Source organism: Phaseolus vulgaris, chromosome 10, assembly GCF_000499845.2.
Source record: "Phaseolus vulgaris cultivar G19833 chromosome 10, P. vulgaris v2.0, whole genome shotgun sequence".
Lineage (NCBI taxonomy): Eukaryota > Viridiplantae > Streptophyta > Magnoliopsida > Fabales > Fabaceae > Phaseolus > Phaseolus vulgaris.
The window spans coordinates 3,340,291-3,468,272 of NC_023750.2; the positions used below are offsets into that span (position 1 = coordinate 3,340,291).

Genomic DNA, 127,982 nt, shown 5'->3' on the forward strand with positions numbered 1-127,982 from the left:
ACAAGTTCATAGATTAGTTGTTAAGTACATGTTTTTGGAATATTTACAAGGAATAATTAAAAGAATAAAACAATGAAAAATCAAACACATACTAAACTTTTTGATGAATCACTCTATAGTAAAGATTTTGGAGCAATTCCACCTTACATGTAGTGCTTGTGAAAATCAGTGTTTATTCACTAATTTTGTATAGTTTAGACCTGGAGTTTGAGACAGTAATAGACCTTCAATCAATTTTTGAATAGAAAAATCTGTAAGCAAAGAAAATCATGGTAAAAATAAAGTGACATTTATGTGATTATTAATACAAAGAAAAAAGAAAAAAAACTGAATCATCTTCTCATCAAACAAGTTCATACTGAAAAGTTTCACCATGACATGTAAAGGGAAAGAAGAAGGGAACATTATAGATTAAAGGAAAGTTGAATGTAAGAAACGACACAATCTATTTTTAAGGACAATATTAGGATTGTTGCACTCTTAAGCTTCACTAACTCATCCCTGGAGGCACACGTTTTTAGAGGAGTGCAAACATAAACAATTCTAAACTTGAAGATGCATACTTTTGCAGTATTATATGCAACCTGTGTCAATGCATTCATGTAACTTTTTGGTTTCCATCCTGAAAAAACTTGTATTCATTTGCCAAAGTGTTTTTGGTATCATTATCTAATCAAAAATGAAGTTTCACCTCAGCAATCTGCATCTGCATAATAAATATTTGTATTGAAAAAAAATTCGATTTGATTGAAGAAAACTACAAAAAGAGCTTAAGGAAACTAATTCCAATTCTATGCAAACAAGGAATTGCAAAATTCTTTTCACTAGTGTGATATTGTGAAAACCTGGAAAATATTCAAAAGATATTGATCCAAACAACTTTGTACTGTTTAAAATATCTATGAACTTAAGTCCAAGCACTGGAACTTTACATGATATAGAGTAAAGGTGTACTATATATACAATATAAACATAAACCCAACATATTAAAGCTAAAACCAAAACTCACTCTATATACAAGGAGAATTCGCTTCACAACTCAGAATTTTTGGCTACTAGTGCCCTTACACTACTTAGTCCTCCTTAAGCTTATAGACATTGTCAATGTAATCTTCTGTCTCCCACAGGAAAGATCCAAAAGCAACAGCTTCCAAGACTAGTCTCTTCAAGCTAGAAAATGAAGTCAAAATAACATCATCATTCTCAAACGAACCCGATTCCTTGTTGTTAAAGAGTGCACAACTATAACTACCAACCAAATTCACAGCCTCCTTAGATCTCAATCTGGCACATCTCTGCAATGATCCAGGATGAAAGCTCATAACATAACATTTTAAGTCCTCAACTTCCTCTTCTGGCCTGATTAACCCTTGCCCTAAGGATGGCATGTTACTCAAGTGGCCAAAGATGGCATCTTTGAGTCCATAAGAACACATAAGGGAAGTCCTATGACCAAGGTGAATATCATGGTCAGCCAACGATAGATTTCGTTCTAGGTGGTATCTCAATGAAACTGACTTCAAAAAGTAACCATATAATATGGAGGCAACATAAACTCGGGCAAGTAAGAATTGTCTAACTTGGGTTGTTGCCCAACTCTCAGTTACACTAGATTTTGCTTTCAAGCCAGTTACAGTAGTTATGTGTTCCCTTATCATATCCAAAACTTCCAAGCTATGAATAGACTCTAGTTCCCAGTCCTTAGAAGGCAATATCTCTAGCCTGCCATTGTAAAGGCAACTAGAAAGTTTTGGTACCAAAGGGACCCTGATCTCAGAAAACTTGTAAAAAATCAGCAAGTACATAACATCTTCTACAGCAATTTGACACTGATTCTCTTTTAGTTGTGCAATCCTCCTGGCATTCAGAAAAGGTTCAAGTCAACATCTTTTCAATGGATATCTACAAGTTTGTTATGCAACTACTGAGGAATTTAAGACGAAGGTTTAACTGTTCTGTTTATTTCATTCCAGGGCATGACTTGATACCAGGCAATACCCGGACACATTTAATCATGCAGACACTGCTTCATATCTGAAAAGACCATCAATATTTAACTCCAATTAAAACAATGTAAAAGATATTACAGGACAATTCAGGTCAAAGTGGGGAAAGGAAAATGGCCGTCAGCAAAAGTTCAAGCATCTCAAATCTCATGAAAGCTAGTACATTGTATTCGAAGGTTTCAGAGGGAACCAAAAGTTGTAAGCTGTCCTCTGCTACTGCTACCATTAAGAAGTGAGAAGTTTTATCGTCAACAGATAAGAAGAGACACCAAGAAATGCTGTTCATGCTCAAAGTTTGAAGGTACAATTCAGAGAAGAATAATTTAAAATCTCCAACTTAAAATCATGTAACCATTGATTTGTCAGCCTCTAAAGCTCTACGTGTAACAGGAAAAAGGCCACTAATCTTTGGAACAAATACTTCTCCACAAAATGTTAGGGACAGCAAAAACAATCAATCAGGGCCAGAGAAAGTACGGTTTAGCTTTAGACCAGGAATGATGACCAAACAATGCAAGTTGAGGTATGATAAAGTCCCTAATCTTCACCTCCAAAACATCATGAATCCACATCTTAGTGATAATGACTACGGAGTTAGAACAGCTATGTGATTGTATTTTTCCTACAATATCCTGCGTTACCTTGCAAAATAAAAGAAAAAGAAAAAAAACCAGAAACAAGCCTATCTATGAACCCCGTCTAGAGACCATTCAATTGCCAAATTAAGGTTACTTGAAATGACACTTTCTATTTGTGTTCCTCTGCCTCTACCCTGGACTGGACCCAAAAGCTATTCACTACTTAATGATTACCAATGCTTTAGGAATTATTAGAATCATAAAAACAGTGATTTCTGTCGGAATTTCCGATAAACATAAACTCTTGATCCATATAGACCCATCCCATTGATCATGTCTCTGGCCTAGCATTCCCTGGTGAGTAATTTACCATGCTAGCTCAGAAGCCGCAAGACACTTATGTCTAAGCCTTTTACTTTCCCATAGAACAATTTTTAGTAGTTCTTGATGACTAATAAATCGCATTCTTTTATCTTGGACTGGTTCAAATGCTCAGCTACAAAGGTAAAATCTGTAAGACAAAATTTCGTGACGAAACTGCACTACAAGCTAAGACCTATATGATTGGAGATTTGGAGTGCCATGCTAGCATCATCAAGAGCATCCCTAAGTCAGAAATGTTTTAACAGGATAAGGTCCTCATTTTTGGCGTCTTTTTTAGCATTCTTTGTATGAAGTTTTAAGACTTTCCATCTCAAATAAGATTCTTTCTTTTACGACCAATCTTCCCTGTTTTCTCTGTTGCTGAAAACATCTTATATTCCCTTCAGTATAGTTTCCCTTACACTCCAAAAGAAGTGTTTTATCTAACAAAAGTAAAACATGTATAACCACATAAAAATTAAAGTTCCAAACAGTCACTGTATAACACACTAACAAACCTCTGAGCTCTACATGTCTAGAAAGTTGAGTTCAAAGTTCTTTCCCCTTTAATATAAAATCAGGACCTTTACCCAAAGAAACAAGATTTCACCCATATAAATCAGAAAAACACAATTTGTTGAACGCACTTCCGCATCCATATACATATATTAACAAAGCACCGGATGCAAGGCTTGTAACTTTACACACAGAATCACCAAAATTTCCTCATTGAAGTCACACATATCATATAGTAACATGTCAAGGTCGTAGACAGTGGTCCAGGACAACAATTATGGCTGCAAAACTATTCTGATTCAAAGTTTAAATGACCTTTTCAAACCAGAGGATTTAAATTGAGTCTCCTTGAGAGATTTATTTTATAAACCCTGTTTGTTATTCTCTGAATTTTATCTGATATTATCGATTTCATGTACCATAATCCCTTATTTTTGGTTGATTTTGGTAGTTTTGTTGAATCTCTCTAGAAGTCCTGAGTTAGATTCTCTTTCAATAGGATAGAAGATGTGGCTAACTACTGTTAAAAAAACAAAGGTTTTTGTGGTTTCCGCCACATTTATCTCCAATTTCTCCAAATATCAAGTACGGAATCAAGGTTTTTGGGTCTGCGCCACATCAGCCACATTTATGAGCTGTTTCTCACAATATCAAGGATGAAACCGCCGCAACCACAATTTAAAACCTTAGCACGGATCAGGTTTTCAAGAAAACTCATAACAAAATAGAATCCTTAAATACTGTTTGGTCCCAAAATACCATACGAAATTCAAACTTCATAAAACACGTCAAATCAACTTCAAAAGGAAAAAAAAAAAAAGGGGTGTTAAAAAACTTATATTCACCAACCAACCTGTGCAGCAAGGCCTCATCAGTGACAGAACCAAGCACCATGCGAGCATGTGCCGCATCACGATCCTCAGCCAAGAGCTTCAGCTCTTCCCCAACAGCAACATGGAACATCTGAGGATGGTTCTGAAGCACCCCACTGAGGAACTTCCCCACCATGGAGCGTGGCTCCAAAGGAGAGTTCAGGCTGCTAAACTCACATGGGCTGGCTCCAGCACTTGATCTGATGAAGGGTCTACGCCTGCTGTGTAACAAACAAGAGGAAGAAAAGGAAAAAGCACCACCACCGCCACCGCCACCAAAATCAGGCCTTGTGAAGAATCTGAAGTGGGGTTTATGAGATGATGAAGGCAGAGCGAGGAGTGCGTGATGGTGGTGGTGGATGACACAGTTTTCCATCAAACAAACAACAAAGGAGTTGAATTGGTGAAAGAAGCAACAAGATTAGAGAGATTGTGTGTGTGTGAGAGAGAGAGGTTGGTGTCACTGTGATGTGTTGTTGTGTTAAACAAAGTTGGTGTGGTTTTGTATTGTTTATGTGAACTGTGATAACAGGTTGAGATAGGATTCTTCAATTCACAAGAAAAGAGAAGTAAACTAAAATATCTTTGGTATCTTCTTTTTCTTTTGATAAAATATCTCAGGTATCTTCTTTTTTTATAAAATGGAAATTTGAATATTTTTCAACTAATAAGGTAATTTTAATTTAATTTTTAAGAGAAAAAATTGACCTATTACTCAACTAATAATGAATTTTCCTAAATTATGATTTGAGATAAAATGATAATGTAATAGAGAAAGTTGAGTAACAAGTGTATCTATAGATTGTATTAAAATATCTTGGTTTATGCAACGGATAGGGTTCTGAGACTTTTGAGGTAAGGAAGGGTCAGAGGTTGTTGTTGATAAGTGATAAGTGCGTTTTCTAGTGGACAGTTGTTTTGTCATGGATGTGGTCCCAAACAAGGTACAGATCAATGCTTCTAAAAAATTACAACAACTATTACTTATTTACTCATTGTGCAAATCAAAATTTAATAAATATATAATTTTATTTTGGCCCTTTTGGATTTTTATTTTTGCCATAAAAAGTTACTGTCAGATTCTTTTTTCTTTTTCAATATTTAAATATTAGGAAACTACATAATTTGGAAATCAAACCTAAACTCATGCATGCATCTCTTAATTCTCATTGTTCAAAACCTTAAATATAGAATTAAATAGGACGAGAAATTATTATTTTTCCTTCACAAAAAAAAAAGATAGTATCTTGATTTTTTTTTTTATATTTGGAAAAAGACACTCTGTTAAAATAAAAGAAAAAGAAATAGAAAAAATTGATAGCAATTTACAAAAAAAAAAATATTTGTTTTGTAAAAAACCTTATAAAGAAAATAGCATTAAATAAAACAAAATACCACCACACCCATTCATACTGCAACATATAGAATATGTTTGCAGCATTTGTTACTTTTCATAATTTTTTTCTATATTTCATTTTTTAATTTGTTAGACATAAATTGCTGATTAATTTCAATTTTTATTATAATACATATTATATAATTATATCACGACTATTTCAGTATCTTTTATTTTCTAAAAAGTTCCTTTTTTGTCGTTTTAAAAGAACCAAATCTAAACATAAAAAGATATCCACTATTGACGCAAAAAATCTACTCTCTTGTTCATCACTCCATATACTGAGAACAGCATCAAATGTGGTAGTATATTTGAAAAAAAAATCAATCAAAGAGATATATTTTGTTACTAAATAAGGTTTTTAATGATACTATTTTAACATATTTGAAGTCAAAACATACACTGATTTCATTTGTTAGAATTTAATTATACTTGTATATATAATTAAAAATTTCCAAGTATGTAACAATTGCATAATTTTTTATTGACACTGGAGTGTGATATTTCTGAATATGGCAAATAATTTTAGTGATTTTTTTTTATTTTTTTGCCCTAGCCATGGTAAGTGATGGTTTCTATATTTTTTGTCCACAAAAATAAAGTCTATTGTTCTTAGCCTGTTGTGTCTGAAACAGTGGCTTGAATTTGACAACACAGTGTGAGTGGGATATACGACAATTGTTCATAACTAGGGCAAAGAAAGAGTCAATTCTGAACAAAAATAAGTAGAAGCAGATTTTGAAAACAGGGTGCTTTAAACCTGAATTTCTCTCATCCAACTTTTTTTTTTTATGTTTGGGTCCCAAAGAAAGAGAATAAAAAACAGAGAAAAGGAGTGGGTGAGTAGGTAAGTGGGGGATTCTATAAATTGTTTAGTAGAAAAATGAAAAGAACAAAAAAGTGTTTGTATAATTGACACAAAATATATTAGTAAATAAAGATGTGTTTAAGTAAGAATAATTTATAATATAGTTGGAATAATGGGATGGAAGGATTCATAATGGAGGAATGGAAATTCTATACATTTTCAACAGTGTAAGGATAGGATAGAAAATAATTGTTTAAAAATCTTTCCTATTTGAAGCATAAGAAACAAGGGAGAGAACGAAATTTCACATTAATTCATTTCAGAGTATAAGTAATTTAAATTTAGTTGGGTATTAATGTTTTATTATTTGAGTTAAAAAAGTTTATAAATAAAAAAATATAGCTATCATATTTTGATAGAAACTTTAGGTAGATGATTTTAACTCTGAATGTGATTTAGACACAACATGAAATTTTTTAAACAGATTGTGTTTTGCTTAGAATATTCAAAGTGTTTTTCATTTTGATATGGATAGTATATGTCATGATGACTTTTGAAATATTTGTGTTAATATTTTTATGTTTGTAATATAGTTAATTCCTTAAAGACATTACTAGTTGTTAATATATATTTTATCAATAAGATGTTGAATTGTTGAAAGTGATGGGTTAAATAAAGTGTATAGTTTGTGTGGGTGAAATTTTAAGTTGGATTTATAATGTGTTTAGTAGTTAAAAATGTGGAAGAATGTTGCAAGTGAGTCAAGTTGGTTCAAGATGTTGGAGTTATATGGTTCATATATTGATGAATCTAACCTTTCTCATGAAGAATTTGAGAGTGACAATTATCATGAAGATCTAGAAGTATTTTAGGTGGTATTGTATCGAATAAGAATTGTTGTAAGTTTTATCTTTCATGATTTGATCTTAAAATTGCAGTTATAAAGCTTTTCCAAATGAATTAAAGTCTTTCTTGGTGATAGGTTTCCTTATAATTGATTAAAAGATGTATTTAATTTGTTAAAATGTTGTTAGTTGAATTGGAATTACTATATCATTTTAATCTATTAGAATCGCTTAAAAGAATAAGCAATTATGATATTTTTGTTTTAATATGTTAGGATGAGTCTTTAATAGATTAAAATCACTTAAATTCAGTGAAGTCTTTGTACTACTTTGTTTTAATATGTTAAAACAACGAGTTAATTCATATTAAAATATATATAACTCTCTCATTTCTAAATCATTTGACATGAAATCAAAACCAAAATTTTTGAGATCTTTTCTACAAATGAGAGAGTGTCCAAATTGAGTTGAAAACTGTTATTGAAGATTTCTTGAGTTGTTTACTTTCATTGTTTTGGTTGTATGGTTGTAAAAACTTTTGAAATTTTAGTGTGATCTTAGTTGGTGTGGCGGATTAATTGGATGTAATTCTTGGATAAGAGTGAACCAATATAAAATCTCTTATGTATATATGATGACTTCTTACGGCAAATGCACCGCGTTTGTCAGAAGTAATAATTGTCCATAAGGACGGATATCGATCCCACAAGGAACAATGAATTATCGAGTACAATAATGCTAAATATAAAAATTAGAACAGTTAAAAGAGTTTTGAATTAATTGTATTGGCACTGATCAATAAGAAAACAGACAAAGAATTAGTTGTTTCAATTGAAAAAATAAGGATTAGTTTCATCTTTCTCACTCTCAAGTATTTTGATTAGCATGTCAATATTAAGTTCTTTGATTGAAATTGATGCCCGTATAGAAATCATTTATATCGATTCCTCGCATATAAGATATCACCTCAATACATAAGAGTTTGAGCAGATTACTCTCAATCCCAAAGGGTAGAATTAGCCACGCATACTTCTAGTACCTTCCATTCTCCCAATTGGATTACAATTCACTGTTTTCCTCTCCATCTAGCACACTAGGGTTGAGCCTCTAGCCCTCTATTTATCCTAGTTTTCTAGGGTTAGGTTGCTTCCTGTGTCGCGCTAATGGGCTAAATGATAAAACTAAAAAAAGGCCCAATCTTTCTTTGCATCTTTTTCCATTCTGGGACCTTCCGTCTTTTAGCTCAAATTATTCTCCTTTATTTCAAATCTTCAATCTTCCCTAGAAATATGCAATGAAGACCAAATTTGGGAATAAAATGCTTTTATTCAAATAAATCTCATAAAAATGTAAAAAGGTATAAATTTATAAATTAGGGATTATTTTATATTTAAATTAGCAATAAATCCTCATAAGTGCCTATATTTTAATATGAAATATTACTGAAATTGGACACTTATCAATATCTTCCTCTGTGTGTGCATAAATCTTTGAGTGATTTACTGGTTTCCTATTCACTGCTCTAAGATTCTGGAAATTTCGTAAGAACTGGAATAAAACTTAATTTGTTGTTTCAAAGATTAACAAGTTGTTTTTTCTGCTGTAGATGTCTTTCCAGTTTTCTGATATATACAATCCCTAAAATTGTTATCTTTGCTTAAAGAACTAAGTAACTGAAAAAAATTTCAAGATTTGAATCTTTCTTGCCATATTAAAATCAATTTTTTAATTGGTTATCAAGTAATAGAATATGTTAAAAACTTATATTTGATATCTAAAATTCAACCTGCTACTGTGTAAGTGAATATGTTGTTTTGATTAAAAAAACTGAAGTTAGAAAATTAGTCTAAGTACAATTCACCGCCCTCTTGAACTTAGATTCTCATAAAGTCAACAATTGGTATCTAAAGCTAGGGCTTGTATTTTAATCAAGTTTTATTAATATGGCTAAATTTAAGTTTTCTTTTGCTGAGGGTGCGTCTATTAATAGACCTCTTATGTTTGGTGGTATGAATTATGCTTTTTGGAAGATAAGAATGAAAATCTTTATGGAATCTATAGATATGGGAATATGGGATGTTGTTGTAAATGGACCTTTTATATATATGCATGTGAAGAAAAAAGCCTAATATGAATCCTTGGCTAAAAAAGATCATCACTTCTGCATTACACATGGATGGATTTTTCAGGGTGTCACAATGTGGTTCGACCAAAGAAATGTGGGAGATTTTGGAAGTAACCCCTGAAGGTACAAATGATGTAAAGAGAGCAAGAAAGCATGCTCTCATTCAAGAATATATACTTTTCATAATGAAGCAAAAGGAAACAATAGTTGATGTTCAGAAAAGATTCACGCACATTATAAATCATCTGATTGGTCTAGGCAAGGTGTTTGATAAAGAAGAATTGAATATCAAAATTCTGAAATGCCTAGATAGAAGTTGGTAGCCCAAGGTGACAACAAGTTTTGAGTTTAGATAATTGTCAAAGCTTTCAATTGTTGCTCTTTTTGGAAATATAAGAGAACATGAGTTGGAACTCAATAGATTAAAGGAGCAAGAATCATCTGAAAAGAAAGCTAAAAGCATTGCTCTCAAGACTAGTGTGCAAAAGAAAGAACTTAGTGAAGAAGAAGAAAATTCAGATCAAGATGAAACTCTAAATCTTCTCACCAAGAAGTTCAACACATTCTTAAAGAAAAAGAATCAGGAAAGATCTCAACCCAAGAAAAGACATTTTAAACTGAATGAGTCAAGTTCCACTAATTACACTTGTTTTAGTTGTAGTAAGCCATGACATATAAAAATTGGTTGTCCAAACAATCAAAATAAAGATAAACAAGTGAGCAAAGAAGACTGAAAGGAGCAGATAAATTCTTTAACATAAATCTTATTATAAATTTTTATTTGTTTCAATTAAAAAATAAAATTAAATGGAATTATCATTTTATATACTTTAACTACAAAATAAATATATTTTAAAATATTTAAAAAAATATATATACATTAAATAATGAAATCTCACTGTATATTATTATAAATATAGATTAAAAAAATTCTTTTATTATTAAACATAGCATTAGTATTTCCTCACAATTAACTTTTTCATAACTTTCTCAGTCTAAATTTGAAAGGTTATAATATTATAGATATCCAATTCTTTTTACCTATTCACTTCTTTACAATGTACCAACTTTCCAACCTTCCATTATTGATCTTGTTGGAGTAATCCAACATATCTTATTTGATTTTGATTAAATGTTTTTTAACAATAAAGTATAAACATAATTATGTTTCCTCAGTAAGATGATAGATTTTTAGCAAATTATGTAAGACATTGTGATTCATCTAATGGACAATATAACACAAGTGTTCTCTTACTTCATGTGATAAGCAAAGATCTTATTAGATAATATGTACATTGTTTTTAAGCTAACATTGTACCTAACAAAAAATCTTTATGAGCTTATTTTGTGTTGTAGAGAATGTTTTCATCTTCACGTTTATTGAGAAGATCTTGCAAAGCATGTGTCAACATCAAAGATTTTTTGAATGGCACACTAAAGTTGTTTCACACCAACACACATTCTAGGGGGTCTCATGTCAACTTTGGGAAGACTATCTTGTACTATTTTGTCATTTACTTTAGTTTGGTTGAAAGCTATATGATTGGGGCCTAATAAGGTTTGCTATCTATCATAATGTTTCTGACATAATAGGTAAGCATTTACTGTTGTATGAAGCGCATTTAATGCATCTCTACGTTCATCCGTTAACAAACAGAGATTTGAAGATAAAGTTTTGAAGTGAAGTTTCTCAACGGACATTTTAGAACTATTTTTTCTTAGCTCCAAATATAAGTAAATCTTCTAAGTTAAAGAAGATAACAAGTATAAAATTATACTCATAGAATATAGAATGTATGTCAAGTACATGTGAAATTAAAAACCCTCACTTATAAACGTTTGCTAAATCAACCATGTTTTTTCTCCCAACCATATATTACTAGTATCATTTAGTTTAGAGAATAAGTAAAAATACTATTATTTCTTTCATATCCATATTACTAGACATATGATTTGGTTTAGAGGATAAATAATAAAAATAGAAAATTCACTATATTATTTTTTACATATTTTTATTTATTTATTTAGTTATTTTAACCAAATATTTTTAATTAATTTTATTCTACCAACTTATTTTTATTTATTCTATTTCTCTTCTTTATGTGAAACATGTTGTGAAAGAAATGCACCAATAAATAGATTAATAAATATGAAATGACTCCAAATTCCTGAACCTTAAGTAATAATTGGTTGGTGAGAGAATTAATATTTAACAGTGTACTTTTAACGACAGTTTTGATTTCTTCAAAGTGTCACACTTGGAAACTTGCAAGAACCATAACCTAAAAAACGACCAAAGAAAGAAATTATATTAGACAAAAATAAAGGAGAGAAATGATGGATATAGTAATAAGAAATTAATTCACCAATTCTTAATCACTTCATCATTAGAACTTTCCTCTTCCCTTCTAATTTTTAAATGTTGAAAATCAAACTGTTTTTTTTTTCAAAGGATTTCACAAATTTGTGCTACCAATAAATAAAAACCATTCCTTGATATCACATTTTAAATAACTACTAAAATAAATAAATCTATAATATATGAAAATTTGTGATTAGATCATAGTATAACAAAATATTGGGACTGTCTGTGAATATACTGGATCAGTTTCTTAATAATTAAAAAACTGATTATAATATAAAATACTCTAATAACTATTTTAGATATTTTTTTAAGAGAAACAAATTCATATTCTCATTACATCATAAAGTTTTGAAAAAATTAACTGATTTTAATTATCTTTTATATTATTTTAATTGTTTTAAAAGGGTTAAACTATATATGAATAATTTGAAAACTCAAAAAAGTGATTATTTTAAAGAAATTATAAAACTTACTTGGATCCTTTGCAGTTTGCGTTGCAAGCCCATTGAAATAGCACGTTCCTCCCACGCGCCTAAACTGCGCCCAATAAGCACTGAAAGCGTAATCGGCATGACTCGTCACCGAGTCGGGTTTAAAACACGGGTGCCCAGGTTGGATCGGGTCACACGTTCCGTTTCCCTGCGAGCACGAGTAAGATAACGCCGCCGCCACCTCCGTCACATTCGCCCCCTCTGCCACCACGCACCACGCCTTCCCTTTATAGTCCATCGCCGGCGGCACCGGTGCGAGCTCCGATTCCGGAGTATTGCCGGAGAGATCAATGTCGTAAACCCTCGACCCGTTCGGGTACAACAACCCGAAATGCCGCTCCGAACCTAAACCCGGCTTTAAGTTCTCATTATAAAGTGAAAATATAAAAGCCGGAAGAACCGAACCCGGTCGAGCCGGGGTTCCCAAAACCGGGTTTCTTGTAAGCCTCTTCACTATGTTTCTGTTATACGTGGCAGCATTGTGAACGTTGGCGCCAACTTGGTCCAAGTCTCCCCCATTGGGCCAACCCGTTTCAGCGATAAAGATCCGAATACCCGGGTATCCGAGCCGTTTCATCGCGAAATAAACGGCGTCAACCATCTGGTCGAATAGGTTGGTGTAGATTGACCCCGTTAACGGGTCCGTTACCGTGATGTTTCTGGACTCGAAGAGAGTGTAACTGAGGTTAATTTGGGCCGGGTCGGAGGCCCACGCGAAAAACGGGTACACGTCTAGAAAGAAAAAGGACCGTGTTTTGTGGAGAAAGTGTAACATGGGCTTCATGATATGAAACGCTATGTCGTTTCTGAAAGTGCCGTTTGATGGTGGAAACGACGATTGCAAAACGTCCATTGCGTGTGGAGTTCCGATTTTAACCTTGTGCAAACCGAAGACTTTCAGAGAGTGTGAGATTCGGTGCATCGCGGGAACAATGTGGGCCCATGTTTCGTTGCCTGTGATGTGATGAAAGAGAGGAACACCAAACATAAACAATCAATATGCTGAAAATGAATCTAATTTTAACATGATTAATTTAGTTATATTAAAAATTTATAAAATATTTTCTTTTCATGACCTAAAATTTGTGGATTTTTTTCCCCAATATACCTTTACCCAAAAAATTACATATAAAAATGTTGTTATATCAATAATATTTATTCAAATAGATTCATTCTTATAATTATAAATAGTATTTCTATATATATATATATATATATATATATATATATATATATATATATATACTACACAAATGGACATACCAGTGAGTCGGTTAACACTCGAACTAGCTAATCACTTAACCATGGTGAGAAGGTCACATGACGACATGTGACCGACCGACCCTTAGCGACGAGCTAATGGTTGACTAAGTCAGGAGGGTTAATCCATAGTTAAGAGTTGTTTAGTACAACCCTAAACATGAATCAACCTCCCGATCCGGCCCACCAATGAAGGTCCATTAAGGTAATATAAATAACACGCATTTCAAGAAGAAATGTACGTCATTACAGTACTCTGACACTTGAGTGCTAACACCTGACTGACTTGAACGTTGGAATGCCTTCTGCAAGTACCACCCTGCTTGTGGAGCCAGACGATAGAAAGAGGAAAGGTGAAACAGAGAGCTTGAAGCATCGGTGACTGACCAAAGGTGGAAGCAGGAACAATCATTTTCTAGGTCTCAAACCCGTTTGATATATATATATATATATATATAATATGTGAAAATTATTTTAGAGAGGAATTATTGAAGAAAAAAAATTCAAAATATGTGTACATGAATTAAAACTTAATGTATTCGTTCCTTATATTGGTGTATGCAAGTTGAAACAATAAATATATCAATATGCACCCAAATCCTGAAAATCTGAGAGTTATTTAATTTAATCTTTAATTTTAAATTATAAAATAAAATATTATAAGAAGCCATTTGTTTTGTTCTTTCGTCTACGTTATAGCTAGAATTGAAAATTAAGATGCCGGATTTTAGACTATTATGAGAAGAACAAAAGTTTTGAAAAGTCAAAGATGGAATCAAATATATTTACGTTAAAAAAAGAAAAATATTTAAGAACATTTAATTCTATCTTTTATATAGAATTGAAAAACTTGGTTGAACTCAGATTGTTTTCAAAGTTTGGGACCCATAAGACTAAGTTAGTAAATGAATTATCTGTGTAAAATTTATTTAATAACACATTTAAAATAATAAATTTGTTTAACAGAACTCCATTAACAAGTATAAATCAAATACTCAATCATTATAATTTAACTATATACATCCAAATTTGAAAAATCAAATAGAAGATGTTCGTATTTCTATTTTGGATTAGTTTTTCTGAACTTAAAATAAGTGTTTTTTTTAAGAAAATACCTATTTTAGAAGTAGATAGAATATAAGTTGCTTCTTAAAAAAATGCTTTTAAAAAGTTAAAATATAATTTTGCTCTTAATATTTTACAAAAAATATGTAATTTTAATTCCTATTTTTTCTTGCAATTTCAATCATTCAATTTTCAATTATTCATAATCTTTGTTTTTCTTTTATGATATTTTTATCTTTGATTTTAATTATTTGTAACTTCATGCATTTATTAGTTTAAGAAAGTATCCCCTATCAAATAATATTTGCTAATAAGTGTGCGCTACTGCTACCTTAAGTAAGACAAAAATATAAAAGAATTTGGATTGAAATTTTAATAAATATAGAATTAAAATTAAGAATCGAAATATATAAAAATGGAATTAGGATCAAAATTATAATTAATTAAATCAAAGACTAAAATTAGAAAAAAAAATAAAAGACCAGAATTATGAATATGTGTAAATTAAAGAGCAAAACTTACGAAAAAAAATTACAGATTTTAGAATATGTAAATATAAAAATTGTAATTAATTCTTTTTAAAATAAAATAATTAGATAATATATAAAAAAAAACATATTTGACTACCAAATTTTACATGATAATATTCAATAATCCATCATTCAACTATAACGACGTCTTCCTCACTTAATCTAACATAATAAGTTTAAATCTATAAACATTTTTTTTAATATATTACTATAATATAAAATTTAAAACTCTAAATTTTAAGTAAGATTATATAGTTATAAAAAACATTATTTTCTATTTTAAAAAAAATCATTGATAAAATAAAACATTAATCAATTAAACTACAAATTTTATAAAAATTAATAACTATATTAAGGAAGAGAATTTAAGCCTAATTTAACATTATACTATATTTATAGTTGGTTTGATAAAATTTATAAAGTAAAATTTGCATTCTTACATAAAACTATATATTTTTGATAGCACAAGTAATTAGATAAGACTAACATTTGATAAGATATAATTTAAACAAAAAATAAATTTTACATTAATTTATACATTATAAAATACTTTAATATTTAATTTAATATATAAGATTTCCAACAAACTAAATAAAATATTAATTAAAATAATAATCTTATCTTATTATATTAGATAAATAAAAAAATGATATAGTCCAATTAAAAATAAATAAATTGATTAATGTAACAGCAAGTAACTCAGAAAAGGACTTCTTACCATGCACTGTCTGATATTATAATAATTTGAGCATTGAATACTATTAATTTAATGGTTGAAAAATTATAACGAGATAATTTCTAGAACTAACGGAATCTCGTAAAAGTGGTAAAAAGTTGGTTTGAACGCACCTGTGCTGCTAATGAGTTCGTTGCCGACGAGGAGGTACCGGATGAGCGTTTGTGGGTAGAAGGGTACGACGTTGGAACCAACCCATTGGTCCGAGAATGTCTGGTTGGTGGACGCGTTCACCACAAGCTCGTTGGGAAGCATAATCGACACCTCAATTCCCGTGTTCCGAAGCGCTTCCAGAATTTCCGCGTTTGCGTCGTAGATCTTCACGCGCTTCGCTTTCAGCGACTGTATCAGACGCACCGAGGTTCTCGCCGGTGGAAGGTTGCTCCCCAATTGCCCATAGTTCACTCCCACTTCCCCTGATATTTCTCCTCCTGTTTCACAATCCAAATTTTCAGAAATTAATAATCATTTTCACATGCCAAACGCGATTCAAGATTTGAAATGCAAAACCAAACACACCCTTGATACAAATACTTAGAAGTTTTGGAAGGAAAATGACTTACTGGATATGGAGAATGAGATAAAAAACAAGATGAACAGAGAAATCACTGCCATGGCCATTGCATGAAGTTCAAGATATCTTTCTATTTCATTCAACTTTTTTCTCTCCTTAAATAGGGTTATTGGATTTTAGAATTGCGTCTACATGTGGGAAGAAGAGAACATTGGAGTAGAGTTGAACAATAACGTTGACTTTTGTAGGATAGATCTTAAGTTTTTTTTTAGTTTAGTGTTTATTTTGCTTATTTTGAACTCTAATTAACATTTTGTGATTTTTTTTTTTTGCTTTTTAATGGCACGATTTTAATTTACTTTGTAATTTGATGTTGAATATTTAATAAAAATATTGACAGGACACTGTATTAGAGTAAACATATATATAAAGATAAATGTGTTGATGTGATAGAATAATATAGTGCCACATTAGTATTTTATTAAATAAATAAAAAGTTGATGATATGAATAAAATTAAATTCACATTTCTCAAATAAGTTCCTTGTTAGTTAAATTTTTTATTTGTGTTAGTTAGGTTTTATCATCAAGATTAGTCATGAAAAAAAACTGCCAATAATATGACAAAAAAATTATAATAAAATGGAAACCAATTCATAAGACGATATCAATAATAGATTAAAAGTGGAAATAAGAATAAATTTGTGATATAATTTGTGGTGACCTTGTTGTTAAGAAAGCTATATCTTACTTAAAAAAAGGAATGTTTATTGAGAAATTAAGAATATTAGAAGTTGGTGGGTTTTGGAAGATTGTGGGAATGAAAAAAGGACTTAGGAAGCAACTTAGTGGCACATTAGAGTTACTGTGAGGGAATAATAAGAGTAGTTGACACGACTTTGAGATACTATATATTCTTTCTATTTTTTTCATGGATTTTTTGTTGCATCATTTAAAAAAAAAAGACATTTACCCTTTCAATTTTTTTAAAATTATTATAGTTTAATCATGTAAAATAAACCATTTAAATATTATGAAAATAGTTTTAGTTTCTATTTTCAGCTTAAATATAAATAGATTTTTTTTTTCAGAATGCCCATTAAAGGGATGTTCATGGTACTAAATTAATTAGCGAGATTTATTTTACATGATTGTTTAAATAAATTGTGTATTTTTAATTGATGAACCTAATGTTAATTGGAAACTTGTTAACTGTGTAGTTGATAATATATTTTATTTCATGTAAATTTTATTATTGGTGGTTTTGAATCTATTGGTTGTCATTGTGATTCTTCTTTTGATTTATTATATTGTTATTTTGTTGTTTATTATATATATATATCTTGTGGACCTTAATATATTTTGCGACAACCACGACCTTGTTCTTTATAACCATTTTGTCTTGTACCTCAGATAATGTTACAAAATGGACAAACTCATTATTGTACGATACTTTTTAGTATATCTCATAGTTTAACACATTTTTCGTTGATAAAAAAATTAGTATATTTTTCATTTGTATGACTTAGTGTTTAGTTGGATCAGTACTCCTAAGGAGGTGAAATATGTAACCATTTATGGTTAAAAACTTATGAATTATTACACTTTTATTGGTATTAAGTTAGGTATATCCATATGTGGCCATCTTTTAATGTTTTGATTTTAGTTATTTTTAATAAATAAGGACATGACTAATGATACTATTTGTATACTTTTTACATCGATTGCATACCATAATTGATGTAGAAAGGTGTTTATATTATGACAATTTTAAAAATAACCAATTTGATGAGGTGTTTTTTAAGTATAATTTTTTAGGTATTTTTATTTGAAATTGCACTTGTACAAAATATTAATACCATGATCCCAACAAAGACAGTTAAAACAAAACTATCATTAAAAAACAATGATAAACTTGTAATTATGCAGTCTTTTTAATGACAGTTATACCTATAACGTCTTTAAAAAGCGACCAGAGACACAAATAACGACGATTATTTTTTAACTCGTCATTAATTAGCCAAAGAGAAATTAACGACAATTATGCTTGCAACCGTTGTTAATTTTGCGGGTTTTAAAACCTCGCCAACTCTTACTCAACCCACTCTTTCTCTTTCTCTTTCGTCTTCATTTCTTCATTCTAGCTTTCCTCTTCACTTCTTCATTCAAGCTTCACTATATTGTTGTCTCTTCGCCATTGCGCCCGTCGCGCTCCCGCCCTGCACACTCTCCCTCAACTCCTGCACCACCGTTCACCCTCGACCTCGCTCTATTCGCACTCCTACGCTCGCTTCCCTGCCCACCGTTGCAGCTTCCAGAGCCCTACATCGGTGCTCCCCCGCTTCCTGCGCCGTCTCTCCCTCGTGTCGTTGCCCCCCTACGCCTCCGCTCCAATGTTCCTGCGCTTTCGCGTGAGTTTCCCCGTCGCTTTTGCTTTGCTCCAATTTTCATGTGTAGTGTGTTTTTATTTATTATTTAATAGTATATTAAATTTTATTTTGTATATATTGAACGTGTTTGTTCTAAGTCCGGGGGTGTCTGATCTTCGACAATTTTGATTTAGTTTTTAATGATTAGATATTGTTTTTATATATTGAACTCAATGATGCTGAGTTTGGGAGTGTCCGATCTTCGACAATTTTGATTTAGTTGAATAATTATTATATATTGTTTAAATATATTGAACGCACTGATTCAGAGTCTGGGGATGTCCGACCTTCGGCAATTTGGATTTAGTTTTTCATGATTAGATATTGTTTTTACATATTGAACGCACTGATTTTGAGTCCATATGTGTTCGACCTTCGACAATTTTGATTTAGTTTTATAATGAATTAGATAATACGTTTGATTATATGAAACATGTTGATGGAGTCCTGGTGTGTCAGACATTCGACAATTTAAATTTAGATTCTGTTAGTGTATCAGTTCTATGGATCGAAATTGGATTAATCCACCACAGATAAAGAGGTGAAATATGTAACAATTCAAGGTTAAAAACTTATGAATTATCACACTTTCATTGGTATTAAGTTAGGTATACCTCATATGTGGCACTTTTTAATGCTTTGATTTTAGTTAACTTTAATGGATAAGGACATGAATAATTATGTTATTAGTACATTTTTTTACATCGATTGCATATCATAATTGATGTAGAAAGGTATTCATATTATAACAATTTTGAAAATAATTATTTGATGAGGTTTTTTTTAAAGTAAAATTTTCTAGGTATTTTTACCATAAACTTAAAAAAAAAAAATTGAATAATTCAGGATACCATATACATATTTACCAATTACATCAAGTCCAATAAATACTACATATGTACAAAAATTCTCCTTATATTAGTTCATCTAACATAAAAATATAAAGATTAGATCAAAACTAAAGACTAACTATAACTACTACTAGTCAAAACAAAACACTAAAAACCACATACAATCTTAAATCCAAACCATAACAACTATTTCATCATATAGTTATACTCAAAACTTCATCAATAAATTATTGTTTATTGTAAATTTAACTAAATTAATTCATTAAAAATTAATAAGCATGGTTATATGATCATTTCAACCAATAATTTATAGCACTAATAAAAATAAAGTCATTAATACTTATGTAATGTGTCTAATGAGTGAGTTGTAATTGAATTCAAAAGTGAGTCTACTAGTTTATTTTTACAAAGTATTAACCATAATCATCCTAGCCTTCTTTACAAATGTAGGTGTTTTTGAACGAGGTTGGGACTAAGAAAACTATTGAGACTCTTCCTCGGTTGGTCGGTCGAAGCTTCCACCCTTCCTTTAGAAACAGACACTTCGCTCTCCCTTCACTGCTCTACTTCTCGTCCTCGTGATCTCCGGTCTCGGATGCCACCTGCAAAAGGCACTTCAATGCTCAAGTGAATACAGTATTCGACACTCGGTATTTTAACACTGTATGATGACGTACCTGATTCTGGAAATTTGTGCCTATTTATATGATTATCATGGACCCTTTCTTATTGGGTCAGATTAGGGAGTTGAGTCACGTTTTGAAGTGTATTACCTGACTCTTGATTGCTGATTAACCTCGCTAATCCTATTTAAGCGTAACCTCGATTATGGTCTCGATCGATGCTCCCACTAAATTCTAAGGTATGATCTCGGTCATACATACCTATGGTCTCGATCGAACAAACCCTACCGGTACAGTAAAATTAAATTCCGCCTAAGTGTTAATTACAAGATAAAGTTTTTTTTATATATTTATATTATTTAACTTCCTAAAAAAACTTCTTTCTAAGTTTTTCTTCTTTCTTTCCACAATCCTTTCATGTTGTTTGTATGGATACTACATTAGTTACAAAAAGAAACAAGTAACCAATGTAGAAAGTGTTGTTATTATTATCGAATTATCATGACATTTAATTTCATAATGATTTTCTCTTTTCTAACGTAATAGACATGGTATGAAAATGTTTCTTTTTACACTTGTGATCCAACCTAACCTAGTATGTAATCCAAACAAGTATTAGCATGATTTGGGATGAACAAGTCGGTCCACCTAAAATTTAAAACAATTATGTTAAAGTAAAAATAAATAAAAACTTATATTTTTTTAACATGAAAATTAAGACTCCATTATTAATAAAAATATTTCAAAAAAACATAATGAATTAAAAAATGAAAAATGTGACACTAACTTCTAAATCTTAATAAACTTGGTTTACAAGTTTTAATATTTTTTATATCAATTTTGAGTTTTAATTAGCATATTCTTTATAATATTAGGTTATTTGTCTTTTAAGTGAATTTGTGGATTAATCTAAACTACCATGGATTCAATCTTACTGGATAAGTATATTTTTTTTAACTCGTTATAAAACATTTCATTATTTACTCAAACTCGTAGTGAGATGGATCTATTATGTGGTGTCTTTGTTAAAACTTAATTTGCCCAAGCAAATTTTTATTAATCTTTTTTTAGATTATTTAAGAGTGAAACAAATATTTTATATTTGGAGTGTAACAGTATTAAAAGACTAGAGTATCAAATTATTTTTTAGATAAATAATAAAAAATAATACTTGGATCAAGTTAAAAGTGCTATAAAAATGTAAGACTAACTAATATAAAAAAAATATATTTTTAAAGGCTTTTGTTCATACTTTTCCCTAATAAATATTAATGTTGGGCTTCATTAGTTTTTAATTATTTTTATCCTCCACTGCAACATTAGTTGCAGGCTTGAGAGGGAAAAATAAATATTAAATCTAAGTTTGTGTACAAAGTTTATTAAAATAATAATTTGTGGTCTTTACATTATTATCCTATATCATAATTGATTTTTAAGTCTTTTTGTTATAATTATTAAATGATAAAATAAATTCTTTAAATGATTAATTATGAGAAAATTAGATTAAATTTTTGGATTAGTTTTAACCAAAAACCAATATTTCCAAACACTTTTATATACTTTTGTGATTCTCTAGAAATATTTTCATAACTTTTATAGTAATTATTTTTTGGAAAACTGTCACTTAATTGTCCGTGAAATCCAAATTTTGAAAAATTAATATAATCTTTTAAAAAATTTAAATTTTATGTTTAAACTAACATGGAATGGATTAAAATGATTTAATTATAGTTTTTAAAATACTTTTTACTATAAAACGGTTTATTTAACCATTTGCATCAGTTTAGATATACTATGTCAAAAAAATTGTCTCAATAAAATTTCAAAAAACTATCGTAATTAATATTAATTATTTATATTTTATTTATTATTTTGTTTATAGTTGTATATAATATATTAGTTTTAACCCATATAAAACATTAAAAATATGTCTTGTATGATTTTTTTTTTACATTAATATAATTAAGAAAATAAAGTTCTTAAGATTTTAAGATAAAAAAATAAATTAAACAATTAAAGTAATATTTAAGAATAGAGATGTTAGATTGTCATTTCTAATTTTTTCACTTAATTTATTAGTCAAATAATATCATCTAATTTTCATAAAATATGTAATATTTACGATTTTATATAATTCTTTATTTTATGTTTACAAATTGTTTTCTATTTTATTTTTAATAATATATTTAAATCACAATATGAAGTTCACAGTAAAAAACTTAAGCTCATCAATTTTGTATTAGGCTAGATCTTACTCCTTCCATTTCAAAATGAGTTGTTTTAGCATATTCAAACAAATTTTCATATTAATTCACATATTATCACCCTAGTTAAGAAATTATAAGTAATTTTTTTTATTAGGATGGATAAAAATACAAAATTTTCAACAAGAATTCTCCTTTTAATTCTTTAACCAATATCTTGAAGACACTCATTCCATTGAGTGTCATTTAGCAATTTCCAATCTCTTGTTCCAACAACCTAAAGATCTAAACTGCAGACACAACTTGGTATTGATGTAGGTCAATCAAATCAATTATTTCCATGAAACTTTGCACTTCAGGCAGACCTATTTTTTGACAAAATTACAGCAGTAAAAGATTTGCATCAACTGGGGTAACAGAAAAAAGTTACATCTGACCTGTCTTATGGCCAAAATGTTGGGCTTGATCAAACTACAGGGCATAAATATAGTCATGAAGAGGATTGTATATGCAGAGGTTTTTTATAGAACTGCAGCAAAAGAGAGGATGAAACCACACTAAGAGAAGAAGCAGCCATGCAAGCACCAGCAAGCCATGGGGGTAATCTGATTCCTGTAAAAGGGTACAAGACTCCAGCAGCAACTGGCATGCCTAGAATGTTGTAACCAAGAGCCCAGATGTAGTTCAGACGGATGCGCGACATGGTCTTTCTGGAAAGATCAATGGCTGTGATCACATCTTCCAAACTGCTTTTGACCAGAACTATATCAGCTGCTTCTATAGCTATGTCAGTTCCAGCACCAATTGCCATCCCAACATCAGCAGCAACCAGGGCTGGTGAGTCATTTATTCCATCACCTACCATTGCCACAGTCATTCCTTTCATCTGCACCAAGATTAAGTATCAAAATTCAGAAAATGTTTAGCCTTTGTTAGTAACCGTTTTAACAAATTTGTTTGATCTGAGTGAACAAAATTAAGTTTTTTTAGAAGTTGTTGGGGTACTTGAACATAGTATTTAAAGAAAAAAAGAAGACAATGAAAAAACATAAGTTTTTTTCAGTGTTTTGGTCTTGGTTTGAAAAAAGTAATAAATTTTGAATGGGAAATTGATTGCAAGCAGTAGAAAATAGCTTTTAAAACACACAAAAATGTGTGAAGGGAAACAAACAAGCCTTCATACATCATTTTATAAGAGAAATGTATCAACTACATTAGTTAACAAGATCCAATTTGATAAAGACTGGCTTTTAGCATGATTTTCTTTTAGCTTAAAAGATTACAAGCTTTACCTGCAAGTCTTTCACCTTGTTAGCTTTGCCAACAGGATCTGTCTCAGCAAAAACCTCATCAATACCTACTTCATTTGCTATAGCAGTTGCGGTAGCACGGTTATCACCAGTCACTATGATGCTTGAGATGCCCATGGAGTGTAGAAAAGATACAACACGTCTAGCCTCTGGCTTTACAGGATCAGTTACACAGAATGCACCAGCAATCTTTCCATCAATTGAAACTAAAATGCAAGTTCTAGCCAGATTTTCATTTTCAGAGATGTACTTCTCAACCTCAGAACTTATTGGAATATTACAAGCATGCATGAGTCTCTTGTTTCCAACTACAACCGTTCTATTACCAACTTTTCCCCTTACACCAGCTCCCATGTGTACCTCAAAATCATCCACATCCAGGACTTCCTCTGTGGAAGAACCAAACTTCTTGCGCAGTCTCTTTGCATGTACCACAACAGCTTTTGCTATCGGGTGCTCACTGCTTGCCTAAAAGTTTGTGTACATTAAGATATATCTGAATTATAAGAAATTAACTGTCATTTAAATCTGTTCTCCTTTATAATTATCATCTTCAGTTAACAAACTGTGAGTTTTAAATATCAAATCAAATGGAGGTAGTACATACCAAATTGAATTTTTCTCCCCAAATTTATGATGTATATGTGTGGGTCCACTTTATTTTAAGGAAATAATCTTTCTTTTTTCTAACTTCACAAAGTTATTAGAAAAAAATATCATTTCCCTCAAGAAATTTGTTACCCCACATGCTATAAATGAAGACAACAAATTTTTGTTCTGTGTTTTTCAAATTTATTTGACATCTATTTTAAAATAAACCACTTGAAATCCACACAAATATACATTTTTATTTTCACTACAAGAAAGTGCCAAAATAAATTTTGTACACAAACATGCTATAGCAGAAGACAAAATGTTTTTGCCTTGTTATTTTCAGAAGTATTTGGAATCGCTTTTAGCACTTGAAACCAACCTTAGCTAACATTCTTTTTTCATTACAAGACAACCAATTTCATTTTATCATTATTAGATTCAATCTCTCTTTTATATTAATCTCTTTCCATCATAGGCTCCAAAAATGTTACCAAGAACAAAATTACATCAAATATTCAGATATCCAACTAAGTGCAGTATTCAACATAGAAAAATACCTCCACAGCAATTGTCATGTCACATAACTCCTCCATGGAAAATTCAGAAAACAAAACTGCACCAACTACCTCTGGCTTCCCAACTGTTAGTGTGCCAGTCTTATCAAACACAACAACTGTTACCTGCATTGTGAACAGTTAATGAGGTTTCAACAAAAGAATTGTGATAAATTTATACGCATAACATGAACGTCATAGATACAATGAAAAATGAAACAGTTTGGTCTTGCAAAAGAAGGTATTATGCTAAGTAATATAACACCTTGCAGCCTATAGATTTTTTCACAGGTCAGAAATAATGGGAAACTTTTAAGGCTGTTTTTCACCGTATTATAACTGATAAAGTGTTATTATCAATAGACAATATATTATCAGAATTAATGCTCAATTTTGGTGCAATACATGTAAGAGAAAAATGGAGAAGAAAAGGTTTTGTATATTATCAGAAGTGAATGCTTAATCACAACAAGTCCAACATATACAATAAACGTCAAGAGTTGCTTTTGTAAACCTACATAGCCATGCTTCTCATCGGGTAAAAAAGTAATTATTAAAAGTGCTCATATTAGCTCGAAAGGTGGTACGCTGGTAACAGAAAAGACTAAACTTTAAGTATTTTTTATACGTTATTATACGCAACCTATTTTAATTAAATAAGCAATAAATGATAAATAAAACCCATTAGACGGTAAGAAACATTCTCAAATTCTAACAATAACATTTCTAACATGTTTTAAACAAAAATAGGGGGTAAGGTTCACATGTGGTATTAAAAATAATACATTTAGAAACTTCTACTAGTATAATTGCCAAAGGCAAGCAAAGTTAACATGCCATAGTTTTTTGTTTTTTTGTTTTACTGCATTCTACAATTTGTGATATGGAGTAACAGGAAAAAGAAACAGCATTACCTTGTGTGCCTTTTCCAGTGCATTTCCACCCTTGATGAGCACACCTTGAGAAGCACCCATGCCTGAAGCAACCATGACTGCTGTTGGTGTTGCAAGTCCCAAAGCACACGGGCAAGCAACAACCAACACAGAAATAGCAAACTGCAAAGCAAGCTCAAATGCATCCATTGCTTTTGGTATCCAATCTTTAGGGAAAATACCAGCTTTGCCAGGAATGAACCATCCAAGCCAAGTTATTAGTGCCACAGCAACCACCTAAGGATGCAACCACAAATAAGCAGCTTCCCAATAATGAAATGATAAAAATAGTGTTGCAATGCTGATATCAAGTAAGGTTTAAATAATGCAGTATCTTTATCATCCCTTCCTTTTAAGTCAGATAATATCAGCATATAAACAAAAAGGGGAAGCAAAAAAAGTATTTAGATAACTGATGGAATATTTCACTGTTATAAAATGCTTCTGCATAGCACAGGCAAAGATAGAAACGCTACAAAAAAAAGAAGTGACCCCTTTCCAGATCACCCAATCAAGAGAATGCCCACCAAAAACATGTTTATTAGTGAATTTGTTTATTCTCAACAATCAGCATATATCTATTCTATAAAAATATATAAAGTCAATACTACATTTTGGTGTAAATTTTTCGAAGACAATTTTACCCCTATTTATTTCATAATTGTATAAATCCTGTTAAAATAAAGTAACTGTTTTAATTTTGATTATATATATATATACTAATAATATATGTAATTCTTAAGTATTGTAAGTTTAACTCAACCTAATCAAATCGACTTGTAAGTTAAAATTTAACTCATATATTATAATCTGGTCATACCTTTAGTTAATATGGGATTTCCAAAAATCATCACAAAGAGATTTTTTTCTCAAAAATAACTGCACAGAGGTTACAAATTTTAAATTTATTATAATAACTTTCCGCTACTACCATATACATTATTGTTTCTCTTTTATATATCTTCTATTTAAAAATTAATATATGTTAATACATAATAAAAGATTATTATAAAATATGTCAAATTAAGTTTAATAAATTAAAAAAAAAAACTTAATAAAAATGAGGTCGTACTGGTGCAGAGAGCCAGTGTTTCCAGTGGTAAGTCACTACTAGTAGATGAAACATTTTTTGAGGAAAAAAGAAAAACTAGAAACATACAGTTGAGGAGCAACACTCACTATTGGAACAAAAACCCTTGAAATATGGTCAGCAAGTTTTTGAACTGGTGCTTTGGCAAGTTGAGCAGCTTCAACGAGTTGAACTATTTGAGAAAGTGCAGTGTCTGATCCAACATGTGTGGCCTTAACCAGTAAGCATCCATTTTCATTGATGGTTCCACTGATGACCTGTCCAGCATATTAAGCAAAAATAAAAAGTAAAATTAAATGCTCTTACCACCCTACTATGACACCTTTACACTAATTAGAAGAACCACTAGAACTTAGGATTACATAAATACAGAAAAATTAAAGGTTACATATTTCACTAAATGCCCCTTCCCAAGAAAAATAAGAAGAAAACATATCAACCTCCTGGATCTATTGCACATGCCTTTGTGTGTACTCTACCTATATAAATCTTAATTTAATGATATGTAAACAAATCATGGAGTGCATCCACTCACCTTTTTGGTTACACATATTACTATGAATTCCCCAGTTAGACCACATGAGAATTATGAATTTGTGTCACATGCAGAAAAGAGAATCATGATTGTAACAACCTTGGCTACACAGCAAGGAGATTCGGAAGGAAGGGAAAACTACTTGAAGCAAAAAAAAGGTAAAGATAAGCTAGTAATTGACCAATCTTGTGGGCATTTGGGTAAGGAGAGGAGATTCACAGGACCTCAATGATCTGCAATGTTCTATCATTTATTTTCTTGTTTTGTGAGCAACTCTGTTCTATCATTTATTTTCTTGTTTTGTGAGCAACTCTGTTATTTGTAATAAGGATTTGGCCATATTTCTCTAGTAAAACATAGCTTAGCTCCTATCAGCTATCTTTCATGGAATTCTCACCCTTCAACATCAACACTCACCTTTACTACTAGTGTTTTTGTCATGTTCAACCCCTAATTTAATGTAATGCCTCTGCTTTCATAATCTGCAAGATTAAAAACTACAAGCAATTGAGTCATAATATAAGAATAATACCTTGTCTCCTGGGCTTTTATCGACAGGTCTTGCCTCCCCAGTGATCATACTTTCATTTGCGTAGCTTTGTCCTTTTATAACAATACCATCAACAGGAATTTTGGTCCCAGGAACAATCTTAATTATGTCATTTTTTTGTATAAGTTGAGTGTCAATTTCTGTCTCAGAGATTATATTTCCATCAGTATCAATGGCTACTAAATAAGCTTTATCAGGAACAAGTTGAGTCAGCTTTCCTAAAGCATCCGATGTTTTCCCTTTAGCCACAATTTCCAAATACTTCCCTAATAGAATAAAGGATATCAACATAGAACTTGTTTCAAAGAAATCTTGTCCTTCAAATGTATCCGGAGTCAGTGCTTTTACTAATATATATAGAGAATAAAAATAAGCAGCATTTGTGCCAAGCGCAACAAGCACATCCATGTTAGCAGATTTTCGCTTCAGTGCGTGATATGATCCAACATAGAACCTGTTAGTAATAGACACATAAAATGACAATGAAAATCTTTGATTTCTTGAAAACAATACAATAAAATTGTCTTTCGGTGAGTAAAGAGAAACAATAACAAAAAACAAACTAGGATAAATAGTTATTCATGGTTATAATACCTTTTGCCAATTATGAACTGGACAGGCGTGCAAAGAATCCATCTTAAAAACAGCCCAAGAGTAAGCATGTTGTGGATCCTGTAGTTTAACCAGTTGCCATAAGGAGGAAGCATGGGAAGCACCATGGCAAATACAAACACCGGCACAGAAAATAAGCAGCTGAACAAAAATTGGTCCCTATACATACGGATTTCATTCACCTTATCTCTTCCTCTTTCCCTCGAAGGAGAGTATAAGGTTGCTTCATACTTCTTGGGGCCACAGCTAGCTTCCTGAACACAGTGAATGAGAGATCTTGGACCTGTGACATCCGGATCATAGCTAACTGTAACTTTATGTTCTGACAAATCCATCTCAACATGGTTCACCCCCACAGCTAACTCAAGAGAAGACATTACTAAATTAACATCTTCTGCGGTATAAACACCTTCAAGCTTTAGAAACACTTTGTTTGCATCATTCCCAGAGCTAATAAGATCAGTTCCAAAACCGGTATCCTCTATGGCCTCAATTATCTTGTCAACATCAGTAAGATTAGGATCAAAGTGTACTTTTGCCTCCTCCAAAGCAAGACCAACTATTGCCTTTCTCACCCCTTCAACCATTTGAAGGGCATTCTCAACGGACTCAGAGCAGCTTGTGCATGCCATTCCTTTAATCCTCACCCGGCACACTGCTATGTCCTGCTCATGAAGCTCATGAACTCCAAACCCACTATCCTCTATGCCTTCTTTTAATTGTTTCACCTATAATATTTTTTACAAACACAAAATAAATATCATCCACATAGTATAAATATTAATTCACCAAAGATTTAACAACAGATCCCAGAAAGTTGTAACACAAGCTGATTTAGCCCCTAAAAGTTCTCACTTATACAAATTAGTCCTTCAAAGTCAATAACATGGACAAAACTTAGATGGATTTCCTCTTGTGTTTTTTAGTGTTGTTCTCTTTTCAGATTATAGCTTGACCTCGATAATAATTCACATAATAAAGTTTTCCCCTTGCAGTAAAAGTCATTACAAATTACCAACGTCAAACTTCAATTCTAAATAACACCAAGAGAACTCAAGAAACAACATCCAAGTTTTCCACAGACCAAATTGTATACTATTCTATTTCTAAAAACGATAATAAAAAAGTAAAATAAACATAAAATAATTTATGCACTTGAAGAATTATTACATGGCCCAGAACCACCATGCACTCACAGTGTAAAAGTCACATTATCAAAACTTTAGATAAACACTGAAAGATGAAGTCTTCAATTTTATCCAATATCAAAGACTCTTGAAGATATATAATGTAAAAGTCACAAGTTTCCCCTACACGGTGATGCATGGTGATGACATGCATGGGCTTTTTCCTCTGATTAACTCTTTCCCATAATTTGACAATCTCGAATAAAAGGATGAAGTCACACCTATTTTAAAAGTCATAACTATTTTGCAATAACTTGTTTAAGTCCATAATTAGTATGATTTTCAATAACTAATTTATGATTTATGAACAATTGATGGTATGCTTTTTTGGCAAACGCTAACCAGTACCCTTAGTGTGGGTAAAGAATAAAAAATAAAGCTTTTTTTTATTGCATGCAGAGAAATTCAGTCCCCTGTAACTTTTTAATGCCATTTAAGTTAGAATATAAAAGACTAATTTGAATTTTTTACGTATTCAAAAACTAAATCAGAATTTTCAATCTTCTAGGACTAAATTGATCATTTACGAGACAAAACAGAGCAGAAAAAGACCTAAGTCAGACTTACAGTAACCAACTTGGGGTCAAACTTGATTGCGGCGCGGCCATCAAGCGGCGAAACGGCGACGCTTTTGACGCCGTTAAGACTCCCGACGACGGCCTCGACGGAATTTACGCACGAAGCACACTTGATGTCGCTCAGTTGAAACGTGACTGTGCTAACTGCGGCGGCGGAGGCCTCCGGAGCCTGCAACAACGGTACCTTGAGTTCGCCACCCCCCTTAGGTTCCATCGAAAGATTCGAAATTGAAAGAAACCCAATTCAGAAGAGCAGAGAGGGGATTTGGAAAAAGAAGAAAAGTGGGAAAAGGGAGAAAAGATAGGGTTGGGAGATTCTAAGAATCTTTGGGGAAGATAAGGATAAAAGAGGTTACAAAGATGAGAGTAGTGCGTGGAGTTGAGGTTTGGAAATTGGAATCCTCGCTCAGTGTTTTTGTTTTGAACTTTTGAATTTGTAACTGTCTCATTGTTCCTTTCCCACCAAGTTTTCATCTTTGCCACTTCTACCCTTAGCTGAAATTAGAGATAAGATAGTTTATAATAATAACCTATCTTTGAGAAAGTTATGAGGTTTTAAAATATAAAATTTATATAATTTTTTTACATAATTTAATAAAATCAATTTTATTATTTCTCAAGGTTTTCTTAAATAGAAATCTCCATTATAATAAAAAACTGATCATATATGATTAGTTTATATGATATAATGGGTTTGAGAGAAACACATTATAAGACTAAAAAGATAAAGAATTAACATTATACTCCCTTTTCTGAATACACATTTATCTCCTTATACTATTAATGCAATAACATTCTTATTTTTATTTTATTTATATTATATTTGTATTAAAATCATATAGAAGTATAAAAATAAATTAATAAATTTAATCATATACTTTATAATTTATTTATTGTAGATTTAAATATGTCTGTAACCTCTTTGTTAATTTCATATCCCTTACATTTTTTAATCATTCTTTTCTAGTTATTGTCATTAAATACAGTTAATTTAAAGCAAAAATATATATTAACATAATTAAAGTAACAAATAATATTTCACATAAATATAAATAGTTTTTTAAGGTATAAAATCTAATTAAGTAATATATGTATTATTTAATGTAAATAAGATAATATTTTATTTTTTCACTGATTAATTTACTTTTACCATTGTATTTTTAATAAAAATAATTAAAAAATTATTTAGAAACTTGTAATATGTTTTCTATATATTAATTTTGTTATTATAATTTTAAATTATTGAAATTTTATTTCTTATATATCCAAACAAAGAATTTATGACAAAAATCATAAAATAAATTTTATATAACCCTATACTCTAAACTGTAAACAAAGAATTTGGAATCATCGATTTAAGGATGTTTAATTTGACATTACTAGAAAAATGGATATGGCGTCTTGGGAACGGATAAGGGCGGGTTGTGGAAGGAGATACTTGATTCTAAATATGGTGGTTGGAGAAGTTTGAGAGAGAGCAGGAAAATTGATAAGGATTCCCTTTGATGGAACAATTTGAAGGAGGTTTGGAGTTTAGAGGGTTGGGGAAGGAGCTTTGATGATGCTTTGTTGTGGAGGATTGGTGATGGGAAGAGAATTTGCTTTTGGGAGGATAATTGGGTGAGTTGTGATGCTTTGAAGTGTGTTTTTTCGAGACTATTTTCCTTGAGTACTTCCAAAGCCTTTAAGTTGGTCGAGTTTGGAGGTTGGAGTAACAATTTGGGAGTGGCGTTTAGTTTGGAGAAGGACTCTTTTTGAATGGGAAAAACTTTTGGAGAGTCAACTTCTACAGGTTCTTAAAGGGTTGAGGCTTGAGGCTTGAGGTGGACAAGGGGTATAGATGGGCTTGTAAGGACGGGGAGTTCTCAGAGTTTTTGGTTAAATCAACATATGTATCTTTAAGGAGGGAGGTTAAAGGGAAAAATAGAATTGTGTACGATAAGTTTTGGAGGTGTAAAGCGTTACCTTAAGCCCATGTCACTGCTTGGAGGGTGTTGTCAAATAAGATTGCTATTAGGAACAATTTAGAAAGGTGTGGAGTTGAGGTTGAAAGGCTTTTGTGTAGTATGTGTGGGGAGGAAGAGCAATCTTGTCGTCATTTATTCTGAGTGAAAAATAACTTGGTTAATTTGGAGTCAGTGTTTTGCTTGGCTTGGCGTGGTGTCGGTGGTTCACAATGATACTTTCCGCCACTTTTTGCAATTTTTGTTGAGTAGTTCATCTGATTCTGCAAATGACGTTTGAGGAGCGATTTGGATTGTTGTATTAAGTGAGATTTGGAAACACAAAAATAGTTTCATTTTTTGAAGGTGGCGCGGTAGATGTTTTAGAAGTGTTCTCTCTTGTTCAGTTAAAGATTTAGTCTTGGATTACGTCCAAGGTACCTTAAGTTGTTTTGTTCTTTTCTGACGGGTGTCTGATTTGTATGAGAATGATTAAATGATGTGTTAGGTTGTTGGTTGGATTCTTAGTTAGGTTTTGGGAGTTTGCATATTTTTTGTTTTCAATTAAGGTAGGACGTGTTTAACTGTTTTTCTTTCTCGAGTTTAAGTGTTTTTCTTTCTCGGTTTGTAAAGGGTTGAATCATAATTTTTATTTTTAATGAATACATAATTTAAAAATAACATAAAATATTTATTAATCTATAGCAGATGTGTATTATTTAACAGATAAATTTTATAATATAACAAATATAAAGAGATTTCTTTCTGTAACAATTTCTTTTATGTGCATAAATTATTATTTTTCTTTATTTTTAATTATACTTTAAAATTACAACATCTTAATTTAAGTAATTAGCCATTTATTATACAATCTGAGTTCAGTACTTTCTTCCACATCTTTGGTCGGAAATTTGTTAGAAAGAAGACCAGAGACTTTGATCATCCATAAGCATAATAAAAAAAATAAATCTAGAAAAATTTTAATCTCCACAATAATATCTAATTTAATAAATATAATAATTAATTATTTTTTTATCTTTAAAATTAATTTTTTTAATAAATTTTTAGTAGTAAAAATACATAAGACCTTCATGCAAAATATTAGAAGACTCGTCAAATAAGCTACAACATACAAAACCTGTTGCCCTATGCACAAGATATGAATTCGTTATTCGAATTTTGCCATATTATCAGCTCAAAAGTTAACTCATCAATATCAATTAATATTATTATACAACACACAATTTTTTTTTCTAAGAAAGTATGTTAAATGTCATCATGTTAAAAAAAAAACTGAGTTTAAAGAAAAAAATGTCAACTAGAAGACTATTAATTCTCATTAAGATTTTCTACTCTTTATGCAACCAACAATTGAAATTTTATCAATATCTATAAGTAGAAGAACCTTGTCATATAGAACAACTAATGGTCGAAGATGTGTATATAGTAACTATTGCATGTTTTTTTGTTATCTTGAAGTCTTGTAAAATCATTTGATCGACTAATACACGTAAAATTCACATTGCACCCTATTTATAAATCTTTTACATGTGTAAACTTCAATTAAAAAAACTTAGAATCTATAACTTCTCATGTAGAGTTTTCCTGGTCTTCAAATTGTGGTTTAATGAAAAAAAAAACTTATAAAGGAAATTTCAATAAGTGAATTTGTATATTGTATTCTGTAGAAGGTAATGAAAATATTTGTGTAATTTTTTTATTATAGTGAAATGTATTAGTGTTTTCTAAAAGAAATTGGAAGAAATTCTATTTGAGGGGATCAATATAAAAAGCAAAGTGTTCATTGTTTTCTCTGTCCTTGCACAAGTTTTATAAAATCATTTTGAAAATCATTTTTCAACCAATAAATACTTTAATTGTCCTTTCTAACCATCTTCATCTTTCAAATATTTGTAAAAAAGTTTTAGAATTTCATTCAATCTTTTTTTCTCTAGAGTTAACATGTTAACAATTACATTACGCATATTACTTAAAATATAACCTTTAATAAGAAAAATTATTTTTGCAACACAAATGAAGGAGGAGGGAAGTCGATGAAAATATAAGCAGTTCAAAATTTAGAAAAAAAATGCTAAGATGAAGTGTTGTACATGTCAACAGTATAGTCACAACAATAAGTAATATATTTATTATTTATGATGAATAAGGTAATTACACAACTCCCAGATTCAAACTAAAGTTTACAAAAACATATAAATGCACATCAAACAATAAATAAATTAAGAACATCAATTGAAGCTGTAAATAAATATTTAAAAGTGTCTAAAATTTTCTAAAATTAAAACCATGAAAGCTAAAGCTAAGACTAAGTACCATAAGATAAAAAAAATAAAATTCTATCATCATGTATCCTAGGATATTATAAAAGTTGGTAAACTATTGACTCATATAATGATTATGATCAATTGCATTACATAATAGTTACACTTATCCATCCAAGTTATAGGACTCGAAACCAAACCCCAAATAATATTGCAAGCAAACTGCAGCAGCCAGAATTCAAATCCAAGTCTTTCCAGTGACCAAGTGGAAGCATTGACCACTGGACCAGACAAGTTCTTTGGTCATATTATCATTTTTATTATACTTATACATATTAATATAATTTATACATATTAATATAATTTATACATATTAATATAATTTATACATATTAATATAATTTATACATATTAATATAATTAATAATAATAATAATAATAAAATAAATTATATTCATATTATTAATATTATATTCATATTATTAATATTATATTCATATTATCAATATTATATTCATATTATTAATATTAATTTTGATATAAATATACATTTAGATATTTATTGTGTGTGTATAGTAGTTTTATTTGACTTGAGTAATATTACTTTTATCCGGATATAGATAGATAGAGAGAAAAAGGAAGAAATTATATAATATTAATATAACTTTAATACTATAAATACATATATATTGATTAATATATTTTTTTTATTTAATCATTAATTTTTTAAAATTCATGGTTAAATTTAAATTTACTTTCATATTATATATATATATATTAATATAAAATTATTTGATATCTTATTTTCAAATATAGGTTATTATAGGTAGTTGTGAAGTTTTTGTTAGATGACTATATAGGTGCTTTTATCTTACACTTCTTTTCTGATTTAAGATTCTTGTATAAGGATTGAAATATCCTTAAAATGTTTCCTTTAATTTTTTTTATTCTTTGTCGATAAAAAAAATCTTATTTTCAAATATTTACTTGCATAGATTAAAATTGATATAATGTATAATTTTTAAAATATTTTAAATTATAAATTATTTAATCACTTTGTCATTATGATTTATATATTAGTAGAAAAGGTTATTTAGTAACAAATTTTTACATAGATTTATGGAATAATTAATATAGTTTAAACTATAATGATATGCTAACTAGTAATCTGTATTAGAGATTTAATTAATAGTTAATGTAAAAGTCATCATTTTATGTTAAAAGATAATATTGTTTGTTGACAATATTCTTTACTATAACACACAAGTAAAACCAACTACCTATAATGAACTTAATTAAGTCAATATGATCGTAAAATAATAATTAATATGATAGTTGATTTTAATGTAATAGGTAATATGATGACTATGAGTATGACATATATTAAATGTGATTCATACTAATAGATAATATAATAAATTATGTTTAGATTCAAGTAGATTATAGATAAATTAAATGTGATTCATATGTTAATATTGTTAGTATTATTATTGTTAGTATTATTAATATTGTTAATATTATTAATAATAAGTATAATAAAAATCATAATAAAACTAAAGAATTTGCTTGGTGTAGTATTTAAATTTTCTTTGGTTGCTGAAGGAACTTGACTTTGAATCCCATTCATTGCTAATTTTATTTTATGGTGCCAATATTTACATACGGAAACCCGCTCCATGGCGTCAAAATTTACATACGGATGTCTTTTATTCTTGTGTATGGTGGCTTTGGATGATCCTTCATCACTTATGTAAATTTTGGCACTATAAAATAAAATTTAAAGTCAATGAGATTCAAAGTCAGGTTCCTTCAATAATTAAAGAAAATTTAACCACTACACCAAACAAATTCTTTAGTATTATTATAATTTTTATTATACTTATTATTATTAACAATAATAATATTAATAATAGTAATATTAATAATATGAATATAATATTAATAATATGAATATAATTTATTTTATTATTATTATTAATAATAATTATATTAATAATAATTATATTAATATGTATAAAATATATTAATAATAATAAGTATAATAAAAATGATAATATGACTAAAAAACTTATCTAGTCTAGTGGTTAATCCTTGCACTTATTCATTAATATGGGGTGAACCTCCATTAGATTTGTACAAGAATTGTGTGTTGTGATTTACCTAAGGTCTTGAGTGCTGCTAGAATTGGTGGATGCCCAACCCTGATCATGCAACATAAAAAAGACAACATTTTGTGCTTAAATAGCCTTTGCTTTTTTCCTAACATCCTTTCATAAATGACACAAACAAATTAAATCAGTTGATAAACAATTTATTGATTACTTTTACTATGAAATAATTGAACTAACCTTCCATTTTTCATCTTCACAGCTTTGAACAAATAAACACCAATTTTTTCGTCAATGTCGACGTAGTTTGTACAAGGATTTTTACCTCTTTTTTATCCAAAAACATTTGGCGTCATCAACTTTGACTTAAATTGTTGAAACTTAATACCAATAGAAACCTTTGATTTCAATGCCTGTACATTAGAGACTGTTAACTTCGTTGTTTTATTCATCAAATAAAAGCCTTAATATAGGCAATACATAAGGAGGAATATCCAAACAAATAGAAATAACCAAAAAATAGGAAACAAATTTTTATTTCCTAAAAACTAGGACAACAACTGATGCCTAATATCTAACAGCAGCATAACTAATGCCTAATATCTAGCACAACATAACAGTAACATAAGACTTAATAAAAAGTATCTCAACAAATCCTCCGTTAAATTGAAAGTTTTCAACAACTATCAGTTTAACTATCATTCAAACTACAAACTCCTAATAAATTCCTTAACTTATGAAATGTAGACAATTTCAACGGTTTGGTTAGAATGTCAGCGACTTGATCTTCACTCTTGCAGTAGAGAACTTCAATAACTTCATCTTTTGTGAGATCCCTTAAGAAATAAAACCTGACATCTATGTGTTTGCTCCTGCCATGAAACACGGGATTTTTGGAGAGTTTGATCGTTGATGTGTTGTCACAATAAATTGCAGTTGGTCTTCTTTGTTTGAACTACAACTCCTCAAGTATCCTTCTGAACCATATAGCTTGACAGGCACAAGCTGTAGCAGCTACAAATTCTGCCTCAGTGGTTGATAAAGTGACATTGCTTTTTAGAAGACCAAGCAACAACTCCTGAACCCAACATGAACACATAGCCCGAAGTACTTTTTCTGTCATCTTTGTCTCGGGCATAATCACTATCAGTAAAACCACAAAAATCTGATTTGTCTCCTCTCTTATAAAAGACTCCGTAATCAATTGTTCCCTGCACGTAACGGAGAATTCGTTTGGCAGCTGCAAAATGAATCTCCTTTGGGCATTCCATATACCTACTAACAAGGCTAACAGAATACATTATGTCAGGTCTAGTAGTAGTCAAATACATCAGACTCCCCACAATTTGTTTGAACACTTTGCTGTCCACTTTCCGCCCTTCTTCTGGATATTTCACAAGTTGAAGACCAACTTCAGTTGGAGTTTCAACAAGATTGCAGTTCTTCATTCCGAACCTGTCAAGAATTTCTCGAGCATACTTTCTTTGAGTAATAAAATTACCAACAACAGATTGCACTACTTCAATGCCAAGAAAATAGTGCATCATTCCAAGATCAGACATATCAAATTCAAGCATCATGGATTGCTTAAATTTTGCAAACATATCAACATCATTTCCAGTATAAATCAAGTCATCTACATATAAGGACACAACAAGCATCTTTTCTCCTTCAACTTTAACAAACAGAGTATGCTCATATGGACATTTAAAAAAACCTTCCTTCAAAAAATAGGCTTCAATGCGACTATACCAAGCTCGTGGGGCTTGTTTAAGTCCGTATAAAGCCTTTTTCAACTGATATACACTTTGAATTCATCTCCAACTTTAACATAACCAGGAGGTTGTTTGACAAATACCTGTTCTTTCAAGTCTCCGTGCAAGAAAGCCGACTTGACATCCAACTGGAAAATGGGCCACGAATTTTGTGCTGCCAATGCAATCAGTAATCTGATTGTATCATGTCTTGCTACTGGAGCGAACACTTCTTCATAATCTACACCGAATTCTTGCTTGTAACCTTTTGCCACCAAGCGAGCTTTATACTTGTCCACCTCACCATTTTCTTTCAACTTGGTCTTGAAAATCCACTTCACATCGATTGTTTTCTGCCCTTTTGGAAGCTCAATCAACTTCCATGTGTTATTTCTTTCAATAGCTGCAAGCTCTTCATCCATAGCTTTTCTCCATTTTGATTGCTTTATTGCTTCTTCAAAGGTTATAGGATCACAATCTGCAAAAAGAGCAAAATGAACAGCTGGATCCTCAGATTGACCAATTCCTGTTACTTCATAATCATCCATCCATGTTGGTTTTTTTCTGCTTCTTGGTTCTCTTGCAACTGTCGGTGAAATTTGAGTCACCACTTGTTCATCTTGAGTAGTGGTTAGTTGCTGCAACACCACTGTATTATGTTGATTTTCAGCTTCATCTCGCCCATCAAAGTCTGCTGGAATTTGTCGTTGAGAATCAGATTCACTCCATGTCCAGAAATTTTCTTCGTCAAATATTACGTCTCGATTAATGACAATTTTCTTGGTGATGGGATTATATAGTTTGTAAGCTTTGGAACAATCACTAACACCAAGGAAAATGCATTTCTCACCTTTGTCATCAAGTTTCGTTCTTGTTTGTTCTGGAATACGGGCATAACTAATACACCCGAAAATTCTGAAATGATCAACATTAGGCTTTCGACCGCTCCAAGCTTCCTCCGGTGTCATATTTTGAACAGAGAATGTAGGACTTTGATTCAAAATATGAATGCTCCAATTAACAGCTTCAAGCCAGAAAACTTTTGGAACACTGCTTCTTGTTAAGAGACTGCGCACCATATTCATTATAGTGCGATTTTTGCGCTCACAGACACCATTTTGTTGGGGCGTATAGGCTGCTGTCAGTTGCCTTCTAATGCCATTGCTTTCACAAAAATTTGCAAATTCTTGTGAATTGTATTCCCCGCCTCGATCTGTGCGAAGTACTTTGATTTGGCTTCCTGCTTCTTTCTCAACCATAATTTTAAAGCTTTTGAAAGCTTCAAAAGCATCAGATTTGGCCTGCAAAAACTAAACCCATGTCTTTCGACTAAAATCATCAATGAAGGTAATTATGTATCTTTTACCTCCATTTGAAGATGGATTAATTGGGCCGCAAAGATCAGAATGCACCAGCTCCAACACATTTTTGGCTCTCCATGATTTTCCCTTAGGAAGTTGATTACGTTGTTGCTTGCCAACTGCACATTCCTCACATACTTGAGAAGGAGTTTCAATTTGAGGGAGACCACTGACCATATTCTTTCGTTGCAAAGTGCTTAAGCCACCAAAACTCAAGTGGCCATAACGAAAATGCCATAACCACGATGTATCTGTTACGTTGGCCGAGAAGCAGGAATAACTCGAACTCTGCACCTGAAGTGGAAACATACGATTTGTTGTCATGCTAACTTGAGCAATTAAACCTAGCCTTGAATCTTTAATTCAACATAATCCATTTTTAATGGATATCTCATAACCCTTTTCCTGTAGCTGACCAATACTAAGTAAATTGGTCTTTAAATCTGGAACATAAAACACATTAGAAATTGTGTGAAAAGAGTTATCTTTGGCATGTAAAGTGACATTGCCTTTTCCCATGACAGATACAATAGAGTTATCACTGAACTTGACGGTATTGCGGAAGCTTTCATCCAATTCAGAAAATGCCTTCTTGTCTCCGCACATGTGGTTGCTACACCCGGTGTCCAAATACCACAAATTTTGAGTTTCTTCACTTGCATAACACACCATCAAGAGAGAAACTTCTTCTTCCTTCTCTGCAAAGTTAGATACTTCTGCACTCTGTCTATTTAAATTTGTTCGACAGTCTGATTGGTAATGACCATACCTATGGCAGCGATAGCACTCAACATTTGATTTGTCTACTGACTTTGGTCTCTGAGTTGTTGAGTCATGTCCTCCACGTCCCCTTCCTCTTCCTTGAAATTGATTATCATTCTGCTGATGATGCTGTTGATTACCTCGACTATAGCTTCCTCTCCCCCTACTCCGACCTCGGCCTCTACCTCGACCTCCATTTGTTTTAAATTGATTATCTGTGGTTGCTTTCAGCGCGTGCTCTTCTTTATCCTGCTGGATGATTTTCTTCTAATGAACTAACAAAGAACTTTGCAATTCATCAATGGAGAGTTCATCAATATCCTTCGATTCTTCGATAGAGCAGACAACAAAATTAAATTTCGGTGTCATTGATCGAAGAATTTTCTCAACAATTGTGATATCCTGCATTTTCTCTCCATGGATCCTCATCTTGTTCGCAATTGCCATAGTTCTTGAAAAGAAATCTGCAACTGCTTCTCCTGACTTCATACGCAAATTCTCAAATTCAGTTCGGAGTCCTTGGAGTTGTACCCTTCTTGCCTTCACATTGCCTTGATACTTCTTCTTCATGGAGTCCCAAATTTGCTTGGAGGTTTCTTTGCAAAGAATAGTCTCCAAAATGGAACGATCGATTGATTGAAACAAATAATTTTTAGCCTTAAGATCTTTCAATTTTAAGGCTTCAAATTCTGTTTTCTGAACTTCCGTAGCTCCTGTTGCTGGTTCTGCTACTCCAGATTCAACAACATTCCAATACTCCTTGGACCTCAAGAAGTTTTCCATGAGCATGCTCCAATGATCATAGTGACCATCGAAGCGCGAAATAGCTGGTTGTACGAAGTTGTCTGAGGAAGCCATTGAATGTTAGCTGCTGCTATTGTATGTAACTCAAGCTCTGATACCACTATTAACTTCGTTGTTTTATTCATCAAATAAAAGCCTTAATATAGGCAATACATAAGGAGGAATATCCAAACAAATAGAAATAACCAAAAAAATAGGAAACAGATTTTTATTTCCTAAAAACTAGGACAACAACTGATGCCTAATATCCAACAACAGCATAACTAATGCCTAATATCTAGCACAGCATAACAGTAACATAAGACTTAATAAAAAATATCTCAACAAGAGACATCAAAATGCATCTACATGACAATACCATCAAGTTAAGATAGGACTTTAGTATAAAAAACAAATATATTATAAAAATAAGATTATATACATAGAGGTGAGATGGGGAGAAGAATGATTCAGGAAAGACTTTCTGGGAAAAGGGTGCTCATTGTACTTGACGATGTGACTGAGTTTGATGCATCAGTAGTATCGGAATGCCTTGAATGGTTCAGTGGAGGAACTGTAATAATCATTACAACAAGAGATGTAGACCTACCAAGGATTCTTCAAGTTGATTTTGTTTTTCCGTTAAAGCCAATGAACGCAAACGAGTCCCTTGAGCTTCTTAGTTGGCATGCATTTGGAGAAGCAAAACCAAAAGAAGAATACAATTACCTTGCAAAAAGTGTAGTTAGTCGTTGTGGAGGACTACCTCTAGCTCTTGAAGTCATTGGAAGTTGTTTATTTGAAAGGACAAAAGAAGAATGGAATAGTGTTCTGTTAAAATTGGAGAAAATTCCCCTGCACGACATTCAACGGAAATTGAAAATAAGCTTCGATGGTTTACTCAATGAAAAGGAAAAAGATTTATTCCTTGATATATGTTGTTCCTTCGTTGGTAAGGGCAGATCCTATGTTACCAAGATCCTAAATGGCTGTGGAGTAGATGCTGATACTGGAATAAGAGTTCTCATAGAACGTAGCTTCATACAAATTAAAAAGAACAAACTTGCAATGCATCCTTTGCTACAAGAAATGGGAGAAGAAATTATCCGTGAAAAATCAAAAAAGGAATTTTGGATGGAGAGGAGGAGACTGCAGTTTGATGATGCAGAATATGTATTGACAGATAATTCAGTAAGAACATTCTTTATTTACGGTTTCTAAAACTTCTCATTTTCAGTACATTTGTTTTTCTTTACTCTTTTGATCACAGGGGAGAAACTCTCGGGCAATGCCTGAGAAACTGCGTTCAGCCAGAAGAGAACAATCAAGACTCCTGCTGAAACTCGCTGGAAGTTCTGAGTACACTTCTAGGAAATTGAGATGGATCAATTTGCAAGGGTCTTTTTCAGAATGCGTACTTGACGGCTTTCATCTGCATGATGCAATAGCGATTCACTTAAAACACACTCATCTTCGACACCTCTTGAAAGAACCTCAGGTTTTTTATTACGTGCCATTTTCTATTAAAACACAAAGCTAACTAAAACAAAATTGTAACCTAGTGCTGTTTCATTTTGATTTTCTTCTCTGATACTTGTCAAAAAAACTGTCACGGTGTAGGTTTTGAGGTGGCTCAAAGTCCTTAATCTTAGTCACTCCAAGTGTTTAATAGAAACCCCTGACTTTTCCGGATTACCAAGTCTTGAACAGCTCATTCTCAAAGATTGTCCAAGATTGCACAAAGTACACCAATCTATTGGATGTCTCTCCAATCTTACACTGCTAAATTTGAAGGACTGCACAAGTCTAAGAAATCTCCCCAGAAATTTATATACGTTAAAATCCTTAAAAACTCTCATTCTCTCTGGTTGTTCGATGATTCATCCATTGGAAATAGATACGGTGCAAATGGAATCCTTGATAACTCTAATTACAGAAAATACAGTTGTTAAACAAGTGCCTTTTTCAGTTGTAAGCTCAAAAAGCATTGGATATATATCCCTAAGTGGATTTGAGAGATTGCCACGTAATCTTTTTCCTTCTATCATTCGGTCTTGGATGTGCCCTACAAAGAATTCCACATCTTATATTAATTCGTTTTGCATGGATATGGAGGATGATAGTTGGGATGATATTACACCCTTGCTTAGCAGCCTTGTAAATCTTCGAAGTGTTTTGGTGCAATGTGACACCGAGTTTCAACTGTCTAAGCAATTGAAAAATATTCCGGTGGAATATTTTGCAACTACTACAGAATCGGGAATTTCAAAGCAGCACTTCAGGTCTTCTTTGATTGGTGTTGGAGCATATCATGAATTCTTCAATGCTGTCAGCCATAACGTATCTAAGGTTCTTCTCTAGCTTTCCCTTTGGTTGTAGCAGATAATTTGAATAGCAAAAATTATAAAAATGTCTAAGCTTTTTATCACATGGTACAGGTAACAGTAAGCAGTGAGTCATGTGATGTTTGTCTCCCAGTTGACAATGATCCTTATTGGTTGGGCCATATGGGTGAGGAACATTCTGTTTCTTTCACTGTGCCTCTAGATCGTGACTTGAAGGGAATGGTTTTGTGTGTTGTTTATTCATCAACCCCTGAAATAGACGCAACTGAATGTCTTAGAAGTGTCTTAATTGTTAACTACACAAAGTGCACATTGCATATACACAACCATGGCACAGTAATTTCCTTTAATTATATAGATTGGCAGGGTATATTGTCAAATTTAGAATCTGGAGACAAGGTGGAGATTTTTTTGAGTTTTGGTCGTGGATTGGTTGTCAAGAACACAGTTGTCTATCCCATATGTGGTGAATCAAATTACTTGAGAAAAGAGCCAAAGAAAAATTCTCTCCTTAGATTCATAAAGAAAATTGTAAGGTGACTTCAGGTAAGTCATTGATCTTCTTTGAGAACAGGAGGATCCCTTTAGTTATGGAATTAATCATTGTTTCCTTGCTTCCACTTCATCTTTTTTCCATTTTTCCAGTATAGCTTATTGTTAAGAAATTCATGTTTATTTTAGCCTTGTTTCTCACTCCTCAAATTGTGCTTCACTTCAGCTGTTTATCTTATTTGTTTGCTTCCTGTTAATTTTGTCAATTCTTTTCCCTTTTAGCATTTAATATCTCAATAAGAATTTCTCTTTAAAAAAGCATGCACTATGAAATAAAAACATGTTGTTATGAGCTTTGCTTTGCTAGGTAGTCTCTGTTTTCGTTCCAACATAATAAGCATCAATCCCTTTATTTAAGACTAAATGAAACAAATTTTAATTTCACTTCTCGTTTTTACACTTATTTTATTTTTTTATGTATAATTTCTGTTGTTTGTAATCATTTCTTGGCGCGCTCAACTGAGGGGAGAAAGAGTCGTACAAGTGAGGGGGTTACCAAGAAGAAGATGCAGAGAGCTTCGAAACGAAAGACATGCAAGTTGAGCGCGTAAAGGATAAAACTACTAAATAGACATAAAAAAGACAATTGTTAGGTCAAAATCTGTCATTATGGGATTTTTAAATTTAGATGACGGTGGAGTCCAAAACTATCGTCTATTTTAAATTCTTAGACGATGGTTCTCCTTATAAATTGTCGTCTTTATTTGATTTTTTATATAGACTATGAATTTTTTAATAAGATGATTCACATCTATAAATTGTCAGACTATAAAGTGTTGTAGTATTGTTATTTTGCACTAATGTCTATACTAGTTAAAGAAAGCAAGCCAATTTGCTGGGTTAGTTGGGAAGATGTGTGCAAACCTAAAGAAGAGGGAGGATTGGGTTTAAGAGAAATACGAAAGTTAAACCATACTCTCCTAGCTAAATGGAGATGACGTTGTATCTCTCAAGAGGAGGGAAGGTGGAAGGAGTTATTGGACTCAAAGTATGGGTTGGAGCCTGGAAGCGTCCATACACTAGTCAAACTCCAATCTTGGTTGTGGAAAGATCTCTATAAAGTGTGCAAGGAGGGAGGAGGAAAAGGATGGTTTCAAGAAGAACTAAGCTGGAAACTAGGGTGTGGAGACAAAGTAAAGTTCTGGGAGGAGGTGTGGGTTGGGAGCTCTGATCTCAAATCCTTGTTTCCTAGATTGTTCTCTCTATCCTTAAACCAGGGGCAAACAGTGGGTGAAGTTGGCGTGTGGATTAATTTGGATTGGAGATGGAGGCTGACATGGAGGCGTGCCAAAGTTGAGTGGGAATCTTCACTGGAAGCATACCTCTTTACACTGCTATCAGGGGCACTAATGAGAAGGAATGACGTGGATGTGCAAGTGTGGGGGAAGGAAGAACCAAGCCATTTTTTTTGTGAATTCTGCTTATGAGTGCCTTGCCAAGCAGTCTCGTGGAACCTAATCCGATGTGTTTAATCTCCTTTGGAAGACTAAGGCATTCCCAAATGTGATCGTGACAACTTGGAGAGTGCTGCTGGATAGAATCCCAACAAGGGTGAGTTTGAGTAGGAGAGAGGTGATGATGGAATCTACGATATGTGCAATGTGTCAACTTAAGGAGGAGTCTTGTCAACATATCTTCTTGGAGTGTAAATACACACAATGAGTATGGTCCTTGTGCTTCAAATGGATAGGTATCTCTTTTGTTCAACAGAATGATTTAAATCTACACTTTATGAGTTTTTATCTAAGCAATGCTAGCAAGAAGCAAAACCTGGTATGGAAAGGTGTTTGGGCATCTGTTATTAGGTGTATCTGGGACCAAAGGAACCTGATTGTATTCAAAACAGGGCTAGTAGACTGGATTCTTAATCCAATGCTTTGCATTAGAAGTTATAATTAGGACTCCCAGATGCCAAGAGTTTTAAGACTACGACCTATACTGGATTTATAGTTGGTTGGAGGTGTTGGTGGGTTTGTCACGGCCTGCAGTTGGTGCAAGATGGAAAGGACATATGCGCTTGTATGCAAGGGAGTCAAAAGGAATGTTAAGGACATGATGGAGGATTCTGTTTTGATGTGTCTTATAACAGACCAATAGAGGCAGGGTGTATGTTGGTTCAGGGTTCTTTTTGCAGGAAACAAAAACTGTGTTTTTTATGGTGTTTTGGTTGTTGTGGAAATCCCTAAGTGTGTTTGCTGATCAACTAGTGGTCTCACATGTGAATGGTAGCAGTAGAGGTTGTGGTGGGGATTCAGACATGTTGGGGGATGTAAGTCGAAGTTGTAAACTCCAACCAATCTAAGTGCGAGATGGACCCTGACAAGTAGGAAGTTGGTTTCTGATAAAAGTGAGCTTAAAATGAGCAAACAGGGGGAAGCCAAAGTCCAAAAAGGAGCGAATGGAAGATGCTGCATTGAAGTGATTAATTCTGTGACAAGTGCTACAATCGTGCCACTGCAAGCTGGGTAGAAGGAATGTCAATGAGGTGGTGGAGATAACCAATATTTTGGTGTATTTTGATGGCTTTGTAGCTGTAGTTTGCAGTGCTTATAACATTCCAATACGAGCACGGTGCTAGCTGGAATAGGATGTCTAGCTTATGCAGCAAACATTATCTATTTGTTCATCTCTTTATTCTTGGAGATTCTTAATGTGATTTGGTTTATGTAAAAGGGTTGGGATACCCCTTTTGTATCCCTCTTAATTTAATTTCATTATTTGCTGATAAAAAAAAAACTTATAATATTACAAATAATGAAGTCAATTTGTGATTTTATGGTTAAAGAGCTTATCCAATAATTTTATTATTTTATAAAAATGGTAAATGCATGTAAACATATTTAATGTTTAGAAAATATAAAATATGTTTATTATAAAAAAATTAGGTAGAAAAGGTTAATGAAAAGATATTGTATGAGAATGTATAAGTATTGATAATCAAACTAAGTAATAAATTAATTCTATTCCACTTTAGATAATCTATATTAGTTACTTAGACCAAGTTAATTGCATAACATTTATTTTTGTCCAAAATCAATATCATTCACTCATGAAAATGTTATCTTCGCCTTTTTAGGGCTAGACCAAACCAAGTCAACGTGACCTAGTCTACCTCAATTTTTGGAAGGTTTTATGGAAGTAATACTAACCATGAGATTTTGGTCCAATATCTGTATTCCTTGAAGTTTTCCAAAATCTATCACTACAATTAGGAGCCACACAAGCATACCCTTCTAACATCATTCGATTAAAAGTCTTGATTGGAATCACACTCTATCCACAATAGTAATAATATTTAATAATATTTAATAATATTTAATAATATTAATAAGATTAATTATATTAAATATATGAATAATGTTAATAATTTTTATATTAATATTGATAAATTTACTAATAATAATAAATAATGTATGTAATGATTAAAGGTACTTTGAACATTATTCAAGGAATTTGAGTCTCACATGTTCTACTTTAGAGTTTGAGTCCCACGTACTATAATTTAGTTTTAACTCTAATTATAAGTATCATAACATATATAATAATTATCAATAATAATCAGTATTAAAATAGTAAAGGTTCGTGTCATCTTCTTCTTCTCAAAGAAGATCAATGACTTACCTGAAATCACATTACAATTTTCTTTATGAATCAAAGGTGAGAATTTTCCTTGGCTATTTTCTCAAGTAATTTAATTCACCACATATGGGATAGACAACTGTGTTCTTGACAACCAATCCACGACCAAAACTCAAAAAAATCTCCACCTTGTCTCCAGATTCTAAATTTGACGATATACCCTGCCAATCTATATAATTAAAGGAAAGTACTGTGCCATGCTTGTGTATATGCAATGTGCACTTTGTGTAGTTAACAATTAACACACTTCTAAGACATTCAGTTGCCTCGATTTCAGGTTTTGATGAATAAACAACACACAAAACCATTCCCTTCAAGTCACGATCTACAGGCACAGTGAAAGAAACACAATGTTCCTCACCCATATGGGCCAACCAATAAGGATCATGGTCAAATGGGAGACAAACATCACATGACTCACCGCTTACTGTTACCTGTACCATATGATAAAAAGCTTAGACATTTTTATACTTTTAGTTATTCAAATTATCTTCTGCAACCATTATTTGTCATCAAAAATTACAAAATGTAATTCAATTTGTTGTGTTATATCAGCATCATGTCGTCAGAGATTTAGAATGCATATCTGTGTTCATCTCTTTCAGTTTATATTTCTACAATCGTTAGGAATAAATCATGAAACTAATAAAGCAAGAAAGTGGAAATCAATTTCCCAGTACTTAGAGACTTTATTAGGATTATTTTGTGTTCTCTTAATTGCTAAATTCAGGTGAAGGTGATAAAACCAAAGGGAAAGCTAGAGAAGAACCTTAGATACGTTATGGCTGATAGCATTGAAGAATTCATGGTATGCTCCAACACCAATCAAAGAAGACCTGAAGTGCTGCTTTGAAATTCCTGATTCTGTAGTTGCAAAATATTCCACCAGAATACTTTTCAAGTGCTTAGATAGTTGAAACTCTGTGTCACATTGCACCAAAACACTTCGAAGATTTGCCAGGCTGCTAAACAATGGCGTAATATCATCCCAACTATTATCCTCCATATCCATGCAAAATGAATTTATATAAGATATGGAATTAGTTGTTGGAGACATCCAAGACCGAATGATAGAAGGAAAAAGATTACGTGGCAATCTCTGAAATCCACGTAGGGATATATATCCAATGCTTTTTGATCTCACAATTGAAAAGGGAACTTGTTTAACAGCAGTGTTTTCAGCAATTAGAGTTATCAAGGATTTCATTTGCACTGTGTCTTTTTCCAATAGGTCAATCATCGAACACCCAGAGAGAATGAGAGTTTTTAAAAATTGCAACATATCTACCTCTGCGGTGTAAGATTGGAGAGACCTCCAATAGATTGGTGTACTTTGCGTAATCCTGGACAATCTTTGAGAATGAGCTGTTCAAGACTAGATAGTCGGGAAAAGTCAGGGGTTTCTATTAAATATTCTGAGTGACTAAGATTAAGGACTTTGAGCCACCTGAAAACCTACACCGTGACAGTTTTTTTGACAAGTATCAGATAAGAAAATCAAAATGAAACAGTTGTAGGTTACTGTTTTTGTTTTAGTTAGCTTTGTGTTTTAATAGAAAATGGCACTTAATAAAAAACCTGAGGTTCTTTCAAGAGGAGTCGAAGATGGTTGTCTTTTATGTGAATCGCTATTGCATCATGCAGATGCAAGGAGTCAGGTGAATATGGTGTATAAGACCGTTTCAAACTGATCCATCTCAGTTTCTTAGAAGTGTACGGAGAATATCCATCGAGTCTTGATGGTTCTCTTCTGGCTGAACGCAGTTTCACAGGCACTGCCCGAGAGTTTCTCCCCTGTGATGAAAAGAGCAAAGAAAAACAAAATTACTGAAAATGAGAAAGCAATGTAAACACTTCCAAGAGAAGTTTTAGAAACCATATATAAAGAATGTTCTTACTGAATTATCTGTCAATACATATTCTGCCTCATCAAACTGCAGTCTTCTCCTCTTCATCCGAATAATTTCTCTTCCCATTTTTTGTAGCATAGGATGCATTCCAAGTTTGTCGTTCTTTTTAATATTTATGAGGCTACTTTCTATCAGAACTCTTATTCCAGTATCAGCATCTACTCCACAGCCATTTAGAATCTTGGTAACATATGCTCTGCCCTCACCAAGGAAGGAACAACATATATCAAGGAATAAATCTTTTTCCATTTCATTGCGTAAACCATAGAAGCTTATTTTCAATTTCCGTTGAATGTTGTGCAGGGGAATTTTCTCTAATTTTAACAAAACACTATTCCATTCTTCTTTTGTCCTTTCAAATAAACAACTTCCAATGACTTCAAGAGTTAGAGGTAGTCCTCCACAATGACTAACAACACTTTCTGCTAGATACTTGTATTCTTCTTTTGGTTTAGCTTCTCCAAATGCGTGCCAACTAAGAAGCTCAAGGGACTCGTCTGCGTTCATTGGGTTTAACTGAGAAACAAAATCAAATTGAAGAATCCTTTGTAGGTCTTGATCTCTTGTTGTAATAATTATTACAGTTTCTCCACTGAACCATACTCGCCATTTCAATACTAATGATGCATGAAACTTAGATACATCGTCAAGTACAATGAGAACCCTTTTCCCATAAAGTCTTTCCCGAATCTTATCGCTAGGAGTCTTCATCTTTGTTTTTAGGACATCTAAAAGAAGTTGTTTTTCTAAACGAAGATATGCACTTGTTCCACTACCTAGTTGTGTAATATCTTCAATGAAACTTTTCTCCATGAATGTACCTTGAATTTGATTGTAGATGGCTTTGGCAAGGGTGGTTTTACCCGATCCTCCCTTTCCACATATCGCTATCGTAAAAACTTGCGTGGATCTATTTTTGATAATTCGAATGACATCTTTTACACGGGATTCTAATCCAACTGGAAATTGAGTGGCAGACAAGACTGGTAAATGAAGAACGGTCTTAACAATTTTGTGGACTAGTTCAGCATCACTCCTTCAAGTTCAATACCAATCATGGAAGAAGTCATTTAGTACCAAAATGAAATGAGAAGCTTAAAATATGGTGATTGAGTGAGTGATTTACCTGTAATTGCTCTCATCCCATCCAAATAAATTTGCAGCTTTGATGAGTGCGTGGCTCCACCGGGACATGCCATGCTCCAGTTCTTGTCCTGAGAATGTTTGGTGTGCAGTTGCTTTGAAGGCTTTTCCAAAATCACCCTTCTGAAGACGTACATCAGATGGCTGAATTTCGTAATACACGGGCAGAACATGTCTGCAATAAGTTTCATGCCATTTGATGATTTGTTGAAGCTGATGAAGACACCAAGCAGATTGAGAATAGAATTTGGTGAAAACAACAATTGCTACACGACAGAGATTGAGAATAGGTTGTTGGAAGGGAATTGGGTTGTCTTCATTGGGGGTGGTGAAGGAAAGTGGTGAAGCCAACAGCAGAGAGGGCAGAATCGAGATGAGACACAAATTTCCTTTGGATTTCTTCTCCATTAAAGTTTATCACCACATCGTACATCCGTGGCAGTTTGGTTGATGAAGAAGCCAATTCCATGGGAGGAATTAATGAAGTCATCAACTGTTAGAAGAAGAGACGAAGTGAAAGATACGATCTATAGATATAAAATCATTTATAGTACTTTTATGTTAACAATTTTCTTAAATTACAATTTGGAAAAAAGAAATATCTTTTCATTGAAAAATTAATTTTAGAAATTTATTATGACGCATCATTGTACCTGATATTTTACTTAATTATCAAAATAATATTTTAATTTTTTTGAATAGACTAAGAAGCACGTTAACACCGTCGCTGAACTTTTCTACTTTAGCCGGTGAAGAAATTAGACCAACGCCCACTTCAATCATAAAAATATATATTAGACTAATAATTACGAAAGTTTGTCTAGTTTTTTTAAAATTACATATTAACTCTTCTTTCATTTTAAAACATACATCAAGTGTCTTTTTATTTTATGCAAATGTCCCTTAAAGTTTTAAAAGCTTATAACATTACACATATATTTCTAAAAGAGGTTAATATAGGTATAAATACATTATTTCAATGTCATTTTGTTAAAATTATTAAACAATTTTTTTTATTTATATTGATTTTGAATTTGTAAGACCCCACTTAAAAAAAAAAAAACTCGTCAGTCCCATTTTTTCTCTTCTTCTCCTTTATCTTTTAGAGTGGTGTCCTATCACCACTAGCACGTCTCAATGAGAGAGACCTCGGTCTATCGATCCTCTTCCAAATCTTCTGATGTTGTATGTTTAGGTAGGGATCCAGTCTTAGGTGATTATTTTTTCTTATACTCGTGTTTAATAACCAATGTCTGTTGGGTATGAAGTCAGGACCAATTGAGTTGGGTTGGGCTGACTAGACACATGTTTAGTGAGTGGGCTTAATTATTGTGTCCCTTTATTATCTCTATTTAAAGACATCATTGTGCTTGTAATTTGGTACGCAACACGAAAAAAATAAAATCTAATATTTGCTCGTGTGGATGTATGTTGCAGTTGGCGACCGAACCGCGTTAAATCTTGTGTTGTTTATTTTCGGCAGTTGATTCGTGATTGTGTGTGTTGTTTCCGCGTGCGTTTTTACTATCAACTGGTATCAAGAGCTTTGGTTCGTTCACACACTAGAGATCTGATCAGCAGAAATTAATCGACGAGACGTGAAAATTGCGACTGCAGTAGTGTTCCAAAGTTAGGGTTTCGCAGAGGCGGCAACAGCATCCCAAAGCTAAGGTTTTGCAGGGGTTGCAGCAGCGTCCCAAGGCTTAGGGTTTCACAGCGGTGCAAGGAGCAGTGGGGACTGCGACCAGGTCTGTTGGTGAGTGATTTTGGGTGGTGCAATTTTTGTTCTTGATTTAAAAAAAAAAAGATTGCCAAGATCAAAAATCAGTTGTACCGAGTATCTCGTCTAGTCATTTGAGATGACAGAAGAAGGGAGGTTTCGAATTGAAAAATTCGATGGTATAGATTTCAGTTGGTGGAAAATGCAAATTGAGGATTTGCTAGTTCAAAAAGATTTGGACGTGGCTTTGGATGACAAGCCAAAAAAGATGTCTAATGCAGAGTGGGCAGGTTTGGATCGGAAAGTTATGTCCGTTATCCGACTCTCTTTGAGTAAGAATGTTGCGTTCAACATTTTGAAGGAGAAGACAGCGAAAGGTATCATGGAAGCATTGTCCAACATGTACGAGAAGCCATCTGCTGCAAACAAGGTGTTTCTGATTAGTGAATTGGTAAACACAAGGATGAAGGAAGACAGTTCAGTTATTAAGCACATCAATAAAACAAATTCGATCTTAGCCAGACTTATGTCAGTGGGCATTAAGTTCGATGATGAAGTTCAAGCTTTACTACTGTTATCGTCTTTGCATGACAGTTGGTCCGGAACGGTTACAACAGTTACCAGTTCAGCGGGATCCGATGGATTCACTTTTGAGAAGATTCGTGATCTCATTCTTGGCGAGGATGTCCGAAGAAGGAGTTCTGGAGAATTATCTAGTGAATCGCTATATGTCATGAGAGGTAAGAGAAATATCAGAGATAGTGGGAGCAAGAACAAAGGAAGGAGTTAGTCAAAGACTTGGGATTGCTCAAGTGTAACATGTTGGAACTGCAAGGAGGTGGGGCATTTCAGGAATCAATGCCCAAATGATAAACAAGTCAACATTGCAGAAGATTCCACGGACGAGGACCTCTTAGTCTGTTGCACGGAGAGTAGTGTGGATTCATGGGTCATGGATTCTGGTGCCTCATTTCATGCTACCCACAACAGTGAAGCATTGCAGAATCTAGTTATTGGGGACTTTGGAAAGGTAAGACTAGTGGACAATAGAACTCTTAAGGTAACGGGCATGGGTGACATAGTGTTGAAGACACCAGTTGGTTTTTGGACTTTGAAGAATGTCAGAGTTGTTCCAAGCTTAACGAAAAGTGTGATTTCTATTAGACAGTTGGATGAACAGGGACATGAAGTGAAGTTCGGAAATAGCAATGGAAGGTTGTCAAGGGAAATCTTGTCATGGCCTGCGGAAGAAAGAAAGGTTCGTTGTATATGGTCGGATTACCGTCTGAGGGAGTGACCATCCCAGGTCAGAAGATAAACAAAATCCGGTTCACAGAATCTCGTGGGCAGAAGAGGGTTGTCTTTACAAGAGAGAAACCCAGAGCCACAGGTCAGATTCAGGATGAACGAGCATGGAAAGGTTTAGGTAGACCAGTCGGAGGTACTTGTGGCAGTGGGAGCACGGGTCGTGCTTTAGCTAAAGTTCCTATACGACAGTGGGTTAGGAGAACCAGTATTCCAGCGGTTGAAACTTCTCCAGAAAATTTCTTGTTGAATATGGAAAGTGTTTGTTCTCAGGTTGTTCCAGGATCTGACAGTTCCTGTAAGTGGGAGTCAGTAGGAATAGAGAACAGGTATATGGAGAGTGTTTGTTCTTAGGTTTTTTCAGGATCCGACAGTTCCTGTAAGTGGGAGTCGGTAGGAACAGAGAACAGGTCAGTGACTGACGTGTTGAAACTCAGGGGAGTTTTAACGAAGTCTTCAAAATGATTAAGAAGGCTGGTGGCAACTAGAGGTAGAACATTGAGTTTCGTCGACAGATTACAGAAGTACATGTACACAGTTGAAGCGTAGGTGAACATTGTTCCGTGGCTTCAAGTGGGAGATTGTTGGGTATGAAGTCAGGACCAATTGGGTTGGGCTGACTAGACACATGTTTAGTGAGTGGGCTTAATTATTTTGTCCCTTTATTATCTCTATTTAAAGACATCATTGTGCTTGTAATTTGGTACGCAACACGAAAGAAATAAAATCTAATAGTTGCTCGTGTGGATGTAGGTTGCAGTTGGCGACCGAACCACGTTAAATCTTGTGTTGTTTATTTTCTACAGTTGATTCGTGATTGTGTGTGTTGTTTCCGCGTGCGTTTTTACTATCAATGTCCACATTCGTTTTTCTTTTGACAAATTCACCATTGGTGTGTTACGGGCTTTAAACGTAGCGCCTTCAAAGCTTCACCCGAATAGTTGGGCGTATGTCCAAACTTTCAAATTTTGAGCTTGTCGATATGTTTAAATCCTACGCCCTAAGTTTTTTACAAATGTATAGTACCTGGCCAGGTAATCGAGTAGGGTGGCTGTCCTTGATTTTCCAGCCGAGGTCATGCTTGTTGGCTCTCTTTACTTCTTCGTATAAGAATTTTAAAGGGAGTTTATTTAAAGTTGTGCCTGGGAGGAGGAGGGTCACCATTTTTTTACAACAACAACTCTCCTCGGTTCCTTTCTACTGGACTCGCGAACTGGCATGCTTCCCCGAAATATTCCTACTCGGTGGCTACTATGGGTTTTCTTGTCGCCTACTCAGCTTCAAGACATTGAGGGCATGCTTTCATTTTTATCTGTACTTTTGTCTTTGTTTTTGATGTTTTGTTTGGCTTGTGCCATTTTCAGCTATCATGGCTTCCGTGATGCCTGAAGAGTGAAAGAAATTTTACAAGGAACTGTTGAAACAAAGACAAGTAGAGGCTGGGAAGGCTCCGCTTGTTCAGGCCAAGGTCGTAGAGCCGCTGCAAAGAGTTCCAGCTAGCGAGACTCTCCCTCCCATTTTTTTTTGATCAGCAATGAATAAATAAAATAAAAGGGATACTTCAGGGGTATCCCAACCCATATACAGAAACCAGAAGTGGACTTCTTATATCATCCACAAATCACAAAAGAAACTCTCCTTTATGGTTGGAGCATAACAACCTTAAAGTAAGAAAACCATACCCAAAAAATAACCAACAACCTCAAAGCAACATTCAACTATACCGATACACCCAGAACCGAGGCCACCTACATTCACCTTGCCACGCGACGAGTTACCCATGCACGTTGCAAAACGTAGGCGACCACCAACTACGCACATATGGAGAACGCCGCTTCCTCGACTGGCGATCATGTTGACCTTTGCATAACTTCGGCGACCACCGACTACACACATATAGAACGTCGCTACCGATCTTGTTAGCCCAAGGAGAACGCCGCTTCATCAACCGGCGATCATGTTGACCCCTTGCATAGCTTCGCTGACCACCAACTACGCACGCATGGAGATCGCCGTTTCATCAACCGGCGATCATGTTGATCTTGTATAACTTCGACGACCACCGACTACACACATATGGGGAACGCCGTTTCACCGATCGGCGATCATATTGACCAAAGGAGAACGCCGCTTCAACAACCGGCGATCAAGTTGACCTTTGCATACCTTCGACTATCTCCGACTACGCGCACCTAGAGATCGTCGTTTCATCGACCGACGATCAAGTTGACGACCACCGACTACACACAATTGGGGAACGCCGTTTCATCGATCGGCGATCATGTTGACTATGGAGAACGTCGCTTCAGCGACCGGCGTTCATGTTAACCTTTGCATACCTTCAACGACCACCGACTACACAGCGACCGACGATCTCCAAGACCTGCGAACAGGCATTCAAGGTACCAAGAGTCACAGCAGTCGACCTCTCTCCCTCCCATTGATCCAAGTTCAAAGAAAGCTCGTCGGGAGAGGGAGTACAAGAAGTCGTCTTGCATCCATCTGGACAAGTCGTCTTCGGGAAAGTCCCATAAAAGACAACATGTTGAGGCTGGGTCGAGATATGCATCTTGGCGAGAAGGTCTCGATCCCACTCGACTCGACAGAGAGGGAGTGCTTTATGTCGGCGACAACTTCTGAGTTGGTCGAGTCTTTTATGGAACGAAGTGCCCGAGCTTTCGTTATCGGCAAGCAAATAGGCCCAATACTCAAAGAGAAGGATGGGGCAGATGTGGAAGGCCTTAAGACTTAACTGGTGGAGTCTGCTTCCTCCCTTCAATATGCTCTAGACGCCAACAACGCTCTGACTAGCCAAAACAAAGACTTAGTTGCTGAGTTGGCCTGGTTAAAGTTGGATAACCACGTGTTGTTGTACAAGGATTTTGACCTTTCTTATCCAAAAACATATGTCGTCATCAACTTTGACTTAAATTATTGAAACTTAATACCGATAAAAAAAAACCTTTGATTTCAATGCTTGTACATTGTAGATATCAAAATGCATCTGCATGACAATATCATGAAGTTATAATTAGGATTTTAGTATTAAAAATAAATATAATATAAAAATAAGACTATATACATTACCAATACATCCTGCTAGATCATTTTTCGATTGACCTCAAACACATCTTCTCATGCGATAATTCTCGAAGATAGCTACTGAAAATCTCTGTATTTGGACATGATGTCAGACCAATACTAAGATCTATAGTGAGTAGTGACATATGAAGTAAATGGATATTAATTGTTGGCCCTATCTCTATTAAAAAAATAAAGTAAAAATCATTAATAATATTATTACACAATTTCATACAAATAAACGTATAAAACTTATGAAAAATAACAAATTCATAAATATACATTCCCTCATTATGTCTTTACAGGTTGCATGTATATCATCAACTACTTTATCATCATCTTTATTCATCATCATTGATGTAAAGGTACGGGAGTCACCAATATCAACTTTACACAATTCATCATCAATGATCTCTACTAGTTTTTTTTTCATGAAAAAATAACATACCAACTTTTTACGTATGATTTTTTACATAAAAAAATTGAGATGCTTGATGTGCCATGATAAATGGCTCACCCAATACCTATCTTTCTGAAGCCAACCAAAGTCATTCTTGATTCATTTCTTTTTACACAACTCTTATTGTCAATCCACTTGCACTTGAAACTAAACAAAAAACCTAGTATAACCAACCTCATAGATATGTTCTATTACACCATAGTACAACATTGATTCAACTATAGGATTTTCATCTTTTGAAGTGAAGAAATGCATCGACTCATCAATTATATTTTTTTTTATCAACAAAAAATGAAATTAAATTAAGAGGGATACAAAAGGGGTATCCCAATCCTTTTACACAATCCAAACCACATTAAGAGATTACCAAATAAAAGAAAGAACACCCCAGAATGAAGAAGATATGTGTTATTTGTTGCATAAACTAGATATGTGTTATTTGTTGCATAAACTAAACACCTTGCACCAGCAAACACCCTGCCTCTATTGATCTTCTATAAGAGATGCAAACTGCAGCTTCAATACCACCAAAACTCATGGAAAAAATTAGATAATTCCATCATCTCATTAACATTCTTCAGCGTCTTCCAGTTGCTCCATATTGAACATTGGTTTCACCCTATAACAACCAAGTAAATTGTTAAGGCCCTCATCAATCATAATCATTAATATTAATTAATGACTCGTGGATGCAAGTAATTGTATTATCTGAAGCAGTTTGGGTAGTAACATGGGAAGTTTTTATTGATTAACTAAAATTTTGAATTTGTAAATATTCTTTTTACTTATCCTAGTTGAAGGATAAACTTATAGAAGATATTCACATGTAGTACACTTTCATATTTTTTACAAGTAACTTTATGATTGTGAAGAGAGAGGAAGGTAAAGGGTAAAAGAGTAAAACAGAGTGAGAGTTTGAGAAAAGGGAAAAAGTATACCAAATATTCATATCAAAGATTACAATTACAAGTGTATATAAAGGAGTTATAACCAATAGGGGGTTATAACATAAAAGACTAAAAGGCAGTGAGATATATTATCCCTTTACATCCCCCCTTAAACTTGTGGTGGGGATGTGTTCCACCATAAGTTTACTCTTAAAATTAAAAAAGGATGCTCCTGAAATAGGTTTAGTAAAAATGTCAGCTACTTGATATTGACCAGGAATGTGCACCAGATGAATGTGTTTTTGTTGAACTTTCTCTCTGACAAAGTGTAAATCTAATTCAAAATGCTTAGTCTTGGAGTGCATGACAGGATTGGCAGCCATAAGAACAACTCCTAGATTGTCAGAGTATATTGTAGGAGGAGAGAAAACTTGTCGGAGTTCTGTTAGAAGGGATTGAATCCATAACAGCTCGGCAAGAACAACAGCAACACTTCGATACTCAGCTTCTGTAGTGCTCCGAGAGACCACCTTTTGTTTTTGAGAAGACCATGAGATAAGATTCTTTCCCAAGTAGACACAGTAGCCAGTTGTGGAGCGTCTATCATCCAAATCAGTTGCCCAATCAGCATCACTGAAACCCATTATGGATGATGTAGAACTGGGATGAAGATGGAGACCATGCGCAGTGGTGCCAGCAACATATCTTAGAATCCATTTCACAACTTTCCAATGGTGTTCTTGAGGAGCATGCATGAACTGACAGACTTTGTTCATAGAAAAAGCAAGTTCAGGACGTGTGATAGTGAGATATTGAAGTGCTCCAACAGTAGATTTGTAAACAGTGGGATCTGGAACGGCTGTGCTACCATCTTTAGTTAACCGCAAAGAAGAAATCATTGGTGTGGGCTGGGATTTGGCATGAAGCATATCAGTTTGCAGCAAAAGATCATTTGCATATTTTTCCTGAGACAAGAATAAACTACCATCTGGTAGTGATGAGACCTGAACACCAAGAAAATAATGCAATATTCCAAGATCTTTTAAAGGAAAAACAATTTGTAGGGCAGAAATAAATTTTTGAATTACATTAGATGAGTTACCAGTAATAAGAATGTCATCAACATAGACAAGAATGAGTAAGACATTACCATCCCAGAACTTTATGAACAGAGAAGAATCACTTTTAGAAGATTGAAAACCCATCTGTGTAAGAGTGTGATGAAGCTTCTGAAACCAGGACCGAGGAGCTTGTTTTAAACCATATATAGCTTTGTTCAGTTTGCATACATGTTGAGGATGCGCAAATGAAACAAAACCAGGTGGTTGAGCCATGTATACATGTTCTTGCAAGTCTCCATGCAAAAAAGCATTGTCAATGTCTATTTGATGTAGTGGCCAATTGTGGGAAACAGCTAAAACAAGAACAATTCGAATTGTTGTCGGTCGAACAACAGGGTTGAATGTGTCACTATAATCCAGACCAGGAACCTGAGTAAAGCCTTTTGCTACAAGGCGTGCTTTGTTGCGATGAAAAGTCCCATCAGCATGCAACTTGCGTTTGAAAATCCACTTGCACCCAACAACACTCGCAGCAAGAGGAAGAGGCATTAGAGTCCAATTGTTATTAGTTATAAGCGCATTATATTCAGATTGCATTGCTTTAAACTAGTTTGAATCAGATAAAGCTTGTTTATAACCAAGGGGTTCAACAAATGATGTACTAACCTGATATATTTTGGGTTTGAACACACCAGCTTTGGAACGAGTCACCATGGGATGATTGTTGATGATAGAATCTGAAGCAGGTGGAGAAGAAAGAGACTCCATAGATTCACAAAATATAGGTGCAGTGGTGCAAGCAGGAGCAACAGAATTATTATTATTAGGAGCAGATGGTAAAGAGGTGGATGAAGGAATAACAGTGAGGGGCACATTAGAATGAGTAGAAGATGACAAATCAGAATCAATAGAGAAAGGATTATTTGTAAGAGAAAAAGGAAAAACAATTTCATTAAAGATGACATGGCGTGAGATAATTGTCTTACCAGAAGGCAACAAGCAAAGGTACCCTTTATGATTGGAATCATATCCCAAAAACAAACATATAGAAGCATGATATTCAAATTTATGATGATTATACGGTCTAAGCAAAGGATAACAAGCACAACCAAAGACTTCAAAAAATTCATAAGTGGGTTTTTTGTTAAAAAGAACTTCATAAGGTGTACGATTGTTAAACACAGAAGATGGTAAGTGATTAATAATAGTAGTTGCAGTAAGAAAAGCTTCTCCCCAAAACTTATAAGGCAAAGAGGCAGTTGATAATAAGGCTAAACCTGTCTCAACAACATGTCTATGTTTTCTTTCAATTGAGCCATTTTGCTCATGTGTGTGAGGACAAGTTAGTCTATGTTGTATCCCATTATTATGCAAGGAAGGTGTAAGAGCAAGAAATTCCTTAGCATTATCCGTTTGTAAGCTTTTTAATATGCATCCAGTTTGTTTTTCAGCAAAAATTTTAAAACGCTGGAAAACTGAAAAAACTTGAGATTTAGAGGATATGAGATAAAGCCATGTAAAGCGCGAATAAGCATCAAGAAAGGCTAAGTAATACCGAGATCCATTAGAAGAATAGTATGGAGAAGGACCCCATATATCAACAAATACAAGTTCAAGAGGACAAGTATAAACAGTTTCAAAATCATGAAAAGGTAATTGGTGATGTTTAGCAATAGTACAATTTTCACAAAAAACAGAGTGTTTAATACATGGTACGTTGCACAATTTCATTACTCTAGTAACAGTGTTATAGGAAGCATGACCAAGGCGATTATGCCATAGTTGAAACTTAGAACACACAGAATTAACACTAATATTGCATACAAAAGGTTTGAGTTTGTGAATAAATGGAGGAAACACATAAAGACCATCTTTAAGTTTTCCTTGTAGAATGATCTGCTTTGTATCCTGTTGTTTGACAAGGCAGTAATCAGAATAGAATTCAAAGAAGACATTATTGTCTTTAGCAAACTTAGAAACACTCATAAGATTTTTGGTGATGTTTGGAACATGAAGAAGTTGATGAAGATGAACGACAATGTTATGGTGAGGAGTAATATAAGTGGCAGAGCCAATGTGAGTAATGGGAGTACCTGAACCATTACCTAACTTTACATCCTCGGTGCCATTATAATTGGCTTTGGTGGTAAAAGCATTGAAGTCACTTGTGAGATGATGTGTAGCACCGCTGTCAGGATACCAGAGAGGATCGGTGACCGTAGATGGTGCTCCCAAAATAGATGGTTCAGCAGATTCATTCGCTGAAGCAAAAAATTCAGTAGCATTAGCATTGATAGAGGTATTTGAATCGGTGTCATACCTTTGCCAACAACGGAGAGCTGTATGACCCATCTTTCCACAGATTTGGCACTGAGTCTTGAAATTAGGGTTTCTGTTTGACGCTCCAGAAATTCGATTTGACGCTCCAAAGAAGCGATTTAGGGGTCGTCCACCACGGCGACCACCTCTGTGAGTTTGATTCATCCATGGTTTGTTGTATGTGGGGTTTGACGGTTGCCAAGAAGCTGTTGAAAGATGTGCTTGAACAATACCAGAATCCAACAATCGATGTTTGTCAAAACGCTCCTCTTGAGCAAGCAGAAGAGCCTCAATGTCTTCCACTGTGTATGGATCGATGCGAGAGGTGACGGAAGTAATGAAACCATCATATTCGTCAGGTAAGCCGTCCAGAATAGCTTCGATTTGATCATCGATAGCAGCAAGTGTATCCACGATTTTCTTTTGATCAAGAAGATAGGTGGAAATGGAGCGATCTTTCTTAGGATTGCGTAACTGTACCTTGAGTTTCTTAATTTTGGCTCGAGACTGAGTGGCATAATACGTATGTAGTTTATTCCAGATTTGATACGCTCTGTGAAGACCCACCGTTTTCGTCAAGATTGGCGTGTCATGGACGCGAGAAGCCAGGCAACGAGAAGGTGATCCTGTTGCTGATGCCGAAGAAAAAGAGGATTAAGGGTGGGCGATTTTGAATTTTCAACAGTGAGAAATTCTGGGGGTGATGAAGACTCCTCCAAGAACCGTGAAAGGTTGAGACCATGTACAGTGACAGTGACTTGTTGCTGCCAGAGAAGAAAGTTATCATCATCCAATTTCAATGAAACTGGAGTAGAGAAAGTATGAGGTGTGAAGGAGGAAACACCAGAAAATTTTTCAAGATTGGTACCCGAAGAAGAAGAAGATGAAGAAGGGGAAGACATGATGAAAAAAAAAAGCTCTGTATACCATGTGAAGAGAGAGGAAGGTAAAGGGTAAAAGAGTAAAACAGAGTGAGAGTTTGAGAAAAGGGAAAAAGTATATCAAATATTCATATCAAAGATTACAATTACAAGTGTATATAAAGGAGTTATAACCAATAGGTGGTTATAACAGAAAAGAATAAAAGGCAGTGAGATATATTATCCCTTTACAATGATATAGCTTGTAAATTTCTAATTTTATTTATGATAGCTTATACCTTGCGTATGAATGTTAGGATCGTTGTATTGTTAATTATTTATGTACTTATGCATTGTTTATACCTTTCCCAAAATGATAACCTGAAAAAGATTTATCTGGGAATTGTGTTTGTTATAATTAGAGAAATGTAAATTGTTATGCAGGGAGAGAAATCACTAAAACCAGTCAAATATTAAAAAAACTATCTTATAATTTCTCCATTAGCTAAAATCTTAACCAACATCGAAATTAGCTGAATATACTTTTTTTTATAACTATTCTTGTTCTAATCCACATAATAAATGTACTTTTTATATTTTAAAACAGATATAGTGTGAAATGAAAAATTATCATAACATATGCCAATTTTACAACTGACCATGCAAATCTAAAATATTAATAAAAATGTTGTCTATAATATAAGTTGTACTTGTCTAAATGGTTATTTTATTTGAACATGTCAAATGAATTATAATTTATAAGAATTAAGTTTTAAACATTTTTAACAAAGTTAAAATAATTTTTAAGATCATGGCTATATTTGAAAAAAAAAAGAGTTAAAAGTTGAAAATTGAAAAGTCATAACTGAAAACTATAATGAAACCTAAAAATGTGAATTGAAAAAATTGACATGTTTAAATTATACATAAAAAAATAAAATAAGTGTAACAACGAGAAGTGAAATTAAAATTTGTTTCACTTAGTCTTAAATAAAGGGATTGACAAAATTAACAGGAAGCAAACAAATAAGATAAACAGATGAACTGAAGCACAATTTGAGGAGTATGAAACAAGGCTAAAATAAACATGAATTTCTTAACCATAAGCGGACACAATGATTAATTCCATAACTAAAGGGATCCTGTTGTTCTCAAAGAAGATCAATCACTTACCTGAAGTCACATTACAATTTTCTTTATGAATCTAGGGAAAGAATTCACATATGGGATAGACAACTGTGTTCTTGACCACCAATCCATGACCAAAACTCAAAAAAATCTCCACCTTGTCTCCATATCCTAAATTTGACAATATACCCTGCCAATCTATATCATTAAAGGAAATTACTCTGCCATGCATGTGTATATGCAATGTGCACTTTGTGTAGTTAACAATTAAGACACTTCTAAGACATTCAGTTGCATCGATTTCAGGAGTTGATGAATAAACAACACACAAAACCATTCCCTTCAAGTCACGATCTAGAGGCACAGTGAAAGAAACACAATGTTCCTCACCCATATGGGCCAACCAATAAGGATCATTGTCGACTGGGAGATAAACATCACATGACTCACTGCCTTCCGATACCTGTACCATGTGATAAAAAGCTTAGACATTTTTATACTTTTAGTTATTCAAATTATCTTCTGCAACCATTATTTGTCATCAAAAGTTACAAAATGTAATTCAATTTGTTGTGTTATATCAGCATCATGTCGTCAGAGATTTAGAACGCATATCTGTGTTCATCTCTTTCAGTTTAAATTTCTACAATCGTTAGGAATAAATCATGAAACTAATAAAGCAAGAAAGTGGAAATCAATTTCCCAGTACTTAGAGACTTCATTAGGATTATTATGTGTTCTCTTAATTGCTAAATTCAGGTGAAGGTGATAAAACCAAAGGGAAAGCTAGAGAAGAACCTTAGATACGTTATGGCTGACAGCATTGAAGAATTCATGGTATGCTCCAACACCAATCAAAGAAGACCTGAAGTGCTGCTTTGAAATTCCTGATTCTGTAGTTGCAAAATATTCCACCAGAAAATTTTTCAATTGCTTAGATAGTTGAATTTCGGTGTCACATTGCACCAAAACACTTCGAAGATTTGCCAGGCTGCTAAGCAATGGCGCAATATCATCCCAACTATAATTATCCTCCATATCCATGAACGAATGACTAAGAGATATGGGATTCATTGTTGGTGACATCCAAGAACGAATGATAGAAGGAAAAAGATTAGGTGGCAATCTCTCAAATCCACGTAGGGATACATATCCAAGGCTTTTTGATCTTACAATTGAAAAGGGCACTTGTTCAGCAATTAGAGTTATCAAGGATTCCATTTGCACTGTATCTTTTTCCAGTAGGTCAATCATCGAACACCCAGAGAGAATTAGAGTTTTTAAAGATTTCAACAAATATACCTCTGCGGGGAGATTACTCAGACTTGTACAGTCCTTCAAATTTAGCAGTGTAAGATTGGACAGACATCCAATAGATTGGTGTACTTTGCGCAATCTTGGACAATCTTTCAGAATGAGCTGTTCAAGACTTGGTAGTCCGGAAAAGTCAGGGGTTTTTGTTAAATACTTGGAGTGACTAAGATTAAGGACTTTCAGCCACCTCAAAACCTACACCGTCACAGTTTTTTTTTTTACAAGTGTCAGAGAAGAAAATCAAAATGAAACAGCAGTACGTTACATTTTTTGTTGTTTTAGTTAGCTTTGTGTTTTAATAGAAAATGGCAAAGTAATAAAAACCTGAGGTTCTTTCAAAAGTAGTCGAACATGATTGTGTTTTAAGTGAATCACTATTGCATCATGCAGATGAAAGTCGTTAGGTGGGTATTCTGAAGACCCTTGCAAACTGAACCATCTCAGTTTCCTAGAAGTGTACTCAGAACTTCCAGCGAGTTTCAGCAGGAGTCTTGATTGTTCTCTTCTGGCTGAACGCAGTTTCACAGGCACTGCCCGAGAGTTTCTGCCCTGTGATGAAAAGAGTAAAGAAAAACAAAATTACTGAAAATGAGAAAGCAAAGCAAACACTTGCAAGAGAAGTTTTAGAAACCATATATAAAGAATGTTCTTACTGAATTATCTGTCAATACATATTCTGCATCATCAAACTGCAGTCTGCTCTCCATCCAAAATTCCTCTCTTGAAATCTCACGAATAATTTCTCTTCCCATTTCTTGTAGCAAAGAATGCATTCCAAGTTTGTTGTTCTTTATAACTTTTATGAGGTTACTTTCTATCAGAGCTCTTATTCCAGTATCAGCATCTACTCCACAGCCATTTAGAATCTTGGTAGCATAGGCTCTGCCCTCACCAACGAAGGAACAACATACATCAAGGAATAAATCTTTTTCCATTTCATTGCGTAAACCATCGAAGCTTATTTTCAATTTCTGTCGAATGTGGTGCATGGGAATTATCTCTAATTTTAACAAAACACTATTCCATTCTTCTTTTGTCCTTTCAAATAAACAATTTCCAATGACTTCAAGAGCTAGAGGTAGTCCTCCACAATGACTAACTACACTTTTTGCAAGGTAATTGTATTCTTCTTTTGGTTTTGCTTCTCCAAATGCATGCCAACTAAGAAGCTCAAGGGACTCGTCTGCGTTCATTAGCTTTAATGGAAAAACAGAATCAACTTGAAGAATCCTTGGTAGGTCTTGATCTCTTGTTGTAATGATTATTACAGTTTTTGCACTGAACCATTCACGCCATTCCAATACTAATGATGCATGAAACTTAGATACATCGTCAAGTACAATGAGCACCCTTTTCCCAGAAAGTCTTTCCCGAATCATTTTTCTCCCCATCTTACCACTAGGTGTCTTCATCTTTGTTTTTAGGACATCTAAAAAAAGTTGTTTTTCTAAACGAAGATATGCTCTTGTTCCACTACTAAGTTGTATAATATCTTCAAAGAAACTTTTCTCCATGAATGTACCTTGAATTTGATTGTAGATGGCTTTGGCAAGGGTGGTTTTACCCGATCCTCCCATTCCACATATAGCTATCGTAAAAACTTGCGTGGATTTATTTTTGATAATTCGAATCACATCTTCCACACGGGATTGTAATCCAACTGGGAATTTAGTAGCGGACAAAACTGGTAAATGAAGAACGGTCTTAAAAATTTGGTGGACTAGTTCAGCATCACTCCTTCAAGTTCAATAACAATCATGGAAGAAGTCATGTCATGTGGTACTATAATTAAATCAGAAAGCTTAAAATATGGTGATTGAGTGAGTGATTTACCTGTAATTGCTCTCATCCCATCCAAATAAATTTGCAGCTTTGGTGAGTGCGTGGCTCCACCTGGACATGCCATGCTCCAGTTCTTGTTCTGAGAATGCTTGCTCTGCAGTTGCTTTGAAGGCTTTACCAAAATCACCCATCTGAAGTCGTACATCAGATGGCTGAATTTCGTAATACACGGGCAGAACATGTCTGCAATAAGTTTGGTGCCATTTGATGATTTGTTGAAGCTGATGAAGACACCACTCAGATTGAGAGTAGGCTGTGGTGAAAACAACAATGGCTACACGAGAGTGATTGAGAATAGGTTGTTGGAAGTGAATTGGGTTGAGTGCATTGGGGTGGTGAAGGAAAGTGGTGAAGCCAACAGCAGAGAGGGCAGAATCGAGATGAGAAACAAATTTCCTTTGGATGTCTTCTCCATTAAAGTTTATGAGCACATCGTACTTCCTTGGGAGTTTGGATGATGAAGAAGCGAATTCCATGGAAGGAATTGATGAAGTCATCAACTGATAGAAGAAGAGGATCAATGCAACACAGTGAGTCAAAGAAATGATATGAACAGACACAAAACCATTCAAAGTATTTTTTAATAGTGGAGGAAGCGCGTTAACACCATCAATGTACCATCAATGAAACTTTTTTTACTTTAGCCAGTGAAGAAATTAGACCAACGCCCACTCTGAATCACAAACAAAATATATTAGACTAATAACTACGAAAAAGCTTATAACATCATCATCTATAGAAAAATATAGAAAAGATTTAAGGGTAAAATAGTAAAATTACATAGGAGCTAAAGGGTAAAAGCAATATGTTCATTAGAAAAAACTTTAATAAAGATTTGAGCCTCTATTGTGTGTTTCAAAAAGAAGAAGAGAGGAAACTTGATGGCTCCCTAGAGTGTAAGAGTTGCAGCGATCGGAGAAGAAGTAGAAGGAATAGCAAGTAACAAGATAAAAAGAAACTCTGTTTTTACTTTTGTTATTGTATATCACACTTATAATAAAGAGATGTTTCCCTTTTTATAGGCTTTTACAAAAACTAAAATAATAAACTTATATGAGTGGATATGTGTATTACTTTCTCAATATCCTCCCCTCAAGCTGGATGATGTATATTCATCATATCAAGGTTGTTCACAAAATTTTGGAAGGGAATCCATTGTAGGGTTTTTGTAAACATGTCTACTAGTTGATCAGAAGATTGAATATGTAGGAGATGCAGGAATTTGTCTTGTATTTTCTCACGAATCACATGGCATTCAATGTCAATGTGTTTCGTTCTTTCATGAAAGTTAGGATTATGAGCTATGTGGGGAGTCGATTGATTATCACAATAGAGAGTAACAGGATCAGGTGTTTGTACAAAGTATATAGTTGATATCCATTGTAGTTCACGAGCAAAAGCCGCGAGTGCTCTGTATTTTGCTTCAAAAGAAGACCTAGAAATAGTGTGTTGTTTATTTGTTTTCCAGAAATTAAGAGTAGTCTAGGAAAATGCAATACTCAGTGGTAGAATGTCTTGTGTTAGAACAAGATGCCCAATCTGAGTCACTAAAGGCCTTAATGTGAACTTCAGATTCTCGTTAAAAAATAACTCATGCGTAGGATTAGCTTTGATGTAGCGTAGAATATCTTGCACATCTTGTTGATAATAAACTGTAGGTTCTTGAACAAATTGGCTAAGGAGTTGGATAACAAAGGTTATATCAGGTTTAGTGTTGGTGAGATATAGGAGTTTTCCAATTAGTATTCTATAAGGATTGGGATTTTGAAGTTTATATATAGTTTCAAAAAAAACTTTAGTGTTAGACATAAGAGGAGTAAAACAAGGTTTACTTCCTAGCATTCCAGTTTCTTCCAAAATGTCAACGGCGTATTTCCTTTGACATAAATGAATTCTTTTCTTAGATCTTTCGACTTCAACACCCAAGAAGTATTTTAGTTCACCAAGATCTTTTATCTTAAAAGAATCATTTAGGAAGTATTTAATTCTTTCAATTTCTTGTAATGAATCTCTTGCAAGGATAATATCATTTACATAAACAAGTGAAACAATGAGAGATTTTTTAGTTTTTAAAAAATAGAATAATCAGACATAGATTGAGAAAAACCAAAAGAAATAAGGGAAGAAGATAGCTTAGCAAACCACTGTTTGTTGGCCTATTTTAAACCACAAAGAGACTTTGTAAGTATGCAAAAGTGATATTTTCATTGACCAGAAAATCTAGTAAAAGACACTAGTACAAATTGTTAATATGACACTATATAAAGTTGATTATAATAACACCATCGTTAAAAAATGTGTGGTGGCAATGTGATAATTATTTTGTAGTTTTATAACGACAATTCCCTAGTGAATCGTCGCTATATTTGCAAAATGTGAAAAATAACGACGGTTTCCTATGCGAACCGTCATTATATATGCATCGAAGTCAAAAAATTACGACGATCTACGTGTGAACTATCGTTATTTTGGTATTTATTTTTCCTACACTCACAACTTAACATATTTATTCACTCTTCATTGTCCCGCTACCTACTTCGTTCTTTGTCTTCACTATTTTCTTCACTGCCATCTACTTCCAGCCAAAGGTCCCCTGCCCACGCTGCTTACGTCCTTCTCGTGCCACCGCCACCACCGCTTTCATCTTGGTCGCACCATCATCGTTTCGTCTTCTCCCATTTCCCGCTCCTCTCTACCGCCATTATTGGCACAAGTCCTTCTTGTGACTACCAGCACCGCTTACGAACCTCTCCTCCATGGGTCAAACCCCCGCGTACACATCTCTCCTTTGCACGCTGCCAACACCTCCACCACACACACACGCTGCCATGACTAGTGCACGGTGCCTCCCTAAACCTAAATTTTTTAATTAATTTTATAATAAATATTTGGATGTACATGTTGATTAGTTAGTATTAGGGTTTTTGGGAACTTCATTTACTTGATATTTGAGGGAGGAGTCCTAACATTGAAGAAAAGAGTGATAAATTTGCAATTGGCAAAAATTAGCATGAAAAAACTTTAAACGTTCATAACTTTTGATAGAGAAGACGAATGGAGTTGCGTAGACCCTAAACCATAAACTCTAAACCCAAATCCCAAATCATAAACCCTAAACCCTAAACCTATAAAATGTACAATTCTAAAAGAAAGTCACATCAGGTTTGCACCCACTTATATACTATGAAATGTCCTAATCTTTAGTCAATGTGGGATCTCCAACACACCCGTTCACGTCGAGGCTACCAACTCGTGTGTAGGACTATATATTATGGGTGGTCTGATAACGGCTAAATAACGGGTGGCTTGATAAGCCCAACAAACAATCGCTAGGATAGACTCGAAATGACTTTAATACCATATTGAAAAAGATAGAAAAGATTTAAGGGTAAAGTAGTAAAATGAAAAAGGTGCAAAAGGGTAAAAGCATATGTGCATTAGAAAAAACTTAAACAAAGATTTGAGCCTCCACTTTGTGTGTGTCCTGTATTTTCTCACGAATCACATGACATTCAATGTCATTGTGTTTCATTCTTCCATGAAAGCTGGGATTATGAGCTATGTGGGGAGCCAATTGATTACAATAGAGAGTAGCTGGATCAGGTGTTTTTACAAAGTATATAGTTGATCCATTGTAGTTCACAAGAAGTAGCCGCGAGTGCTCTGTATTCTGCTTTAGAAGAAGACCGAGAAATAGTATGTTGTTTCTTTGTTTTCCAGGAAATAAGGGAATAGCCCAGGAAAATGCAATAGTCAGTAGTAGAATGTCTTGTGTTAGAACAAGATGTCCAATCTAAATCACTAAAAGGCTTAATGTGAACTTCAGATTCAATGTTAAAAAATAATTCATGTGTAGGATTAGCTTTGACGTAGAATATTACCAAAATTAAATCAGAAAGCTTAAGTTTGGTGATTGAGTGAGTGACGTACATCAGATGGCTCAATTTCGTAATAAACGGGCAGATGATGTTGGCTATAAGTTTGGTGCCATTTGATGATTTGGTGAAGCTGAAGAAGACACCAAGCAGATTGAGAATAGGAGTTGGTGAAAACAACAATTGCTACACGACAAAGATTGAGAATAGGTTGTTGGATGTGAATTGGGTTGAGTGCATTAGGGTGGTGAGGCCAACAGCAGAGAGGGCAGAATCGAGATGAGACACAAATTTCCTTTGGATTTCTTCTCCATTAAAGTTTATGACCACATCGTACATCAAAGTAACTGCAGAGAGAGAGCATTTATATTTGAATAGATTCGTAAACATTTGTCTTCTATAACATTTTTAATTTTATTTTATACGGATTCCACAGTACCACATTACTTTTAATATTTTGTATAAAAAATTTGGAAGAGTTTTATAAGTCACACTTTCATTATTTTTTTTTGACAAAAAATATATATATTCAAAATAGAAAAATAATAATTTTTATTTTTGTAACTTAGGATATTATCTTTTTATGCCGCATCGATATATTTGAGTGAGTCTTATAAGATTTAAATCTTAATTATATAATTTGATATATGAGCTTTGGAATGAAGATACCTTAAAGTTAAATAAGTAATTAAAATTTTAGCAATATAGGATATGGTTTTTGAAAATGATATTTGGATAAAGTTGGCCAGATTAAAGAAATTATTTTGAAGATTTTGATAATATATAAATAGATTGAAATGAGTACAGTCTTTAAAGTATTTCAATAATAAAAAGATTGAAAGATAAGTTGTAAAGTACGATCGAGTAGTTGATCATTATCAATAATCAAAACTATCTGAAATCCTACTTTATAACTCTTTGTATCATAAATTATCATGACTTGTCAAACCGATGCATTGCATTTGTATTGAGGTTCTTATTTGACTCTAACAAATAAGATAAACAGCTGAAGTGAAGAACAATTTGAGGAGTGAGAAACAAGGCTAAAATAAACATGAATTTCTTAACAATAAGCTATACTGGAAAAGACGAAAAAAGATGAAGTGGAAGCAAGGAAACAATGATTAATTCCATAACTGGATCCTGCTGTTCTCAAAAGAAGATAAATGACTTACCTGAAGTCACATAACATTACAATTTTCTTTATGAATCTAAGGAGACAATTTTCCTTTGGCTTTGATTCACCACATATGGGATAGACAACTGTGTTCTCGACAACCAATCCATGACCAAAACTCAAAAAAATCTCCACCTTGTCTCCATATCCTAAATTTGACGATATACCCTGCCAATCTATATAATTAAATGAAATTACTGTGCCATGGTTGTGTATATGCAATGTGCACTTTGTGTAGTTAACAATTAAGACATTTCTAAGACATTCAGTTGCGTCTATTTCAGGGGTTGATGAATAAACAACACACAAAACCATTCCCTTCAAGTCCCGATCTAAAGGCACAGTGAAAGAAACAGAATGTTCCTCACCCATATGGCCCAACCAATAAGGATCATTGTCAACTGGGAGACAAACATCACATGACTCACTGCTTACTGTTACCTGTACCATATGATAAAAAGCTTAGACATTTTTATAATTTTTGCTATTCAAATTATCTTCTGCAACCATTATTTGTCATAAAAAATTACAAAAATATAATACAATTTGTTGTGTTATATCAGCATCATGTCGTCAGGGATTTAGAATGCATATCTGTGTTCATCTCTTTCAGTTTATATTTCTACAATCGTTAGGAATAAATCATGAAACTAATAAAGCAAGAAAGTCGAAATCAATTTCCCTGTACTTAGATATTCATTAGGATTATTTTGTGTTCTCTTAATTGCTAAAGTCAGGGTGAAGGTGATAAACCAAAGGGAAAGCTAGAGAAGAACCTTAGAGACGTTATGGCTGACAGCATTGAAGAATTCATGGTATGCTCCAACACCAATCAAAGAAGACCTGAAGTGCTGCTTTGAAATTCCTGATTCTGTATTAGTTGCAAAATATTCTACCAAAATATTTTTCAATTGCTTAGACAGTTGAAACTCGGTGTCACATTGCACCAAAACACTTCGAAGATTTGCCAGGCTGCTAAGCAATGGCGTCATATCATCCCAACTATTATCCTCCATATCCATGCAAAACGAATTAATATAAGATATGGAAATCGTTGTTGGGGACATCCAAGACCGAATGATAGAAGGAAAAAGATTACGTGGCAATCTCTCAAATCCACGTAGGGATATATATCCAATGCTTTTTTATCTCACAATTGAAAAGGGAACTTGTTTAACAGCAGTGTTTTCAGCAATTAGAGTTATCAAGGATTTCATTTGCACTGTATCTTTTTCCAATAGGTCAATCATAGAACACCCAGAGAGAATGAGTGTTTTTAAAGATTTCAACATATATACCTCTGCGGGGAGATTGCTCAAACTTGTACAGTCCTTCAAATTTAGCAGTGTAAGATTGGACAGACATCCAATAGATTGGTGTACTTCTTGCAATCCTGGACAATCTTTGAGAATGAGCTGTTCAAGACTTGATAATCCGGAAAAGTTAGGGGTTTCTATTAAATACTTGGAGTGACTAAGATTAAGGACTTTGAGCCACCTCAAAACCTACACCGGGACAGTTTTTTTTACAAGTATCAGAGAAGAAAATCAAAATGAAACAGCAGTAGGTTACTGTTTTTGTTTTAGTTAGCTTTGTGTTTTAATAAAAAATGGCACTTAATAAAAAAACCTGAGGTTCTTTCAAGAGGAGTCGAAGATCATTGTGTTTTATGTCAATCGCTATTGCATCATGCAGATGCAAGCCGTCACGTGGGTATTCTGAATAAGACCGTTGCAAACTGATCCATCTCAGTTTCCTAGAAATGTACTCAGAATTTCCATCGAGTTTCAGCAGTCTTGATGGTTCTCTTCTGGCTGAACGCAGTTTCACAGGCAATTCCCAACGGTCCTGTGATAAAAAGAGCAAAGAATAACAAATGTACTGAAAATGAGAAAGCAAACACTTCCAAGAGAAGTTTTAAAAGGCATATATAAAGAATGTTCTTACTGAGTTATCTGTCAATACATATTCTGCATCATCAAACTGCAGTCTCCTCCTCTCCATCCAAAACTCTTCTTCTGAAATTTCACTAATAATTTCTCTTCCCATTTCTTGTAGCAAAGGATGCATTCCAAGTTTGTCGTTCTTTTTAATTTTTATGAGGCTACTTTCTATCAGAACTCTTATTCCAGTATCAGCATCTACTCCACAGCCATTTAGAATCTTGGTAACATAGGATCTGCCCTTACCAACGAAGAAACAACATATATCAAGGAATAAATCTTTTTCCATTTCATTGCGTAAACCATCGAAGCTTATTTTCAATTTCCGTTGAATGTCGTGCAGGGGAATTTTCTCTAATTTTAACAAAACACTATTCCATTCTTCTTTTGTCCTTTCATATAAACAATTTCCAATGACTTCAAGAGCTAGAGGTAGTCCTCCACAATGACTAACTACACTTTTTGCAAGGTAATTGTATTCTTCTTTTGGTTTTGCTTCTCCAAATGCATGCCAACTAAGAAGCTCGAGAGACTCGTCTTCGTCCATTAGCTTTAACCGAAAAACAGAATCAACTTGAAGAATCCTCGGTAGGTCTACATCTCTTGTTGTAATGATTATTACAGTTCCTCCACTGAACCATTCAACGCATTTCCATACTAGTGATGCATCAAACTCAGGCACATCGTCAAGTACAATAAGCACCCTTTTCCCAGAAAGTCTTTCCCGAATCATTCTTCGCTCCATCTCATTGCTAGGTATTTCAACCTTTGTTTTTAGGACATCTAAAAGAAGTTGTTCATCTAAACGAATATTCGATCTTGTTTCACTAAGATGTGCAATATCTTCAATGAAACTTTTCTCCGTGAATGTAGCACTAAGTTGATTGTAGATTGCTTTGGCAAGGGTGGTTTTACCAGATCCCCCCGCTCCAGTTATCCCTATCGTATAAACTTCGGTGTTATTTTGGATAGTTCCAATCAGATATTGCACGTGAGACTGTAATCCAACTGGGAATTGAGTAGCAGACAAGACTGGTAAATGAAGAACGGTCTTAACAATTTTGTGGACTAGTTCAGCATCACTCCTTCAAGTTCAATACCAATCATGAAAGAAGTCATGTCATGTATTACCAAAATTAAATCAGAATGCTTAAATTATGGTGATTGAGTGAGTGATTTACCTGTAATTGCTCTCATCCCATCCAAATAAATTTGCAGCTTTGGTGAGTGCGCGGCTCCACATGGACATGCCATGCTCCAGTTCTTGTTCTGAGAATGCTTGCTCTGCAGTTGCTTTGAAGGCTTTACCAAAATCACCCATCTGAAGTCGTACATCAGATGGCTGAATTTCGTAATACACGGGCAGAACATGTCTGCAATAAGTTTGGTGCCATTTGATGATTTGTTGAAGTTGATGAAGACACCAAGCAGATTGAGAATAGGCTGTGGTGAAAACAACAATGGCTACACGAGAGAGATTGAGAATAGGTTGTTGGAAGTGAAGTGGGTTGTGTGCATTGGGGTGGTGAAGGAAAGTGGTGAAGCCAACAGCAGAGAGGGCAGAATCGAGATGAGAAACAAATTTTCTTTGGATTTCTTCTCCATTGAAGTTTATGAGCACATCGTACTTCCTTGGGAGTTTGGATGATGAAGAAGCGAATTCCATGGGAGGAATTGATGACGTCATCAACTGTTAGAAAGAAGAGGATCAATAATGCAACACAGAACCTTTCTTACTTCAGCCAGTGATGAAATTAGACAACGCCCACTTTGATTTACTAAAATATATTTTTCACTAATAATTACGAAAGTTTGTAGGTCACACCGGAAAGGTACCCTTTTTTTTTATTTTTTTATGCTTTTCCTTTTTATGTTTTGGGTTTGTTGGGTCTAAGGTTTAGTTAGCTTTAGTTCAGCCCAATAATCCTTTTCTTTCCACACACCATGTATATGATGTAAAAGCTGCAACGTTTTTTTTCAATAACAATACAAAATATTCCTTCTTTTACACGTTTCTCTCACTCAGACAATATTATGTCTCTGATTCATTTCCTTCTTTCTGGAAGTTCCTTATGTTGTTCATGAAGAAAGTCAATATGGTATTAGAGCGGGTCTAACCAGTTTTCTTCTTCCCTTTCATCCCTTTAATTTCTCTTTCTTTGCTTCTTGATTTTCCTTGTTCCTTTCCATGGCTGTGACCCAACAAAATGATCAACAAAACCCTATCAGTGCCTACTATCTTCATCCAGGAGAAAACCCACGTGTGGTTCTTGTTACGCCACAACTTGACGGATCCAATTATCACTCCTGGAGCCGATCTATGAAACAAGCCCTACTTTCAAAGAACAAGTTCAAATTCATTAATGGTGATATCTTGCCAACACGTGATGACAAAAAATACGAAGCCTAGGAAAGATGCAACGTCATGGTCGTTTCATGGATCACCGCACGCTGACTACTCAAATAGCGCAAAGAATCGTGTATATTGACAATGCAAAGGAGTTGTGGGAAGACCTTAAAGAATGATTCTCAAAAAGCTATCACTTTTACGCCTCTGATCTCTTACAAGAAATCAATTCTATCAAACAAGGAGAGCGGAACATCACAAATTACTTCACAAACTCAAAGATTTTGTGGGAGGAATTGGATTCTTTGCGACCATTACCAGCCTATATTTGCAAAGTAAAATGCAGTTGTAATGTGATGAAGACGATGGCGAGTTACAGAGATTGCGAACGGGTTATGTATTTCTTTAAAGGATTGGGAGAAAATTATAACACTCTCAAAACGCAAGTCTTACTCATGAAACCTCTACCAAATATCAATCGCGTCTTCTCCCTTGTTCTGCAGCAAGAAAGGCATCTGAATGAGAATATAGGCATAGATACAAAGATCTTGCTCAATAGCGTCAATCATCAGAGCCAAAGAACGAACAACAAGGTTAATCATGGATGGCGCAACCAAGGAAGAGCAAGAGGAAAGAACTATGGGAAGCAATGCTCTTTCTGTAACAAGATGAACCATACCGCTGATGAATGCTATTCGAAACACGGTCTTCCACCATGGATGAAGCAGAGAACGAACTACACTGCAAATGTTGTTGAAAGAAACGAGGATTGTAATGGTGAGAATGAAGAGTTTTCACAGGCTAAGATTCACAATGAGAAAATCTTTGAAGTCCTCAATCCTGAGCAACTGCAACAGCTCATTAACATGATACAAAATTCAAAAGGCAAAGAACATACCATAATCAATGCCATGGGTGAAACTTCAAAACAAAATCCAAGTAAAGAGGGTAAGTCTTTCTGGATTCTTGACACGGGTGCTACTGATCACGTAGCTTGCTCTATTTCCCTATTCATAAGCTATCACAAAATAAAATCAGTAAGGGTCAAGCTACCTAACAATCAGTATATGTATGCTACTCATGCTGGAACTATTTTTCTAACCAAAAACATTACTCTGCATAATGTTCTGTTTATTCCATATTTTACCCTAAATATCATATATGGTCAACGCCTTATATCTTCTTTAAATTGTCAACTTGCTTTTACTCACAATATTTGTCAAATTCAGGAGAAAAATTCCTTTAAGATGATTGGTCAAGCTGAGATTCAAAATGGGCTCTATCATTTGTATGCTGATGAAGAAAACAACTTTGTGTACACTTTACATGTTGATTCTTTTGATACTGTGAATAATCTGGATGGTTGGCATTGTAGGATGGGTCATCCCTCAAATAGAATATTAGATTGTTTAGCTAAGCAATATTTTGATATACATTACAATGATAAGAATGTTTGTGCTCCCTGTCATCTTGCAAAACAACATAAATTGCCTTTTCCTCTTAGTAAAACAAATAGTCAAAATGTTTTTGATCTCATTCACATAGACATATGGAGACCTCTAGGTACTCCTTCTTTGCATGGTCATAAATATTTTTTAACCATTGTGGATGATTTTAGCAGGCATACATGGGTTCATCTGATGAAAAATAAAAGCGAAACTAGAGAGCTTTAACAAAGTTTTGTTGTTTATGTTAAAAATCAATTCAGCAAGAATGTAAAAATAATTAGAACTGGCAACCGTAAAGAGTTCTATTGGAAAGATTTTTATGAAAGGCAAGGCATAATTCATCAAACCTCTTGTAATGAAACCCCTCAACAAAACTCCATTGTTGAGAGGAAACACCAACATATTCTTAATATCACTCGATGCCTTATTTTTCAGTCCAGATTACCCAAAGTCTTTTGGTGTTATGTTGTTTTGCATTCTGTTTTTATGATTAATCGTCTTCTTTCCCCTGTTATTCATAACAAATCTCCTTATGAACTCTTATATAATATTGCACCTTGATGTGATTCCAATAGCCATATAGAGAATGATTCTTGACATTCTTAGGAATCAACTTGAGTTGGACAATAGTTAGGCACTTTTTCTTAGAATTGGATCAATGTTCTAAGTTAAGAACTCACCAAAACTAGCACCAAATCCAAACTCATATGGAATTTCTGATATTAAAGTCTTTGTTTGTCATTGCTTTGCATCTACTCTTGAACAAAATAGACATAAGCTTGACCCTAGGGCACGTAAGTGTATTTTTCTTGGTTTTAAAAAAGGTACAAAGGGTTATGTTGTTATGGATATTCAAACTAGAGAAGTTTTTATATCTAGGAATGTTATTTTCTATGAATCCTTTTTTGGCAAGTTTCATAATAGAATTGATCAAGCTGTCACACAAAAAGACGATGACTTCACAAGAATTACATATGATGATGCTCATGTGCAAAGGGAGATAGAAAACCAAACTGCACAAAGAGAAGACATGATGCATGGTGATCTCTCTATACAAAATGAAGCTGGAAATTCCATAGAACAAGAACAATTGAGGCGGTCCACCAGAACCAGGAGAACACCAACATTTCTTGAAGACTATCATCATCAGCTTATGATATCACCATGTGAAGAAAAATTGAAAGAAAAGGTACGTTATCCTCTTGATTCGGTTATGTCCTATAAAAGTTTATCTGAAAAACAACTAAAGTATACTTTGTCTATCTCCTCTAAAACTAAGCCAAAATGTTATGAGGAGGAAAAATGCTACCCTGAATGGATGGAAGCTATGAGAGCTGAAATAGAGGCACTGGAAGTAAATAAAACCTGGCATATAGTAGATCTTCCTCACAACAAGATTCCCATTGGCTGCAAATGGGTGTATAAAGTCAAACATAAGGCAGATGGTAAAATTGAACGATACAAAGCAAGAGTTGTAGCAAAAGGCTACACACAACGTGAAGGCATTAACTACATGGACACCTACTCACCTGTAGCAAGACTCACAACTATACGCACCATCTTGGTTGTAGCTGCTGTTATGGATTGGCACTTGGAACAGCTGGATGTGAACAATGCTTTCTTGCATGGAGATCTACAAGAAGAAGTTTACATGAGCTTGCCTCCTGGTATCACCACAGTGAAAAGTAATCAGGTTTGCAAGTTAATCAAAGCTTTGTATGGTCTGAAACAGGTCAGCAAACAATGGTATGATAAGTTAAGTTCCTTTCTTTACAACATCAACTTTGTTCAATCCAGAGCTGATAATTCCCTTTTCATCAGAAAATGTGAAACTTCTTTTATTGCTTTACTTATATATGTGAATGATATATTGATTGCTGGAAATGATATAGAAGATATAGATATTGTAAAAAAAACTCTTTAAATTCTGCTTTCAAAATAAAAGACTTGGGGCATCTCAACTTTTTCTTGGGTCTGGAAATTGCTAGAACACATAAGGGTATACATATATGCCAAAGAAAGTATGCTCTCGATATTTTGACTGATGTAGGTATGCTTGGTGTTAAACCTGCAAACACTACTATGACACAGAAGAACGACAAGCTTTTTTATCAAAGTTTGCCAGTACACAACATAACTCTATACCGAAGAATCATTAGAAGGTTATTATATCTTGTGAACACCAGACCAGATATTAGCTTCTCTGTTCAATTCCTCAGTCAGTTTGTCCAGGTTCCATCAAAGCTTCATTACCAAGTTGTTTAGAGAATTTTGAGATACATCAAGTCCTATCCATCACAGGGTATATTCTTTCCTAAAAGTACTGACACTCAACTTAAAGCTTTTAGTGACTCAGACTGGGCTACTTGTATCACCACACGCCGCTCAACCACTGGTTTTTGCATCTTCCTTGGAGACTCCTTGATATCTTGGAAAACCAAGAAGAAAAGTACCGTTTCTAGATCATCCTCCGAAGTTGAATACCGTGCTCTAGCCACCACATGTTGTGAAATACAATGTCTTGTATACCTTCTCGAAGATCTCTGCATCAAAGTCAACAATGCTGCAAGCCTCTTTTGTGACAGCCAGTCGGCAAGGCATATAGCTCACAACAACGGATTTCATGAGAGAACCAAGCATCTGGATATTGACTGCCATGTAGTAAGAGAGAAATTACAGCATGGGCTTTTTCATCTTCTTCCCATAAGCTCTGAAGAACAACTAGCAGACATTCTTACAAAGTCTCTCAACTATGCAGTTTTCCATAAACTTGTTACCAAGCTTGGTGTTCTGAATATACATCCACCAGCTTGAGGGGGGTTTTGATGTTTTGGGTTTGTTGGGCCTAAGGTTTAGTTAGCTTTAGTTTAGTCCAATAATCCTTTTCTTTTCACACACCATGTCAATATATGATGTAAAAGTTGCAACGTTCTTTTTCAATAACAATACAAAATATTCCTTCTTTAACACGTGTCTCTCACTCACATAATGTTATGCCTCTGATTCATCTCATTCTTTCTGGAAATTCCTTATGTTGTTCATGAAGAAAGTCAATATTTCTTTCTACTGTTCTTAAATGTTACTTTATCTGGTTTGATGCGTTAAGTACTTATTTATTACATTTTAATCATTTGAAAAATCCGTTTCCATTTCTTTTGTTTCATGGCTATTGCACTCATTCCTTGTAGGCTCTGCCTCATCTTTTTCACATTATTCGTACATGTCTTTGTTCATGTTGGGATATAATAAAGTTGTGCATTATTGAGTTAGGTCATATCAACGTCTCTTAGGCAATTTGGCAAGAACCTTTCAACAAAAAATATTATGAAATACTCAAAGACTATGAAGTTGACCTAGATCGTTTGCTTGGGATGAAGGAAAACGATATCAAAGCATTCATTAGTATGCACCAAGAGGAAGTTAGTCTAGCAAAAACTCAGTATATTTTTCATCAATTAAGTTATCAACAACTGTGAGTCCATATTTGAGAACTGTGAGAATTAAAGATATCTTCAAGTAGGTAGAAATCTGATAGAGATAAAGGAAAAATACCTTTAGGTTTCTCTATGGGTAAACATGATTTTCTAAGAGTTACACAACTCATTAGTAGGGAGAGCAATCATATCTAAGAGTCTAACTCTAAAATTGATGGGACCTTGTAAGATCCTCAAGCTTGTTGCATATGAACTTGTCTTACATTCTCCTTAACCAACATTCACAATATATTATGTGTATCGTAACTAAGTAAATAAATATACTCGATCATAGTCATATCCTAGTGTTTGATTTAGTTAAATAAAATGTCTTTTGGGAGGAGCTCAATTAGAATTTTGTGTTCTCAAACAAAGTAACTTTGCATTAAAAACATCAATATAATGAAAGTGTTGCAAAATCTCATATGTTGTGATTCCATTTGAGGAATAAAATAGAAGATAAGAGAATCATGTCAAAATTTTTTTGGTAAGCTAATTTTTTAGGATGAAATTTTTATTGGGGATAATTGTGACAATGTAGCAGCCCACCCCCCTAATATCTCTATTTCTATCTCTCACTCTTTCCCTTATCTCTACCTCTCCCTTATCTCTTCATGTCTCATCTATTTTAAAATCTGATCACATCATGTAGTAGTTGAGGTGTAAGAGTACATTTTTATCGGATCAGATTTTCAAACAAAGTGAGATCATTTTTTCTCTAAAGATCCCTTATTCTCTTATTGTCCTTATGATTTAGCCATCAATCTCGATGGGGACAGTTGAGAAAAGTGTTCCTCTCAACTTGTTTTACCTTACACTGAAATTTGGTGTTGTTTGAATTGTTAGAATGTATGGCTTTTAACTAGAGGGGGGTGAATGATTTAAAGAGGGTTTTCACAAACTTTTAAGCCAAGAATGAAATTACTTCGAGAAACAAATGATAAGGAATCCAGTTTGCCAAAATACAAAGCAAAAAACAACAGCACCAGAAAAACAATCGGTTGTTTCGCAGAAACAATCGGTTGTTTATACCAGTTTGCAAATATTAAAACTGAATTTAAAGAGATTAAGGATAGAGAGAATGCACACAGAGGTTTATACTGGTTCACTCTAAACCCAAAGCTACATCCAGTCTTCTCAGAAACCACTGAGGAATTCCACTAAGCAATCAAACCTAGATCACTTACACCACAACCAAAGAAGTGACCTTGATCCCCTCAAGACACATACTTCTCTTGGTCAACACACCAACACTAAGAATGTTGATCTTGATCCCATCAAGAACACACAACACTTCTTAGCAAACACACAAGGTTTCTTTCAACAGATACAAGGATTACACTTGTTACAAAATGAATCTGAAATCAATACAAGAGAAAATCCTATCTCACACTCTTTGATCAAACTCAATCTCTAAGCAATCTCAACTTTTTCAAAATCAGTAAGTTGTTAAAAAACCCAAATCTGTTTTTCTATTTGTAAAACAAAGTTGTTTGTTTGTTATCAAATCTTAACAAATTATTAATTGCATTTAAAGATTGGTCAAAGCATTAAAAACTGGAGCAAACAGTTGGAAAAACATTTAATGCTCAACCAAAGCACAAACCATTTTTTTGTTATGGTGCCAAAACAAACAATCGGTTGTTTCCTCGAATCAATCGGTTGTTTTGGTTTTGACAACTCAACCATTTGAAAACAGTTTTCAACATTTTCTAAAAACACCTAACTATAAAAAAATCGGTTGTTTCAACAAAACAACAGGTTGTTTTTCACTTAGCTTGAAAAACACTTTTCCTTTAAAAGGATTGAGAATGATTATGCTTTGGATTCAATTAAAAGTGGATTGCATATTAAATCTACCCCAGATCCTATCTAAAAGACAACACAACAACAACAAGCACAACCAGCCTTCATCATCCTTCAAAGGGTTTGGATTCTTCAAAGCTTGAACACCACTTGGTTCAACATGGATAACTTGCTTTAGGTCCTTGGATTCTTGAGTGGTTTTCCTACTGGAGCTTAAATTTCCATTTGAATAAAGAATTTCAAGCAAGGGAAACTAACTTTAGCTTTTTAATACTATCCTGGGCTAGAAGATTTGGATGTTGTGAATTGTTTATGAATGATATGGAGTGTTGATTGATGAAGGATTGGATTTAAGTGTGTTAGTTTACTTAAGTTGTTATATTTTACCTTATGAGACAAATTTTTGCTCAAGCAAAATATGACTGAAAATTTACCCTGCTTTCATGTTCATTTTCTCTCAAGCGAGACAATTTTTGTTTAGCCAAGACTGAAAAGCATATGTTCATCAGAAAAAACTTAAACAAAGATTTGAGCATCTATTGTGTGTTTTAGAAAGAAGAAGAAGAGAGGAAATTTGATGGCTCCCTAGAGTGTAAGTTGCAGCGATTGGAGAAGAAGAAGAAGGAATAGCAAGCAACAAGTTAAAAAGAAACTCTGTTTTATTTTTGTTATTGTATATCACACTTATAATAAAAAGATGTTTCCTTTTTTATAGGGTTTTACAAAAACTAAAATAAAAACTATATATGTGTGGATATGTGTATTACTTTCTCAATATCCTCCCCTCAAGTTGGATGATGTATATTCATCATACCAAGCTTGTTCACAAAATTTTTGAAAGGGAACCCATTGTAGGGTTTTCATAAACATGTCCGCTAGTTGATCAGAAGATTGAATATGTAGAATATGTAGGAATTTGTCCTGTATTATACAGGAAAGATTTTGAATTGTTGAAAAGTTGTCTGAGGTGTGGGTTATCACGTTATAAGTTGAAACACAAAGATGACGATACTATTGAAGAGATAGAAAATCATGGACCCCTAATGAAGGTTATGTGGTATCTTCCTATCATTCCAAGGATGAAGCGTTTGTTTGAAAACCCAAACGATCTTAAGAATCTTAGATGGCATACAGATGAGAGAAAATGTGATGGCATGTACTGACATTCAACTGATTCTATTCAGTGGAAGAAATTTGATGATGAGTTCCAGAGTTTGGTAAAGAATCAAGAAATATCCGACTTGGTTTAGCTACAAACGGAATGAATCTGTTTGGTAATATGATTACAAATCACAGTTCATGGCCTGTTTTACTAGTTATTTACAACTTACCTTTTGGATTGTGCATGAAGCGAAAATACATGATGTTGTCTATGATGATATCCGGTCCGAAACAGTCAGGGAATGACATAGATGTTTATCTAAGTCCTCTAATTGAAGATTTGAAGTTAATGTGGGATCAAGGTGTTCAAGTATTTGACGGATTTGCTAATGAAAATTTCAAGCTGCATGCCATGTTATTTTGCACCATCAATGACTTTTCGGCATCTGGTAACTTATCTGGTTATAGTATTAAGGGTCATAAAGCATGTCCAATATGCAAAGAAGACACTGCTTCTCAACAATTGAAACATGGAAGGAAGACAATATATCTTCGGCATCAGAGATTTCTTAGAAGTCATCATCCTTACCGAAGGTTGAAAAAAGCCTTTAATGGACACCAAGAGACTAGAGGTCCATCAACTCCATTAACTGGTGTTGAGGTTTACGAAAAGGTAAATAACATAGACCACACCTTCGGTAAGTAAAAAAAATTCATTTGTGACAAACACTTGGAAGAAAAAATCAATTTTCTTTGATCTTCCGTATTGGTCGAGGTTAGAAGTCAGACATTTGTATAGATGTAATGCATGTTGAGAAGAATGTGTGTGATAACTTAATTGGTACACTTCTTAAAATTAACAGGAAGACGAATGATGGTATAAATGCTCGTTTAGATTTGATTGAGATGAACATATGAGGCGAGTTGGCTGATAAGTGCCTAATTTCAGTAATATTTCATATTAAAATATAGGCACTTATAAGGATTTATTGCTAATTTACATCTAAAATAATCCTTAATTTATGAATTTATACCTTTTTATATATTTTTATGAGTTTTATTTGAATAAGAGCATTTTATTCTCAAATTTGGTGTTAATTGCAGATTTCTAGGGAGGATTGAAGATTTGGATGAAAGGAGAATAATTTGAGCTAAAAAGAGAAAGTTGGAAGGTACCAGAATGGAAAAAGATACAAAGAAAGATTGGGCCCTTTTTATGTTTTATCATTTAGCCCATTAGCGTGACATAGCAAGCCACCTAACCCTAGAAAATTAAGATAAATAGGGGGCTAGAGGTTCAACCCTAGGGTGCCAGATTGAGAGGAAAACACCATAGAGTGAATTGTAACCCAATTAGGAGAATGGAAGGTGCTAGAAGTATGCGTGGCTAATTCTATCCTTTGGGATTGGGAATAATCTGCTCAAACTCTTATGTATTGAGGTGATATTTTATATATTAATATTCAGTTCTTGATTGATTATTGGTATTGTTGTTTTACTTTTAACTTTCTGTGACAAATTGAGAATCTTAAATCTAACCGAGAGGTATTTTTAGGATTCGGACCTAAACATCAATACTTAGCATATTTGAGTGCTAAAGATAGACTTGAAATGTTAATTGCTATTAACGTCTGATTGTGATTTCTAAGTTGTTTTTATAAGTATGCGAGAGATCGATATTTAGGAAACATTCTTAAGAATTTTATATGCGAGAGATCGATATAAATGAATTTTCTACGGGCATCAATTTCAATCAAAGAATTTAATATTAACAAGCTAATCAAAATACATGAGAATGAGAGAGATGAAACCTAATCCCTATTTTTCCAATTGAAGCAACTAATTCTTTGTTTGTTTTCTTATTGATCCGTGCCAATATAATCACTTCAAACTCTTTTTATTGTTCTGATGTTATATTTAGCGAATATTGTACTCGATAATTCAGTGTTCCTTGTGGGATCGATATCCGTCCTTCAGGACAATTATTACTTCTGACAAACGTGGTGCACTTGTTGTAAAAAGTCATCATTGACACCGATACAAATGGTTAAGCGTACATATTTGCCCCCAGCCTGTTACACCATGTCAAAAGTTGAAAAAGTAAGTTTTTGTCAATGTCTAAAGGGTGTGAAAGTGCCACAAGGACATTCCTCAAATGTGAAGAGCCTAGTGTCAATGCAAGATTTGAAGTTAATTGGGTTGAAATCTCATGATTTCCACATCTTGATGCAACAGTTGTTGCCGGTAGCTATTCGTGGGATCTTACCAAAAAATGTTAGACATACCATAACTCGTTTGTGTTCATTTTTCTCTTCTATATATTGTAAAGTCATTGATCCATTAAAATTAGATGAACTTGAAGAGGAAATTGTTGTTATCTTATGTGAATTGGAGATGTTTTTTTCTCCATCTCTTTTTGACATCATGGTTCATCTAGTTATGCATATGGTTAGAGAAGTTAGATTGTGTGAACTAGTGTACTTAAGATGGATGTATCATGTTGAGCGATATATGAAAATTTTGAAAGGTTATGTGAAAAATCATTATCGTCCAGAAGCTTCAATGATTGAAAGGTACATAGCCGATGAAAGTATTGAATTTTGTTCTGAGTACATGTCAAAAGCAAATCCAATAGGTCTTCCAGCTAATTAATGAGTAAGTTTAATTATATGTCTTCAATTATTACTATTTCATGTTTTAAACATTTACTCACTCTTTTCATGGAGTTATTTGTCTTATCAATGGTTGATAAGATTGCTGTGTGGTTTTGTTCCCTACACAAGAAGTCATCCACAAGTCTTAAGAATATCATTGATAGGTAAGTACACTATAAACTTAACTCCGTATGTTACTAATTAACCATTTACTAATGAGCTTTTTTGTATTAACCAGTTCACGACGTGGATATAACATCCTAAAAGGTCGATCCAATTCAAATTTTCAAAATTTGACCTGGATAAGACTAAAGGTTTGTAATTTTTTTCCTTTCTCTTTTCATTGTTTATCAATACTAACTTTTACTTTTTATTGAATTATAGTGTAATAAACAACCAGGAAGCTGAGTGTGGTTATTACATTATGCAATGGATGATTACAATTGTAAGACTAGGCCTTAAAAGTGATTGACATGAGGTAACATGATGTTAAATTATTTTTATAATTGTTGAACATAGTATCTTAAAACTAATTTACTTCACATTCCATTTTGAAATGCAGTTCTTCATGGATGAGAACTCAATGTCTTCGGAAGCCATATCATATGTGAGACATTTTTTGTCCACATATTTCCTAAATTTTGTTAGTCGATGAATAGTGTAGGAATTAGATAGATAGATAAAGATATATTATTAGTGATTGTAATACATTTTTATCAATATATAAAAATTGATTATTTGAATTTCTATATTTGTCTGGTTGGGCTATAATTGAACAAGTTAATTTATATGGGGAATTGGCACTAAACAGGTAGCACACAAAAAAATACCTATTTACAAATGCAGTTATTTACCATAGCCGCACTTATAAATTCAACGCAAGATTTATAAGTGCGACTATTACCATAGTCGAATTCATAAATGAGATTTACAAATGTGACAATGGTAAATAGCCGTATTTGTAAATCTCATTTATAAATCCCATATTTTATTATTTTTTACCTTCTCTCAGAAGCACCTACCACTACAAAAAAAACCAGTATTATCTACGGATTTTTACCCACGGATCTGAGTCCGTGGGTAAATTCAGATCGACTAGGAATTAGAGTTTTTCATAGTATATAAGTAGGTGCAAACCTCACCTCATTGAGCCGGTTTTATAGAATTGAGCTAGGCTTAAAGTTCACTTCGTAACACATTCCAACACATTACTTCAACATTTTCACATCTCTAACATTTTGTAAGTTAAAAAAAAAATCTTTGAGGCCATAGGTGTTTCAGGTGTATTATTCAATGCAATGTATCTCGAGTCATTCATCATAGTCACAAAATACATCATGCTCCCACTTAGCTATGTTAATTAAATAACTTGAAAGTTTAATTCCTCCGCCTGATTTTTTTATCAATAAACAAGTGAATTTTTCAAATTTGTGTCATTAGTTTATCTATCTATTGTTACAAATTAATAATATCACGTTTAGGAAATATCAAATTAATTGTAATTTCTTTTTAAAAAATGTTTTGAATTTTAAATACATAAAATATTAACGGGATGTAAACATGATATCTAATTGTTATATGATTGTTCATAACTATATAAAAATGCTAAACCTTTTCATTAAGAGAAATTATATGCATAAAAAAATTGAAAACACGTAAGATAAAAAGGGTGAGAGGGTTACCATTGAAAGAGAAAAGTTTTCCAATTGATCCTTGGAATCCTATGGAATTTTTATGGTTCTCCATTTGTTTCTACATTTATGGATCTAATGTAAAATCTTACGTTTCATAAGGTTTGATTCTACTTGTGCCTTGTACTCATATCTCGAAAATGACTTCTTCAATGATGAACCCATGAACTCATCACATTTTTGAAAAATGTCCACAAAATTAGGCAGTCTTTTAGATAAACTTGACTTAGAGTAATGAATAATATGACATCCTTTGACTCATGATGTAAATCTTCTTCTTCAGCTTATGTTGTAATTGGCCAAATAAGTATTTTAGCCCATTACATTGCTTTATTTCCATAAATTCAAGTTTTGGAACATTTTAAGCAGTAGTCACTGGGACATTTAGAGATACTAAGAGTCTTTAAATTTGGAAAGGTTGAAGTAAAATTCTTGTTATGATTATGTGCATCAACTATCTCTTCTCTTGAATCATTTTTCCTTTTATTTTCACCTTGTACTATACTTTTAAGTTGTTCGCAATCCTTCGTATGCAGGTTCTCTAACAATAGTAGACGTTGTGTGGTCGACAACTCAAACAGAGATGTCAACATTGGACAATCTTGTATAATTAAGTTCTTAAGATTGTAGAGGGATATATCTTGGCAGGACATCCTTCCAGAGCATGTTCTGGTCGACTTCAAACACATCATCCTATGAATTTTTCAATATGGAGATCCTCTCACGAGCAATGACTCCAAGATAGTTGCTAAAAGTTTCAAAATTAGGACCAGAAGTCACTCTAGTGTTGACGTCAATGTTGAGTGGTGTCTTCTCACCACTAGCACGTCTCAATAAGAGATGCCCAGTCTAGTAAGTTCTCTAGTGGATCTTCCAAAAGGGGGTAAAAGAAATTGGAGTCTGATCGTCAGTCATATCTGTGTTAAAAAATTAGGTAACAACATTAGTTAAATTGCATAAAAAGAAAATCATATAAAACATAAAATTCTTAATTCGTATTATCAAAAATATTTCTAAATTCATACATAGTGGGTTGAATGTTCATATGTAAATTTCCTTACGAGTTGTACATCATCAACTACATCGTCATCTTTATTCATTATCATCGATGTGAATGAACAAGGGTCACCATTACCAAAATCATCAATAGTCTCCCCTTGTTTTTTCCCATGTAAAACGACATACCAATGTTCTAACGTACTTCCATATCCTTGCGCTTCTGCAAAAGACTCAGCTCCAACATCACGAATCATGTCCTTCAATCGATCATGTACTGCATCATCCATGGTGGTGATAAAAAAAACGCACGCGGAAGCAACACACACAATCACGAATCAACTGCAGAAAAATAAATGACACAAAATTTAACGTGGTTTGGTTGCCAACTGCAAGCTACATCCACACAGGCAACTATTAGGTTTTATTTCTTTCCTTTTGTGTACAAAATTACAAGCACAATGATCTCTTTAAATAGAGATAATAAAGGGGACACAATGATTAAACTCACTCACTAAACATGGTGTCTAGTCAGCCCAACTCATTTGGTCCTGGCTTCATACCCAACAGGTGGACTGAACATACTCTTCAGATACGGAAACACTTGGGAAATTTAATAATTCACCTTACCATGTGCATGTTGTATAAGATCGTAGAAACCCATCACATAGAAGGTGCTCTCTGATTTTTGTTAACATCCAATCTCCTTCCATTCAAAAAATTAACGCACGGACACCTTAGTTATACTCCATCATGACCACAACGGTTGGCGTTACGTTGCGTAAGTTGTATAAATTCTTATCCTCCTCTTTCGTACTCGTCACTTATCCGAATGGAGTTAATCCAATCTCGGTCCATTATGTTCTATAATGGTGATTGAGGTGTTCATTAATGCGTGTGAAATCTCACGTTTTTATTATAGGTATATGTACCTATCCCATTTGAGAAGATTCATTTTTATTATAATTTAATTGTACATAACTTTAATAAACATTCCTTATATTTAACGAAATTTCGAAGCATTTCGCATTGGTCTTCAGGTGACATGAAATGAAAGTGGTGACATGAAATCTCTACAATCAAATATGCACCCAAAGAACAACACGAAATGCTATGGACCAACATTATGTAAAATATATGACATGTCAATTACAAGTTATTTACTACTAAACTAATAAAACATTATTAATAAAATGTTCTTCTCAAACTGTCCACGTGGACAATTCAAGACTAAATACAATTACTGTCACTACAACCTCCTCTACTTTTTATAAAATGTTTTTTAAAAAAATTACAATTGGAGGACTAGTAGACAAATACATGTATTAAATCTCAAACGGGAAACTAAGAGTCTCTCATACAGGAAACAATTGTTGAGGGTCGAACATCCCTAGACTCAATACTAACACGTATCCAAGAATTATAAATATACATGCATTAAAAATTTTAATCATACATACAATTACAGTGTAACAAATTAATAATTTCATTCTAACCTAACAATTAACATAATATAAATATAAATTAATAATAAATACAAAATATAATAAATACAAAATATATAAATTAATAATACTTAAAAAAATATTTAAAAAAAATTAAAAACAACAACTAATCTTGCGTGCATGAAGGACAAAACCGATGGTTAGGGGTGGACAAAAAAAATCCAATTGAATCCAACTGTTTCATTTTTAGACTGCTCCAATCCAATTAAAATTCATTTATTTAAATCTGGATTTTATTTTGATCCATATTTTATGGATTTTCCATATCAGATTTTTATTTTAGTTAAACAGATTTTTAAAATTAAAAAATCCAGATTTCGGTTTTACTTATTGGTCAAATATTCCAAATAATTGAATCAGCGTTAACCTATATATGATCATATGATCATGCCATGGATGAACAAATTCTTTATCAATCAACCAGTTTTCAGTATTCACGTTGATGTAATTTTTTTGGTTATAAGATATGTTCTTCTCACTTCACAAAGCATTCCACAACAAATATTTTATATTCTTTTAAATTGGAATAATTATATTAACTGAGAGTGTTTTTAATAAAATATTTTAAAGTTTTCTCAAGAAAAATATTTTTAGATATTTTGAAATTTGTATATCTTCCAATCCATCTTCTTCACATTTATTTCTGAATTTAGTTTTAAAATATAAAAATATGAATTCTTATCTATTGCTCAAAATACAAAACAATATTTAAACTTAGAATAATTTTTACATAATTCTTAAAAAATAATTATTTTCACTTTAATGATAAAAAGATCTTCTTTAATTTACGAATTTCAATCATCCTTTTTTTCAACTTTGACAGTATTTTCCTAATGTGCTTTAAAATGAACTTAGTTGAATCAGTATCTTATAAAACATAATTAAGGTGATTAGATTTGGGCTTGTGTAAATGTTGTGGGTGTGTAAAAAGTCTGGTTATTAAATAAATGAGTTTAAGTGAAAGATGAATGAAAAATGTCTTTTAGAAAATAAAATTAAAAGTTTATAGAAGAATTATTTTATAAAAACATGGATAATAGGAAAGCAGAGATTATTGATCTAAACTCTTATTTCTCTAAGACACTTATGATTTTAACGTTTAGCAATGATAGACATTTTTTTCATGTGGAGAGAGAGGTTGATTTCATAAATTCATGACGTTGCCAATTAGATATTTTATATCCTATGATTATGCTACTTCTACACTTAAATATGAGTAAAATTAACTAATTTCAAAATTTTAAAAAATAGTAATTATAATTTTGTGTATTATTAAATTTCTGATATTATTAAATTATAATTTTATTATATTTTATGATATTTATATAATATTAAAATTTTTGTCGCATATTATTATATTAATATTACGTTAGCTTTAAAAAAAAATATAGATTTAAATTTTAAATCCAATTAATTTGTTTTATATAAATATGGATTAGGATTTGATTTGAATTGGATTTATAAAAATCCAAATTAGTTTTATAAAAATATGAATTTAAATTTAAAATCCAATAATATTTGGATTTGGATTTAAATTTTGTAAAAATTCAATATAGTTTTATAAAAAAATATGGATTTAGATTTAAAATCCAATCCAAATATTTAGATTTAGATTGGATTTGGATCAAAATTCAATCCTTAACCACCCTTATCAGAAAGAACAGCAATGGGTCACCGCCGCGAAGGGCAGCGACAACGAAAAAGTGATGGTAGCAAAGAAAATAGTACAAAGCGAAGGAAAATGTGGAAGTTCACCGTTGAAACTGGCTGAGCTAAACATACTCATTAATATTAATTAATGACTCGTGGATGCAAGTAATTGTAGAATTATCTAAAGTACTCTAGTTAGTAAAATGTGAAGTTTTTATTGATTAACTAAAATTCTAATTTGTAGATATTCATTTTACTTATCCTAGTTGAAGGATAAACTTATAGAAGATATTCACATGTAGTACACTTTCATATTTTTCATAAGTAACTTTATGATAACTTGTATATTTCTAACTTTATTTATGATAGCTTATACCTTAGCGTATAAATCTTAGGATCATTGTATTGTTAATAATTGTTTATGTACTTATACATTGTTAATATCTGAAAAAGATTTATTTATCTAGAAATTGTGTTTGTTATATGTATCGGTCAACAATAAACGAATCTTGAACGAGTTAGCATTCAACTTAGTTGATCAACACAATCAAATCCATTAAACTTAAACAGAAGGTTAGCATGTCCAAACAATGATTAAGGATTTGGTAATGTATCTTTAATTATGGTACAAACCTTAATCCGACCCAATAACAATGGATTCATTACAAAATCATATAAATGATCACAAGTTTCGAAGAAAAGGTATGTCATCATGACATATTAACTGTGTCGAACATCGAATATCGAGACCTTACTTAAACATCAAAGTGTCTTTTGCAGATATCATCTTAATTGAGAGTTTGCAAAGAAGTAGAGAATAGCAAAAGAAAAGGAAAAAGAACAATTTAGAAGAAAAAAATTGTTAAGAAAAGTGAAAAAAAAGACCACCAACCGACTGAAAAAAGAGATAATAGTTCTCTTGTAAAAAAACATTATAATTAGGGAATCGTAAATTTTAAATTATTATGAAAATTGAAAAGTTAAAAACAGAAAATTGAAAAGTTATAACTGAAAACTATAATGAAACCTATAAATGTAAATTGAAAAAATTGACATGTTTAAATTATGCATAAAACAAATAAAATAAGTGTAAAAACGAGAAGTGAAATTAAAATTTGTCTCATTTAGTCTTAAATAAAGGGATTGATGCTCATTAAGTTGAAACGAAAACAGAGACTACCTAGCAGATAGCAAAGCAATGCTCATAATAACATGTCTTTATTTCATAATGCATGTATTTTCTAAAAGAGAATTTCTTAATGAGATATTATGTGCTAAAAGGGAAAAGAATTGACAAAATTAACAGGAAGCAAACAAATAAGATAAACAGCTCAAGTGAAGCACAGTTTGAGGAGTGAGAAACAAGGCTAAAATAAACATGAATTTCTTAATAATAAGCTATACTGGAAAAGACGAAAAAAGATGAAGTGGAACCGAGCAAACAATGATTAATTCCATAACTAAAGGGATCCTCCTGTTCTCAAAGAAGATCAATGACTTACCTGAAGTCACATAACATTACAATTTTCTTTATGAATCTAAGGAGAGAGTTTTCCTTTGGCTCAGGCTCTTCTCTAAAGTAATTTAATTCACCACATATGGGATAGACAACTGTGTTCTTGACAACCAATCCATGACCAAAACTCAAAATAATCTCCACCTTGTCTCCATATCCTAAATTTGACAATATACCCTGCCAATCTATATAATTAAAGGAAATTACTGTGCCATGCTTGTGTATATGCAATGTGCACTTTGTGTAGTTAACAATTAAGACACTTCTAAGACATTCAGTTGCGTCTATTTCAGGGGTTGATGAATAAACAACACACAAAACCATTCCCTTCAAGTCACGATCTAGAGGCACAGTAAAAGAAACAGAATGTTCCTCACCCATATGGCCCAACCAATAAGGATCATTGTCAACTGGGAGACAAACATCACATGACTCACCGCTTACTGTTACCTGTACCATGTGATAAAAAGCTTAGACATTTTTATAATTTTAGCTATTCAAATTATCTTCTGCAACCATTATTTGTCATCAAAAGTTACAAAATGTAATACAACTTGTTGTGTTATATCAGAATCATGCCGTTAGGGATTTAGAATGCATATCTGTGTTCATCTCTTTCAGTTTATATTTCTACAATCGTTAGGAATAAATCATGAAACTTATAAAGCAAGAAAGTGGAAATCAATTTCCTAGTACTTAGATACTTCATTAGGATTATTTTGTGTTCTCTTAATTGCTAAAGTCAGGGTGAAGGTGACAAACCAAAGCAAAGCTAGAGAAGAACCTTAGATACGTTATGGCTGACAGCATTGAAGAATTCATGGTATGCTCCAACACCAATCAAAGAAGACCCGAAGTGCTGCTTTGAAATTCCTGATTCTGTAGTAGTTGCAAAATATTCGACCAGAATATTTTTCAATTGCTTAGATAGTTGAAACTCTGTGTCACATTGCACCAAAACACTTCGAAGATTTGCCAGGCTGCTAAGAAATGGCTGAATATCATCCCAACTATTATCCTCCATATCCATGCAAAACGAATTAATATAAGATATGGAATTCGTTGTTGGGGACATCCAAGACCGAATAATAGAAGGAAAAAGATTAGGCGGCAATCCCTCAAATCCACGTAGGGATATATATCCAATGCTTTTTGATCTTACAATTGAAAAGGGCACTTGTTTAACAGCTGTATTTTCAGCAATTAGAGTTCTCAAGGATTCCATTTGCACTGTTTCTTTTTCCAATAGGTCAATCATCGAACAACCAGAGAGAATGAGAGTTTTTAAAGATTTCAACATGTATATATCTGCGGGGAGATTGTTCAGACTTGTACAGTCCTTCAAATTTAGCAGTGTAAGACTGGAGAGACATCCAATAGATTGGTGTACTTTGCGCAATCTTGGACAATCTTTGAGAATGAGCTGTTCAAGACTTGGTAGTTCGGAAAAGTCAGGGTTTCTGTTAAATACTTAGAGTGACTAAGATTAAGGACTTTGAGCCACCTGAAAACCTACACCGTGACAGTTTTTTTGACAAGTATCAGAGAAGAAAATCAAAATGAAACAGCAGTAGGTTACTGTTTTTGTTTTAGTTAGCTTTGTGTTTTAATAGAAGATGGCACGTAATAAAAACCTGAGGTTCTTTCAAGAGGAGTCGAAGATGAGTGTGTTTTAAGTGAATCCCTATTGCATCATGCAGATGAAAACCCTCAAGTACGCGTTCTGAAAAAGGCCCTTGCAAACTGACCCATCTCAGTTTCCTAGAAGTGTGCTCAAAACTTCCAGCGAGTTTCAGCGGCAGTCTTGATTGTTCTCTTTTGACTGAACGCAGTTTCACAGGCACTGCCCAGTAGTTTATCTCCTGTGATGAAAACAGTAAAGAAAAACAAATGTACTGAATATTAGAAAGCAAAGCAAACACTTCCAAGAGAAGTTTTAGAAACCATATATAAAGAATGTTCCTACCGAATTATCTGTCAATACATATTCTGCGTCATCAAACTGCAGTCTCCTCCTCTCCATCCGAATAATTTCTCTACCCATTTCTTGTAGCAAAGGATGCATTCCAAGTTTGTTGTTCTTTTTAATTTTTATGAGGCTACGTTCTATCAGAGCTCTTATTCCAGTATCAGCATCTACTCCACAGCCATTTAGGATCTTGGTAACATAGGCTCTGCCCTTACCAACGAAGGAACAACATACATCAAGGAATAAATCTTTTTCCATTTCATTGCGTAAACCATCGAAGCTTATTTTCAATTTCGGTTGAATGTCGTGCAGGGGAATTTTCTCCAATTTTAACAAAACACTATTCCATTCTTCTTTTGTCCTTTCAAATAAACATTTTCCGATGACTTCAAGAGCTAGAGGTAGTCCTTCACAATGAATAGCTACACTTTTTGCAAGGTAATTGTATTCATCTTTTGGTTTTGCTTCTCCAAATGCATGCCAACTAAGAAGCTCGAGAGACTCGTTTTCGTTCATTAGCTGTAATGGAAAAACAGAATCAACCTGAAGAATCCTTGGTAGGTCTACATCTCTTGTTGTAATGATTATTACAGTTTCTCCACTGAACCATTCACGCCATTTCAATAGTAATGATGCATGAAACTTAGATACATCGTCAAGTACAATGAGCACCCTTTTCCCATGAAGTCTATCTCGAATCATTATTCTCCCCATCTCAGCGCTAGGTGTCTTCATCTTTGTTTTTAGGACATCTAAAAGAAGTTGTTGTTCTAAAAGAGGATATGCTCTTGTTCCACTAGGTTGTTTAATATCTTCAATGAAACTTTTCTCTGTACCGTGAATTTGATTGTAGATGGCTTTGGCAAGGGTGGTTTTACCCGATCCTCCCATTCCACATATCGCTATCGTAAAAACTAGCGAGGATTTATTTTTGATGGTTCGAATCACATCTTCCACACGGGATTGTAATCCAACTGGAAATTTAGTAGCAGACAAAACTGATAAATGAAGAACGGTCTTAACAATTTTGTGGACTAGTTCAGCATCACTCCTTCAAGTTATGTAAGAAGTCATGGAAGAAGTCATGTAGTACCAAAATTAAATAACAACACAAGCTTAAAATTTGGTGATTGAGTGAGTGATTTACCTGTGATTGCTCTCATCCCATCCAAATAAATTTGCAGCTTTGGTGAGTGCGTGGCTCCACCTGGACATGCCATCCTCCAGTTCTTGCCCTGAGAATGCTTGCTCTGCAGTTGCTTTAAAGGCTTTTCCAAAATCACCCTTCTGAAGACGTACATCAGATGGCTGGATTTCGTAATAAACAGGCAGAACATGTCGGCAATAAGTTTGGTGCGATTTGATGATTTGTTCAAGCTGATGAAGACACCAAGCAGATTGAGAATAGGCTGTGGTGAAAACAACAATGGCTACACGAGAGGGATTGAGAATTGGTTGTTGCATGTGAATTGGGTTGTCTGCATTGTGGTGATGAAGGAAGGTGGTGAGGCCAACAGCAGAGAGGGCAGAATCGAGATGAGAAACAAATTTCCTTTGGATGTCTTCTCCGTTAAAGTTGATGAGCACATCGTACATCCGTGGGAGTTTGGATGATGAAGAAGCCAATTCCATGGAAGGAATTGATGAGTTGATGAAGTGTTTAGGATAGAAAGCATGAATGCAACACAGTGAAAGAAATGATTTGTAGAAATACAAAATCATTTAAAGTACTCTTTTAATGGTCGAGGAAGCGCGTTAGCACACCATTGCATAACCTTTTTTACTTTAGCCAGTCAAAAACTTAGACCAACGGCCACTTTTTTAAACCATTAAAAAACATTAAACATTTTTTAATAAGTTTAAAAACGTTTTGTTAAACCTCTATTTTAAACCTTGTTAGGTATTTTCCTCCTATTATACTTTTATATTTGATCCATGCATTTTTATATCGGCAAGAACTACAAAAATACATGGACTAAAGGTAAAAAAAGCTATTGTATATTGCATAGGAACAAAAATATTAATAAACTTTTCTCTTACAGGAGTGAAGATGCTCTTATAATCTTTCTTTTTTATAATTTATGTTTTGTTGGACCTTTAGTTTTAGTTTTCTTATGGAATTTTCTTTATGTTTTATCTGTTGCGAAGTCCAAGTGTTTCTCTCCTTTGTATTTTACATAAAACTTTATTGGTGTGCATGCATACGTAATGATAGGAATATACAAAGTTTCTTTCCTGCTGTTTTTCCTTTCTTCTTAAATCCATGAAATCCTTTATGGTATTAGAGCGGGATTGTGCCGCTCTGATATCCCTTCTTTTCTCTCTTCTTTTCGTTCTTGAGTCTTCTTGTTTTTCTATTTTTTACCATGACTACCGATGACTCCTCACAAGATGTAGCCAGTCCCTACTACTTTCACTGCGAAGAAAATCCAGAAGCATTGTTGGTTTCGCCTCAACTTCATGATAGTAACTATCATTCATGAAGCCGTGCGATGAAAAGGGTTCTTGAAGAACAAATTCAAATTTGTCAATTGAGAGATTCCAAAGTCGTCAAACAAGAGCAAGCAATATGAAGTATGGAAACATTGTAATGTCATTGTGATTTCTTGGATAACTCGAAGCCTTGTGACTCAAATCGCTCGAAGCTTTATATTTATAATGCAAGAGATTTATGGGAAGATTTGAAGGAGAGATTTTCCAAAAAGCAATCATTTCTGCACATTTAACCTTCTTCAAGAAATAAACTCGATCAAGCAGGGAGAGAAGAGAATCTCTATGTATTACACAGTTTCCAAAATATTGTGGGAAGAACTAGATTCACTTTGACCCATCCCTACGTAAGTTTGTAGTGTCAAGTGTGCCTGTAGATTGCCCAAGACCATACTTGAGTTCAGAGAATTAGAGAGAGTTATGTATTTTCTTAAACTTGATGCAATCCAAGGAGATGCATTTGAGAATTCATGGAGTGGCAGCGGAATGGATGAAGGTTTGTATCGACATTGAGAGTGAAATGGTGAGGTTTGAGAGTGATTTAGGTGCTAGGAGGTAGAAAAAGGTGAAGCCAACTTTCTATGGTTTTCACTAAAAATGCTCTCTATAAAAGAGAGATTTGGGAGAGAAAATGAGTTTCAATTATGAATACTTCACAATTAGTGCAAATCTGAATACATAGTGTGCATTTGAGTTATTTATAAATAAAGAGGATGAAGGTAACTTGCTCATTAAGTTACCATAATTCTAATTAAGTTACCATAATTCTAGTTAAGCAAGCTTAACTAGAGTGAGGTTTAGTTAGTAAAATGTGAAATTGATTAACTAAAATTTTGAATTTGTAGATATTCCTTTTACTTATCCTAGTTGAAGGATAAACTTATTGAAGATATTCACATGTAGTACACGTTCATATTTTTTCTAAATAACTTTATGATAGCTCGTATATTTCTAATTTTATTTATGATAGGTTATGTGCCTTGCGTATGAATGTTTGGATTATTGTATTTTTAATAATTGTTTTTTTTATAAAAGCTTTCATGTTACACATCACTATGTAACTTTACATCTCAACTAGGCTGACATCTCAAGTAACAACAATCATCTGTAATCACATGAAAAAGTATTATTCAAAGAAAAAAGAAAGAAAATAAAAAAAAATTATGGGGGAATTACACCAAAACTCATATGTTAACAAAAACGATACATATGTAGATTATATATATATATATATATATATATATATTTATAAAAAACTTTAAGAATAGTCTAGATGGAAGCCTACTATATCAATGAAATGATTCTCTGTGAATAAATCTTAAGGTAGCCAACCAGCTTATCTACATACGCATTCTCTTCACGAAAAATATGAGTAACTCTAAACCTGATTTTTCCCACAATAATTAATACAAGTATTTCATCGATTATGAAGCATCCACGGAACATTAGTCCTACCAGTAAATGCGGCATAAACTAAGGCATAATCACATTCAATTCATACATTAGTAAGACCCATCTTTTGAGCTTCCTTCATAGCATCTATAACTCCATAAAACTCAACAACCAAAGGAGTCTGAATGTCAAGAAACGCAAAAAAACCACCAATAAACTCCCCCATACTCCCACCGAAAAGACTAGGATAACCCCTATCAGTCCTATCAATGTTAATTTTAACCAAGCCCAGTGAAGGGAACTCCCATCTAATAGGAAGAGGACGAAAAACTTTACCAGTACGAGTATTAACACCAAAAACGTAATCATGTTGAAATCCAACATATCATTTTTCATTGAAGCTTAAGACGAATTCCCACTAGACAAGTTAAATCTTTGATTACCAAAATAACCCGAGTAACATCAATCTTATCCTGAAATCTAGCATAATTCCTCATACGCCATATCATCCACATAGAAACAGTTATCACAACAAGATTAACCAATTTAACCAAAAGATTACCATCACTCTTAATAAAAGAAAGAAGATCATCCTTATTAGAGAAAGGAGAGGTAAGAAAGATCTGTTGAACCCAACTCCAAATATGTAAAGCATTGGAACATTAAAAAAATAAATGCTAAATAGATTCTCGTGCTTTTCACAAAGCGTACACAGAGAACATATATGCAAACCTCTATGCTGAATATGCTGATCTGTAGGAAGTCGCCCATGAAAAACTTTCCAGAGTAGAGTTTTGGAAGGTGGAATAGATGAAGACCAAATGAATTTGCCCCAACCACAGGGATCTCCTAGATCCAAGAAAAAACTCCTAGCCGATTTAAAAGAAGAAACTACCAGACTCATAGAATCCAATTATGAATATCTTGTTCCTCCTTAACCATGATATGATTAAAAAAATGAGACATATGCAATAAAGACAAGGGAATATTTCAATCACAATCATTCCAAAATTGGGAGATTGTATCCGGAATGCTAGCACCATCAGATAACCGTGCAATATTTGCTAAAGAAGTAGTATAACACCATTTATCATTCTAGAAATTAATAAAAGTACCTGTACTAACAGCCCAAGACGTATCATCAAGAATAGTGTCATAAAACTACTTAATTCCAGGTCAAATAGATGAGGATCTATAAACCATTATAAGCTTGTATTTTTGTTTAAGAACTCTGGCTTTTAGGAGAAAAGACCAAGGCTTGTTGCTATAAGCAAAATTCCAAACAAGCTTAAGAAGATACGCATTATTTTCATGGTGGAGGTTAATAATCTTCAAACCTCCATTCTCAAGAGCAGAACAAATCTTAGTCCAATTAATTGTAGCTATGCCTTTTTTTCAAAATATCACCAATCTAAATAAAATTTCTACACCATTGCTCGACTTGCTTAAGAAGTGAAACAGGTCATATGTACATATTAAAGCTATAAGCTAGAAATCCAGTAATCACCATATTCACCAACTGAATCTGACCCATCATGCTAAGAGATTTACCTCTCCAAGATGCTAGCTTCAATTTCACTTTATTAGCCAAAGGTTGAAGAAATCGACACTTTGGAGCACCAACAAAGATAATGCACTCCTAAATAATTAAAAGGTAAACAACCATGACTACTAAAAGAAGACGTTGAATTTTGGTAACAAATTTTTCAGAATTATCCATGGTGAAAAAACTATTCTTAGAGTTATTAACATATTGACCCGAAAAATCACCATATGTTTTAAGCAAAATACTCAAATTTCTAAGAGACTTATTATCCGCCCTACAGAAAACAAATATGTCATCATCATATAAAATATGAGAGAGAGTGATATAACCTTGCGAACTAGCCATATGTAGAATTTTCTTATCATTTACAAGCTTAGAGATACCTCTACTTAGAATTTCCTCTGCAAGTCAAAAAAAAGTAAAGGAGATAATGGATCACCTTGTATAACACCTCTACTACAAGAAAAATAACCCACCAAACTAGTATTTATCCTAATAGAAAGCATAGTTGAACGAAAGATTATACTAATCCAACTGACAAATGAGGGATGAAAACCAAAGCATGTCAAAACTAATAATAAGAACTTACAACTCATAGTGTCAAATGGTTTATGAATATCAACTTTCGAAGCCACATTACCTCCTCTAACCATTTTAGAAAGCATGTTAATAGCTTCAGAAGCAATACCAATACAATCTTGAATTTGTTTACCCTGCACAAACTCATATTGATTAGGAGAAATGATTCTAGCAGTCACAATTGCGAGTCTATTCGCCAATATTTTGGAAATAATCTTAAATTTGAAATTAGCAACAATTGGCTTGTAATCTTTAATGGAGCCAACACTCTGAATCTTAGGAATAAGAGATACCACATTGTGTTCATTCCAGAAAGAACCCAGTTTTGTTTAAAAAACTGTTGAACAGCTTTGCAAACATCCGTCCCAATAATGTCCCAACAAGAATGAAAGAAAAAACAACTAAAATCATCCAGACCGGGAGCACTATTACCATTAAGATTAAAAACTTCATTTTTAATTTCCAAAGAATCCAGGCATTTAATCAACATAGTATTATCCTCAAAGGAAACCAGTTCAAGAATATAAGTACCAATAAACTTTTTCGTACTACTTGTATCCCGATCATTAAAAATAGTCTCAGCATAAAGATTTTTATAAAAACCCAAAATATGATCCTCAATGAGTTTAGGATCCTCAATAATCTCATTATCAATCAGTAGGAGATGAATTCCACTAGAATTATTTCTCCTCTTTACCATAACATGGAAAAAAACAGTATTTCTATCCCCATTTTTAGACAAAAGCATCTTGACCTCTCTTTTCAAAACAAATATTGACAGTCAAGAGCATGATCAAGCTCCTCCATAGCAGTCTTTTCTTGACAGAGAAGTCCATCAATAAGAGACGAACTAGCAGTCTCTAAGTTTTGTTGGATACCAAATAGGAGACCTTGCTTAAGAAGCATTGCATTGTGAACATTACAAAAAGATTTTTTATTCTAGCCTCAGAGCTCAATTTTCAACCTTTTTAATTTATGTTGCAAAATAAACATAAGACAACCAACAACTGTATTAGTCCAAGAATCATGAATAAACTTCATACACGAACTATCCTGAAGCCACATAAAAGAAACGAAAATTGCTAACCTTCCCTAAATAATTACTAGCAAGACTAGCAAGAATAGGAGAATGGTCAGAACAATTTTTAACAAGAACCTGATAAGTACAAGAATCTCATTCATCCATACACAATCCATTACATAAAGCCCTATCCAGTTTTTTTATTAATTTTGTGTAACCCTCTCCTCCCATTACACTAAGTATAACGAGGTCTAGAGAAAGGCATACAAATAAGATCATTAATATTAATTCAATCAAGGAATTCATTACAAGAAACCTGATTAGGAACAACCCCCCCTTTGTAGTCATCAGTCGAGAGAACAACATTAAAATCTCCCAAAATACCCAAGGCCCCTTGAAGAAACTAAGATCCCTCCACAAAATTCGTCTGACCAAGTATGCGTTAACACCATAAACACTTGCAAAGCTAATATTTATCATGCAAAAGGCAATTTACAGAAATAAATCGATCAATAACCAAGAAATTTTGGACAAGATTTGGAATCGACAAACTCCAAAGCTTAGCAGCTTTATTAACAATTGGAAACGTAGCAACCAAATGCATATTAACATATTTGAAAAGAACATATAAAGCATCATTGTACGACATCATAGGTTCAGCAAGAAAAACAATAAGAGGTTTATGCAGTTTAAGTAAATTAAACAACATCTCCACAATTTTGTGGTTTGCCTTGGATGGAACTGCTTTAGCAATTTTTTAGATTTACCAGTCCCTTTAGGTGGTACCTGGTTTCTAGTAGTGCGAACTATAGAAGTTAGAATCGTTCAATCGTAAGATTCGAATCGCGATTCAAATCAAAACTTCACTTTTCCGATTTAGATCGAAAGATGAATCGTTTTTGGGTGTCAATCGTGATAAGAATAAAGTGAATAGTGGGATTCTCGATTCTATTTCATTAGAAAAGTTGACCCACCTTTCAGAAAAGTTGAACCATTCTTTTATTTTTTTATCTTTTTTAAATTATATTAAAATAAAAACTGTTTATGTTATTTTTACTTTTTTATAAATAGTTATTTAAGTTTGTGTTTCTTTTATTTTTTATATAAAATTATTTCAGTACTTTTTTATTTTATTATATAAGATTTATTCATGTTACTTATTTTTATTTAAAAATATATCATATTTTATTTATTATGTATCTTACGATTCATAATAAGATTCGATTCACGATTCAAAAAAATCGAAAAACAATTCACGATTTGAATATCGATTCTATAACCATGGTGTGAAAAATATCCTCCCCAGTAACACAGACATTCTCCTCCATCTCACTAGGATCTGCCCAAAATTTAGAGACGACCTAATTTTCAATAGTTATATATTCAGAATTAAAGACAACAATGGAAGTCGGAATAATTGGCGTACCAGTATTAGGACCACCTCCCTCATCTACAATTTCCCATCAAAAGATGAAAAGTGATTTTGCAGAGTCAACGTATCATTATATGGGAGTAGTGTTTTGGTAGCACCAAGTGATTTAGCCATATGAACAGAGTTATAACATTGTTTATACCTTTCCCAAAATGATAACGTTGAAAAAGATTTATCTGGGAATTGTGTTTGTTATAATTAGAAAATTCTAAATTGTTATGCAGGGAGAGAAATTACTAAAAAGTCAAATATTAAAAAGAATGACTTAATTTATCCATTGGCTAAAATCTTAACCAACATTGAAAATAGTTGAATGTAAAATAGGTGAATATCTTTTTTTATGACTTGTTCTTATCCACATAATAAATGTACTTTTTATATTATATAACCGATATAAAAAGTGCGAAAATGTAAAATTATCATAACATATGCCAATTTTACAATTAACAATGAAAATCTAAAATATTAATAAAAATGTTGTCTATAAATATTAGTTGTACTTGTCTCAATGGTTATTTTATTTGAATCGTTCTAAAACATTATATTTGAACATATCAAATGAATATTAATTTATAAGAATTAAATTTTAAACATTTTTAACAAAGTTAAAATAATTTTTAAGATCATGGCTATATTTGAAAAAAAATGTTAAAAAACTGAAAATTGAAACGAAAACAGAGACTACCTAGCACATACCAAAGCAAAGCTCATAACAACATGTCTTTATTTCATAATGGAGGTCTTTTTTTAAGAGAATTTCTTCATCAGATATTATATGCTAAAAGGGAAAAGAATTGACAAAATTAACAGCAAGCAAACAAATAAGTTAAACAGCTGAAGTGAAGCACAATTTGAGGAGTGAGAGACAGAGGGCTAAAATAAACATGAATTTCTTAACAATAAGCTATACTGGAAAAGAAGGAAAAAGATGAAGTGCAAGCAAGGACACAATGATTAATTACATAACTAAAGGGATCCTCCTGTTCTCAAAGAAGATAAATGACTTACCTGAAGTCACATTACAATTTTCTTAATAAATCTAAGGAGAGAATTTTCCTTTGGCTTTGATTCACCACATATGGGATAGACAACTGTGTTCTTGACAACCAATCCATGACCAAAACTCAAAAATCTCCACCTTGTCTCCAGATTCTAAATTTGACGATATACCCTGCCAATCTATATAATTAAAGGAAAGTACTGTGCCATGCTTGTGTATATGCAATGTGCACTTTGTGTAGTTAACAATTAACACACTTCTAAGACATTCAGTTGCCTCGATTTCAGGTTTTGATGAATAAACAACACACAAAACCATTCCCTTCAAGTCACGATCTAGAGGCACAGTAAAAGAAACAGAATGTTCCTCACCCATATGGCCCAACCAATAAGGATCATTGTCAACTGGGAGACAAACATCACATGACTCACTGCTTACTGTTACCTGTACCATGTGATAAAAAGCTTAGACATTTTTATAATTTTAGCTATTCAAATTATCTTCTGCAACCATGATTTGTCATCAAAAGTTACAAAATGTAATACAACTTGTTGTGTTATATCAGCATCATGCCGTTAGGGATTTAGAATGCATATCTGTGTTCATCTCTTTCAGTTTATATTTCTACAATCGTTAGGAATAAATCATGAAACTAATAAAGCAAGAAAGTCGAAATCAATTTCCCTGTACTTAGATATTCATTAGGATTATTTTGTGTTCTCTTAATTGCTAAAGTCAGGGTGAAGGTGATAAACCAAAGGGAAAGCTAGAGAAGAACCTTAGAGACGTTATGGCTGACAGCATTGAAGAATTCATGGTATGCTCCAACACCAATCAAAGAAGACCTGAAGTGCTGCTTTGAAATTCCTGATTCTGTATTAGTTGCAAAATATTCTACCAAAATATTTTTCAATTGCTTAGACAGTTGAAACTCGGTGTCACATTGCACCAAAACACTTCGAAGATTTGCCAGGCTGCTAAGCAATGGCGTCATATCATCCCAACTATTATCCTCCATATCCATGCAAAACGAATTAATATAAGATATGGAAATCGTTGTTGGGGACATCCAAGACCGAATGATAGAAGGAAAAAGATTACGTGGCAATCTCTCAAATCCACGTAGGGATATATATCCAATGCTTTTTTATCTCACAATTGAAAAGGGAACTTGTTTAACAGCAGTGTTTTCAGCAATTAGAGTTATCAAGGATTTCATTTGCACTGTATCTTTTTCCAATAGGTCAATCATAGAACACCCAGAGAGAATGAGTGTTTTTAAAGATTTCAACATATATACCTCTGCGGGGAGATTGCTCAAACTTGTACAGTCCTTCAAATTTAGCAGTGTAAGATTGGACAGACATCCAATAGATTGGTGTACTTCTTGCAATCCTGGACAATCTTTGAGAATGAGCTGTTCAAGACTTGATAATCCGGAAAAGTTAGGGGTTTCTATTAAATACTTGGAGTGACTAAGATTAAGGACTTTGAGCCACCTCAAAACCTACACCGGGACAGTTTTTTTTACAAGTATCAGAGAAGAAAATCAAAATGAAACAGCAGTAGGTTACTGTTTTTGTTTTAGTTAGCTTTGTGTTTTAATAAAAAATGGCACTTAATAAAAAAACCTGAGGTTCTTTCAAGAGGAGTCGAAGATCATTGTGTTTTATGTCAATCGCTATTGCATCATGCAGATGCAAGCCGTCACGTGGGTATTCTGAATAAGACCGTTGCAAACTGATCCATCTCAGTTTCCTAGAAATGTACTCAGAATTTCCATCGAGTTTCAGCAGTCTTGATGGTTCTCTTCTGGCTGAACGCAGTTTCACAGGCAATTCCCAACGGTCCTGTGATAAAAAGAGCAAAGAATAACAAATGTACTGAAAATGAGAAAGCAAACACTTCCAAGAGAAGTTTTAAAAGGCATATATAAAGAATGTTCTTACTGAGTTATCTGTCAATACATATTCTGCATCATCAAACTGCAGTCTCCTCCTCTCCATCCAAAACTCTTCTTCTGAAATTTCACTAATAATTTCTCTTCCCATTTCTTGTAGCAAAGGATGCATTCCAAGTTTGTCGTTCTTTTTAATTTTTATGAGGCTACTTTCTATCAGAACTCTTATTCCAGTATCAGCATCTACTCCACAGCCATTTAGAATCTTGGTAACATAGGATCTGCCCTTACCAACGAAGAAACAACATATATCAAGGAATAAATCTTTTTCCATTTCATTGCGTAAACCATCGAAGCTTATTTTCAATTTCCGTTGAATGTCGTGCAGGGGAATTTTCTCTAATTTTAACAAAACACTATTCCATTCTTCTTTTGTCCTTTCATATAAACAATTTCCAATGACTTCAAGAGCTAGAGGTAGTCCTCCACAATGACTAACTACACTTTTTGCAAGGTAATTGTATTCTTCTTTTGGTTTTGCTTCTCCAAATGCATGCCAACTAAGAAGCTCGAGAGACTCGTCTTCGTCCATTAGCTTTAACCGAAAAACAGAATCAACTTGAAGAATCCTCGGTAGGTCTACATCTCTTGTTGTAATGATTATTACAGTTCCTCCACTGAACCATTCAACGCATTTCCATACTAGTGATGCATCAAACTCAGGCACATCGTCAAGTACAATAAGCACCCTTTTCCCAGAAAGTCTTTCCCGAATCATTCTTCGCTCCATCTCATTGCTAGGTATTTCAACCTTTGTTTTTAGGACATCTAAAAGAAGTTGTTCATCTAAACGAATATTCGATCTTGTTTCACTAAGATGTGCAATATCTTCAATGAAACTTTTCTCCGTGAATGTAGCACTAAGTTGATTGTAGATTGCTTTGGCAAGGGTGGTTTTACCAGATCCCCCCGCTCCAGTTATCCCTATCGTATAAACTTCGGTGTTATTTTGGATAGTTCCAATCAGATATTGCACGTGAGACTGTAATCCAACTGGGAATTGAGATGGTTGAATTTCGTAATAAACGGGCAGAACATGTCTGCAATAAGTTTGGTGCCATTTGATGATTTGTTGAAGCTGATGAAGACACCAAGCAGATTGAGAATAGGCTGTGGTGAAAACAACAATGGCTACACGAGAGTGATTGAGAATAGGTTGTTGGAAGTGAAGTGGGTTGTGTGCATTGGGGTGGTGAAGGAAAGTGGTGAAGCCAACAGCAGAGAGGGCAGAATCGAGATGAGAAACAAATTTCCTTTGGATTTCTTCTCCATTGAAGTTGATGAGCACATCGTACTTCCTTGGGAGTTTGGATGATGAAGAAGCGAATTCCATGGAAGAAATTGATGACGTCATCAACTGATAGAAGAAGAGGATCAATAATGCAACACAGAACCTTTTTTACTTCAGCCAGTGAAGAAATTAGCCAACGCCCACTTTGAATCCCTAAAATATATATTATACTAATAATTACGAAAGTTTGTCTATTTTTTTTTAAATTACATATTAACTTTACTTTCATTTTAAAACATACATCAAGTGTCTTTTTTTTTATGCAAATATCCCTTCAAGTTTTAAAAGCTTATAACATTACACATATATCTCTAAAAGAAGTTAATGTAGGTATAAATACAGTTTAGAAAAACATCACGACAGAGAGCTGATTACAGCTGATCATTTGTAATCAATTCATAACATTATTTCAATATCATTTTGTTAAAATTATTAAACAAACATTTTTTTATTTACATTGATTTTGAATTTGTAAGACCCAACTTAACAAAAAAAAAACATAATAAATAATTATTATTACTGGTAGTTATCATTAGGATTGAATAGGTAACGGTTGTCATTAATAGCTATGAAGTGTCATTAGTAAGAATCATTAGCATTAAATGAGTCAAGGAGAATATCCTCAACTGTAAAGTAGAGAGAGTAAGGACACACTTGTATAAAAGGAGGGCAAGGCAAAGGAGGAATGTACGTTTTCATATCCCACTATAGCACATTTGAAACATAACACTGACTTGAGCGTTGGAAGGAGATTGAAGAAAGGTTAAGGACACATCAACTACTCACCAACAAGCATAAGTACTGTCTGGGGCCCTCACAGTCCTCAGAGGTACAATTGGCGTCCACTATGGGGTCGAGACAACACAGTTTCCAGCAGCAGATTACAAACAACAATGGTGTCAACAAGGAACAACGTCAACCATGACCGAATAGCAAAAGAACAAATGACCTTAATCCAAGCTCTCCAAGCGCAGATGGAGTAGTTGCGGCAGAAAAGTGTCGTTGACCAACAGAAGAACGAGGAGGATCGACGGCGACACGAGGAAGATCGATGCCGACAAGACAATGAAATGTTCTTGCTAAAAAGGAGAATGAACAAAAGATTGGAAGTCCTGAGCGGGAGGGGCAATCCCGAACACCTCACCCTACAACCAATCAATCTAGAGCCATACTACCAGGTCCGTCAACTCAACCAAATCGCCAAACTCACCAAACCTCCCGGAACGGTCTAGCCCGACCGAGGAAAAAGAACAGAGAGGACACCCATTCACATATGAGATAATCGACGCTCCACTCCCTTCAGTGTGGAAAGGACTAACCATCAAACCTTATGATGTCTCCAATGATCCATAGGAGCACCTAAACGTCTTTAAAACACAAATGATCTTATGCACAACTGACAACGCACTATGGTGTAAGGTGTTCCCTACCTCTCTCCAAGAAGGACCACTCGGTTGGTTCACCCAACTTCCCACTAATTTTGTGGGGAGCATCAAAGATCAGACGACGAAATTCATCACACAATACGCCACCAGCTGACTGCATCACACGTCGTCCTTATCCCTCCTCAACGCGAAGCAAGAAAAAGGTGAATCCATACGAGCATTTATAGACAGATTCAACAAGGTATGCATGGGCATCAAAAATTTGATGCCGGAAATAGCCATGCATCACCTAGTTGAGGCCATTCGGTCGGGCAAGTTCACAAAAAGCTTAATCAAGAGACTTGCCAAGACATGGATGAACTAAGAACCCGAGCCACGAAGTTCATGCAGATCGAAGAACATGTCGACTACCATAAATCAAACTGAAACCACAAGTAAGGAAAGCGAGAAAGAGAAAGATAGAGGCAACCGTCCCGGACCGAAGCGAGCCGAACGATTTAGAGAGAATCGCGGCCCCCGTTTTCACAGTTACACATCTCTCACAGTCCCAAGGGAAAGGATTCTAGATGAAGCATTACAGCTTGAACTCATCCCGACCCTTAAATAGTCATAGACACCACGAAACGCCGATACATCCAAACATTGTCAGTACCATCGCAACTATGACCAAACAACAGAAGGATGCCAAGCCTTGAAGGAAAAAGTTGAAGAATTCGTCTGGGCGGGTCACTTCAAAAAATTTCAAAATAGATGTTGTAGTACACGGTCTACCCAAAGAGACCGCCAGTCATCTCGAGGACCAAGAGACTATCACAACCACAAGCGTCCAATCAGAAGAAAACAGAGTGAAAGCCTGGTAAGACAGACCCGACGACGGAGTGAGAGTCCCGAATGGAACAATCAGACCATGCATCGAGTGCAGGAAGTCATCAATACCATAGCGGGCCTAATATCACTCGGCGTATCGAAAAAAGAAGACAAATCAATAGTCGGGGGTTTTGTAGGAGGGGATGTTCTAACTCGGCTAGGAAAAAACATCTCCGAGCCATCCAATCAACTCATGTTAAATCCGACAGAGTAGACCGAGAATACCCTCGATAACATTCACCGATTATGATTTTACAGCAATTGACGTCGTTCAAGACGACCCCATGGTAATAATCGTGGAGATTGACAAGTTCGCAATCACTAAGGTCCTGGTAGATCAGGGCAGCTTAGTGGATATTCTCTACTGGAGAACCATTTAGAAAATGAGAATCTCTGAATCGGAGATTCAACCCTATGAAGAGCATATCATCGGGTTCTCAAGCGAGAGACTAGACACCAAGGGATACATCGCCTTATATACCACGTTTGGGGAAGAAGGAGGTCTGGCGAAAACCATAAGAATAAGATATTTATTAGTGAATGCCAATACCTCATACAACATACTACTTGGTCGGTCGTCCATAAACCATCTCAAGGCAATAATGTCTACCCCCATCTGGCCATGAAATTCCCATCCACAACCAGGGACATCGTCGCAGTCCACGTAGATCAAAAGGTCACACGTGAATGTTATGTCGCAAGTTTAAAAGTAGAACCTACCATATGACTGTACAAAGCATCGCGCGAGGCTGATCTCGAAAAAGAAGAGAACGTTTGGCTGAAAATTGTTCTCGTAGCGAGGCAAAGGAGTATATGGTCGCACTCGTAGATCTAGATCCTTGGCTTGACGACGCACGAATGGAAGCGGCCGAAGATCTTCAGCCTTTGCCCCTCAATGATGATGAACACAAGACATACATCGGTTCGTCCTTGAACCTAGACAACCACAGATTGATCAGTAGAACTCTGATGGATAACGTTGATCTCTTTGCATGGACAGCCGCCAACATTCCACGGGTGAGCCCCGACATTATTACACATCACCTCTCTCTTTACAAGGAGGCAAGACTAGTGACTTAAAAAAAACGAAAACTCGAGGAAGAAAGGTGCCATGTCGTCCGCGAAGAAGCCGAAAAATTGTTGAAAGCGGGTTTCATCCGAAAAGCGCATTTTACGACCTGGCTAGCCAAAGTCGTAATGGTCAAAAAATCCAATGGTAAGTGACGGATGTGTGTGGACTATACTGATCTCAATAAATCATGCCCTAAAGACTCATATCCATTACCGACCATTGACCGGCTAGTTGATGGAGCCACTAGCCATAATATCTTAAGTTTTCTGGATGCCTATTCGGGATACAATCAAATCCAGATGCATCTCAAGTGACAAGGAAAAAACAACTTTCAGTACTAACTCTGACAACTTTTACTATGAAGTCATGCCCTTTGGCCCCAAAGATGTTGGAGTCACTTACCAACGATTGATGGACAACGTCTTCCATGGCATGATCGAAAGAAGTGTCAAAGTTTATATGGATCGTCGTCAAGTCTGACTCGTCCGAACAACACATTCAGGATTTACAGGAAGTATTTCAAGCTCTACACCACTATCAAATACGCCTTAATCCCGACAAATGTGCATTTGGAGTAGAAGGAGGGAAGTTTCTAGGTTTTATGCTCATTGATCGAGGCATATAAGCCAATCCATAGAAGTGTAAGGCGATTACCGTAATGCGCAGTTCCACCAGCATTAAGGAAATACAAAGGTTGATCAGTCGACTCACGACTCTCTCTCGATTTATGCCCAAGCTAGCAGAGCGAACGAGACTCATCGTACAACTCTTACGAAAAGCTTCCAAATTCGAGTGGACAGACGAATGTGAAAACATATTCCTTCAACTGAAGACATTCTTGGCATCCCCTCCATTTATTCAAAAGCTGGTTTCCAAGGAGCCCATAGTGGTTTATCTGGAAGTATCAGAGAAGGCATTCAGTTCAGTGTTGGTCCAAGAAATAAATATCAAAGAGCGCCCAGTCTACTTCGTCAGTTTTCTCGTCCAACTTACCCAAGCAAGTTATAGCTCGCCTAGGTGAGAAGTCACTTAGCCAAGTCTAACTAGGTTAAATATGAGGCATAATCCTAGATATCATTGGAAGAGTAAAAGGTGATAGAAAATCCTAGAGGAAACAGTCGTCAAGGAGAAACATCCTGGATCGTCTTTTCTAGCTTTCCATGCTCTTAATGGCCAACATGAGTGGCTAATTCTACCATTTGAGATTGAGAGTAATCTGTTCAAACTCTTATGGATTGAGGTGATATTTAAACAAAATATTTTGTTCTTGATTGATGATTGGTATTGTCATTTTAATCTTAACGCTTGTTTTATCATGATTTTGATCCTTAGATTTGACTGAAAAACATTTCTAAGTTTTTAACCTTAATGATAATGCTTAACATATTTGAATGTTAGGAATAAATTTGAAATGTTAATTGTTATCAACACTTGCTCATAACAATAAGGAGTTTTTATAAATATGCGAGGAATCAATATTTAGGAGATTATCTTAATAATTTTACATACAATGAATCGATATAAATGAATTTTATATGGGCATCATCAAACATAGAATATTATTATGCTTTTCAAAATAAAAAAGAGTGAGAAGGATGAACCCCAATCCCAATTTTCTCAATTGAATCAACAACTCTTAACTTTGCTTTATTTACATTCTTGCAATCTAATACAAACCAAACTTTTATATATTGTTTTTTATTTAGTGAATATTATACTTGAGAATTCTACTATTCCTTGTGGATTCGATATTCATTCATATGGACAAATTTATTACTTTCTGACACAGTACTCTTGCAATAAAATAGTCTTCAAGGTGCCAAACAAAATTTGGTTTGGCAAGAATGTGAAGTATGAACACTCGAGAGTCTTTTAGTTATAAGACAATTGTGTATGTTCTAAAGGATGAAATATCCAAGTTGGATGCAAAGTTAAGACAATGTATCTTCATTGACTTTGGTGAGGATGAATTTGATTGTAGGTTTTGTGATCATGTTTTAAAAAACCTATGATAAGTCAAGCAACATGATTATGGAGATGATGTAGACCTTCCTATTGATGAGAAGGAGGAGGAATATAAATGTCAAGGATGAAAACCCTAGTGATACTATTGAACCATCTGAAGTTTAATCCATGAGGTCTATCAAGGAGAGACAAACATCTCGTAGGTATTCCTCTAATGAGTTTGTGATCTTAATAGATGAGGGAGAAGTTGTATCTTATAAAGAGGCCATGAAAAGTTAAGAGAAGAAAAAATGGTTGGCTGATGAAAAATGAGATGAAATCCTAACATGATTTTTTTATGTTGACTATGGGTAATAGAGCCTTAGATAATAGATGGATCTATAGGGTGAAACATGAGAGTAAATCCATGTCTCTTAAGTACAAAGTTAGATTAATGGTGAATGGTTTTAATAAAATAAAAAGTGTTGATTTTAATGATATTTTCTCACCTATTGTGCAAACTTCATCCATAACAATTATGTCAAGTTTATTTACTAATATTGATTTAAAGATAGAGGAAATGAGTGTGAAAAATGTTTTCCTTCATGTAATTTGGAGAAAGGGATCCACATGAAGCAACTTAGTGATTATCTTATTGAAGGTAATAAAGACTATACGTGTAGGCTATGAAAGAGCTTATATGATTTGAAGTAGGCTTCAAGATAATGATGCAAGAAGCTCGAGTTTGTTATGTGTGAGCAAGGCTACAAGAAGACTACTTCTGACCATTGTGTCTTTGTTATAATTTTTTTAATGATTTTATTACCTTGTTATTATATATTGCTTACATGGTTATTGTTAAGAAATATATTTCCAAGATTGATAGGTTGAAGAAGTAATTGAGTGGGTGATTTGCATTAAGCATATAAGAGGTGTTAAATAGTTTCTTGGTGTCAAGAAGGAGAATAAGCTTTAACTGTCATAATAACATTATATTAAAAGAGAGCTACAAGGATTCTAGCTAGAAAAAAGCCTAGGTGGTGAGTACTTCTAGTGTTACTTATTTTAGTCAATTTGATGTATGCAATGATATGCCAAGACCATATATAACACACATTGTTGGTACAACTAGTATATTTTTGTCAAACCTACCTAGAAAGCATTAAAATGTTGTGGAATGGATTTTGAAGTATCTTCATGGTATTGTTAATATGGAACATTGTTTTGGTGGTGATAAACATTCTTGAGTGAAGTATTCAAATTCAATATAACTAAATATATTGATTCCATATTTGATTAATTTTTCAAGGAAAGTTGTGACTTGACAGTTTAGGCTACCAAAGTTTGTTAACTTTTTTTCTATAGAGACCAAATTTATTGGCATTACTAAAGAATACAAGGAGTTGTTATGGGTAAACAAATTCTTGCATGAGTTTGATTTTGTTCAAGAAAAATATTTATTATTTATTATTTATTATTTATATACGAGAACAATATTTACAATTTTTATATAGTTCAAGTGTTATTCATTTTGGTAAGAATTCAAATTTTCATTGAAGATCTAAACATATTGATGTGAAGTATTATTAGATACAAGATGTTTTTTATGCTAAGTTGTTGGAAGTAACAAATTCATACTAGTGATAATAGAGCTATTATGATGATTAAGTCATTGTACAAAGGGTTGTTCGTGTTGATTTGATATCAATTATTTCATGACATAGATCAAGTGAGTCAAGTCATAATTAAATAACGGTGTTCGAATTGTTACATTCTTAACTAAAAATAGTTATACCTTAATTATCAGTTATAACTTTTTATCTAACTAATAGTTATTAATCATAGTAGATGTATTTTTTTATTTTATTTGAACAAATCATAGTTTTAATCATGGAGGGATTTTCCATGTTAAAACACCCATAATAATAAAATTTAACAAAAAAATCACATTACTACAATTATACATTTTAAAATAAAGATAAACCTAATAATATTTCTTGGTACCCGAGTCCGTGTCACGCGGGTTAATTCCCCCGACCCGAAAAGTGGACAATTCTGGAGAGTACTCGTCCTACTATATAATATCATATAACACCAACACCACTCATCATCCTCTGTATAAACAAATCAGTGACTAAGCGAGGAAAAACAAGAAAAATGAGTTTCCGTTCTACCATGAACGCCGTTACCCTTCTTCTCTTCTTCCTTTTCGTTTCCGCATTAGGTATCCAATTCTACTCTTCCTCTTCTTCACCCTTCCACGTGCAATTTTTCATTTCCTCTTAATTTCCCTTTCTCTTCCTTCCGCAATTGCTTTAGATCTCGCCAATCTTCCTCTTCGATTCATCGATTCTTATGGTTTCTCGTTGTCTCTGATATTTTTTTTTTCCTTTTCTGTGGTTAAGTTTGTGCGAAGAAGACGGCTGATGTGACGGAGTTGCAGATAGGCGTGAAGGTAGCCTTTAATGTTATTCTGGTTAAGATCCATGGCGTTTTTTTATTGTTTAGCTTATAGGCGCTGGATAATTTGTACGGAAAAGGAGTTTGCGTTTTTGTTTTTTGGCTTTTGGTTAGAATTCGTTTTTTGTGTATTTTTTAATAACTTGATTTTAATATATGTGATGGGTCTATTCACGGGCGAGTGTGACCGCATTGAACAATCGGAATTTTTGTTGGAATTGAAGCAGTATAAGTGTTGTTTCCTTGGCTTTCCTGCAAAGTCCAAGGGTACTTTTTTTTATGTATAAAAAATGTTAGTACTTGCTAATTTATGGCATCATCTGATGTGTGTTCAAGTGCAGTGAAAAGCCTTGTATGGATTTGGAATATTCGATGTTACCATGTTATGATCCTTTAGGCTATTCGGTAAAATAGTTTGTTCATAAGAAAAAGAAAATTATCGTAGTATGCTTAGCAATTTTTGACTTGGTGTTTTAAAATAAAGTATAAATACATGAATGGAGTCTGGCTATGGCTTTGAATGACCTAGTGGTATGGTGTGTGGGGGACAGTGCTGTTCTTGCAGAGGGCATTTTATATGCTTTACATATATATGTTGTCTTCTGCCGGATCACAAGTTCATTGTGATAGATAGCATGGACAAATTGTTGGTAACTGGTAAGGATGGAAATAAAAAATTCTGGAAATTTATTGTGGAGGCTGTAAACAGGGAATACGTTATGGTTTTCCTGTGAATGATGCAAAAAAATTTATTCCCAGAGATACTGAAATTGTTGCCTGCCAATATATGTTAGCAAGGTTACTACTGATGCCCTGTTTCTTTTTGCAGTATAAACCAACATCATGTGATGTTCAGGCACACAAAGGTGATAGAGTCAGAGTACACTATCGGGTTAGTAATTTCTCAAGTTTATGTCGTGAGGCTGGAAGGATGGTGCAGTTTAGTGAAACCTTTTTAAGTAAAATGTTTGTTGAAAGGGAAAAGGCTCACAGTCTTTGCTGAAGTTACATATAATAAATCTGAAGCGCAACAATAAAGTATTTGATGCATAATATTCACTCACCATTCATCCATAAAATTAACTCTAATGTGAATGAAATATAGTATATATATTATGTATAATGAACAATGCAAAGTACTATAATATCTGTTTGGCAATTTTAGTTTCCCTATTATGTTGCACATGCCTTATTCTGGTTTTCAACGGGATGGATAATATTACCTTATTGTTAATTTCATATACTGTTTTTTGATAAATTTCCGTGTCATTTTTCTAGAAGTAACATTACTAGATTATTTATTTTCTTCTTGGTCTATCTTGGTGGTTTATTTTTGGTATTTCATAATCTGAACCTCGCCTTCTAATCTGGGCAATAATCTGACTACCCATTGAAAGAACATGAGTGGGGGTAAGGCATCTGTGACATAATCACAACTGGAAATTACCTAGAGTCATTTCAATGGTATGCTATTTGCGTATCCTTGTTTTTGTTTATATGGAGTTTTTATTTTAGGTGATCAAATGGCTACACCACAGGAAAGCATTTTAAGCTACATATACTCAAACAAATTATTATTTTCAAATCTCATTTCATTTGTTAATGTGATGAGGGATCAATGTATTTACTTAATTTTGTTGATAGTATTCTTGGATGTGTTTCCAGGGGCAACTCACTGATGGAACTGTTTTCGATTCTAGCTTCGAAAGAAAAAATCCCATTGAATTTGAGCTTGGTGCCGGTCAAGTGATCAAAGGTATGTTGTGCATAAACAACTTAAATTTTTTAAATTTGCAGTTTCATTACCATTAAAAGTGGTTATCGACTAGCTACTATGCTTGTTTTTTCTTATTTACTGAAAGTGGAAGTTATTAAGTAGATAAAACAAAGGAGAGAAAAAAAGATGCTGCAAACTGTAAAGAAATTGTATGCCAGATCACAGTTGTGTACAATGGAAAGAGTCGTGGAAGTTGGAAACAGATGAGAATCCTTGTACAATCAATTCTTGACGATTGATTGTATAATACCGGATTTTGACGTTTACGAGGCATGTAATATGCAAAATGTTACCTTGTAGTAGCATTTTTTCCTTATCTTCGCCATGTCCTCCCCTGCTCTTTCAAGTATCTTCTGTTATCAGCATTACCTTAAAATTGCAATTGAGCTATAATTTATACTGATATAGTTTCGGATTTATGTGTATTATATTACTTCATTTATTTGCATGGTTGTATTTACATAATCATACTAAAATGCATTGCAATTTTATTACAAATTACATATGATTGATGGGAAATCTTTCAAGATAGAGGATTCAATGTCACTTTGTCTCTCTGCAGGGTGGGACCAGGGATTATTGGGAATGTGTCTTGGTGAGAAGAGGAAGTTGAAAATACCATCAAGAATGGGCTATGGAGAGCAGGGTTCCCTACCCACTATTCCAGGTAGTTTATCATGTTGATAATGATAGTAACGCTCTCTACCCAGCCTTCATTTCTAATTAGTAAAATTTATGTTTGACAGCTAGATATTTGATCAGATTGCCGGCTGTTTTTATGTATCACCAGAATAATCTCCCGTATACTTTTCTTTTAAGATATAGGGACGTTAGGTATCACATAAAATTTTTCATACTTGGGAATTATGATTATTGGAATGATTAAATTCCATTTTGATGTGTGTTTTGGATCATATTTTAATTACATTGTATTATGAGATTATACGATAAAGAACTTACCAGAAATAGGTGAGAGAGAGAGAGAGAGTAAACAAATGTTAAATTAGTGGCACTTCCATGAATATTCAATTTTTTTAGTTTGTATTTGTATATATCACAACTAACCATATTATGAATTTATATATACTTATGATATACATGACTTATAACTGGCAGGTGGTGCAACACTAATATTTGACACTGAGCTTGTAGGAGTGAATGACAAAAGTTTAGATGAAGAAAATAAAAGCTCAATCCCAGAAGTGTAGACAAAATGGAAAGAAATGGAATGTTGAGACTTTTTGCTATCTTAAGTTTATTTTTGGTCTTCAATAATGATTTTATGACCCCAGGTTTCACTGTTTAAATCTTGAGCTTAATTTACAAAGATTTAGGCTCTGTACCCTTCTTTTGTATTCATCTTTTGTATCTGTTTCAATACTCTTTAAAACATTGCTTTGTTTTAGAAAATTAAAAGATTAGACTTGTTTCTTAAGACGGTCTTTAATTTAAAGTATTTTAAGACCACCTGTTGAGGAGCTGTCTCCCAAACGGTATTTTTTTTTAGAAATTGAAAATGTTGAAATTTTCTTCCAAAATAAATACGTCTAAAAAAATTATTTGAATACATTAATTCTCAAATAACATTTTCTCTAACTTACATATTTCTACACGTACCAAAAATGAAGCTGAATTTCAGTCTGATTTTTTTTTTAATTTATCTTTAAAGTGAAAAAATAGAGAGAATTTAGTAGTTACTCTCTGGATTGAGGAGGATTTATTTGAATTATTTAAAAAAATATTTAACTTGAAAAAATTAAAAAAATGTTGGTATAATAAATTTTAAAAATATACTCAATCATACTTATGAGCACATCGTTTCTATCTCTTTCTGATTTTATTAGAGTAAATTGTAAAGCTTTACAACATAATTTACTTAATAGTTTTTTTTTTTATAAATTAGTGAGTAAACGTAAAATAATATAACAAAATATAATTATATAAATTTTATTAAGTAAATACAATTTATATGTTTAGAAAAATATAATTATAATAATAGATTTTTAAAACATAATCCATTTTCATATATTCTGCGTTTCTATTAGCATGAAACACTTGTGATACCTACTCAATTGGATGTCTTTTAAGTATCTGGTTTTGTTTTAATTTCAATGAACTCTTACGTATTTAGTTTGGACTTTATATGTAGTTATCCACAAATTTGATCAAAATAAATTCAAAATATAAAAACTCATTTTTATAAACTCAAAAATTTGTTATATGTAGTTTTTACAATCCTAGTTCTTATGATAGGAGTCCTTATTAGGTTTTTTTCTAACTAATTTTTTATAAATTTCCCAACAATTTTTTTTTTCAAAAATGGGTAAATCATCAATTCAACCTACGTTTTCTAAATTTTAACTCGCCAATCACAACTATGATTTAAAAAAATATAAATTTGTATATTAAGTATACGATTTCAATTAGAAATTGTATATCCAATATAAGTTTTCCAATTTTAAGTTATTTATCCTGTCAGATTTTTAAAAAGAAATTAAAATTTAGAATTCATATATTTTATATACAATTTTAATTAAAATCATATATATGTTTTTAATTTTTTAATATATAATAATTTGAATATACTTTTTAATATTTAAAAAAATAAATTAGATAAGTTTAATTTATTATTTATAACTTTTTTATATGTAATTAAAGAAAATTAATTTTTAATAAAATATTTTTTAACTGAACAAGTTATATAAAATCTTTTTATTATGTAATTAAAGAATAGCTGAATTTTTAGAAAATAATTTTTATTTATATAATTAGAAAATTAAATACATTAAAATTAAGTTACTCTTAATAAAATTAATGATGTAATATTTTAATAATATAATTAATTATTTTAAAATTTATTGAAATAAATTTAATTTATATGATAAAAAATTTAACCTAAAAGTTGAAATGGACAACATTAACCAAAATATATTATAAGAGTTTACATTATTATCGATAAGGACATTTGTTCTATTGTGACATTCTTTCCTACTCTAAGAATATTTGTTTGCCTTATTTGGAAGTGGTTCATTCATTTAATAGTGTATACGATTAGTTGTTGGTCTGCTTCCTAATTCCTTATTGATGGAGGAGGGCCCAAGTTCACCACACTATGAAAGCCAAGCTTCCAAGGCTAGACCGTCTAGCCCATGATGAGGAGCGTCTAGACTCAAAAGGAACGTCTAGCCTATGATGAGGAGCGTCTAGGCCATGATGAGGAGCGGCTACATAAGGAGCGTCTAGGAGGAATCCTAGACCGTCTAGCTTCACGTACACATGGGTCAAGCTACGGTTTTGGGAAGAGAAGACCTTGTAATTGTTACATGGAGGCCCATTAAGGGTGCCTTAGTAATTAGAGTAGTGTATAAAGCATAAACTTGTCTTACACATGATTTATCCTAGATTTTGTGCACATTCTAGAAGCTTGCTCACTTGGCCGACCATGTGCCCATGTGCTACCATGTGGATTCATTTGCATTTCATTTGAGAAGCATTTCATCTTCTCTTAGCTTAGGAATTACGGCCTCCTTGGCTATAAAAGGAGATGCTTGACTCATGTATTTGCAAGATTATTGTGAGTAAAGTTATGCTGCCAACATTGTGCCATACTTTGCTTCTACCTAGTTTCTAGGCTCTAATCTTCATCTTCCTCACTTACCATAGGGTTGGCCGAACCTCCCTACTTCCATACATATCATGCACCTTCAAGATCACCATAGCTCCTAGGAGGATCTTGCACATACACATCCATGGCTTCCGCACCATTTTTTCACATGACTCTAAGAAGAGCTTCATGAATTTACCATCATTTGGTATCATGAGCATAGGTTCTTCAAAGATGAGTAGTTTTTGGTCTTTTCATTTTGAGTTCTTCTTTATTTCATGTTGTTCATCTTGTTTCCATAATTGTTTTGTTGTTTTTTAATTTTTAATTTGTTTTGGTGTGCTATTTGGAAGATCCAACCGGTGCACTTTGTTCAATTGATCTTGAACAATCCTTGTGCAAATTGTGATAGGATTCCATACACCTTTGAGTTGCTGTTTTTCTTTTAGGAATTTGAGTCTTTATTGCACTTTTATTTGGTTCATATTATGCTCTTTGAGTCTTTAATTTCTGAATCCATATATGTTTTGTCAAGTCATGTTCATCCACAATGTCATCAATTCATAAGTAGTCCTTTGTTTGGCTTTATTGTTTCTTGATTTTGGTCTATATATTTGTTTTGAAACTGCTGTGATTTAATCTTTTGGTGCCTTTTATTTTTAGTTTGAGTTCATATTTATGTTTAGATCCTACACAAATTCTATTTCATAAATTCCATTATGTTTAAATTTTGGTCTCTTGCTGTTTTTGTTTCCAGTTTTTCCAGAACCCCCTGTTTTACATTCTCTGTGTTGGTTGTTTTGTTCCAGAAAATTATTTTCACTCATAGGAAATTTTTGATTCTCTGGATTATGCAATTTTGAAGTGTTACAGAAAAGACAAAAAAAGAATCAACTCAAAAAAGTCAATAGAAAAATAAATGATAAATATTTTAAAAACATTGTGCAAATTTGGGCGCTACAGTTGGCGTAACTGAACACTGAAATTGAAAAATTTATTAAAAAAAATGGCTCATGCGTTTGGAGTGATTCCAACGCCAGATTTTAGTTAAGATCTTGAATATTTTGCATATAAATTTTCAGAGGCAAATTATAAAAGGGCAGCTCAACATAAATTGGGAAAAAACACGTTTGTGGCCCACAACAATTTTCCATTGGTGCTGTTTTTTTTATTTTGAAATCTATTCTAGTGCTATTCTTAGGTTTCATTTTGTGTGCCTACCTTTATTTGAGTACCTTTATTTGCTTGTCTAAATATTCTTGGACCTCTTTCTAGTTGTCACAATCTAATTCCATTTGTGTGGTACTGTTTTCTTCAATTAAATTGTTTCTTGCTTTTATTCTTTGGCCTCTAAATTTGGTGCTGGAATTTATTCTCTTTTGGTGCTTAATTGAGTGGAAATTTGACTTGGGTAAGGTCTAGTCTTCTTGATAGGTGCTGGAATTGGAGAATTAAGACCTTCATTCTAAGGGGAACAAAGACAAAGGCAGAATCAAACACTTGGAGGGCCCAACAAGAAAAGACAACCAAGGAAGTGCCAATAGCAAAAAGAGGATCAACAAAGGGAGTTTTCTTAATTTCTTTGCAACTTAATTTGTGTTAATTACTTCTTTAATTACGTGATTAGACGGTGAGTGTGTCTTCAAGGGCTCCAAGTGTCCAAGAAGCCTCACCTAGGGCCGACTAGTGTAGAGTTTTTAATTAGCAATTGTTAATTGTTTTTAATTACATTACTTGCTTAATTAGTGACGCTTTGCATGTGTGGTTGTTTTGTTTAAGCTTTGTTAAAACCGTCTAGCTTTGTTAATTAATTAGCTTGCATTATTTTCTTGCATTAAAATCTGATTTCTCAACTTAATTGTGTTCTAAGTGGTTTACTAAGAGAAAGCTTTGTGTGAAGACATTAGGGGATAGTTTTTGGCTAAGGCAAAGACTTGGTATTTAAGTAGTCCTTTGTGACTCACATCCCTTACCTGGAAAACTACCTTCTTTGACTTTCCTAAGTTTTCTCAAGGTAAAATACTTGTATACACAAAGCTTTAGCCATGTCTTCTTCTTCTCATTCTACAAAGTCTATTGGAAGTGAATTAAAATCTTTAAAAACTCTTTTGAAAGAAGTTTCACAAACTGTGTAATCAATTGCCTATAGACAATTGGAGAGTGAGACTAAACTTAATGTTTTGACTAAAGTAAAGGATGAGAAGTCTCACATTCTAAAAAAATTACCTTCTCATGCATATATCTCTAAAGATCATGATTCTTTTGGGGGGGGGGGGGGGGGAAGCATTAGAGTAAATGATTATTATCAAGCACCCCCTAGAAGACATAGAAGAGATAGAAAAGAACAAGAAAACCCAAGAGAGGTTAGGGTAGACCAACCCCATTTCCATGGAAAAGAAAATATAGAAGCTTGCCTAGATTGGGAAATGAGGGTAGAAAAATTGTTTGCTTCCCATAAAGAAAGAAAGGAAAGAAAAATACAAAAGAAGAGAGGGGAAGTCGAAAGGGAAGCTAAAGAAAAAGAAGAAAAAGAAAAGCATGAGAAGAACCTTGAAGAACAAAAGGCGTGGAAGAAGAGTGTTCCTTCCCACAAGGTCATTCAACAAGACCAAAGATTTAAAAATACCTTTGAAAATATGTGTCTTGTTGAACAACCTCAAAGCCTTACCTTTTGTAAAGGAACACTTGCAAGCATGAGCACAAAGGAAGAGTCTTTAAAAGAAGCTTGCATAGATAAAAACTATTTCTCAAATGTGTTAGGATATCCCCAAGGGAATGTCAAGTTGACTATAAGCATCTACAAAAACCAATTTTTGTGTGAAGTAGTGCCTAGAACAACTTGTCATGTCTTATTGAGACAACCATTACAAAGTGTACAAATTTTCATAAACAATGGTTGTACACGAGACTATCTTTACACATGAGAGAAAGAGTCTACAAGAAGGAGAACTCATGGGACAAATGAGAGTTGATGAAACTCTAGAGCTTTTGAGAGGAAAACTTTTGTCACCCATGAGAAAAGAGATTCAAAGACATTACTTTAGGTACAACTCTTATTTTCAAACTATACCTAAAGCAAAGTCTCAAGAACTCTATACTCCTTCACCTTTTGTAAAAGATCCTTGGGAAGACACACATTTCATATTAGAGCTTCCTGGGACAACAAAAGGTTTTGATTCCTTCTTCATGGATGTGGATAAACTCTTCCTAAGAAACGTGACAAGCCTCCATGATTTATTTTCAAAAATGATGGATAGAGCTCCAAAATTTGAAAACATAGCTCTTCCTTCCATGTTTCACGAAATCGTGAGGGACACCCACAATTCTTGGGATAAGAATCCTTTTCCTTGTAAGCATGCATACAATGGAGTAGTCCACAAGATTACTCTTATTTCTCCATTTGAAGTTGTATGTGAACATAGTCCTCTTGCCTTTTTAAAGTTGTTACCATTCCTTAAAGGGATTATGCCTCAGGGAAAAGTAACTACTTTTGGAAATTTTAGAAAACATAAGAGGATTAGAGGGCACCTACAACCATCAAAAGGAAAGCATTGTGAGAAGTTGGCCAAAACAAGAGAAAAACAAAAATGGCAACTTCACACAATTAATTTTTCTCCAAATGCTCACCCCAACTCCTATGCTTTGTTTCAAGATTCTCATAGATTAATATTTGATCCGGGAGGACACACCTTGACGAAGCAAGAGGCTGCTATCCGAGATCAAGTCAGCAAATCAGAGGATAGATCTTCTCCAGAAGGAGGAGATGATGGACACCATCCAGCCACAACCATCCCCCTATGAAGCAAAAGCATTGGATTTGAGGACAAATCCTTTTCAAGAGGGAGGGGATGATGGAGGAGGGCCCAAGCTCACCACACTATGAAAGCCAAGCTTCCAAGGCTAGACCGTCTAGCCCATGATGAGGAGCGTCTAGACTCAAAAGGAGTGTCTAGCCTATGATGAGGAGCTTCTAGGCCATGATGAGGAGCGGCTACATAAGGAGCGTCTAGGAGGAATCCTAGACCGTCTAGCTTCACGTACACATGGGTCAAGCTACGGTTTTGGGAAGAGAAGAACTTGTAATTGTTACATGGAGGCCCATTAAGGGTGCCTTAGTAATTAGAGTAGTGTATAAAGCATAAACTTGTCTTACACATGATTTACCCTAGATTTTGTGCACATTCTAGAAGCTTGCTCACTTGGCCGACCATGTGCCCATGTGCTACCATGTGGATTCATTTGCATTTCATTTGAGAAGCATTTCATCTTCTCTTAGCTTAGGAATTACGGCCTCCTTGGCTATAAAAGGAGATGCTTGGCTCATGTATTTGCAAGATTATTGTGAGTAAAGTTATGCTGCCAACATTGTGCCATGCTTTGCTTCTACCTAGTTTCTAGGCTCTAATCTTCATCTTCCTCACTTACCATAGGGCTGGCCGAACCTCCCTACTTCCATACATATCATGCACCTTCAAGATCACCATAGCTCCTAGGATGATCTTGCACATACACATCCATGGCTTCCGCACCATTTTTTCACATGATTCTAAGAAGAGCTTCATGAATTTACCATCACTTATGGTGCATGTGGAGGTTCGGGATGAAATGCAATTCCATATAAGTAGACCAATAATCTTAATTTCGAACTGGATAAAATTTAACTTCGTAAGTCTACAAATATAGTGTAGACTATAAAATGTTGTTAGTTGTAAATAACATGTCGAACAAACAACGATAACATGAGCATAGGGAAGCCAAAGAGCTTAAAACTCCCTATAATCACATCACCAGTCATTAAGTCAGACAGTGGGTAGCTTTTGGACATGACACATAGCAGACTGTTGTTCATTTTTTCGTAATAAGACAGTAATATCTTTCAGATATTGATGGTCAGCTCGTAATGTGCACTCTATCTTCGTCCCTTGTTCAACAAACCAAGATTTGGTTCTTTCATAAGTTGTCTTCACAAGAGCACATATGGGTAACGATTGTGCTCTCTAGTTCATGCACTCAACTAAATTTGTTGTCATGTGGCCATAACTTATGCCTCTGTCATATGTATGTGTTCATTTTTCTAAAGGTATTTGATCTATCCAGGCAAAAACTTGTTGAAATTGTGAGAGTCAACAACTTTTCCTGAAGAGTTGGTTGTTTCATTTCGTAATCTGTGAGAATGTAAAAAATGAAATGATTTAAAGTCATTGTGTTGCTACAAGAATAATCAACATAAGTAAACTAAATTAAGATAAATACCCATGTTTATCAATTATCTCTTCGCCTCGGCATTCTTGAACTTCTTATTGAAGTTAGAAGCAATATGGCATATGCAATATATTGATAGGAGACCATGTCCTTCCCAAACAACTTCTATAATTTTTAATGCTAATAAAATGGCTTTTTCTCTATTAGTTATCATGCATATATTTTGTTGCGGTATGACATATGATTGCAAGTGGAAGAACCACAATGCCTTCAATGGGATCTGTTATTTCATCTAAAGACAATGAAAAAGAAAACAATGATGATGATAGCCTACCTCCAGTGAGATATCCATTGAGACAACGAATAAGGTATATATGGAGGACAAGATCTCATAGATAGTTCATTTACCTTTAGGTTTTACGTAATTAGCTTATCAGGTTTATCATTATATATTAAAAACGTATATTATACAATTTTAAATATAAGTCTAATATAAATTATACAAATTTCAATTTTTTTAATTTTTCTTTTAATTTTATGTATTACTATTATATTAAAAAACATTAATGCACGATTTTAATTAAAAAATATGAAATATAAAATTTTAAATTTATTTTTAAATCTGACAGAATAAATAATTTAAAATTCTAAACCGTATATTGGATATGCCATTTCTAATTGAAATCGTGTACTTAAATTTTTTTTAAAGGATATTTGTGATTGACTAGTTTA

The 127,982-nt window shown here is 33.6% G+C and overlaps 15 protein-coding genes across 17 annotated transcripts; 3 read left to right on the plus strand and 12 right to left on the minus strand.

Moving 5' to 3' along the window:
* Nucleotides 1–866: 866 nt before the first annotated feature.
* On the minus strand, nt 867–5,115 carry LOC137818253 (UV-B-induced protein At3g17800, chloroplastic). The gene is made up of 2 exons (XM_068621553.1): nt 4,317–5,115; nt 867–1,857 (listed from the first exon to the last, which is right to left on the minus strand). The coding sequence occupies exons 1-2, from the start codon at nt 4,709–4,711 to the stop codon at nt 1,074–1,076; spliced, it is 1,179 nt and encodes a 392-aa protein (XP_068477654.1). The 5' UTR covers nt 4,712–5,115; the 3' UTR covers nt 867–1,073.
* A 6,506-nt stretch (nt 5,116–11,621) lies between these two features.
* LOC137818459 (probable glucan endo-1,3-beta-glucosidase A6) lies at nt 11,622–16,723 on the minus strand. Its single transcript, XM_068621905.1, has 4 exons — nt 16,520–16,723; nt 16,070–16,387; nt 12,348–13,319; nt 11,622–11,791 (listed from the first exon to the last, which is right to left on the minus strand). The coding sequence occupies exons 1-4, from the start codon at nt 16,575–16,577 to the stop codon at nt 11,754–11,756; spliced, it is 1,386 nt and encodes a 461-aa protein (XP_068478006.1). The 5' UTR covers nt 16,578–16,723; the 3' UTR covers nt 11,622–11,753.
* Nucleotides 16,724–22,885: 6,162 nt separating this feature from the next.
* On the minus strand, nt 22,886–30,974 carry LOC137818460 (copper-transporting ATPase HMA4-like). The gene is made up of 8 exons (XM_068621906.1): nt 30,508–30,974; nt 28,736–29,481; nt 28,124–28,595; nt 27,146–27,313; nt 25,949–26,203; nt 25,038–25,160; nt 23,869–24,354; nt 22,886–23,462 (listed from the first exon to the last, which is right to left on the minus strand). Exons 1-8 carry the CDS (start codon nt 30,730–30,732, stop codon nt 23,067–23,069), a joined length of 2,871 nt encoding a protein of 956 aa, XP_068478007.1. The 5' UTR covers nt 30,733–30,974; the 3' UTR covers nt 22,886–23,066.
* A 9,355-nt stretch (nt 30,975–40,329) lies between these two features.
* On the minus strand, nt 40,330–41,586 carry LOC137819142 (uncharacterized). Its single transcript, XM_068622906.1, has 2 exons — nt 41,009–41,586; nt 40,330–40,735 (listed from the first exon to the last, which is right to left on the minus strand). The coding sequence occupies exons 1-2, from the start codon at nt 41,584–41,586 to the stop codon at nt 40,330–40,332; spliced, it is 984 nt and encodes a 327-aa protein (XP_068479007.1).
* Nucleotides 41,587–41,941: 355 nt separating this feature from the next.
* On the plus strand, nt 41,942–44,687 carry LOC137819552 (disease resistance protein RUN1-like). Its single transcript, XM_068623437.1, has 4 exons — nt 41,942–42,702; nt 42,782–43,009; nt 43,132–43,860; nt 43,950–44,687. The coding sequence occupies exons 1-4, from the start codon at nt 41,965–41,967 to the stop codon at nt 44,394–44,396; spliced, it is 2,142 nt and encodes a 713-aa protein (XP_068479538.1). The 5' UTR covers nt 41,942–41,964; the 3' UTR covers nt 44,397–44,687.
* A 3,359-nt stretch (nt 44,688–48,046) lies between these two features.
* Nucleotides 48,047–51,649, minus strand: LOC137818965 (disease resistance protein RUN1-like). The gene is made up of 5 exons (XM_068622633.1): nt 51,084–51,649; nt 49,946–50,993; nt 49,626–49,841; nt 48,817–49,502; nt 48,047–48,481 (listed from the first exon to the last, which is right to left on the minus strand). Exons 1-4 carry the CDS (start codon nt 51,506–51,508, stop codon nt 49,332–49,334), a joined length of 1,860 nt encoding a protein of 619 aa, XP_068478734.1. The 5' UTR covers nt 51,509–51,649; the 3' UTR covers nt 48,047–48,481; nt 48,817–49,331.
* LOC137819144 (uncharacterized) lies at nt 48,083–49,287 on the minus strand. The gene is made up of 2 exons (XM_068622907.1): nt 48,817–49,287; nt 48,083–48,481 (listed from the first exon to the last, which is right to left on the minus strand). Exons 1-2 carry the CDS (start codon nt 49,285–49,287, stop codon nt 48,083–48,085), a joined length of 870 nt encoding a protein of 289 aa, XP_068479008.1.
* A 12,221-nt stretch (nt 51,650–63,870) lies between the features above and the next one.
* Nucleotides 63,871–67,670, minus strand: LOC137818616 (disease resistance protein RUN1-like). Its single transcript, XM_068622142.1, has 5 exons — nt 67,069–67,670; nt 65,889–66,972; nt 65,560–65,784; nt 64,720–65,430; nt 63,871–64,384 (listed from the first exon to the last, which is right to left on the minus strand). The coding sequence occupies exons 1-5, from the start codon at nt 67,572–67,574 to the stop codon at nt 63,998–64,000; spliced, it is 2,913 nt and encodes a 970-aa protein (XP_068478243.1). The 5' UTR covers nt 67,575–67,670; the 3' UTR covers nt 63,871–63,997.
* A 4,313-nt stretch (nt 67,671–71,983) lies between these two features.
* Nucleotides 71,984–75,838, minus strand: LOC137818617 (disease resistance protein RPV1-like). 2 transcript variants are annotated; one of them, XR_011082107.1, is made up of 5 exons: nt 75,254–75,838; nt 74,077–75,157; nt 73,759–73,977; nt 72,906–73,634; nt 71,984–72,570 (listed from the first exon to the last, which is right to left on the minus strand). XR_011082107.1 is itself a non-coding variant. In XM_068622143.1 (4 exons), exons 1-4 carry the CDS (start codon nt 75,757–75,759, stop codon nt 72,124–72,126), a joined length of 2,253 nt encoding a protein of 750 aa, XP_068478244.1. In that variant the 5' UTR covers nt 75,760–75,838; the 3' UTR covers nt 71,984–72,123. The 2 variants fall into 2 exon arrangements, 1 of the variants encoding a protein (XP_068478244.1); XM_068622143.1 differs by lacking the exon at nt 72,906–73,634.
* A 946-nt stretch (nt 75,839–76,784) lies between these two features.
* Nucleotides 76,785–80,681, plus strand: LOC137819147 (uncharacterized). Its single transcript, XM_068622911.1, has 3 exons — nt 76,785–77,870; nt 78,781–79,773; nt 80,169–80,681. Exons 1-3 carry the CDS (start codon nt 76,785–76,787, stop codon nt 80,679–80,681), a joined length of 2,592 nt encoding a protein of 863 aa, XP_068479012.1.
* Nucleotides 80,682–94,184: 13,503 nt separating this feature from the next.
* LOC137818618 (disease resistance protein RUN1-like) lies at nt 94,185–97,930 on the minus strand. Its single transcript, XM_068622144.1, has 4 exons — nt 96,226–97,930; nt 95,894–96,121; nt 95,044–95,771; nt 94,185–94,709 (listed from the first exon to the last, which is right to left on the minus strand). Exons 1-3 carry the CDS (start codon nt 97,117–97,119, stop codon nt 95,607–95,609), a joined length of 1,287 nt encoding a protein of 428 aa, XP_068478245.1. The 5' UTR covers nt 97,120–97,930; the 3' UTR covers nt 94,185–94,709; nt 95,044–95,606.
* On the minus strand, nt 94,242–95,517 carry LOC137819150 (uncharacterized). Its single transcript, XM_068622914.1, has 2 exons — nt 95,044–95,517; nt 94,242–94,709 (listed from the first exon to the last, which is right to left on the minus strand). Exons 1-2 carry the CDS (start codon nt 95,515–95,517, stop codon nt 94,242–94,244), a joined length of 942 nt encoding a protein of 313 aa, XP_068479015.1.
* On the minus strand, nt 97,372–97,860 carry LOC137819151 (disease resistance protein RPP4-like). Its single transcript, XM_068622915.1, has one exon. It carries the CDS (start codon nt 97,858–97,860, stop codon nt 97,372–97,374), a length of 489 nt encoding a protein of 162 aa, XP_068479016.1.
* Nucleotides 97,931–105,562: 7,632 nt separating the features above from the next.
* LOC137819234 (disease resistance protein Roq1-like) lies at nt 105,563–109,074 on the minus strand. Of its 2 annotated transcripts, none has more exons than XR_011082258.1 (4): nt 107,638–109,074; nt 107,320–107,538; nt 106,467–107,195; nt 105,563–106,132 (listed from the first exon to the last, which is right to left on the minus strand). XR_011082258.1 is itself a non-coding variant. In XM_068623020.1 (4 exons), exons 1-4 carry the CDS (start codon nt 109,000–109,002, stop codon nt 105,758–105,760), a joined length of 2,166 nt encoding a protein of 721 aa, XP_068479121.1. In that variant the 5' UTR covers nt 109,003–109,065; the 3' UTR covers nt 105,563–105,757. The 2 variants fall into 2 exon arrangements, 1 of the variants encoding a protein (XP_068479121.1); XM_068623020.1 differs by having other exon boundaries at nt 106,989–107,195; nt 107,638–109,065.
* A 7,195-nt stretch (nt 109,075–116,269) lies between these two features.
* LOC137812722 (FK506-binding protein 2-like) lies at nt 116,270–119,879 on the plus strand. The gene is made up of 6 exons (XM_068614898.1): nt 116,270–116,431; nt 116,613–116,662; nt 117,497–117,559; nt 118,333–118,423; nt 119,007–119,111; nt 119,561–119,879. The coding sequence occupies exons 1-6, from the start codon at nt 116,365–116,367 to the stop codon at nt 119,650–119,652; spliced, it is 468 nt and encodes a 155-aa protein (XP_068470999.1). The 5' UTR covers nt 116,270–116,364; the 3' UTR covers nt 119,653–119,879.
* Nucleotides 119,880–127,982: the final 8,103 nt, after the last annotated feature.

Excerpts from the sequence above, each read along its gene's own strand:
- LOC137818965 (XM_068622633.1), bottom strand. The coding sequence starts at position 51,508 with ATGGAGAAGAAATCCAAAGGAAATTTGTGTCTCATCTCGATTCTGCCC. Across the intron at positions 50,994-51,083 it reads TGGGATGAGAGCAATTACAG|GAGTGATGCTGAACTAGTCC; the intron begins GTAAATCACTCA and ends TTGAACTTGAAG. Across the intron at positions 49,503-49,625 it reads TCCTCTTGAAAGAACCTCAG|GTTTTCAGGTGGCTCAAAGT; the intron begins GTTTTTTATTAA and ends GTCACGGTGTAG.
- LOC137819552 (XM_068623437.1), top strand. The coding sequence starts at position 41,965 with ATGGGGAGAAGAATGATTCAGGAAAGACTTTCTGGGAAAAGGGTGCTC. Across the intron at positions 42,703-42,781 it reads ATGTATTGACAGATAATTCA|GGGAGAAACTCTCGGGCAAT; the intron begins GTAAGAACATTC and ends TTTTGATCACAG. Across the intron at positions 43,861-43,949 it reads TCAGCCATAACGTATCTAAG|GTAACAGTAAGCAGTGAGTC; the intron begins GTTCTTCTCTAG and ends CACATGGTACAG.
- LOC137819142 (XM_068622906.1), bottom strand. The coding sequence starts at position 41,586 with ATGGCTTCCTCAGACAACTTCGTACAACCAGCTATTTCGCGCTTCGAT. Across the intron at positions 40,736-41,008 it reads GATGAATTGCAAAGTTCTTT|GTATGGTCATTACCAATCAG; the intron begins GTTAGTTCATTA and ends TCGCTGCCATAG.
- LOC137818617 (XM_068622143.1), bottom strand. The coding sequence starts at position 75,759 with ATGACGTCATCAATTCCTCCCATGGAATTCGCTTCTTCATCATCCAAA. Across the intron at positions 75,158-75,253 it reads TGGGATGAGAGCAATTACAG|GAGTGATGCTGAACTAGTCC; the intron begins GTAAATCACTCA and ends TTGAACTTGAAG. Across the intron at positions 72,571-73,758 it reads TCCTCTTGAAAGAACCTCAG|GTAACAGTAAGCAGTGAGTC; the intron begins GTTTTTTTATTA and ends CATATGGTACAG.
- LOC137812722 (XM_068614898.1), top strand. The coding sequence starts at position 116,365 with ATGAGTTTCCGTTCTACCATGAACGCCGTTACCCTTCTTCTCTTCTTC. Across the intron at positions 116,432-116,612 it reads CCTTTTCGTTTCCGCATTAG|TTTGTGCGAAGAAGACGGCT; the intron begins GTATCCAATTCT and ends TCTGTGGTTAAG. Across the intron at positions 116,663-117,496 it reads AGTTGCAGATAGGCGTGAAG|TATAAACCAACATCATGTGA; the intron begins GTAGCCTTTAAT and ends TTCTTTTTGCAG.
- LOC137818459 (XM_068621905.1), bottom strand. The coding sequence starts at position 16,577 with ATGGCCATGGCAGTGATTTCTCTGTTCATCTTGTTTTTTATCTCATTC. Across the intron at positions 13,320-16,069 it reads CGAACTCATTAGCAGCACAG|GCAACGAAACATGGGCCCAC; the intron begins GTGCGTTCAAAC and ends ATCACATCACAG. Across the intron at positions 11,792-12,347 it reads GCAAACTGCAAAGGATCCAA|GTTATGGTTCTTGCAAGTTT; the intron begins GTAAGTTTTATA and ends GTCGTTTTTTAG.
- LOC137818616 (XM_068622142.1), bottom strand. The coding sequence starts at position 67,574 with ATGACTTCATCAATTCCTTCCATGGAATTCGCTTCTTCATCATCCAAA. Across the intron at positions 66,973-67,068 it reads TGGGATGAGAGCAATTACAG|GAGTGATGCTGAACTAGTCC; the intron begins GTAAATCACTCA and ends TTGAACTTGAAG. Across the intron at positions 65,785-65,888 it reads ATGTATTGACAGATAATTCA|GGCAGAAACTCTCGGGCAGT; the intron begins GTAAGAACATTC and ends TTTTCATCACAG.
- LOC137818253 (XM_068621553.1), bottom strand. The coding sequence starts at position 4,711 with ATGGAAAACTGTGTCATCCACCACCACCATCACGCACTCCTCGCTCTG. Across the intron at positions 1,858-4,316 it reads GATGAGGCCTTGCTGCACAG|GAGGATTGCACAACTAAAAG; the intron begins GTTGGTTGGTGA and ends TCTGAATGCCAG.
- LOC137819234 (XM_068623020.1), bottom strand. The coding sequence starts at position 109,002 with ATGACGTCATCAATTTCTTCCATGGAATTCGCTTCTTCATCATCCAAA. Across the intron at positions 107,539-107,637 it reads ATGTATTGACAGATAACTCA|GACCGTTGGGAATTGCCTGT; the intron begins GTAAGAACATTC and ends TTTTTATCACAG. Across the intron at positions 106,133-106,988 it reads TGAGCAATCTCCCCGCAGAG|GTAACAGTAAGCAGTGAGTC; the intron begins GTATATATGTTG and ends CACATGGTACAG.
- LOC137819147 (XM_068622911.1), top strand. The coding sequence starts at position 76,785 with ATGGCGAGTTACAGAGATTGCGAACGGGTTATGTATTTCTTTAAAGGA. Across the intron at positions 77,871-78,780 it reads TACATTACAATGATAAGAAT|TTTCATAATAGAATTGATCA; the intron begins GTTTGTGCTCCC and ends TTTTTTGGCAAG. Across the intron at positions 79,774-80,168 it reads ATATAGAAGATATAGATATT|GGTATATTCTTTCCTAAAAG; the intron begins GTAAAAAAAACT and ends TATCCATCACAG.
- LOC137819150 (XM_068622914.1), bottom strand. The coding sequence starts at position 95,517 with ATGATTGACCTATTGGAAAAAGAAACAGTGCAAATGGAATCCTTGAGA. Across the intron at positions 94,710-95,043 it reads TCAGCCATAACGTATCTAAG|GTAACAGTAAGCGGTGAGTC; the intron begins GTTCTTCTCTAG and ends CACATGGTACAG.
- LOC137819144 (XM_068622907.1), bottom strand. The coding sequence starts at position 49,287 with ATGATTGACCTATTGGAAAAAGACACAGTGCAAATGAAATCCTTGATA. Across the intron at positions 48,482-48,816 it reads TCAGCCATAACGTATCTAAG|GTAACAGTAAGCGGTGAGTC; the intron begins GTTCTTCTCTAG and ends CATATGGTACAG.
- LOC137819151 (XM_068622915.1), bottom strand. The coding sequence starts at position 97,860 with ATGGAATTGGCTTCTTCATCATCCAAACTCCCACGGATGTACGATGTG.
- LOC137818618 (XM_068622144.1), bottom strand. The coding sequence starts at position 97,119 with ATGGGAGGATCGGGTAAAACCACCCTTGCCAAAGCCATCTACAATCAA. Across the intron at positions 96,122-96,225 it reads ATGTATTGACAGATAATTCG|GAGATAAACTACTGGGCAGT; the intron begins GTAGGAACATTC and ends TTTTCATCACAG. Across the intron at positions 95,772-95,893 it reads TCCTCTTGAAAGAACCTCAG|GTTTTCAGGTGGCTCAAAGT; the intron begins GTTTTTATTACG and ends GTCACGGTGTAG.
- LOC137818460 (XM_068621906.1), bottom strand. The coding sequence starts at position 30,732 with ATGGAACCTAAGGGGGGTGGCGAACTCAAGGTACCGTTGTTGCAGGCT. Across the intron at positions 27,314-28,123 it reads ATAAAAGCCCAGGAGACAAG|GTCATCAGTGGAACCATCAA; the intron begins GTATTATTCTTA and ends TATGCTGGACAG. Across the intron at positions 23,463-23,868 it reads ACAAGGTGAAAGACTTGCAG|ATGAAAGGAATGACTGTGGC; the intron begins GTAAAGCTTGTA and ends ATCTTGGTGCAG.